Genomic DNA, 144,179 nt, shown 5'->3' on the forward strand with positions numbered 1-144,179 from the left:
ATGGATGGACACATTCTCATTTGAAATGACAGAAAGATGAGGAAATAGAGAGAGAGAGAGAGATGTCGTAAGAGTTATTCCCCTTCATTCATCTGTCATTGGGAGGTTTACCGTACGCCGATAGTTTGACTCTGCAGGACATCCTGCATATGATAACAACGCATGACTGTAAGTCGCTTTGGATAAAAGCGTCTGCTAAATGGCATATTATTATTATTATTATCTGCTTCTTCACTCAGACATTGGCTGAGCCGAGTGAGACATCCTGGACCTGGGTGCGTCCCAAATGACATCCTAGTTCCTTTATGGTGCACTACTTTTGACCAGGGCCTATATGGCTATATAAGGGTAAAGGGTGCCATGTGGGATACATCCCTAGGCCTACAGAAATCAGATATACTCAAAACGCAAGCCACATCCGGTGTGGTGTGTGATTGGAAGCATTTCAGTCAGCGATTCCATGAAATAGCCCCAAGTGTTCTGAGTGAAACATGTAACACCAGGTTGTTTACAGAGATGACATGATTCTCTTCAAACAACATTAGTGTATCATATTAGGTCATAGAGGGAAAATGAGGAGTGAACAAAAGATTCATTCACTTTCAACACGTGTGTGTGTGTGTGTGTGTGTGTGTGTGTGTGTGTGTGTGTGTGTGTGTGTGTGTGAGAGAGAGAGAGAGCGTGTGTGTGTGTGTGTGTGTGTGTGTGTGTGTGTGTGTGTGTGAGAGAGAGAGAGCGTGTGTGTGTGTGTGTGTGTGTGTGTGTGTGTGTGTGTGTGTGTGTGTGTGTGTGTGTGTGTGTGTGTGTGTGTGTGTGTGTGTGTGTGTGTGTGTGTGTGTGTGTGTGTGTGTGTGTGTGTGTGTGTGTGTGTGTGTGTGTGTGTGTGTGTGTGTGTGTGTGTGTGTGTGTGTGAAAGAGAGAGAGCGTGTGTGTGCGCGCACGACCATCACATTGACCTATTCATCCCAGACAGATAGACCCATGAAGGGGAGAGGCAGAGTGCACCGCACCAGGGCAGGTGGAGAGAGGACAACTATTGTGAAATGAGTTGCAGCCCTTGATGTTTATTTAACTGTAGGTGGAAAGGTAGAGAAAACAGCCTTAGTTTCTATCAGTCTACGTCAGGACCTTCAGGGCGGTCTCCCTTGGTGGCCCTGTATATATGTCTGTACCTCTGTCTCTAAGCTAAACCTACAACACAACACCAGCAGAGAGAAACACTGATCTATTATCCTACTGCACATCTGTCAGCTGACACAACTCTATTATTACAAGGATGCAGGCAGAGGAGTACAACCACAGAGGTAAGCTTGGCTTCTTCTTTATATAGTGTAGAGTAAAGCTTATACCATGTATTTAGATTGTAGGTAGGTATTGTAGGTAGGTAGATGGTTGGTATTGTAGGTAGGTAGATGGTTGGTATTGTAGGTAGTTATTGTAGGTAGGTAGATGGTTGGTATTGTAGGTAGGTAGATGGTTGGTATTGTAGGTAGGTAGATGGTTGGTATTGTAGGTAGTTATTGTAGGTAGGTAGATGGTTGGTATTGTAGGTAGGTAGATGGTTGGTATTGTAGGTAGTTATTGTAGGTAGGTAGATGGTTGGTATTGTAGGTAGGTAGATGGTTGGTATTGTAGGTAGTTATTGTAGGTGGGTAGATGGTTGGTATTGTAGGTAGTTATTGTAGGGTGGGTAGATGGTTGGTATTGTAGGTAGTTATTGTAGGTAGGTAGATGGTTGGTATTGTAGGTAGTTATTGTAGGTGGGTAGATGGTTGGTATTGTAGGTAGTTATTGTAGGTGGGTAGATGGTTGGTATTGTAGGTAGTTATTGTAGGTAGGTAGATGGTTGGTATTGTAGGTAGTTATTGTAGGTGGGTAGATGGTTGGTATTGTAGGTAGTTATTGTAGGTAGGTAGATGGTTGGTATTGTAGGTAGTTATTGTAGGTGGGTAGATGGTTGGTATTGTAGCTAGGTAGATGGTTGGTATTGTAGGTAGTTATTGTAGCTAGGTAGATGGTTGGTATTGTAGGTAGTTATTGTAGCTAGGTAGATGGTTGGTATTGTAGGTAGTTATTGTAGCTAGGTAGATGGTTGGTATTGTAGGTAGTTATTGTAGGTAGGTAGATGGTTGGTATTGTAGGTAGTTATTGTAGGTGGGTAGATGGTTGGTATTGTAGGTAGTTATTGTAGGTAGGTAGATGGTTGGTATTGTAGGTAGTTATTGTAGGTAGGGAGATGGTTGGTATTGTAGGTAGTTATTGTAGGTAGGTAGATGGTTGTTATTGTAGGTAGTTATTGTAGGTAGGTAGATGGTTGGTATTGTAGGTAGTTATTGTAGGTAGGGAGATGGTTGGTATTGTAGGTAGTTATTGTAGGTAGGGAGATGGTTGGTATTGTAGGTAGTTATTGTAGGTAGGTAGATGGTTGGTATTGTAGGTAGGTAGATGGTTGGTATTGTAGGTAGTTATTGTAGGTAGGTAGATGGTTGGTATTGTAGGTAGGTAGATGGTTGGTATTGTAGGTAGTTATTGTAGGTAGGTAGATGGTTGGTATTGTAGGTAGGTAGATGTTTGGTATTGTAGGTAGTTATTGTAGGTGGGTAGATGGTTGGTATTGTAGGTAGTTATTGTAGGTGGGTAGATGGTTGGTATTGTAGGTAGTTATTGTAGGTAGGTAGATGGTTGGTATTGTAGGTAGTTATTGTAGGTGGGTAGATGGTTGGTATTGTAGGTAGTTATTGTAGGTGGGTAGATGGTTGGTATTGTAGGTAGTTATTGTAGGTAGGTAGATGGTTGGTATTGTAGGTAGTTATTGTAGGTGGGTAGATGGTTGGTATTGTAGGTAGTTATTGTAGGTAGGTAGATGGTTGGTATTGTAGGTAGTTATTGTAGGTGGGTAGATGGTTGGTATTGTAGCTAGGTAGATGGTTGGTATTGTAGGTAGTTATTGTAGCTAGGTAGATGGTTGGTATTGTAGGTAGTTATTGTAGGTGTTGTAATTGTTATTACTACCACAACTGCTACTAATATAGTGAGACAGGTGGGGTTTTATTTGCTTGTGGGTTAGAGAGCAGGTGTAGAGGGCGGCAGGTAGCCTAGCGGTGAAGAGCGTTGGGCCAGTAACTGAAAGGTCGCTGGATTGAATCCCCGAGCCGACTAGGTGAAATAATCTGTTGATGTGCCCTTGAGCAAGGTACTTAACCCAAATTGCTCCTGTAAATTGCTCTGGATAAGAGTGTCTGCTAAATGACTAAAATGTAAATGAGTGGTAGGGTGGATCACCAGTCTCTCAAAAGGGACTGAAAGAGGGAGACAGCACAGTTAAAGCACAACTTTGACAGAAAGAGGGCTGGTTTCCTAGATTAGTCCTAGACTATAACACACTTTCTATGGGGAATCACCATTGAGAATGATTTTAGTCCAGGAGCAGCCTAATCTTAATTAATCTGTACCAGAGAGTGTAACGGTAACCTGTCTGTTGTGTTTTATACCCTGAAAAAGGCATCATGCCAAAACACAGTGATTTAAATAATCCGAAATCTATTTCCATCGATCTCAAACAGTGGCTGAACATGGTTTGTGATTGACATCCTATGTAATATAATATGATATCTAATATCGTGTAATCTGACTGTTGTGTGTTATTCCTCGTCCAGGTAAGGAGATGGTGGATTACATCACTAGGTACCTGACCACCATCAGAGAGAGGAGGGTGACCCCGGGCCCTGAGGTGAAGCCTGGCTATATGAGAGAGCTGCTGCCAGACAGCGCCCCCACTGACCCGGAGGACTGGGACTGTATCTTCAGGGACATAGAGAAGGTCATCATGCCTGGGGTACGTTACGTTCACACATTACATGTCAAGGACCTCAATAGCCGAGTGACTATGAGACGTTACCAGGACCATTGTGGGTCAAACATTAATTGTTCACTGTATCACTGTAAGTTGTTATAAGGCTATTGGTGTGTGTGTGTGTGTGTGTGTGTGTGTGTGTGTGTGTGTGTGTGTGTGTGTGTGTGTGTGTGTGTGTGTGTGTGTGTGTGTGTGTGTGTGTGTGTGTGTGTGTGTGGATGTTGTGTGTGTGTGTGTGTGTGTGTGTGTGCATGTGTGTGTGTTGGTCAGGTGGTCCACTGGCAGAGCCCCCACATGCATGCGTACTACCCAGCCTTGACCTCCTGGCCCTCCATGTTAGGAGACATGCTGGCTGATGCCATTAACAACATCGGATTCACCTGGGTAATTATCTTATCACGTCAAACGTTATTTACACTTTGTGTGGAACTACACAAAATTAACTCACTTAATTATCCCCCTAAAGTTTTGGTTTAAAGACCTGAATATCATGTTTTTTAAAAGATATTTCCAGGGAGCACATTAACTGTGACATGAAGTTTGTGAGTTTGTTTCCCACATGAGCCGTGGGTTACTTTGGATACAAGCATCTGCTACAGAAAACTCCTGGAGGAAATCCTATAGTAGTGTGATATTATAATCTAATGATGAATTATTTATGATAGAATAACATGATGTTGTTGTGTCGTTTCCAGGCCTCCAGCCCGGCGTGTACAGAGCTGGAGATGAACGTGATGGACTGGTTGTGTAAAGCCCTGGGTCTTCCCTCCTTCTTCCTCCACCACCACCCAGACAGCACCGGGGGAGGCATACTGCAGGTAGGAAAGATACACCTGACCATACTCACCTTTACAATACTAACTAGACAGCACCGGAGGAGGCAGGTAGACATGTACTCTCACAGCACCACCTAGTGGTGAATGGGAATACCATCCTCTACGCTCCTCTCTGACGACGGTGAATTAGAGAACCCTGGTGTTTCAATTCACATTGTGACGTCACGAGAGGCTACACAGCTTTCAGCGGGATTGTGTAGTCCACGTTGCAGCTAGTGGCCAACCCAGCAAAAAGTCCTTCCGGGGTCTCTCACGTATTTCCACCGGTGCATATATCCAAAGGTGAGTATTTCCCAAAGGTAAGTATCTCCAAATCCTTATATTCCTCATGGAAGTGGACGTGCAGCACTCTTGTCCTCCAGAGAGCCCAGGTTGGAGACTGTGTCTCTTCCCTTCCCAAACCTTCAGCTCATCAGCTCCTCATTTGTTTCAGCTGCGTGGGAAGATTGGCCATAGAGGGGTGGAGTTCCCGACCATACCAGCAGATGGAGCCATAGCTGTCTGGGTTTGCAGCCACCTCAGGGGGATGTAACGTCCCTCCAGGACACAGCCTCTCGTGACATCACACATCCCCCTCCTCGGGACCGACGTCCTCGTCGGGGTAAAGGCAGCGAAGAAGGCATCACGCCGGGAGAGGGCGTCCGCATTGCCGTGGTGCTTGCCAGACTGCTCTCTCTTCAACTCCTCCAACTCTAGGACCAGGGACTCAGCCTCCTGTTGTCTCTCCTTGAGTTTCTTACTGAACGCATCAGCCTTGGTTTTAGCAGAGTTTAGCTTCTGTTGAGCAGCTTTCAGTTCCTTCTCTCTCTCTGCCTCCGCATTCTTCATCTTGTTCTCCAACACCTTGTACTTCTCCTCTGCCTTCTTCTGGACCTCCTTACTACTGCGCAGGGTCTCCTCACACTCCTCGATGGTCCTGCGCAGCCTCTCCAGCTCCTCCTGTTGCTTATGGAAGGAGCTCTGTTGGAGTTTAGCCTGGAGGATATCTAACTCTTCTGTCTTCATGTCTAACTGTTGCTTTAACAAACGATACCTCTCAGCGGTCCCCTTCAGACCAGACAGTTCTTTGTCCAGATTCTGTAGCTCCGTCTCTGTGTCGGTCTGGGCACCTGCCATCCCTATCCGAGCCCGGGCGGGAGTGAGTAATTCGGAGGATTGCACCGGAGCCTTCCCAGGATGAGTCTTGCCTCTCCGTTTCCGAGGTACTCGGGTTATCCTCTCCTGAGACTCTCTCCAGAGTGGGTAAAAGGCTGGGCAGTCTCGTCCAATTAGGACAGGGACGGGGAGGGAATCAACCACCCCCGCCGTCGTGTGTATGGTTCCCCGTGTGCTGGTCATTGTAAGTTCAGTAATGGGGTATTCTCTGGTGTCCCCATGGACACAGGAAACTGGGAGGACTTTCCCCGGGGTCAGACACGTTGGGCCCACCAAATCCTTACGCACCAGGGTGGCCCGGCTACCAGAATCCAGTAAGGCCTCCACATCATGGTGATTCACAGTTACCGGGCAGGTGGGGGGTCGATCTGGGCCGCCATCTACGACTCCCAAGAGCGAGGCAAAACGGTGTGTGGGTGCTGAGCTGGAGGACTCCGCAGTGGGCATAGGTTCCTCGGCTGGTTTCCCACACTGCCAGGGAGATATGTCCCATCTCCCCACACCGGTAACACTGTCGAGTTTCCCCCTCCTGGTGTACTCTTCTTGGACCCGCCTGGTTTCTGGCTCCCCCCTGGAGCCGGGATAAGTCCTGACGTGGCTGGGTTCGAGACCTTGGGGTCCCTTTGGACGGGTTCTTTTCATTTGTGGTGGGGCCGCACTCCTGGGGTCTTTTCGGGAAGCATTCAGCATCTCCGCTGTGGCCTGGTACTTTTCCACAGCTTCCACGGTCAGATCAGCCGTGGTCAAGGCCTGTTGACTGATGAACCGTTTTGCCTCATAAGGCAGGGCGCGTAGGTAACGATCCACCACAACGGCCTCCACCACCGCCGCTGCTGTATTCCTCTGCGGATCCAGCCATTTCCTTGCGATTCGGACAAGTTCATGCATCTGCGCCCGAGGAGGTTGGTCTGGTTGGAAGGTCCAGCTGTGAAAGCGCTGGGCCATACCAAACTTTGTGAGTCCATATCTGCTGAGGATCTCAGACTTCAGGGCATCATAGTCAGTAACCTGGTCAGGGCCCAGGTCCCGGACAGCATTCAGCGATTCCCGGTTAGAAAGGGGGCTAACAGACCAACCCACTGTTGCTTGGGCCAGGCTTCCCTAGTGGCCGTGGCCTCAAATGCATGCAGGTATGCCTCAATGTCATCGGTAGCTCCCATCTTAGATATAAAGTCACTTGCCTTTATTGGGCGGGTATTTTGGACCACCCTCTGTCTCTGCAACTGCAATTCCTCTGCCTTCAGAAGGTTGGCTTTCTTTTGCTCCTCCAAGAGAGCCACGTTTGCTTGCATCTGGGCTTGCTGGCCAGCAACAAGGGCTTTCAATATGTCCTCCATTTCAGTCGGCGGGGAGCCTACGGCCAACTTGGAAAACTGGGTGATCAAACCTTCGGTATCCTCCTCTGACATGCACTATTAACGCTTGAGCGTGCCCGTATTCTCCACCATCTGTGACGTCACGAGAGGCTACACAGCTTTCAGCGGGATTGTGTAGTCCACGTTGCAGCTAGTGGCCAACCCAGCAAAAAGTCCTTCCGGGGTCTCTCACGTATTTCCACCGGTGCATATATCCAAAGGTGAGTATTTCCCAAAGGTAAGTATCTCCAAATCCTTATATTCCTCATGGAAGTGGACGTGCAGCACTCTTGTCCTCCAGAGAGCCCAGGTTGGAGACTGTGTCTCTTCCCTTCCCAAACCTTCAGCTCATCAGCTCCTCATTTGTTTCAGCTGCGTGGGAAGATTGGCCATAGAGGGGTGGAGTTCCCGACCATACCAGCAGATGGAGCCATAGCTGTCTGGGTTTGCAGCCACCTCAGGGGGATGTAACGTCCCTCCAGGACACAGCCTCTCGTGACATCACAACATGAACACAACATATTAACATATTCATCTTTCTCTCTTTCTTCCTCCCTCTCTCCCCTCATCCCTCTCTCCCATCATCCCTCTCTCCTCTCATAGCACAGTAAATAATTTCAATTTACCTCAATGTAATGCCTTTCTCTCTCCCTCTCTGTCTCCCTCCCTCTCTCCTCCCTTCCCCTCCTCCCTCCCTCCTCTCTCCCCGCATCCCTCTCTCCTCCCTTTCTTCCCTCCCTCCCGCATCCCTCTCTCCTCCCTTCCTTCCCTCCCCTCTCTCCCCGCATCCCCCTCTCTCCCGCATCCCTCTCTCCTCCCTTCCTTCCTCCCCCCTCTCTCCCCGCATCCCTCTCTCCTCCCTTTCTTCCCTCCCTCCCTCCCCTCTCCCCGCATCCCTCTCTCCTCCCTTTCTTCCCTCCCTCCCCTCTCCCCGCATCCCTCTCTCCTCCCTTTCTTCCCTCCCTCCCTCCCCTCTCTCCCCGCATCCCTCTCTCCTCCCTTTCTTCCCTCCCTACCTCCCCTCTCCCCGCATCCCTCTCTCCCCGCATCCCTCTCTCCTCCCTTTCTTCCCTCCCTCCCTCCCCTCTCTCCCCGCATCCCTTTCTCCTCCCTTTCTTCCCTCCCTCCCTCCCCTCTCTCCCCGCATCCCTTTCTCCTCCCTTTCTTCCCTCCCTCCCTCCCCTCTCTCCCCGCATCCCTCTCTCCCCGTAACCCTCTTTCTTCCCTCCCTCCCTCCCCTCTCCCCGCATCCCTCTCTCCTGCATCCCTCTCTCCTCCCTTCCTTCCCTCCCCTCTCTCCCCGCATCCCTCTCTCCTCCCTTCCTTCCCTCCCTGCCTCCCCTCTCTCCCCGCATCCCTCTCTCCCCGCATCCCTCTCTCCTCTCAGAGCACAGTGAGTGAGAGTAGTCTGGTAGCTCTGCTGGCTGCCAGGAAGGCCAGGATCCAGCAGCTGAAGAGGACAGAGGCAGCAGACAGAGACCTGGACGACTCAGTGGTCAACTCCAGACTGGTGGCCTACGCATCAGACCAGGTCAAGATGGGATGGGTTAGGGACCCACACACACACACACACATATGCAACGTTTGCAAACATTTACTGTACGCATGCACCTGCACACGCACAAACAAACATTGAGTACTGCATAATGAGAGATTGACTCTCCGTCTGTCTGTCCGTCTGTCCGTCTGTCTGTCTGTCTGTCTGTCTGTCTGTCTGTCTGTCTGTCTGTCTGTCTGTCTGTCTGTCTGTCTGCCCACCTATATGTCTGTCCGTCCGTCCGTCCGTCCGTTTGTCCGTCCATCTGTCTGTCTACTCTCTGCCTCCATCAGGCTCACTCCTCAGTGGAGAAGGCAGGTCAGATCTCCCTGGTGAAGATCAGGTTCCTCCCTACAGATGACCACTTCTCCCTGAGAGGAGACACTCTGAAACAGGCCATCCAGGAGGACAGGAGGAGAGGACTAGTACCTGTCATGGTAGGTCATGGTAGGGTATATTAGGGGGTGGTAGGTCATGGTAGGGTATATTAGGGGGTGGTAGGTCATGGTAGGGTATATTAGGGAATGGTAGGTAATTGTAGGGTATATTAGGGGATGGTAGGTCATGGAAGGGTATATTAGGGAGTGGTAGGTCATGGTAGGGTATATTAGGGTATGGTAGGTCATGGTAGGGTATATTAGGGAGTGGTAGGTCATGGTAGAGTATATTAGTGTATGGTAGGTCATGGTAGAGTATATTAGGGGGTGGTAGGTCATGGTAGGGTATATTAGGGGGTGGTAGGTCATGATAGGGTATATTAGGGGATGCTAGGTCATGGTAGGGTATATTAGGGTATGGTAGGTCATGGTAGGAGTATATTAGGGAGTGGTAGGTCATTGTAGGGTATATTAGGGGGTGGTAGGTCATGGTAGGGTACACCAGGAGATAGTAGGTCATGGTATGGGTATATTAGAGGGTGGCAGGTCATGGAAGAGTGTATTAGGGGATGGTAGGTCATGGTAGGGTACATTACGGAGTGGTAGGTCATTGTAGGGTATATTAGGGGATGTTAGGTCATGGTAGGGTATATTAGAGGGTGGTAGATCATGGTAGGGTATATTAGGGGGTGGTAGGTCATGATAGGGTATATAATGGGGTGGTAGGTTATGGTAGGGTATATTAGGGGGTGGTAGGTCATGGTAGGGTATATTAGGGTATGGTAGGTCATGGTAGGGTATATTAGGGGGTTGTAGGTCATGGTAGAGAATATTAGGGTATGGTAGGTCATGGTAGAGTATATTAGGGGATGGTAGGTCATGGTAGGGTACATTACGGAGTGGTAGGTCATGGTAGAGTGTATTAGAGTGTGGTAGGTCATGGTAGGGTATATTAGGGGATGGTAGGTTATGGTAGGGTATATTAGGAGACAGTAGGTCATGGTAGGGTTTAGAAGGGGGTGGTAGGTCATGGTAGGGTATATTAGGGGGTGGTAGGTTATGGTAGGGTATATTAGGAGACAGTAGGTCATGGTAGGGTTTAGAAGGGGGTGGTAGGTCATGGTAGGGTACATTACAGGGTGGTAGGTTATGGTAGGGTATATTAGGAGATATTAGGTCAATGTTAGGGTATATAAGGGGTTGGTAGGTCATTGTAGAGTATATAAGGGGGTGGTAGGTCATGGTAGGGTATATTTGGGGGTGGTAGGTCATGGTAGGGTTAATTAGGGGGTGGTAGGTCATTCATGGTAGGAGACACTCTGAGACAGGAGGACAGGAGGAGAGGAGGACAGGAAGACAGGAGGACAGGAGGACAGGAGGACAGGAGGACAGGAGGAGAGGACTGGTGGCTGTAAGGGTAGGGGACGCGACATTAGAATGCTGTAATACTGAGATATTGTAAGGTTTTACTGACAGTAGAGCTCATAGGTTGTTTTAGCCTCCTAATTTGAATGACCTCTGAACGTGAACAGTTGTAACCAAGATTGTAACCAAGTGCTGTAACCAAGGCTGTAACCAAACAAATGATCATGTTTGTTTGGTTGGTTGTTTCAGCTGTTTGCCACTCTGGGGACCACGGGGGTGTGTGCCTTTGACAACCTGTCAGAGCTGGGACCAGTGTGTACGTCTGCATCTCTAACCTCTCATTATTATACACACCTGTATGACACACAACATGCATGACACATAACATGTATGACATATAACATGTATGACATATTACCTATGTATGACCTTGGAGAATCTCAGGGTCCTGGGTCCATATTCATAAAGTGTCTCAGAGTAAAGAGCACTGGTCTAGGATCAGTTTGACCTTTTAGATCATAATGAATAATATTTAATGAACAGGGGGGACCTGATCCGAGATCAGCACTCCTACTCTGAGACGTTACTCCCGCAAGGCTACTTTATACTTAGTCTGAGACGCTGTATGAATACAGATAAGGGTCGCAGGTTCAAGTTCCACTCGGACTCCCACCGCCCCCAGATTCTCTGCAAAACTTGTTTGTATTCCTCCCCCTGCCTGGCCTAGGTGCAGAGGAAGGTCTGTGGCTGCATGTGGACGCGGCGTACGCTGGCTCAGCGTTCTTCTGCCCTGAGCTGAGAGGTCCTCTGGAGGGCATAGAGTACGCTGACTCCTTCGTGTTCAACCCCTCCAAATGGATGATGGTCCACTTCGACTGCACCGCCTTCTGGTGAGAGAGAGGGGAGGGAGGGATGGAGGGAGGGAGGGAGTGAGGGAGGGAGGGAGGGAGGGAGAGAGAGAGAGAGGGAGGGAGGGAGGGAGGGAGGGAGGGAGGGAGGGAGGGAGGGAGGGAGGGAGGGAGGGAGGGAGGGAGGGAGGGAGGGATATTTAAAATAATTTCTTAATTAATAAACATTATTTCAAAGACCGCCGAAAATCCGGTGTTTCTATGTCCAACGGTTTTGTTATATTGGGATGCAAACTCAAAATGTAATACATTTCAACTCTATATCTGGCATGGTACAGGTGTCTTCTTTTTTTAAGCCCATAAACATGTGTGTGTGAGGTGTATACTTTTGTTCCAAAGACTACCAAGAATCACTCTGTGTGACCCTGATTTAGCCCACTGCAGTAAAAGGTTTTAAAAAGAGAGAGGGGGGTAGAGAGGAGATATGACCACCCTTAAGGGCTTTCCAGACACGAAGCGGCGGTGGAGTTGCGCATTCATTTTCAATGGAGCTATCCAGGCAGAGCGATCAGCGGTGCTCGTGCACGTGAAAGCCACTCAGCCGAGGCAGAAAAAATTGGGAATCTGCCCTATTTTGGCGAACTCCGCTCAGCCCCATCGCATCCTGTCTGGAAAGCCCTTCAGGCTTAATGTACAGTGTTACTGAGCTGGGGACAGAGAGAGATAGTAACGTGTTGTTTTTCTACGGCGGTCCCAACAGGGTGAAAGACGAGCTGGGGACAGAGAGAGATAGTAACGTGTTGTTTTAATACGGCGGTCCTAACAGGGTGAAGGACGAGCTGGGGACAGAGAGAGATAGTAACGTGTTGTTTTTCTACGGCGGTCCCAACAGGGTGAAGGACGAGCTGGGGACAGAGAGAGATAGTAACGTGTTGTTTTTCTACGGCGGTCCCAACAGGGTGAAGGACGAGCTGGGGACAGAGAGAGATAGTAACGTGTTGTTTTTCTACGGCGGTCCCATCAGGGTGAAGGACGAGCTGGGGACAGAGAGAGATAGTAACGTGTTGTTTTTCTACGGCGGTCCCAACAGGGTGAAGGACGAGCTGGGGACAGAGAGAGATAGTAACGTGTTGTTTTTCTACGGCGGTCCTAACAGGGTGAAGGACGAGCTGGGGACAGAGAGAGATAGTAACGTGTTGTTTTAATACGGCGGTCCCAACAGGGTGAAGGACGAGCTGGGGACAGAGAGAGATAGTAACGTGTTGTTTTTCTACGGCGGTCCTAACAGGGTGAAGGACGAGCTGGGGACAGAGAGAGATAGTAACGTGTTGTTTTTCTACGGCGGTCCCAACAGGGTGAAGGGACGAGCTGGGGACAGAGAGAGATAGTAACGTGTTGTTTTTCTACGGCGGTCCCAACAGGGTGAAGGACGAGCTGGGGACAGAGAGAGATAGTAACGTGTTGTTTTTCTACGGCGGTCCTAACAGGGTGAAGGACGAGCTGGGGACAGAGAGAGATAGTAACGTGTTGTTTTAATACGGCGGTCCCAACAGGGTGAAGGACGGGCTGGGGACAGAGAGAGATAGTAACGTGTTGTTTTTCTACGGCGGTCCCAACAGGGTGAAGGACGAGCTGGGGACAGAGAGAGATAGTAACGTGTTGTTTTTCTACGGCGGTCCTAACAGGGTGAAGGACGAGCTGGGGACAGAGAGAGATAGTAACGTGTTGTTTTTCTACGGCGGTCCTAACAGGGTGAAGGACGAGCTGGGGACAGAGAGAGATAGTAACGTGTTGTTTTTCTACGGCGGTCCTAACAGGGTGAAGGACGAGCTGGGGACAGAGAGAGATAGTAACGTGTTGTTTTAATACGGCGGTCCCAACAGGGTGAAGGACGGGCTGGGGACAGAGAGAGATAGTAACGTGTTGTTTTTCTACGGCGGTCCTAACAGGGTGAAGGACGAGCTGGGGACAGAGAGAGATAGTAACGTGTTGTTTTTCTACGGCAGTCCCAACAGGGTGAAGGACGAGCTGGGGACAGAGAGAGATAGTAACGTGTTGTTTTCTCTACGGCGGTCCTAACAGGGTGAAGGACGAGCTGGGGACAGAGAGAGATAGTAACGTGTTGTTTTAATACGGCGGTCCCAACAGGGTGAAGGACGAGCTGGGGACAGAGAGAGATAGTAACGTGTTGTTTTTCTATGGCGGTCCTAACAGGGTGAAGGACGAGCTGGGGACAGAGAGAGATAGTAACGTGTTGTTTTTCTACGGCGGTCCCAACAGGGTGAAGGACGAGCTGGGGACAGAGAGAGATAGTAACGTGTTGTTTTTCTACGGCGGTCCCAACAGGGTGAAGGACGAGCTGGGGACAGAGAGAGATAGTAACGTGTTGTTTTTCTACGGCGGTCCTAACAGGGTGAAGGACGAGCTGGGGACAGAGAGAGATAGTAACGTGTTGTTTTAATACGGCGGTCCCAACAGGGTGAAGGACGGGCTGGGGACAGAGAGAGATAGTAACGTGTTGTTTTTCTACGGCGGTCCCAACAGGGTGAAGGACGAGCTGGGGACAGAGAGAGATAGTAACGTGTTGTTTTTCTACGGCGGTCCTAACAGGGTGAAGGGACGAGCTGGGGACAGAGAGAGATAGTAACGTGTTGTTTTTCTACGGCGGTCCCAACAGGGTGAAGGACGAGCTGGGGACAGAGAGAGATAGTAACGTGTTGTTTTTCTACGGCGGTCCTAACAGGGTGAAGGACGAGCTGGGGACAGAGAGAGATAGTAACGTGTTGTTTTAATACGGCGGTCCCAACAGGGTGAAGGACGGGCTGGGGACAGAGAGAGATAGTAACGTGTTGTTTTTCTACGGCGGTCCCAACAGGGTGAAGGACGAGCTGGGGACAGAGAGAGATAGTAACGTGTTGTTTTTCTACGGCGGTCCTAACAGGGTGAAGGACGAGCTGGGGACAGAGAGAGATAGTAACGTGTTGTTTTTCTACGGCGGTCCCAACAGGGTGAAGGACGAGCTGGGGACAGAGAGAGATAGTAACGTGTTGTTTTTCTACGGCGGTCCTAACAGGGTGAAGGACGAGCTGGGGACAGAGAGAGATAGTAACGTGTTGTTTTTCTACGGCGGTCCTAACAGGGTGAAGGACGAGCTGGGGACAGAGAGAGATAGTAACGTGTTGTTTTTCTACGGCGGTCCTAACAGGGTGAAGGACGAGCTGGGGACAGAGAGAGATAGTAACGTGTTGTTTTTCTACGGCGGTCCCAACAGGGTGAAGGACGAGCTGGGGACAGAGAGAGATAGTAACGTGTTGTTTTTCTACGGCGGTCCTAACAGGGTGAAGGACGAGCTGGGGACAGAGAGAGATAGTAACGTGTTGTTTTTCTACGGCGGTCCCAACAGGGTGAAGGACGAGCTGGGGACAGAGAGAGATAGTAACGTGTTGTTTTTCTACGGCGGTCCTAACAGGGTGAAGGACGAGCTGGGGACAGAGAGAGATAGTAACGTGTTGTTTTTCTACGGCGGTCCCAACAGGGTGAAGGACGAGCTGGGGACAGAGAGAGATAGTAACGTGTTGTTTTAATATGGCGGTCCTAACAGGGTGAAGGACGAGCTGGGGACAGAGAGAGATAGTAACGTGTTGTTTTTCTACGGCGGTCCCAACAGGGTGAAGGACGAGCTGGGGACAGAGAGAGATAGTAACGTGTTGTTTTTCTACGGCGGTCCCAACAGGGTGAAGGACGAGCTGGGGACAGAGAGAGATAGTAACGTGTTGTTTTTCTACGGCGGTCCCAACAGGGTGAAGGACGAGCTGGGGACAGAGAGAGATAGTAACGTGTTGTTTTTCTACGGCGGTCCTAACAGGGTGAAGGACGAGCTGGGGACAGAGAGAGATAGTAACGTGTTGTTTTTCTACGGCGGTCCCAACAGGGTGAAGGACGAGCTGGGGACAGAGAGAGATAGTAACGTGTTGTTTTTCTACGGCGGTCCTAACAGGGTGAAGGACAAGTACAAGCTCCAGCAGACTTTCAGTGTCGATCCCGTCTACCTCAGACACGAAAACTCAGACGAAGCCACCGATTTCATGGTACAAACTACCTACATTTGACATTTTAGTCATTTAGAAGACGCTCTTATAATAATATGCCATTTAGCAGACGCTTTTATCCAAAGCGACTTACAGTCATGTGTGCATACATTTTTACGTATGGGTGGTCCCGGGGATCGAACCCACTACCCTGGCGTTACAAGCGCCATGCTCTACCAATTGAGCCACAGAGGACCACTTATCCAGAGTGCATACATTTTCGTACTTTCTTCATGCTGGTTTCCCTTGGGAATCGAACCCACAACCCTGGCGTTGCAAGCTCTATCATCTATACCTACCTACCAACTTGCAGACTTTATTTTTGAACAGTTACTTCACGGTCCACACTACATACTGTTTTTCTACTCCTGTGACAAACTCATCAACATTGTTGGTCCAAGTTCTGCCTTTAAACACAGATCTGGGACCAGCTTTACCCAAGTCCTAGCATTAGCCACTGCCGGGAAAGCATGCAAATCTTGAAATGGATCTTGATTTTGAAACTGATCTTGATCTTAATATTACTATAGATCTTAATCTTAATCTTGATCCTGATCCACTGTGTCTGTCAGCATTGGCAGATCCCCCTGAGTCGACGGTTCCGCTCTCTAAAGCTGTGGTTCGTGATGCGCTCCTTCGGACTGAAGAACCTTCAGGGACACATCAGACACGTATGTAACCTGTCTGTCTGTCTGTCTGTCTGTCGAATGAATAAATAACTGAATTAATGAGATTTTATTTTTGTGTCAAATCGCCAGTTGGCAACCCATCCCTTATGGGATGGATTGCCTGTCTGCCTGTCTGTCTGTCTGTCTGTCTTTCTGTCTGTCTGTCTGTGAGATGCTGCATTCCAGTGACTGACCCCTACACTGTAATGTGAGATGCTGCATTCCAGTGACTGACCCCTACTCTGTAATGTGAGATGCTGCATTACAGTGACTGACCCCTACTCTGTAATGTGAGATGCTGCATTCCAGTGACTGACCCCTACTCTGTAATGTGAGATGTTGCATTCCAGTGACTGACCCCTACTCTGTAATGTGAGATGCTGCATTACAGTGACTGACCCCTACTCTGTAATGTGAGATGCTGCATTCCAGTGACTGACCCCTACTCTGTAATGTGAGATGCTGCATTCCAGTGACTGACCCCTGCTCTGTAATGTGAGATGCTGCATTCCAGTGACTGACCCCTGCTCTGTAATGTGAGATGCTGCATTCCAGTGACTGACCCCTGCTCTGTAATGTGAGATGCAGCATTACAGTGACTGACCCCTGCTCTGTAATGTGAGATGCTGCATTCCAGTGACTGACCCCTGCTCTGTAATGTGAGATGCTGCATTCCAGTGACTGACCCCTGCTCTGTAATGTGAGATGCTGCATTCCAGTGACTGACCCCTGCTCTGTGTTTTCAGGGTGTAGAGATGGCTAAGCTCCTGGAGTCCCTGGTTAGATGTGACCCTAACTTTGACCTGCCTGCTGAGAGACACCTTGGCTTGGTGGTGTTCTGTCTCAAGGTATGTGGCCTATAGTTGTATTGTAAAGTTTTATTGTGTTGTATTGTATTGTATTGTATTGTGTTGTATTGTTTTGTAAAGTTGTATTGTATTGTATTGTGTTGTGTTGTATTGTATTGTAAAGTTGTATTGTATTGTATTGTATTGTAAAGTTGTGTTGTGTTGCATTGTATTTTATTGTGTTCTTTTGTGTTGTGTTGTATTGTAAAGTTGTGTTGTGTTGTATTGTGTTGTGTTGTATTGTAAAGTTGTGTTGTATTGTGTTGTGTTGTATTGTGTTGTGTTATATTGTGTTATTTTGTGTTGTGTTGTATTGTAAAGTTGTGTTGTATTGTGTTGTGTTGTATTGTGTTATTTTGTGTTGTGTTGTATTGTAAAGTTGTGTTGTGTTGTATTGTGTTGTATTGTAAAGTTGTGTTGTATTGTGTTGTATTATGTTGTGTTGTAAAGTTGTGTTGTATTGTGTTGTATTGTAAAGTTGTGTTGTATTGTGTTGTATTATGTTGTGTTGTAAAGTTGTGTTGTATTGTGTTGTATTGTAAAGTTGTGTTGTATTGTGTTGTATTATGTTGTGTTGTAAAGTTGTGTTGTATTGTGTTGTATTGTAAAGTTGTGTTGTATTGTGTTGTATTATGTTGTGTTGTAAAGTTGTGTTGTATTGTGTTGTATTGTAAAGTTGTGTTGTATTGTGTTGTATTATGTTGTGTTGTAAAGTTGTGTTGTATTGTGTTGTATTGTATTGTGTTGTGTCATATACTGTACATCTCCCATTGAGGAACATGTGAACAGGATTCACCATCCCACACAGAAAACAGTATAGAGATAGGTTTCTACAACATCCACATACAGTGAGGGAAGAAAGTATTTGATCCCCTGCTGATTTTGTACGTTTGCCCACTGACAAAGACATGATCAGTCTATAATTTTAATGGTAGGTTTATTTGAACAGTGAGAGACAGAATAACAACAACAAAATCCAGAAAAATGCATGTCAAAAATGTTATGAATTGATTTGCATTTTAATGAGGGAAATAAGTATTTGACCCCTCTGCAAAACATGATTTAGTATTTGGTGGCAAAACCCTTGTTGGCAATCACAGAGGTCAGACGTTTCTTGTAGTTGGCCACCAGGTTTGCACACATCTCAGGAGGGATTTTGTTCCACTCCTCTTTGCAGATCTTCTCCAAGTCAGTAAGGTTTCGAGGCTGACATTAACCTTCAGCTCCCTCCACAGATTTTCTATGGGATTAAGGTCTGGAGACTGGCTAGGCCACTCCAGGACCTTAATGTGCTTCTTCTTGAGCCACTCCTTTGTTGCCTTGGCCGTGTGTTTTGGGTCATTGTCATGCTGGAATACCCATCCACGACCCATTTTCAATGCCCTGGCTGAGGGAAGGAGGTTCTCACCCAAGATTTGACGGTACATGGCGCCGTCCATCGTCCCTTTGATGCGGTGAAGTTATCCTGTCCCCTTAGCAGAAAAACACCCCCAAAGCATAATGTTTCCACCTCCATGTTTGACGGTGGGGATGGTGTTCTTGGGGTCATAGGCAGCATTCCTCCTCCTCCAAACACGGCGAGTTGAGTTGATGCCAAAGAGCTCGATTTTGGTCTCATCTGACCACAACACTTTCACCCAGTTCTCCTCTGAATCATTCAGATGTTCATTGGCAAACTTCAGATGGGCCTGTATATGTGCTTTCTTGAGCAGGGGGACCTTCCGGGCGCTGCAGGATTTCAGTCCTTCACGGCGTAGTGTGTTACCAATTGTTTTCTTGGTGACTATGGTCCCAGCTGCCTTGAGATCATTGACAAGATCCTCCCGTGTAGTTCTGGGCTGATTCATCACTGTTCTCTTGATCATTGCAACTCCACAAGGTGAGATCTTGCATGGAGCCCCAGGCTGAGGGAGATTGACAGTTCTTTTGTGTTTCTTCCATTTGCGAATAATCGCACCAACTGTTGTCATCTTCTCACCAAGCTGCTTGGCGATGGTCTTGTAGCCCATTCCAGCCTTGTGTAGGTCTACAATCTTGTCCCTGACATCCTTGGAGAGCTCTTTGGTCTTGGCCATGGTGGAGAGTTGGGAATCTGATTGATTGATTGCTTCTGTGGACAGGTGTCTTTTATACAGGTAACAAACTGAGATTAGGAGCACTCTCTTTAAGAGTGTGCTCCTAATCTCAGCTCATTACCTGTATAAAAGACACCTGGGAGCCAGAAATCTTTCTGATTGAGAGGGGGTCAAATACTTATTTCCCTCATTAAAATGCAAATCGATTTATAACATTTTTGACATGCGTTTTTCTGGATTTTGTTGTTGTTATTCTGTCTCTCACTGTTCGAATAAACCTACCATTAAAATTATATACTGATCATTTCTTTGTCAGTGGGCAAACGTACAAAATCAGCAGGGGATCAAATACTTTCTTCCCTCACTGTAGCTGGTTCTTATGTCATGGTTACCTGTCAACATACTGTATAGGTCAGACGCCAGTCTATTGCTCTGAGCTGGGTAATGATTGACAGGTTCTTCTTGTTCATGGCAATATACAGTTTAGAGATCAACCACTATCACAGCCAGGAGTTCGAAGGTCAAAGGTCAGCCATTGTCTGTGTGAGCCTGTGAGGTAACAGGTATGTGTGTGACTCCTTCACGTGGAAAACCCAACTCTAAGGCTGGGATTCAATCTGATCACGCTCTTTCGACAATGCTCCATTTAAAGGTAATTTCCGATTGAGCCTACATATGCAGCGTTTACCGTGAATGAGGTCTCCGCTAATGCGGGAACATTGCCTTTAAAAGCAGCATTGTCTCCAACCTGATTGGATTGAATCCCGGCCTAAGTATTGAACCCAACTCTAACCTGAATGGATTGAATCCTGGCCAAAGAATTGAATCCAACTCTAACCTGATTGGATTGAATCCCGGCCTAAGTATTGAACCCAACTCCAACCTGGTTGGTTTGAATCCCGGCCTAAGTATTGAACACAACTCCAACATGATTGGATTGAATCCCGGCCTATGTATTGAACACAACTCCAACATGATTGGATTGAATCCCGGCCTATGTATTGAACCCAACTCCAACCTGATTGGATTGAATCCCAGCCTAAGTATTGAGTCCAACTCCAACCTGTCTAGATTGAATCCCGGCCTAAGTATTGAACCCAACACTAAACATTCAACAGAAGTTAAGGGTGTATTCAAAACTCACCTTTTATTGACTTCTACAGAGTAAATCCATAGCAGAAAAACTTTGAGTCCTGTTACCTTCCTCAGGCTACATTCAGGGAACCATTTTATTTTTTCCTTCCTTACACACTAAGTCTCAGGGTCTCTTGTCATTGTCGAAATGTCGAGAGCTTGTTGAGAGGTTCTCGAGAGACAATAGTGTTGTGTAAACTTGTGAAATTCTCACGTCTCGAGCGCTACCTCTGTAGGTCGCACATGACACTCACCCGACAGTTCCACCCGTCCAAGCAGGACGGTGTAAACAGAATTGTCTCGTTCAGCCCGACACTCCTACAGTATAAATGGTAATCGCAGAGCAATGTTTTTAAATGTATAGACATTTTCCTAATATTTGAGACTTGTTTTATTGAGTTTTTAACTGAAATTGCAGTAACAGCCTGTTACATTCTGAAATTGTCGGAGTAGCTAACAGCTACATTGAGGCACGTAGAACTATGGAAGCCCAAACCCCCGTCATCAAACATGTAAAATGGTTTGAGATAGTAGATCATACAAATAGGATATGTTTTTTCATTTGTAACAATGTGTGGAGATTTCAGAGGTTGCTCCACAGGTCCCAGAGTGTTGGGGGGGAATTGTTTTCCTGGGGCCCAGAGTTTTTCCTGATCTGGTAGGCTAACCTAACCAACTCAGGACCTTAGTTGTAGCGTATGACATAGCAATAAATCAGCTGTAAATACATTTTAAAAAACGGTTTTGGGAGCAGATTATTTTTCTAATCAGGTCCAGTGATGTAGTGGTAAAGAAAATGGGTGGGTAAACTGATCGCCGGTCTGCTATCTGATCAATGTAAACTGATCGCCGGTCAGCTATCTGATCAATGTAAACTGATCGCCGGTCAGCTATCTGATCAATGTAAACTGATCGCCGGTCAGCTATCTGATCAATGTAAACTGATCGCCTGTCAGCTATCTGATCAATGTAAACTGATCGCCGGTCAGCTATCTGATCAATGTAAACTGATCGCCGGTCAGCTATCTGATCAATGTAAACTGATCGCCGGTCAGCTATCTGATCAATGTAAACTGATCGCCGGTCAGCTATCTGATCAATGTACACTGATCGCCGGTCAGCTATCTGATCAATGTAAACTGATCGCCCGGTCAGCTATCTGATCAATGTAAACTGATCGCCGGTCAGCTATCTGATCAATGTAAACTGATCGCCGGTCAGCTATCTGATCAATGTAAACTGATCGCCGGTCAGCTATCTGATCAATGTAAACTGATCGCCGGTCAGCTATCTGATCAATGTAAACTGATCGCCGGTCAGCTATCTGATCAATGTAAACTGATCGCCGGTCAGCTATCTGATCAATGTAAACTGATCGCCAGTCTGCTATCTGATCAATGTAAACTGATCGCCGGTCAGCCATCTGATCAATGTAAACTGATCGCCGGTCAGCCATCTGATCAATGTAAACTGATCGCCGGTCAGCTATCTGATCAATGTAAACTGATCGCCGGTCAGCTATCTGATCAATGTAAACTGATCGCCGGTCAGCTATCTGATCAATGTAAACTGATCGCCGGTCAGCTATCTGATCAATGTAAACTGATCGCCGGTCAGCTATCTGATCAATGTAAACTGATCGCCGGTCTGCTATCTGATCAATGTAAACTGATCGCCGGTCAGCCATCTGATCAATGTAAACTGATCGCCGGTCAGCCATCTGATCAATGTAAACTGATCGCCGGTCAGCTATCTGATCAATGTAAACTGATCGCCGGTCAGCTATCTGATCAATGTAAACTGATCGCCGGTCAGCTATCTGATCAATGTAAACTGATCGCCGGTCACAGTGAAAAAACGTAATGCTCCTTATACTTTTAATGCATTTTTCCGCAAAAGGTGGGTAAACTGTTGGGCAACTAAGGTAGACTGCATTTACTTGTGTGTTGTACCCTCCACTACACCACTGGTCAGGTCATATGTTGTTTTACCTTTAAACATTAAAACCCTGTCAAACTGCAGTACTTGTTCATATGGATTCTATTTGAAAACTAAACTAACAGGGGTGGTCCTTTACGCAGAAAAAGAGACAGCAACTGCGATTGGACAATAGAACTAACAGGGCGGAGCTTGCTGTATGCAGGGTTGCATCGTTAGGCCTTTGCATCTGTAATTAAAGGTATACTCATACAGTATGTCATCACTATTATGTTGATTGATTAATTCCAGTCAATCATGTTGGATTAAAAAGGCCTAGGTAGCCTAGCAACATGAAGTCTGAATATAAACCAAATTTGATTACATTCACATTTTCTCAGAACACGAATAAATGGGCCTATTTTATGTTATACATACAGAGCTTATTTACATATTATGTCAATTTAAATATTGTCGCACTGCCTCTCCTTAAACTTCCGTCTATGAGAAAAGGGCCAAACACAGGTGTCCCTCAACTGTCAAATCTATCTCTCTCTGCCTTCCCCCTCTCTCTCTGTCCCCCCCTCTCTCTCTGTCTCACCCCCCCCCTCTCTCTCTGTCCCCCCCCTTTCTCTGTCTCCCCCCTCCCCCCTCTCTCTCTGCCCCCCCTCTCTCTCTGTCCCCCCTCTCTCTGTCTCACCCCCCCTCCCCCCTCTCTCTCTGTCCCCCCCTCCCCTCTCTCTCTGTTTCAGAAAGGGAATGCCCTGACTCAGGAGTTGCTACAGCGACTGACGCGGTCCGGCACCATGTACCTTGTCCCCGCCGACATCGACAGGAAACGCATAATCCGCTTCACCGTGACGTCACAGCTGACCACCTCAGATGACATCATCAGGGACTGGAATATCATTCGCAAAATGGCCGCCGACCTTCTGTCCGAGGAGGCCGAGAAACAGGCGGTCAGTAAAATGGAGGAGCAGCAGTCTCCAGTCAGAAGAACTGTTAAGAAGCTGTCAGAGACACACAGTGACTCAGGGTATCACACAACGGCAGCAGCGGAGGGCTTGGCTGCCTCTCTCATGACTAGGGAACCAAACAAGATTGAAAAGGCCATCAGTGACACAGAAGATGAGCCACTGAAAACACCCAAAGAGCTAGAGGTCGGCCAGACACAGACCAGCCCCAGGACAGGACCCAGAGAGCTAGAGGCCGGCCAGACACAGACCAGCCCCAGGACAGGACCCAGAGAGCTAGAGGTCGGCCAGACACAGACCAGCCCCAGGACAGGACCCAGAGAGCTAGAGGCCGGCCAGACACAGACCAGCCCCAGGACAGGACCCAGAGAGCTAGAGGTCGGCCAGACACAGACCAGCCCCAGGACAGGACCCAGAGAGCTAGAGGCCGGCCAGACACAGACCAGCCCCAGGACTGGACCCAGAGAGCTAGAGGCCGGACAGACACAGACCAGCCCCAGGACAGGACCCAGAGAGCTAGGGACCGGACAGTTCCAGACCAGACAGGACCCAGAGACAGGACCCAGAGACGGCCCTGAGGAGATCCCCTGTCCTCCTGCCTTCAGAGTTCAGAGGGTCCAACCACAGTTCTGGATGGATAAAGCAATGGTCGGGTCTGAGAACAGGCCGAGGAGGACAGTACGCTCTCTGAGCTGCAGCAGTGAGCCCTTACCTGGCCCCATTGGGCCCCTGTTTGGCCATAACACTGACCCCCTCGCTAAGCCTCTCTCTAGCTCTATCACTGACTCCCAGCCTGGACAGAAAGACCCAGACCTCATCCACCCCCTAAAGGACACCCAGCTCAGGCCTCTCTCCTCCAGCCCCAGCACCTCAGGCCTCTTTCAGATCCCAGAGAGGCCTTCTCCAACCAGTTCGAACCAGCGGGTCCTGAGGAAGCTCACCAAGTTCTACAGCTTGCCCAGTTTCTGCCACCTGTGGGTGCAGAGTGGGCGCTACCAGGTGTGCTGCCCTGTCAGGGGACTTCAGATTGCCCCAAAGCCCTGGTCCTCCTCTGGGTGTAGGAGACTCAGCTGTTGGCCTTGTTCCTCTGTGACTAAAGCAGCTGCCACTAACTTTCCTGCTCTACTGTAGCCAAGGGCTAGCTCCTGGGTCGTATTCATTAGGCCACACCGTAGCAAAATGTTTTGCAATGGAAAATGAAAATGAATGTTTCTTATTGTAGAAGTTCAGGTAGTCCCACCTTGGTCCAATACGTTTTCTTCCATTTGGTGCCAGATACATACGACCCTGTAGTCTCCCTACCAAATATTTACCACAAACGCCTTTGTGATTTTAGGGTGTAGAGATGGCAGCGCTCTGAGGACTTTTATTTTGAAAGAGGGACTTCAAATTAAAACAATTATTTCAGATTTAATTTGTAAAGTGACACAGCCACACATCTCAGATAGATATATCTTTAGTATTTATTACAAAATCAATATATATTTATGAATTTACAAACATTCCATAACATTTTCAGTTTTAATTTTCAATTTTCTCTCTCTAGTCATAAAATGCACAACATTTTAAAAGTTGGTCCTTGGCGTAAGCATTTGTCTCCCTTTCATTTAAACACAACCCTTTTTTTTTGGGGGGATTCAAAGTATCACAATAAAATGTACATCAGATTAATAATTTGACAGTTCATTTCAAAATAAAAGATTAACAGTTAGAAAAAAAAAAAGAAAAAAAAATCATAACCGTATCTTTCCATCAGAAATAGAGTCATAAATCTCCTGTGTCATGGGGATGTAGCCCTTACTGTCCTCCAGGTAGTATAATCGATCCTGTATCACAGATGGGTTGAATCCCTCTTCGGCTAGCTTTGCCTTCATCTGCTTGAATGTTCCAGTCACAGCCAGGGAATTCTGGGATTTGAAAATTAAATAAATGATGTTAAAATGTGTGTTTTATGAATCTTAAGCGTTTTGAGCAAATCTTTAAAAGGTACAATCTGGGATCAGGGAATCTCTTCAACATATCCCAGATCGTAGCTTTAAGTGCTTTGCAAATGAAAGGTATCATATGATGATCATTGTAATTTGGGACATTATTCCCATAGGATTACCTGTATGCGTATGAAGCGTGGTCTAGCGTAGCTGGGCAGGGACGTCGTGACGTGCTGGAACGTGGCTTTGCTGTCAAACTCCACGTCATCTTTCAGTTTGACAGCTGCCATCCCGATCCTCCCCTCGTGTCCTGTGGGGTCACAAAGCAGGATCACCAAGATAGCCAGCTAACCTTGAGAAACTTTCAGACATTACCATTGATTTTGGATTCTCCCCTAATGTCCTGGTTATTCACACCCAACACGAGGAGAACCCTCTGGGATAATAAATACACAATGATGTGACTGTGTGTGTGTTGTGTGTGTGTTGTGTGTTTGTAGGTGTGTATTGTTCTATGTAACTATATATAGTATGTCAATTGTGTGTAGTGTATATTCAGAAAATTCAATGAATAAAATAATTATATAAAAAAGATAGATGTTTAATGAGGTGACTGTAAGTCGCTCTAGATAAGAATGTCTGCTATATATATATATATATTTTTTTTTTTTAGGGGGTAGATCAGCTTTAATATTGCAGATAGATTGTAACTTCCATCAATGTAATTGTCTGCATCACTTCCAATCCCCCATATGTTTTTTTCCACTCGCAATATATATATATATATATATATATATATATATATATATATACACATATAAATATACATACACACACACATACACATACATACATTTCCTTTTTTTTTTTTATATATATTTCCCTTTATTACTTTCCAACCCCACCACCCCTTCCCTAATTGGAGTAAACTAGTGAACAACAATGCTTGGGCCTCTACTTCCAGCTTATACATACTATATACATTTTATGGACACAGTCAATTTTACAATAATTATATATTTTTTGTTTTTACTCCTGAACTTCCTCTACCCTCAACCTCTCCGATAATTTTCATGATGTCCATCCGGTTTGCTTCTATATGCCATATGTTTCTAACTGTGCTCTTTCACAAAAGCTCTCAACCTATAACCTATATACTTATTATGGACACAGTATGCTTACATTATTAGTTATCTGGTTGTTATTAGATGTTGTTAGTTGTTATTAGTCCCATCCTTCAACTCCATTCAACACCACCCATCTATCTCTTAACACCATCCATATTGGATTTCAGCACCAAAACAGCACCAAAACAAATGATCTAATTATTCTGTCTCTTCACAGCAAAATCTGCAGAGCTGGGAAGATTGTATCCCCCATATAAATAACATTCTATTGGTAGCAAGAATTTTATATAATAATTTAAATGGAAAAATTCTAAGTTTTGAATCCGGCGTCGTTTTGCGTATCAGTTCATAAACACTATGCCATGGGATCAATACGTCAAAAATCTCTTCCCAACTATTTTGCAATCTATATGGGACGGCTGTCAATCATTTGGTCCTTAAATGAAACTGGTATACTTTGTTATTTATCACAGTTTTCCTTAACCAATTATTTTCTTTAATGCAAGGCCGACAGACAAGTTCCTTACATTTTCCCCCTTCCACTTTCCTCTTCCATTTTTGCGGTAATGCTGCAATTATTTGGTTGTAATTTTGGGTAGAGCAGACATTTCCATATGTTTTTGTTAGCTGCATGTGCGACATAACTCCACCAATCCTACCGATGATATCATTTACGAAGATTATACCTTTTTTAAAAATTTTGTCAAAAAAAAAAGATTTTTTAAAATCAATTAGTATAGTTGAGTTTAACCACAATATTTGTTGCATTATTTGTTCTGTCGTTTCTGGAGGATTAAATTGAAATTGCAACCAACTTTCTATGGCTTGTTTTAGAAATAGTGATATTTGGGAGATTATTTCCTTTTCAAATAACTGAAAGTGTGAGGTTGTAATCTGAATAAAGGGGAAAAGGCCATTCTTGAACATTGGGTGAGACAATCTTACTAATTTGCTAGAGAACCAGTTCGGATTTAAGTATAACTTTTGTATGACTGAAGCTTTTAGTGATAGGTCTAATGCTTTAATATTAATAATTTCTGTCCTCCGAATTCATATTCATTATATAAATAGGGCCGCTTAATTTTGTCTGGCTTGCCATTCCAAATAAAATGGAATATATTTTTCTCATATAATTTAAAAAACTGTTCGCTAGGCGTAGGCAAGACCATATGCAAATAGGTAAACTGGGATAATACTAAAGAGTTATTCAGGGTGATTTTTCCACAAATTGACAGGTATTCCTTTCCATGGTAGTAAGATCTTATCTATTTTTGCTAACTTTCTATTAAAATGTATTGGAGTGAGATCATTTATTTCATTTGGGATATGTATTCCGAGTATATCCACATCACCATCAGACCATTTTATTGGTAAACTACATGGTAATGTAAAATATTTATTTTTTAGTGATCCAATATGTAATATAGTACATTTATCTTAATTTGGTTGTAATCCAGAGAGGTTAGAAAATGTATCTAGATCCTCTATGAGGCTGTGGAGGGATTCAAGTTGTGGATTTAAAAGAAAACATGAATCATCAGCGTACAATGACACTTTTGTTTTTAAGCCCTGGATTTCTAATCCTTTGATATTATTGTTGGATCTGATTTTAATAGGTAACATCTCGATGGCCATAATAAATAGATATGCCGATAGTGGACAACCTTGTTTCACTCCTCTTGACAGTTTAAAACTTTGTGAGAAATAGATATTATTTACTATTTTACACCTAGGGTTACTATACATGATTTTAACCCATTTTATAAGAGATTCTCCAAAATTGAAATGCTCCAGGCATTTATATATAAACCCCAGTCGTACTTTATCAAATGCCTTTTCGAAGTCTGCTATGAATAGCAGGCCTGGTTTCCCAGATTTTTCATAGTGTTCTATTGTTTCCAGTACTTGCCTTATATTATCTCCAATGTATCTTCCATGTAAAAAACCTGTCTGATTAGAATGAATAATGTCCGACAATACCTTATTAATTCTATGAGCTATACATTTTGCTAGAATTTTTGCATCACAACACTGAAGTGTAAGGGGCCTCCAATTTTTTTAATGGACTGGATCTTTATATATTCCACTTGTATCCTGTTTCAGTAATAATTAAATCAGACCTTCTTCTTGAGTGTCTGATAATCTACCATTTACATAGGAGTGGTTAAAACATGCTAATAACGATCCTCTGAGTATATCAAAAAAGGTTTGATATACCTCGACTGGTATGCCATCCAACCCTGGAGTTTTCCCGGACTTAAAGTCTTTAATTGCATCCAGAAGTTCCTCCTCTGTAATTTCACCTTCACATGAGTCTTTCTGCATGGCTGTTAATTTTACATTATCAATAGAAAAAAAATCTCTACAATTAGCTTCAGTTAGAGGAGATGGAGGCGACTGAAACAAAAACATATGCTTAAAGTACTTTGTTTCCGCCTTCAAAATATCATTCAGTGAATCATGGGTGACTCTGTCATTTGTAACCAGTTTCAGTAAATTATTTTTGGTAGCATTCCTATGCTGAAGATTAAAAAAAGAATTTGGTGCATTTTTCCCCATAATCCATCCAGTTTGTTTTATTTTTATAATATATTACACTTGGTCTTTCTTGAATAAGTTTCTCCATTTATTTTTGATTTTCCTCTAATTTATTCTGAGCCTCTATGTTACAGTGTTTATTGCTATCTATCTATTCTGTTAGACCTTCTATTTCCTTTGTTAGTATGGACTCTTTCGACCTAAATTGCTTTTGTTTTCGAGAAGAGTACTGAATTGCATGGCCTCTAAAGGCACATTTAAAGGTGTCCCATACAATAAGGGGATTTGCTGTACCTATGTTATGTCGGAAAAAATCAGTTATGAATTCCTCTGTCCTAGTTAAGAACAAGTTATCATCCAATAGGCTTTGATTAAATGTCCAATATCCTCGCCCACGTGGAAATTCAGTAAGAATAATGTATATGCCAATTATATGATGGTCCGACTGCATTCTGTCCCCTATCAACACTTTTTGGTGCCAACAAGAATGACATAAGAAAGAAGTCAAGACGACTAGCTTGATTGAGTCTCCGCCATGTATATCTCACTAGATCAGGATATTTAAGCCTCCATATATCCACTAGTTCTAATGTATCCAAGACATTCATGATTTCCTTAAGAGCATGAGGGTAATTGTTTGTAGTGTGATTTCCTTTACGGTCCATTGAGCTATTTAAAACGGTATTATAATCTCCCACCATAATAATAGAGTATTGAATTGCTTGCAGGGTTGATAATTTATTATATATATTGTCAAAGAAGTGTGGATCATCATTATTTGGTCCGTAAAGGTTAATGAGCCATATCTGTTTATGGTCCAATAACATATTTAAAATAATCCATCTACCTTGCGTATCTGTTTGGACAATTTGCACATTCGGATCGAAATTACTGTTAATTAATATCATCACCACTTTTGAGTTTCTTTGCCTATGGGAGAAGTATATTTAGCCCCCCATTCCTTTTTCCAAGCAAATTCATCTAGAATTGTTGAATGAGTTTCCTGTAAACAATAGAGATTATATTCCTTCTCTTTGAGCCATGTAAATATTGTTATTCTTTTGTTATTATCTGCTAAGCCATTACAATTATAACTGGCTATACTTATTTCACCATACACCATAATGAGATACAAGTTTCAAAACTATTTATCATTATATATGTTTGTACATTTACCAATAAAAAAATACCATAGTGATTAAGTGTCCATATAGCTGTACCATGATATTTGCATTGCTACTAAGTAACCCTCCAATTGTTCTCCACTAATTCCCCCGCTAAAGCCCCTCCCCGTCCCAAGTTGGGCCGTCATCCCAGTGATCGGTATACCACCCACGTCCCGCCGGATCCCTAGGCCCCCGAGAGGCCAGGACCCATCCATCGAAAACAGCACACAGTGCCACCCACAAAACAGAAGCAGGTCAACCGCCAAAAGCATTCCAATGCTCTCACCTCAATATATATACAGCTTTTTCTTAAATCAGCATCTCTACATGTATGACAGCCATTCCATTCCAGTGTCTGTTGAATTCCAACACAGGCACACCTCATTCTACTGAATTAGGTACTGATTAGGTGATCACCTGAACCAAATATTTTTTAAATGAGGAAAAGTATAAAAACCACTGCTGTGGTCATCACTATCCTCTTGCAATAGGACCAGCTGGATGGTAAAAACAGTGCTAATAGTACCTCAAAAGTAATATTAATACAAAAATAACTATTGACCATGCCAAAAGAGTTGAAAAGGAAAGTTTTGAGTGAGGAAAAGAAGGGTTCAATTCTGGCTTTACTGGCAGAGGGATACAGTGAGCGTCAGGTTGCTTCCATCCTTATAATTTCAAAGACAGCGGTTCATAAGAACAAGGTCAAGCAGCAGACATTGGGGACAACAAAGCTACAGAGGGCGAAAACGACTCTCTACTGACCGGGATGACCGCCAACTCATTCGAATGTCACTCAACAACCGTAGGATGACATCAAGTGACCTACATAAAGAATGGCAAACGGCAGCTGGGGTGAAGTGCATGGCGAGGGCGGTTCGAAACAGGCTCCTAGGGGCAGGGCTGAAGTCGTGCAAAGCTAGAAAAAAGCCCTTCATCAATGAGAAGCAAAGAAGAGCCAGGCTGAGGTTTGCAAAATACCATAAGGATTGGACCGTAGAGGACTAGAGTAAGGTCATCTTCTCTGATGAGTCCAATTTTCAGCTTTGCCCAACACCTGGTCGTCTAATGGTTAGACGGAGACCTGGAGAGGCCTACAAGCCACAGCATCTCGCACCCACTGTGAAATTTGGTGGAGGATCAGTGATGATCTGGGGGTGCTTCAGCAAGGCTGGAATCGGGCAGATTTGTCTTTGTGAAGTACGCATGAATCAAGCCACGTACAAGGTTGTCCTGGAAGAAAACTTGCTTCCTTTTGCTCTGACATTGTTCCCCAACTCTGAGGATTGGTTTTTCCAGAAGGACAATGCGCCATGCCACACAGCCAGGTCAATCAAGGTGTGGATGGAGGACCACCAGATCAAGACCCTGTCATGGCCAGCCCAATCTCCAGACCTGAACCCCATTGAAAACTTCTGGAATGTGATCAAGAGGAAGCTGGATGGTCACAAGCCATCAAACAAAGCCGAGCTGCTTGAATTTTTGCGCCAGGAGTGGCATAAAGTCACCCAACATCAATGTGAAAGACTGGTGGAGAGCATGCCAAGACACATGAAAGCTGTGATTGAAAATCAGGGTTATTCCACCAAATATTGATTTCTGAACTCTTCCTTAGTTAAAACATTAGTATTGTGTTGTTTAAAAATGAACATGAACTTATTTTCTTTGCATTATTCGAGGTCTGACAACACTGCATATTTGTTGTTATTTTGACCAGCTGTCATTTTCTGAAAATAAATGCTCTAAATGACAATATTTTTATTTGGAATTTGGGGGAAATGTTGTCAGTAGTTTATAGAATAAAACAAAAATGTTATTTTTACCCAAACACATACCTATAAATAGTAAAACCAGAGAAACTGATCATTTTGCAGTGGTCTCTTAATTTTTTCCACAGCTGTATATATAGCTATTTAAAAATATATATCTATTCAAATATCTTGCATATCTATATTACTCAAATGCAAAATCACCTGGAACCTTGACACCGTAGACGTTGGCTTCTTCGATACATTCCACCATGATCAGGTGCTCAGTCACCTCTGTGGTGGCCACGTTCTCTCCTTTCCACCTGGACGTCAACTCATATCAGATTAATTCAGTAAGTAACCTGGCCTAGAACCCAAAGAGCAAGCAGAAGCAGAGGCAGACTGGAAACACTTCCAAGAAGCAAGAAACCAAGAGAAACCAAGCTCATAACTCAACCTGTAGGTGATTCACAGGACAGGACATTAACATTACATCTATAGTATTAAACCCAGCTCAAAACTCAACCGGTAGGTGATTCACAGGACAGGACAACACATCGTATTAAACCCAGCTCATTATTAAACATTTTGTTTGACAACTACTAAACTAAAAAAGCATTCTGACCTGAAGGTGTCTCCGATGCGGTCCATGAAGTAAACAAATCCCTGGTGGTCGATCCTCAGCAGGTCTCCACTGTTTAAGTACAGATCTCCCTTAACAAACACATCTGTCAGCTTCTTCCTGTCTGTCTGCTGCTGGTTATTAGCATAGCCATTGAACGGAGCCCGCGCGCTAATCTTGGAAACCAGTAGACCAGTTTCTCCTGAGGACCAAAACAACAAGTAATTGTGTGTGTGTGTGTGTGTGTGTGTGTGTGTGCGTGTGTGTGTGTGAAAATGTGTGTGTGAATATGTGTGTGTGTGTTCTCACCTTTAGGGACTTTGATACAGAAACCTCTAGAGTCTTTGACAGGTTCCTCTCTCTCTGTGTCATACTGAATCAGAGCGTATGAGAAGCTTGCCTGCAAGCACACATAAACAAACAAACAGACAGACAACAACAAACAGACAACAGACAAACAATAACAAACAGACAGACAACAACAAACAGTCAACAGACATAACATCAGAAAACAATGACACACAGTATCTATGTGGTGTAATGTTTGTATGTAGTATAATTTACATTTATAGTGTAATGTATGTATTTTAGAACACCTACTCATTCAAGGGTTTTTCTATATTTGTACTATTTTTTACAATGTAGAATAATAGCGAAGACATCAAAACTATGAAATAACACATATGGAATCATGTAGTAACCAAAAAAGTGTTAAACAAATCAACATATATTTTACAGTCTTGAAGGAGTTCCCACATATGCTGAGCACTTGAGTTTCTTTATATTTGAGTTTCTTCAAATCGCCACACTTTGCCTTGATGACAGCTTTGCACACTCTTGGCATTCTCTCAACCAGCTTCATGAGGTAGTCACCTCGAATGCATTTCATTTAACAGGTGTGCCATCTTAAAAGTTAATTTGTGGAATTTATTTCCTTCTTAATGCGTTTGAGCCAGTCAGTTGTGTTGTGACAAGGTAGGGGGGGTATACAGAAGATTGCCCTATTTGGTAAAAGACCAAGTCCATATTATGGCAAGAACAGCTCAAATAAGCAAAGAGACACAACAGTCCATCATTACTTCAAGACATGAAGGTCAGTCAATACGGAACATTTCAAGAACTTTGAAAGTTTCTTCAAGTGCAATCGCAAAAACCATCAAGCGCTATGATGAAACTGGCTCTCATGAGGTCCACCACAGGAATGGAAGACCCAGAGTTACCTCTGCTGCAGAGGATAAGTTCATTAGACTTACCAGCCTCAGAAATTGCAGGCCAAATAAATGCTTCACAGAGTTCAAGTAACAGACACATCTCAACATCAACTGTTCAGAGGAGGCTGTGTGAATCAGGCCTTCATGGTCGAATTACAGCAAAGAAAACACTACTAAAGGACACCAATAAGAAGAAGAGACTTGCTTGGGCGAAGAAACACGAGCAATGGACATTAGACCGGTGGAAAGTTGTCCTTTGGTCTGGAGTCCAAATTGGAGATTTTTGGTTCCAACAGCCATGTCTTTGTGAGACACGGTGTGGGTGAACGGATGATCTCCGCATGTGTAGTTCCCACCGAAAAAGCATGGAGGAGGAGGTGGTATGGTGTGGGGGTGCTTTGCTGGTGACACTGTCTGTGATTTATTTAGAATTCAAGGCACACTTAACCCGCATGGCTACCACAGCATTCTGCAGTGATACGCCATCCCATCTGCTTTGGGCTTAGTGGGACTATCATTTGTTTTTCAACAGGACAATGACCCAACACACCTCCAGGCTGTGTAAGGGCTATTTTACCAAGGAGAGTGATGGAGTGCTGCATCAGATGACCTGGCCTCCACAATCCCCCGACCTCAACCCAATTGAGATGGTTTGGGATGAGTCGGACCGCAGAGTGAAGGAAAAGGAGCCAACAAGTGCTCAGCATATGTGGGAACTCCTTCAAGACTGTAAAATATATGTTGATTTGTTTAACACTTTTTTGGTTACTACGTGTTTCCATATGTGTTATTTCATAGTTTTGATGTCTTCACTATTATTCTACAATATAAAAAAAAGAGTAGAAATAAAGAAAAACCCTTGAATGAGTAGGTGTGTCCAAACTTTTGACTGGTAGTGTATGTATGTAGTGTAATGTATGTATGTAGTGTAATGTACACTACTGTTCAAAAGTTTGGGGTCACTTAGAAATGTCCTTGTTTTCGAAAAGAAAAGCAATTTTTTGGTACATTAAAATAACATCAAATTGATCAGAAATACAGTGTAGACATTGTTAATGTTGTAAATGGCTGTTGTAGCTGGAAACGGCTGATTTTTAATGGAATATCTACATAGGCGTACAGAGGCCCATTATCAGCAACCATCAGTCCTGTGTTCCAATGGCACGTTGTGTTTGCTAATCCAAGTTCATCATTTTAAAAGGCTAATTGATCATTAGAAAACCCTTTTGCAATTATTGTTAGCACAGCTGAAAACTGTTGTGCTGATTAAAGAAGCAATAAAACTGGCCTTCTTGAGACTAGTTGAGTATCTGGAGCATCAGCAATTGTGTGTTCGATTACAGGCTCAAAATGGCCAGAAACAAATAACTTTCTTCTGAAACTCGTCAGTCTATTCTTGTTCTGAGAAATAAAGACTGGCCAATAAAAATATCTCAGACTGGCCAATAAAAATAAAAGATTAAGATGGGCAGTCTGAGATATGGCTTTTTCTTTGCAACTCTGCCTAGAAGGTCAGCATCCCGGAGTCGCCTCTTCACTGTTGACGTTGAGACTGGTGTTTTGTGAGTACTATTTAATGAAGCTGCCAATTGAGGACCTGTAAGGCGCCTGTTTCTCAAACTATTATTCTGACATTTCACATTCTTAAAATAAAGTGGTGATCCTAACTGACGTAAGACAGGGAATTTTTACTAGGATTAAATGTCAGGAATTGTGAAAAACCGAGTTTAAATGTATTTGGCTAAGGTGTATGTAAACTTCAGACTTCAACTGTATGTAGTATAATGTATGTATGTAGTATAATGTATGTATGTAGTGTAATGTTTGTATGTAGTGTAATGTTTGTATGTAGTGTAATTAGTATGTAACACCTATGTAATACGAGTATCTAATAACAATGATGTCATAGTGCCACCAGAAAAGATGTTCTACTTCTTCTTGTGTTTCCATACAGAACAGCGACCTAATACATCTCACATAGACTGTCAGGAATAGAAAATATAATAGTCTTTCTCATAAGCTCAGTGTTTGCATCCCAATGGCACCCTATTCCCTATATAGTGCACTACATTTAATCAGAGCCCTATGGGCCCTAGTCAAAAGTAGTGCACTATATAGGGAATAGGGTGCCATTTGGGACACTGCAGCCATTATTGTCCAAGACAGTAGTCTCACTTTGTGAAGGAAGTGCTCTTTGCCGATCGCGCCGACTTTCCCGATGTAGTTGATGAAGCCGCCATTTCCCTCGGTGGCGCCGTAGCATTCACAGACACGGATGTCACCGAAACGCTGCAGGAACTCTGACCAGGTGTCTGCTCTAAGCCCGTTACCCAGGGCCAGACGTACCTTGTGATGCCTGTCATTATCTTTCTGAGGAGGAGAGGAGAGGAGAGGAGAGGAGAGGAGAGGAGAGGAGAGGAGAGGAGAGGAGAGGAGAGGAGAGGAGAGGAGAGGAGAGGAGAGGAGAGGAGAGGAGAGGAGAGGAGAGGAGAGGAGAGGAGAGGAGAGGAGAGGAGAGGAGAGGAGAGGGGAGAGGGGAGAGGGGAGGAGAAGTGAGGAGAGAGGAGAGGTGAGGAGAGGGGAGAGGTTGAGGAGAGAGGATGTACAGGTATTTGGTTTACATTCATTAATGATAGAATGACAATACTAAATCCGACCATTTCTATTTGGTCTTTAATCCTCTGAATGATCAAACTAACAGGAGGCATGTGTTGCAGTACCTTGGGTGCATTACAGAGGTACCTCATGATCTCTCCTATGTACTGGATCACTGTCACGTTGTATTTCCTGCAGTCATCCCAGAAATTAGAGGCAGAGAATTTACGCCTCAGGACAATGGTGATGCCTGAGAGGAGAAGGTAAAGCACCAACATTCAACAGAGCTCACAACCTCATGGACAAACAAACTAACTAACTGACTGACTGCTAATGATTACCTAACCAACTAACTCACTGACTGACTGACTAAATGATTACCTAACTAACTCACTGACTGACTGACTAAATGATTACGTAACTAACTAACTCACTGACTGACTGACTAAATGATTACGTAACTAACTAACTCACTGACTGACTAAATGATTACCTAACTAACGCACAGTCCCCTCTGAATGGTTCTGGTTAGGGCCAGGAGTTGTTCCTGACCATGTGACTGAACCAGGAAGGAATAACTCTGGGCCCTAGTTAAAGGCTACAGCACCACTAAGGCCTAGGAGTTTTCCTGGTTGATTTTATCATCTAAGGAAATTATTGACATAAACAGCTTTGAACTCTGGGGGTAGTATCCCAAATGGCACCCTATTCCTTATATAGTGCACTACTTTTAACCAGATCCCCATAGAGAAGACACTCTGGTCGCGTCCCAAATGGCACCCTATTCCCCATAGGCTCTGGTCAAATGTAGTGCACTATATAGGGAATAGGGTGCCATTTGGGATGCGGACAGGGACTTTGGTTTGAAATACGAACAATAGAAATCCACTCAGAGCCAAGTCACCTCTCGTCCAACGCCCCGAGTAAAGAGACATTACACTAAACAACCCTTAGTAAATCCTGGTCAACATCATAACAACATTATTACACGTGACGGCGCTGAAATAATATGTAACGTATATTAATATGTAATAATATGTAACGTGTAATAATATGTAATAATATGTAACGTGTAATAATATGTAACGTGTAATAATATGTAACGTGTATTAATATGTAACGTGTAATAATATGTAATGTGTAATATATGTAATAATATGTAACGTGTAATAATATGTAACGTGTATTAATATGTAATAATATGTAACGTGTAATAATATGTAACGTGTATTAATATGTAACGTGTAATAATATGTAATGTGTAATATATGTAATAATATGTAACGTGTAATAATATGTAACGTGTATTAATATGTAACATGTAATAATATGTAACGTGTAATAATATGTAATAATATGTAACGTGTAATAATATGTAACGTGTAATAATATGTAATATGTAATAATGTAACGTGTAATAATATGTAACGTGTAATAATATGTAACGTGTAATAATATGTAACGTGTAATAAGATGTAATGTGTAATATATGTAATAATATGTAACGTGTAATAATATGTAACGTGTAATAATATGTAATAATATGTAATAATATGTAACGTGTAATAATATGTAATGTGTAATAATATGTAATGTGTAATAATATGTAACGTGTAATAATATGTAACGTGTAATAATATGTAACGTGTAATAATATGTAACGTGTAATAATATGTAATAATATGTAACGTGTAATAATATGTAACGTGTAATAATATGTAATGTGTAATAATATGTAATGTGTAATAATATGTAACGTGTAATAATATGTAATATGTAATAATATGTAACGTGTAATAATATGTAACGTGTAATAATATGTAACGTGTAATAATATGTATATAATATGTAACGTGTAATAATATGTAACGTGTAATAATATGTAATAATATGTAACGTGTAATAATATGTAACGTGTAATAATATGTAACGTGTAATAATATGTAACGTGTAATAATATGTAACGTGTAATAATATGTAACGTGTAATAATATGTAACGTGTAATAATATGTAACGTGTAATAATATGTAACGTGTAATAATATGTAACGTGTAATAATATGTAACGTGTAATAATATGTAACGTGTAATAAGATGTAATGTGTAATATATGTAATAATATGTAATGTGTTTTAATATGTAACGTGTAATAGTATTTAACGTGTAATAATATGTAACGTGTAATAATATGTAATAATATGTTTTTATTTATTTTATTTCACTTTTATTTAACCAGGTAAGCCAGTTGAGAACAAGTTCTCATTTACAACTGCGACCTGGCCAAGATAAAGCAAAGCAGTGCGATAAAAACAACAACAACACAGAGTTACATATGGAATAAACAAAACATACAGTCAATAACACAATAGAAAATCTATATACAGTGTGTGCAAATGTAGTAATTATGGAGGTAAGGCAATAAATAGGCCATAGTGCAAAATAATTACAATTTAGTATTAATACTGGAGTGATAGATGTGCAGAAGATGATGTGCAAATAGAGATACTGGGGTGCAAATGAGCAAAATAAATAACAATGTAAATAACAATATGGGGATGAGGTAGTTGGGTGGGCTAATTTCAGAATGGCTGTGTACAGGTGCAGTGATCGGTAAGCTGCACTGACAACTGATGCTTAAAGTTAGTGAGGGAGATAAGTGTCTCCAGCTTCAGAGATTTTTGCGGTTCGTTCCAGTCATTTGCAGCAGAGAACTGGAAGGAATGGCGGCCAAAGGAGGTGTTGGCTTTGGGGATGACCAGTGAGATATACCTGCTGGAACGCAGACTACGGGTGGGTGTTGCTATGGTGACCGATGATCTAAGATAAGGCAGGGATTTGCCTAGAGGTGATTTATACATGACCTGGAGCCAGTGGGTTTGGCGACGAGTATGTAGTGAGAGCCAGCCAACGAGAGCGTACAGGTCACAATGGTGGGTAGTATATGGGGCTTTGGTGACAAAACGGATGGCACTGTGATAGACTACATCCAATTTGCTGAGTAGAGTGTTGGAAGCTATTTTGTGAATGACATCGCAGAAGTCGAGGATCGGTAGGATAGTCAGTTTTACAAGGGCATGTTTAGCAGCATGAGTGAAGGAGGCTTTGTTGCGAAATAGGAAGCCGATTCTAGATTCAACTTTGAATTGGAGATGCTTAATGTGAGTCTGGAAGGAGAGTTTACGGTCTAACCAGACACCTAGGTATTTGTAGTTGTCCACATATTCTAAGTCAGACCCGCCGAGAGTAGTGATTCTAGTCGGGCGGGTGGGTGCAAGCAGCGTTCGATTGAAGAGCATGCATTTAGTTTTACTAGCGTTTAAGAGCAGTTGGAGGCCACGGAAGGAGTGTTGTATGGCATTGAAGCTTGTTTGGAGGTTTGTTAACACAGTGTCCAATGAAGGGCTAGATGTATACAAAATGGTGTCGTCTGCGTAGAGGTGGATCTGAGAGTCACCAGCAGCAAGAGCGACATCATTGATATACACAGAGAATAGAGTCGGCCCGAGAATTGAACCCTGTGGCACCTCCATAGAGACTACCAGAGGTCCAGACAACAGGCCCTCCGATTTGACACATTGAACTCTATCTGAGAAGTAGTTGGTGAACCAGGCTAGGCAGTCATTTGAGAAACCAAGGCTATTTAGTCTGCCAATAAGAATGCGGTGATTGACAGAGTCAAAAGCCTTGGCCAGGTCGATGAAGACGGCTGCACAGTACTGTCTTTTATCGATCGCGGTTATTATATCGTTTAGGACCTTGAGCGTGGCTGAGGTGCACCCATGACCAGCTCGGAAATCAGATTGTATAGCGGAGAAGGTACGGTGGGATTCGAAATGGTCGGTGATCTGTTTGTTAACTTGGCTTTCAAATACTTTCGAAAGGCAGGGCAGGATGGATATAGGTCTGTAACAGTTTGGATCTAGAGTGTCACCCCCTTTGAAGAGGGGGATGACCGCGGCAGCTTTCCAATCTCTGGGGATCTCAGACGATACGAAAGAGAGGTTGAACAGGCTAGTACTAGGGGTGGCGACATTTTTGGTGGCTAATTTTAGAAAGAAAGGGTCCAGATTGTCTAGCCCAGCTGATTTGTAGGGGTCCAGATTTTGCAGCTCTTTCAGGACATCAGCTATCTGAATTTGGGTGAAGGAGAAGCGGGTGGGGGCATGGGCAAGTTGCAGCGGAGGGTGCAGAGTTGGTGGCCGGGGTAGTGGTAGCCAGATGGAAAGCATGGCCAGCTGTAGCAAAATGCTTGTTGAAATTCTCGATTATCGTAGATTTATCGGTGGTGACAGTGTTTCCTAGCCTCAGTGCAGTGGGTAGCTGGGAGGAGGTGCTCTTATTCTCCATGGACTTTACAGTGTCCCAAAACCTTTTGGAGTTAGTGCTACAGGATGCAAATTTCTGTTTGAAAAAGCTAGCCTTTGCTTTTCTAACTGATTGTGTATATTGGTTCCTGACTTCCCTGAAAAGTTGCATATCACGGGGGCTGTTCGATGCTAATGCAGTACGCCACAGGATGTTTTTGTGCTGGTAAAGTCTGGGGTGAACCAGGGGCTATATCTGTTCTTAGTTCTGAATCTTTTGAATGGGGTATGCTTATTTAAAGATGGAGAGGAAAGAACTTTTGAAGAACATCCAGGCATCATCTACTGATGGAATGAGGTCAATATCCATCCAGGATACCCAGGCCAGGTCAATTAGAAAGGCCTGCTTGCTGAAGTGTTTTAGGGAGCGTTTGACAGTGATGAGGGGTGGTCGTTTGACCGCGGATCCATTATGGACGCAGACAATGAGGCAGTGATCGCTGAGATCCTGGTTGAAGACAGCGGAGGTGTATTTAGAGGGTAAATTAGTCAGGATGATATCTATGAGGGTGCCCATGTTTACGGATTTAGGGTTGTACCTGGTAGGTTCCTTGATAATTTGTGTGAGATTGAGGGCATCTAGTTTAGATTGTAGGACGGCCGGGGTGTTAAGCATATCCCAGTTTAGGTCACCAAGCAGTACGAACTCTGAGGATAGATGGGGGGCAAGCAATTCACATATGGTGTCCAGCGCACAACTGGGGGCTGAGGGGGGTCTGTAGCAAGCGGCAACAGTGAGAGACTTATTTCTGGAAAGGTGGATTTTTAGAAGTAGAAGCTCAAACTGTTTGGGCACAGACCTGGATAGTATGATAGAGCTCTGCAGGCTCTCTACAGTAGATTGCAACTCCGCCCCCTTTGGCAGTTCTATCTAGACGGAAAATGTTGTAGTTCGGAATGGACATTTCTGAATTTTTGGTGGCCTTCCTAAGCCAAGATTCAGACACGGCTAGAACATCAGGGTTGGCAGAGTGTGCTAACGCAGTGAAGCGCCTGGGGGGTAGGAGTGATACTGGGGGCTACAGGGCCTGGGTTAACCTCTACATCACCAGAGGAACAGAGGAGGAATAGAATAAGGATACGGCTAAAGGCTTTAAGAACTGGTCTTCTAGTGCGTTGGGTACAGAGAAAAGGGGCAGATTTCCGGGCGTTGTTCAATAGATTCAGGGCATTATGTACAGACAAGGATATTGAAGGATATGAGTACAGTGGGCATTGGGAGACTATGAAAGAGATAGCATCACTGGAGGTACCGATTGAGCCGGTCTCCGCGTGTATGGGGGGTGGGACAAAGGAGCTCTCTGAGGCTGGTTGAGCTGAACTTGGGGCTCTACAGTGAAATTGTATAATAAGAACTAACCCAAACAGCAATAGGCTAGGCATATTGACATGGGAGAGAGGGCTGTTATTGTAGAGAGGGCTAAGACAACAACTGGTAATGGCGACAAAAGTTTGGGCTGAGGCTAAACAGATAAACAGGATGGGGAGGCTAAACAGATAAACAGGATGGGGTACTGTGTAAAGGAACAGTCCAGCAGGCATTAGCTGTGTAGCTGAGTGATCATAAGGTCCAGTGAATAGCACTAAGTAAGTCCGGTAGCAGATCGTAGGCTGCTAAAGCACAGGCGAGCAGGAGGCACGGCTGTTGATCGTGCGTGCTAGCGGGCCGGGGCTAGCAGATGGATCTTCGTGGTCGTCGCAACGGGAAGCCTGTTGAAACCACATCAGACGATTACGTCGGCAGACCAGTCGTGATGGATCGGCGGGGCTCCGTGTCGACACTAGGAGGTCCCGTCCGGTTGACAGAGAGGTAGATAGCCGGGAGATGGGCCTGGCTCGAGGCTAGCTCAAGGCTAACTGGTACGTTGGGAAGTGGTGATTAGCCAACAACAGCCATTCGGTTGCAGCTAGCTAGTTGCGATGGTCCGGTGTTAAGGTCTAGTGATTCAGTTATTCCGGCAGAAAATCCGATATGCTCTGGGTCGATAGTACGCTGTGCTGACTGGCCGATAATTGTCCAGGCTAGAGCTGGCTGGTAGGTAGTGCAGGCCACGGACAGTGGTGAAGACCGCTAACGGTGGCTAATAGCAAGCAGCTAGTTAGCTGGCTAGCTGGCTAGTTTCAGCCGTAGGTTCTTGATATAAATAAAGAAATAATAGAATCCGTTCCACATTGGGTGAGGCGGGTTGCAGGAAAGTATATTTAGTTAAAGGATGGAAAGTGAGATAGAGAAATATATACGAATAAAAGACAAAAAACTGGCTATTTACACGAGGACACAACACAACACAACACAATACACGACCGCACATTTACTGCAATATGTAACGTGTAATAATATGTAATGTGTAATAATATGTAACATGTAATAATATGTATATAATATGTAACGTGTAATAATATGTAACGTGTAATAATATGTAACGTGTATTAATATGTAATAATATGTAACGTGTAATAATATGTAATAATATGTAACGTGTAATAATATGTAACGTGTAATAATATGTAACGTGTAATAATATGTAACGTGTAATAATATGTAATAATATGTAACGTGTAATAATATGTAATAATATGTAACGTGTAATAATATGTAACGTGTAATAATATGTAACGTGTAATAATATGTAACGTGTAATAATATGTAATAATATGTAACGTGTAATAATATGTAATAATATGTAACGTGTAATAATATGTAACGTGTAATAATATGTAATGTGTAATAATATGTAACGTGTATTAATATGTAACGTGTATTAATATGTAACGTGTAATAATATGTAACGTGTAATAATATGTAACGTGTAATAATATGTAATGTGTAATAATATGTAACGTGTAATAATATGTAACGTGTAATAATATGTAACGTGTAATAATATGTAATAATATGTAACGTGTAATAATATGTAATAATATGTAACGTGTAATAATATGTAACGTGTAATAATATGTAATGTGTAATAATATGTAACGTGTAATAATATGTAACGGTAATAATATGTAACGTGTAATAATATGTAATAATATGTAACGTGTAATAATATGTAATAATATGTAACATGTAATAATATGTAACGTGTAATAATATGTAATGTGTAATAATATGTAACGTGTATTAATATGTAACGTGTATTAATATGTAACGTGTAATAATATGTAACGTGTAATAATATGTAACGTGTAATAATATGTAATGTGTAATAATATGTAACGTGTAATAATATGTAACGTGTAATAATATGTAACGTGTAATAATATGTAACGTGTAATAATATGTAATGTGTAATAATATGTAACGTGTATTAATATGTAACGTGTAATAATATGTAACGTGTATTAATATGTAACGTGTAATAATATGTAACGTGTATTAATATGTAATAATATGTAACGTGTAATAACATGTAATGTGTAATAATATGTAACATGTAATAATATGTAACGTGTATTAATATGTAATAATATGTAATGTGTAATAATATGTAACGTGTAATAATATGTAATGTGTAATAATATGTAATGTGTAATAATATGTAACGTGTATTAATATGTAACGTGTAATAATATGTAACGTGTATTAATATGTAACGTGTAATAATATGTAACGTGTATTAATATGTAATAATATGTAACGTGTAATAATATGTAATGTGTAATAATATGTAACGTGTAATAATATGTAACGTGTAATAATATGTAACGTGTAATAATATGTAACGTGTAATAATATGTAATGTGTAATAATATGTAATAATATGTAACGTGTAATAATATGTAATAATATGTAACGTGTAATAATATGTAACGTGTAATAATATGTAACGTGTAATAATATGTAACGTGTAATAATATGTAACGTGTATTAATATGTAACGTGTAATAATATGTAACGTGTAATAATATGTAACGTGTAATAATATGTAACGTGTAATAATATGTAACGTGTAATAATATGTATATAATATGTAACGTGTAATAATATGTAACGTGTAATAATATGTAACGTGTAATAATATGTAACGTGTAATAATATGTAACGTGTAATAATATGTAACGTGTAATAATATGTATATAATATGTAATGTGTAATAATATGTAACATGTAATAATATAACGTGTAATAATATGTAACGTGTAATAATATGTAACGTGTAATAATATGTAACGTGTAATAATATGTAACGTGTAATAATATGTAACGTGTAATAATATGTAACGTGTAATAATATGTAACGTGTAATAATATGTATATAATATGTAATGTGTAATAATATGTAACATGTAATAATATGTAACGTGTAATAATATGTAACGTGTAATAATATGTAACGTGTAATAATATGTAACGTGTAATAATATGTAACGTGTAATAATATGTAATGTGTAATAATATGTAACGTGTAATAATATGTAATGTGTAATAATATGTAACGTGTAATAATATGTATATAATATGTAACGTGTAATAATATGTAACGTGTAATAATATGTAACGTGTAATAATATGTAACGTGTAATAATATGTAACGTGTAATAATATGTATATAATATGTAATGTGTAATAATATGTAACATGTAATAATATGTAACGTGTAATAATATGTAACGTGTAATAATATGTAATAATATGTAACGTGTAATAATATGTAACGTGTAATAATATGTAACGTGTAATAATATGTAACGTGTAATAATATGTATATAATATTTAATGTGTAATAATATGTAACATGTAATAATATGTAACGGTATTAATATGTAATAATGTAACATGTAATAATATGTAACGTGTAATAATATGTAACGTGTAATAATATGTAACGGTGTAATAATATGTAACGGTAATAATATGTATATAATATGTAATGTGTAATAATATGTAACGTGTAATAATATGTAATGTGTAATAATATGTAATGTGTAATAATATGTAACGTGTAATAATATGTAACGTGTAATAATATGTAATGTGTAATAATATGTAACGGTAATAATATGTAATGTAATAATATGTAACGCGTAATAATATGTATATAATATGTAACGTGTAATAATATGTAACGTGTAATAATATGTAACGTGTAATAATATGTAACGTGTAATAATATGTATATAATATGTAATGTGTAATAATATGTAACGTGTAATAATATGTAATGTGTAATAATATGTAATGTGTAATAATATGTAACGTGTAATAATATGTAACGTGTAATAATATGTAATGTGTAATAATATGTAACGTGTAATAATATGTAATGTGTAATAATATGTAACGTGTAATAATATGTATATAATATGTAACGTGTAATAATATGTAACGTGTAATAATATGTAACGTGTAATAATATGTAACGTGTAATAATATGTAACGTGTAATAATATGTATATAATATGTAATGTGTAATAATATGTAACATGTAATAATATGTAACGTGTAATAATATGTAACGTGTAATAATATGTAATAATATGTAACGTGTAATAATATGTAACGTGTAATAATATGTAACGTGTAATAATATGTAACGTGTAATAATATGTATATAATATGTAATGTGTAATAATATGTAACATGTAATAATATGTAACGTGTATTAATATGTAATAATGTAACATGTAATAATATGTAACGTGTAATAATATGTAACGTGTAATAATATGTAACGTGTAATAATATGTAACGTGTAATAATATGTAACGTGTAATAATATGTATATAATATGTAATGTGTAATAATATGTAACATGTAATAATATGTAACATGTAATAATTTGTAACGTGTAATAATATGTAACGTGTAATAATATGTAACGTGTAATATGTAACGTGTAATAATATGTAATAATATGTAATGTGTAATAATATGTCATGTGTAATAATATGTAACGTGTAATAATATGTAACGTGTAATAATATGTAACGTGTAATAATTTGTAACGTGTAATAATATGTAACGTGTAATAATATGTAACGTGTAATATGTAACGTGTAATAATATGTAATAATATGTAACGTGTAATAATATGTAACGTGTAATAATTTGTAACGTGTAATAATATGTAACGTGTAATAATATGTAACGTGTAATAATATGTAACGTGTAATAATATGTAATAATATGTAATGTGTAATAATATATAACGTGTAATAGTATGTAATATGTAATAATATGTAACATATATTAATATGTAATAATATGTAACGTGTAATAATATGTAATAATATGTAATAATATGTAACGTGTAATAATATTCAGATACATTTGTATTTTTTATCTTCATCATCAGTACAAAGTCAGGGGGCTTGCAGAGGAATTTTTATATAGAATCAAAATTATTACTTTCTTTCTCTCCATTTGAATGTAGTTATTGTAATTGCTAGAGATTAAATGGAACCAGTTCTGAAGCAGTTCTGAAGAAGTTCTGAACCAGTTCTTAACTAGTTCTGAACCAGTTCTGAAGCAGTTCTGAACCAGTTCTTAACCAGTTCTGAACCAGTTCTGAAGAAGTTCTGAAGCAGTTCTGAACCAGTTCTGAACCAGTTCTGAAGAAGTTCTGAAGCAGTTCTGAACCAGTTCTGAACCAGTTCTGAAGCAGTTCTTCACACCTCTTTATCTCTTTATCCCATATACTGCACTACTATCAGGTTAATGTTATCCACGCAGGAATTGAACACACGACCTGGCCGCTGCCAGAACAACACTCTTACCAACTGTGCCGTACAGTACAGTACAGTACCTCTCTCTATGGCTCCAGTCAGGCCCATCATGAAGCCGGCGGTGTGGTAGAGGGGCAGGTAGATGTAGATGACGTCATCAGAGGCCACACCTGAGATGAACTGCAGAGAGGAGGCCATGGACAGCCTCTCATGGGTGATCACTGCAGCCTTCGGCAGACCTGAGGACGAGACACCAGGAAGGGCAGGAAACAGAGGATCAGGGCTGATGTGAATCTAAAATGGTATCTTATTCTTTGACCAATCAGAGTCGTGCTATCTAAGATAATTTACCTGTCTGGCATAAACATCAGTAGTCTTCTGTCTAATTCACACTACAGGGCTGACCAGAGCAATACCGTATTGGTCTGGACATTTTATTTTCAAATTGTTCTTTCTAGCACGGTTCCAGCAACAATGGTGGATGCATAACCAGGCCAGTCCAGTGCATCTTGGTTTGGCTCAGCTTACCTGTAGTTCCCGAGGTATAGATGTAGAGGGCGGGGCTCTTTAAGGTGACCTTTGACCTGAGCTGTGGGTCCAGAGGTTGATCTGAGGCCTGCTGTATCCTGCTGCTGCTCAGAGTCTTCATGCCCTCCATCACACACTCTGCCTCCTCCACACCCTGACCCAGCACGAACACACTTACACTCTGCTCCCTCAGGGTGGGGAGCACCTCATCTACCTCTCCACGCAACTCTGGGGGTAGGAGAGAGAGGAGGGGGTGGGTGGGCATAGAGAGGGTAAGAGAGGGAGGGTCAGGGAAAGAGGGTGACAGCGAGAGAGACAGAGGGAGAGCGTACATTTCCTCAGTGAAAACAATTTACTGAGCAAATGTCAAATTGTCTTTTTTACCAAATTACCGTACGACAGACCACGTATTCACCCTGCACACCCTAATTGACAAACATACAAACCAAAACAAAGGCAAAGTCTTCTCATGCTTTGTTGATTTCAAAAAGCTTTTGACTCAATTTGGCATGACGGTCTGCTATACAAATTGATGGAAAGTGGTGTTGGGGGAAAAACATACAACATTATAAAATCCATGTACACAAACAACAAGTGTGCGGTAGAAATTGGCATAAAACACACACACTTCTTTCCACAGGGCCGTGGGGTGAGACAGGGATGCAGTTTAAGCTCCACCCTCTTCAACATATACAGCTCTGGAAAAAATTAAGAGACCACTGCAAAAATATAAGTTTCTCTGGTTTTACTATTTATAGGTACAGTGAGGGAAAAAAGTATTTGATCCCCTGCTGATTTTGTACGTTTGCCCACTGACAAAGAAATGATGAGTCTATAATTTTAATGGTAGGTTTATTTGAACAGTGAGAGACAGAATAACAACAAAAAATCCAGAAAAACGCATGTCAAATATGTTATAAATTGATTTGCATTTTAATGAGGGAAATAAGTATTTGACCCTCTCTCAATCAGAAAGATTTCTGGCTCCCAGGTGTCTTTTATACAGGTAACGAGCTGAGATTAGGAGCACACTCTTAAAGGGAGTGCTCCTAATCTCAGCTTGTTACCTGTATAAAAGACACCTGTCCACAAAAGCAATCAATCAATCAGATTCCAAACTCTCCACCATGGCCAAAACCAAAGAGCTCTCCAAGGATGTCAGGGACAAGATTGTAGACCTACACAAGGCTGGAATGGGCTACAAGACCATCGCCAAGCAGCTTGTTGAGAAGGTGACAACAGTTGGTGCGATTATTCGCAAATGGAAGAAACACAAAAGAACTGTCAACTATCAATCTCCCTCGGCCTGAGGCTCCATGCAAGATCTCACCTCGTGGAGTTGCAATGATCATGAGAATGGTGAGGAATCAGCACAGAACTACACGGGAGGAACTTGTCAATGATCTCAAGGCAGCTGGGACCATAGTCACCAAGAAAACAATTGGTAACACACTACGCCATGAAGGACTGAAATCCTGCAGCGCCCGCAAGGTCCCCCCTGCTCAAGAAAGCACATATACAGGCCCATCTGAAGTTTGCCAATGAACATCTGAATGATTCAGAGGAGAACTGGGTGAAAGTGTTGTGGTCAGATGAGACCAAAATCGAGCACTTTGGCATCAACTCAACTCGCCGTGTTTGGAGGAGGAGGAATGCTGCCTATGACCCCAAGAACACCATCCCCACCGTCAAACATGGAGGTGGAAACATTATGCTTTGGGGGTGTTTTTCTGCTAAGGGGACAGGACAACTTCACCGCATTAAAGGGACGATGGACAGGGCCATGTACCGTCAAATCTTGGGTGAGAACCTCCTTCCCTCAGCCAGGGCATTGAAAATGGGTCGTGGATGGGTATTCCAGCATGACAATGACCCAAAACACACGGCCAAGGCAACAAAGGAGTGGCTCAAGAAGAAGCACATTAAGGTCCTGGAGTGGCCTAGCCAGTCTCCAGACCTTAATCCCATAGAAAATCTGTGGAGGGAGCTGAAGGTTCGAGTTGCCAAACGTCAGGCTCGAAACCTTAATGACTTGGAGAAGATCTGCAAAGAGGAGTGGGACAAAATCCTTCCTGAGATGTGTGCAAACCAGGTGGCCAACTACAAGAAACATCTGACCTCTGTGATTGCCAACAAGGGTTTTGCCACCAAGTACTAAGTCATGTTTTGCAGAGGGGTCAAATACTTATTTCCCTCATTAAAATGCAAATACATTTATAACATTTTTGATATGCGTTTTTCTGGATTTTTTTGTTGTTATTCTGTCTCTCACTGTTCAAATAAACCTACCATTAAAATTATAGACTGATCATGTCTTTGTCAGTGGGCAAACGTACAAAATCAGCAGGGGATCAAATACTTTTTTCCCTCACTGTATGTGTTTGGGTGAAATTAACATTTTTGTTTTATTCTATAAACTACTGACAACATTTCTCCTAAATGCCAAATAAAAATATTGTCATTTAGAGCATTTATTTGCAGAAAATGACAACTGGTCAAAATAACAAAAAAGATGCAGTGTTGTCAGACCTCAAATAATGCAAAGAAAATAAGTTCATGTTCATTTTTAAACAACACAATACTAATGTTTTAACTAAGGAAGAGTTCAGAAATCAATATTTGGTGGAATAACCCTGATTTTCAATCACAGCTTTCATGCGTCTTGGCATGCTCTCCACCAGTCTTTCACATTGATGTTGGGTGACTTTATGCCACTCCTGGCGCAAAAATTCAAGCAGCTCGGGTTTGTTTGATGGCTTGTGACCATCCATCTTCCTCTTGATCACATTCCAGAAGTTTTCAATGGGGTTCAGGTCTGGAGATTGGGCTGGCCATGACAGGGTCTTGATCTGGTGGTCCTCCATCCACACCTTGATTGACCTGGCTGTGTGGCATGGCGCATTGTCCTGCTGGAAAAACCAATCCTCCGAGTTGGGGAACAATGTCAGAGCAAAGGGAAGCAAGTTTTCTTCCAGGACAACCTTGTACATGGCTTGATTCATGCGTCCTTCACAAAGACAAATCTGCCCGATTCCCCCAGATCATCACCGATCCTCCACCAAATTTCACAGTGGGTTTGAGACGCTGTGGCTTGTAGGCCTCTCCAGGTCTCTGTCAAACCATTAGACGACCAGGTGTTGGGCAAAGCTGAAAATTGGACTCATCAGAGAAGATTACCTTACTCCAGTCCTCTACGGCCCAATCCTAATGGTCTTTTGCAAACCTAAGCCTGGCTCTTCTTTGCTTCTCATTGATGAAGGGCTTTTTTCTAGCTTTGCACGACTTCAGCCCTGCCCCTAGGAGCTTGTTTCGAACCTTCCTCGCCGTGCACTTCACCCCAGCTGCCGTTTGCCATTCTTTTTGTAGGCCACTTGATGTCATCCTACGGTTGTTGAGTGACATTCGAATGAGTTGGCGGTCATCCCGGTCAGTAGAGAGTCGTTTTCGCCCTCTGCCGGTCTGTAGCTTTGTTGTCCCCAATGTCTGCTGCTTGACCTTGTTCTTATGAACCGCCATCTTTGAAATTTTAAGGATGGAAGCAACCTGACGCTCACTGTATCCCTCTGCCAGTAAAGCCAGAATTAAACCCTTCTTTTCCTCAGTCAAAACTTTCCTTTTCAACTCTTTTGGCATGGTCAATAGTTATTTTTTGATTCATATTACTTTTGAGGTACTATTAGCACTGTTTTTGCCATCCAGCTGGTCCTATTGCAAGAGGATAGTGATGACCACAGCAGTGGATTTTATACTTTTCCTCGTTAAATAAGATTTGGTTCATGTGATCACCTAATCAGTACCTAATTCAGTAGAATGAGGTGTGCCTGTGTTGGAAATCAACAGACACTGGAATGGAATGGCTGTCATACATGTAGAGATGCTGATTTAAGAAAGATTTGCAGTGGTCTCTTAATTTTTTCCAGAGCTGTATATCAACGAATTGGCGAGGGCACTAGAACAGTCTGCAGCACCCGGCCTCACCCTACTAGAATCTGAAGTCAAATGTCTACTGATGATCTGGTGCTTCTGTCCCCAACCAAGGAGGGCCTACAGCAGCACCTAGATCTTCTGCACAAATTCTGCCAGAACCACAAATGCAAATTCCATCTAGACACCGTTGCCTTAGAGCACACAGAAAATTATACATACCTCGGACTAAACACCAGCGCTAAAGGTAACTTCCACAAAACGATCTGAGAGACAAGGCAAGAAGGGCCTTCTATACCTTCAAAAGGAACATAAAATTCAACATACCAATTAGGATCTGGCTAAAACTACTTGAATCAGTTATAGAACCCATTGCCCTTTCTGGTTGTGAGGTCTGGGATCCGCTCACCAAACAAGAATTCACAAAATGGGACAAACACCAAATTGAGACTCTGCATGCAGAATTCTGCAAAAATATCCTCTGTGTACAACGTAAAACACCAAATAATGCATGCAGAGCAGAATTAGGCCGATACCCGCTAATGATCAAAATCCAGAAAAGAGACGTTAAATTCTACAACCACCTAAAAGGAAGCAATTCCCAAACCTTCCATAACAAAGCCATCACCTAGAGATATGAACTTGGAGAAGATTCCCCTAGTAAGCTGGTCCTGGGGCTCTGTTCACAAACACAAACAGACCCCCAGGACAACAACACAATTAGACCCAACCAAATCAGGAGAAAACAAAAAGATAATTACACATTGGAAAGAATTAACAAAAAAACTGTGCAAACTAGAATGCTATTTAGCCCTAAACAGAGAGTACACACTGGCAGAATACCTGACCACTGTGACTGACCCAAACTTAAGGAAAGCTTTGACTATGTACAGACTCAGTGAGCATAGCCTTGCTATTGAGAAAGGCCACCGTAGGCAGACCTGGCTCTCAAGAGAAGACAGGCTATGTGCACACTGCCCACAAAATGAGGTGGAAACTGAGCTGCACTTCCTAACCTCCTGCCAAATGTATGACCATATTAGAGACACATATTTCCCTCAGATTACACAGATCCACAAAGAATTCGAAAACAAACCCCATTTTTATCAACTCCCATATCTATTGGGTGAAATACCACAGTGTGCCATCACAGCAGCAATATTTGTGACCTGTTGCCACAAGAAAAAGGGCAACCAGTGAAGAACAAACACCATTGTAAATACAACCCATATTTATGTTTATTTATTTTCCCATTTGTACTTTAACTATTTGCACATTGTTACAACACTGTATATATACATAATATGACATTTGAAATGTCTTTATTCTTTTGGAACTTCTGAGTGTAATGTTTACTGTTAATATTGATTGTTTATTTCACTTTTGTTTACTATCTACTTCACTTGCTTTGGCAATGTTAACATACGTTTCCCATGCCAATAAAGCCCTTAAATTGAATTGAATTGAATTGAATTGAATTGAGAGAGAGAGAGAGAGAGAGAGAGAGAGAGAGAGAGAGAGAGACAGAGAGAGACAGAGAAAGAGAGAGACAGAGAGAGAGAGAGAGAGAGAGAGAGAGAGAGAGAGAGAGACAGAGAGAGAAAGAGAGAGAGAGAGACAGAGACAGCATGATAATCCTATTCATTCTGGCCAGTGCACTACTAGCACTGCCTCCCACTAGAGGTCTAGACACCATGGTTCTCTACACTATAGTTATTATAGATATATGAAGTATTATTCAAAATAGATGTATCAATAATATTATTGTAAACAGCAACACCAAGGTAAGTGGGTTTACCTGAAGCAGCCAGGAGCACGTTGGCTCCGCAGCAGGTGAAACAGTGCAATAAGGACTTGGACCTGATGTTGTAGTTGAGCAGCGCGGCTGTACATCCAAGTTTAGCCAGGGCCAGCCAGATAAACACGTACATGGGCTCGTTGCCCATGAAGAGTGCGACAGTGTCCCCTTCCTTCACGCTTGCGTGCTGTGAGAGCGCCCGGGCGAACTTGTTGCTCTGCTTGTCAACATCCCGGTACGTATACGAACTATTCTCGAATACAATAAACGGTTTGTTGGGGTGTTTTTTGACCTTATCGAGAAAACAGTCCAGCATGCTGTAGAACGGTTTGCTCCTCTTGATTCTGTCCGTTCGGAACCCGAGTACGACGCACGTCACTGTGTAGCGCAGGTCCTGCATAAGGTAAGGATTTCGGAGAAAAGGAAGAGCGGCAGTATAGCCAATCCTGCCAGTATGGTATATAATATCATGTACATATTGAAAGTTAACGTCTACTTCTTTGTGAATGTCAATAAAAGGTTTCTTCTTCTTGGCCGTGCTTTTCAGGCAAGTAACAGATTATTGCAACATCTCCAGTCCGCAACTCTTCACGACCTTTGCACGCAGGTAGGCGTGAGATCCCAAACAGCCAATGGCATTGCGAGGAAGCTAAAGTAAAGAGGTAGTAGGCCATTCTATTATTCTACTCATTACCATGGTAGTAAGATATTACAGACAGACAGCTCGAGGGAATTGACCTCCAGTGCTTTTTAGGAAAGCAACAGATTATTGCAACATCTCCAGTCCGGAACTCTCTAACTCTCCACGACCTTTGTATCCCCAACACCCAATGGCTTTGCGAGGAAGCTAAAGTAAAGAGGTAGTAGGCTATTATATTATTCTAATCATTACCATGGCAGTGACATATTACAGACAGACCTCCAGGGGCGGACTGGCCATCTGGCATTTTTTTGCCTATTGGGCCAGTCAAACGTTTATTTCGGGGTGCAAAATGAAAATGACCTGGCTAATAATAGGGGGACTCGAGGAAAAATGGGCCGTGTGTTAGAAATGCCAGAGCCGATTTCTGGTCCCAGTTCACCCCTGCTGACCTCTATCCATAGATCAATATAATTCCTCCTTGTTTGAGAGTAGACATTTTATTATTTTAGGGTTGCAGGGTTGTGGCAGGGTTGTTACAGCATAGGCAGGCTACATGCCTGTCATGTTTGAGTGTCAGAAGGAGCCAACTTACGTTTTTATTACATTGTAATAAATCTCAGCAACACTGTTCAATCACTGTCTCTTGTGTTATGGCTGTGGGTTTTACATTAGACCATGGCCTGCTAAATACATCAAGCAACATATCAGTTTTCATTCTTTTATTTCCTGTTTCTGTAAAAGGGTTTCATTGTTGACCCATGTCTTCTACCATACACCAGGTCCAGACTACTGCTGGTTTTCTGTTCCACCTGATCATTGATTGCACCCACCTGGTGGCCCAGGTGTAATTTTGTCCCGGATAAGAAGAATGGAGAAAAAAGCAGTGGAACTGGCTTCCAGGCCCAGATATGAATTTGCGGGTTGTACACAGCCACTATATGGAATCATGTAGTAACCAAAAAGTGTTAAATAAATCAAAATATATTTTATATTTGAGATTCTTCAAATAGCCACCCTTTGCCTTGATGACAGCTTTGCAGACTCTTGGCATTCTCTCAACCAGCTTCATGAGGTAGTCACCTGGAATGCATTTCAATTAACAGGTGTGCCTTCTTAAAAGTTAATTTGTGGAATTTATTTCCTTCTTAATGCGTTTGAGCCAATCAGTTGTGTTGTGACAAGGTAGGGGCGGTATACAGAATATAACCCTATTTGGTAAAAGACCAAGTCCATATTATGGCAAAAACAGCTCAAATAAGCAAAGAGAAACGACAGTCCATCATTACTTTAAGACATGAAGGTCAGTCAATACTGAACATTTCAAGAACTTTGAAAGTTTCTTCAGGTGCAGTCGCAAAAACAATCAAGCGCTATGATGAAACTGGCTCTCAAGAGGACCGCCACAGGAATGGAAGACCCAGAGTTAGAGTTCATTAGAGTTACCAGCCTCAGAAATTGCATCCCCAAGGAATGAGGCCATCCGTTCGGGGACTGCAGAGGTTGCTTTCCCCAAATGGCACCCTATTCCCTATATAATAGTGTACTCCTTTTCACCAAGATTCACAGGGTTCTAGTCAAAAGTTGTTCACTATATAGGGAATAGGGTGCCATTTGAACTGTCTGGATACCAGATAACAGTTATTATTGACTAAAACATGCTGGACAGGAAATTCAGTTCTCGCAATAATGAGCACTAAATAATGAGCACTAAATAAACTTCAGTTAGAGCTAAACACGGCTGCTAGAATCTTGACCAAACAATTGGATCATATTACTCCAATGCTAGCCTCTCAACACTGGCTTCCTGTTAAGGCTAGGGCTGATTTCAAGGTTTTACTGCTAACCTACAAAGCATTACATGGGCTTGCTCCTACCTATCTCTCCGATTTGGTCCTGCCGTACATACCTTCACGTACGCTACGGTCACAAGACGCAGGCCTCCTTATTGTGCCTAGAATTTCTAAGCAAACATCTGGAGGCAGGGCTTTCTCCTATAGAGCTCAATTTTTATGGAATGGTCTGCCTGTCCATGTGAGAGACGCAGACTCGGTCTCGACCTTTAAGTCTTTACTGAAGACTCATCTCTTCAGTAGGTCCTATGATTGAGTGTAGTCTGGCCCAGAGGTGCGAAGGTGAACGGAAAGGCACTGGAGCGACAAACCGCCCTTCCTGTCTCTGCCTGGCCGGTTCCCGTCTCTCCACTGGGATTCTCTGCCTCTGACCCTATTACGGGTCTGAGTCACTGGCTTACTGGTGCTCTTCCATGCCGTCCCTAGGAGGGGTGCGTTACTTAAGTGGGTTGAGTCACTGATGTGATCTTCCTGTCCGATTTGTCGCCCCCTCGGGCTCGTGCAGTGGAGGAGGTCTTCGTGGGCTATACTCAGCCTTGTAGGTTGGTGGTCTGTTGATATCCCTCTGGTGGTGTGCGGGCTGTGCTTTAGCAAAGTGGGTGGGGTTATGTCCTGCCTGGTTGGCCCTGTCCGGGGGTATCGTCAGACGAGGCCACAGTGTCTCCCGACCCCCCCGTCTCAGCCTATAGTATCTATGCTGCAATAGTCTATGTGCCGGGAGGCTAGGGTCAGTCTGTTATATCTGGTGTTATTCTCCTGTCTTATCCAGTGTGCTCCCTCTAATTAAGTATGCTCCCTCTAATTCTCTCTCCCTCCCCCTCCCCGGAGGACCTGAGCCCCTAGGACCATGCCTCAGGACTACCTGGCCTGATGACTCCTTGCTGTCCCCAGTCCACCTGGTCATGCTGCTGCTCCAGTTTCCACTCTTCTGCCTGCGGCTATGGAACCCTGACCTGTTCACCGGACGTGCTACCTTGTCCCAGACCTGCTGTTTTCAACTCTCTCTCTCTTCCGCACCTGCTATTTCAACCTCTAAATGCCCGGCTATGAAAAGCCAAGTGACATTTACACCTGATGTACTGACCTGTTGCAACCTCTACAACCACTGTGATTATTATTTGACCCTGCTGGTCATCTATGAACGTTTGAACATCTTGGAGAAAAATCTGGTCTTAATGGCCATGTAGTGTTATAATCTCCACCCGGGACTGGCCACCCCTCAGAGCCTGGTTCCTCTCTAGGTTTCTGCCTTTCTAGGGAGTTTTTCCTAGCCACCGTGCTTCTACATCTGCATTGCTTGCTGTGTGTGGTTTTAGGCTGGGTTTCTGTATAGCACTTTGTGACATCTGCTGATGTAAAAAGGGCTTTATAAATACATTTAATTGATTGATTGATTGATACTGTGCTTCAGACATTTTTAAAAATAGGTTGTTTTGGTGAATCGTTTTTATAGAAAATGTTTTACCACGCTGACGGATATGCCTCTCCTCTGTTTCAACAACAAAACAAAAAGAATGACAGTCGCTGGGGCGAAGAGTGGCAGTTTCCCCAAAAGGTCACTAGTATACTGAACAAAAATATAAACGCAACATGCAACAATTTCAACGATTTTACTGAGTTACAGTTCTTATAAGGAAATCAGTCAATTGAAATAAATTAATTAGGCCCTAATCTATGGATTTCACATGACTGGGCAGGGGCGCAGCCACGGGTGGGCCTGGGAGGGCATAGGCCCACCCACTGTGGAGCCAGGCCCATCAGAATTAGTTTTTCCCCACAAAAGGGTTTTATTACAGAGATAAATACTCCTCAGTTTCATCAGCTGTCCGGGTGGCTGGTCTCAGACGATCCCGCAGGTGAAGAAGCCGGATGTGGAGGTCCTGGGCTGGCGTGGACTAAAACAGGTAGGGACTAAGTAATGCTCATTTTTGTTTTCCGTTGCGAAACGTTTTTTTGAAACGTTTTCCATTTTATGCCCTAATGAACAGGACCCAAGAGTAGTTGAAGCTCAGATGTGTTCACAGCTTGATGTTGCCGGACACTATGGAGCTATAGACCTGGCCAGACATTGGTGTGTAGCTCTGCTTTCTCTCCTGGAGGATGTACAGAGGGTCTGGGATGCAGGCCGGGTCAAAACCTTCCTCCACCAACCTCACCTTCATCTGCTTGAAGGTCCCCGTCACCTCCACCGCATTCTGGATATGAGAGAGAAAGAAAGAAAGAAAGAAAGAAAGAAAGAAAGAAAGAAAGAAAGAAAGAAAGAAAGAAAGAAAGAAAGAAAGAAAGAAAGAAAGAAAGAAAGAAAGAAAGAAAGAAAGAAAGAAAGAAAGAAAGAAAGAAAGAGAAAAAGAGAGACAAACACACACAGGCTTTTAGCTCAGTGGACTATTCATCTCCAGTGATTTTTCTGCCATTGAAATCCTTGGGCTGGGAAAAACATTTCAGTGTAAACGACTAAAATATATTTGTAAATAATATAATCTTTGAGAACTAACAATCACCTAAATAAAAGCTAGACAGTGGGGGAGGATAGAAAATTACAAAAACAATGAATTTAGCAGTATAGATTTAGTTTTTATGTTTGAGCAAAAGAACACAGCATTAAACATGGTAAAATGCCTAGAATTGCAGGAAATTAGCTTTAAAACTGCAAAAACCTGTCTCAGCTTTATGGAGAAAAGTGTAAAATTGCAGGAAATTGGCTTAAAAATGCAAACATTTCTCTACGTCGCCAAGATGGGTGCCTCTAAAAAATTTTTTTATCCAGAAAAGCCCCTGATCTCATAAGCAAAAAGAGTCCACACCAATGTTCCCTCCAAAAACATTAGGCACTGAGAAATTTCAGGTCTGCTGAGTTCAAACTTGAACATTGTGAAAATTCTGTGCAACTTCCAGCGAGTATTTACTGTGAACACTGAGGCTGTACCCGCTTTAAGTTACAGTTTTAACAGTGGTCAAGTAGGCTACTGTGGCTATTTGATCATAATGCCTGATAATGTAGGCCTACCAGAGTGGCCTACCATAAAATACAATGGAGAAAAATGCATCCCATAACATTTTAACATGGAAATAGCTGTTCTATCAGTCAGCCTACAGTAGCAGCTAATGTGTGGTGTTCAATGTAGGCCTACATTCCATGAGACTTTTGGGAAAAAAACAGGCAGGGCTTGACATTAACCTGTTTATCTACTTGTCCTTCAGACAAGGAGGTGACTGAAAATATTGTTGTGTTTAATGCAAGAAACCACTTTACAAAATAAAATGCATTATTATTATTCCCATTACCCCCCCCCTTTGCCGATCGACTTGGAGATCGACCGGTTGGTGACCACTGCTCTAGAAAGTGAAGTTCAATCTCGTGCTTCTCTCTGTGGGATGATATTACTGCATGGTAGTCTCTGGGCTACTGCATGGTAGTCTCTGGGCTACTGCATGGTAGTCTCTGGGCTACTGCATGGTAGTCTCTGGGCTACTGCATGGTAGTCCCGGGAGCTGCATGGTAGTCTCTGGGCTACTGCATGGTAGTCTCTGGGCTACTGCATGGTAGTCTCTGGGCTACTGCGCGGTAGTCTCTGGGCTACTGCGCGGTAGTCTCTGGGCTACTGCATGGTAGTCTCTGGGCTACTGCATGGTAGTCTCTGGGCTACTGCATGGTAGTCTCTGGGCTACTGCATGGTAGTCTCTGGGCTACTGCATGGTAGTCCCGGGAGCTGCATGGTAGTCTCTGGGCTACTGCATGGTAGTCCCGGGAGCTGCATGGTAGTCTCTGGGCTACTGCATGGTAGTCTCTGGGCTACTGCATGGTAGTCTCAGGGCTACTGCATGGTAGTCTCTGGGCTACTGCATGGTAGTCTCAGGGCTACTGCATGGTAGTCTCTGGGCTACTGCATGGTAGTCCCGGGAGCTGCATGGTAGTCTCTGGGCTACTGCATGGTAGTCTCTGGGCTACTGCATGGTAGTCTCAGGGCTACTGTGCGGTAGTCTCTGGGCTACTGCATGGTAGTCTCTGGGCTACTGCATGGTAGTCTCTGGGCTACTGCATGGTAGTCTCTGGGCTACTGCATGGTAGTCCTGGGAGCTGCGCGGTAGTCTCTGGGCTACTGTGCGGTAGTCTCTGGGCTACTGCATGGTAGTCTCTGGGCTACTGCATGGTAGTCTCTGGGCTACTGCGCGCCTGCCCGCAGCTTAGAGGGAACATTGGTCCACACACACTCTGATATATGCTCCATTTTTCAACCGGTAGGTTGAGACAAAAGCAAAAATGTTGATTCTACTTTCTAATAAATAATAATATGAATAGTCTACAATTAATAACGTAATGTAAGAAGAAATACTTTTCAATAGTTACCTGAATGCGTATGAAGCGTGGCCGTGCATACGCCGGTAAGTAGCTGGCTACATGGCTGAACGTTTTGTTGCCATCAAACTGTTCTCCCTCCTTCACCGTGACGGCAGCCATTCCAATCCTCCCCTCGTGGCCTTGGAGACAGAACACAACAATCACTCATTCCAACAACTAAACAATCAGAACGCAACAATCACTCATTCCTACAACTGAACAATCAGAACGCAACAATCACTCATTCCAACAACTAAACAATCAGAACGCATCATACTGTGACACTTTCTGTATTTTAAAGTTATTTTAAACTTGATTGCTGACATGCAAAACATTTTGGGACTGTATCAACAGTGGACTAATGAAACAAACACCAGAAGATAATTCCACTCAAACTTTCAACAAGAAGTTAAGTTTCAAATGATCATCGTCTGGTGAGTGGAACAGTGGTTCTTATATCAGCTCGCTTGCTGTTTTTAGCTATTGCGTTGAAAAGAACGTCTGCGAAACATTGTTGCAGTTTTTAAACTTTAGAGCACCAGTTAAACTTTAGAGCACCGGTTAAACTTTAGAGCACCAGTTAAACTTTAGAGCACCGGTTAAACTTTAGAGCACCAGTTAAACTTTAGAGCACCAGTTAAACTTTAGAGCACCAGTTAAACTTTAGAGCACCAGTTAAACTTTAGAGCACCGGTTAAACTTTAGAGCACCAGTTAAACTTTAGAGCACCAGTTAAACTTTAGAGCACCAGTTAAACTTTAGAGCACCGGTTAAACTTTAGAGCACCAGTTAAACTTTAGAGCACCAGTTAAACTTTAGAGCACCAGTTAAACTTTAGAGCACCAGTTAAACTTTAGAGCACCAGTTAAACTTTAGAGCACCGGTTAAACTTTAGAGCACCGGTTACTTTGTGTGCTGAATGTGAAAAAGATGTTTGCAATGGGAAGTGATTGTTGTACATTTCGATTGGGAAATGCTTAGCCTAATGGTTGTGTTTTTGTATTCTTATGACTGGGACCTACTGGCTTTTTGCAGTGTATTTGGATAGTATTCTGACCCCTTGACTTTTTCCACATGTTGTTAAGATACAGCCTTATTCCCCCCCCCCAGACGTTACACTTGGCATTCAGGCCAAAGAGTTCAATCTTGGTTTCATCAGACCAGAGAATCTTGTTTCTCATGGTCTGAGAGTCCTTTAGGTGCCTTTTGGCAAACTCCAAGCGAGCTGTCATGTGCCTTTTACTGAGGAGTGGCTTCCATCTGGCCACTCCACCATAAAGGCCTGATTGGTAGAGTGCTACAGAGATGGTTGTCCTTCTGGAAGGTTCTCCCATCTCCACAGAATAACTCTGGAGCTCTGTCAGAGTGACCATCGGGTTCTTGGTCACCTCCCTGACCAAGGCCCTTCTCCTCCAATTGCTCAGTTTGGCTGGGCGGCCAGCTCTAGGAAGAGTCTTGGTGGTTTCAAACTTCTTCCATTTAAGAATGATGGAGGCTACTGTGTTCTTGGGAACCTTCAATGCTGCAGAAATGTTTTGTTTCCCTTCCCCAGATATGTGCCTTGACACAATCCTGTCTTGGAGCTCTACAGACAATTCCTTCGAACTCATGGCTTGGTTTTTGCTCTGACATGCACTGTCAACTGTGGGACCTTATATGGACAGGTTCGTGCCTTTCCAAATCATGTCCAATCAATTGAATTTACCACAGGTGGACTCTAATCAAGTTGTAGAAACATCTCAAGGATGATCAATGGAAACAGGATGCACCTGAGCTTTCTACTAAGCTATATGGAATTGTTTTAAGAAGGTCATACTAAGGATTATTTAGTTATTTGATTTTGAATTTTAAGACCCCTTGAAGTATAAAAAAATTGAATTTGTCCTTACTGCTATTAGCCCATACAAACACATTGACTAACAGATTCACTACATGGAACAACAGATAGTCCCTAAAAGACAACAAAAGGAAGTTTGTTCTGAAGTGTCTGTCCTATATCTGAGAGATATAAGAAAGATCACGAAACATTTGTTTTATTTTTTATTACATGTATTTAACCCCTTATTTTTGGCAGTAAACAGTCTCCATTAATACCTTCCTTCATCTTTTCAACTGGTACCGGGGGACCTGTGGGGGTCATAGAGCGAAACAGAGAACACCATCGTATTTGTGAGAGTCTCATCTTTCGTAATAGTTTGTTGGCCAAACCGTTCGGACGCTACAGACGATTTTGTGAGAAGGCCGATCTTCGGGATGTCTCATGGTCTGGCAAACACCGCTCTAGCTCTGTCACCTTTCACCGCAGATGCGGGAGTGTGACATCGGCGGATGTGGTGGATTGAGACCCATCCAATGCAAGATATCTCTAGCTTAAACTAACAGATTTTGGGGGGATTTTGTTTTGTTTTACACCATGTTGAGTGTGACTGCTCTCTTTCTATAAACCCTATGTGTGTTCTCTCCTACGTGGCGCGCTGCATATTACAGTCACTGTCCTTTCAGCATCACCAGCCTGTCAAACACACATCCTCTGATGTGTCACTGTTGTTGTCGTGGTGATAGTGTGATAGTGATGGCGTCAGGCTACCACAGGCTGTGTAAGCAGCGTGGTTGTGGTTGTTGGTAGCATTATCCACGAGGGCGCTGCCTCTGTGTGAGTGGCAGCCCCAAGCATGGCTCGGCCTCAGGCCTGTTTCATTTAGTTGGGTGCAATAAGTGATGCTATGTTTCTGTTATTTTTCTAGATTTGTTTGTTTGGGACAACGTGTTGGAAGGCTTAGGTCCAATTGCCACTGTTTGCGTTCGAGTTAAGGTTACCTGGTACTTGGATCAAGGTTAGGGATAGATTTACCTGGTACTTGGATTAAGGTAAGGGTTAGATTTACCTGGTACTTGGATTAAGGTTAGGGTTAGATTTACCTGGTACTTGGATTAAGGTAAGGGTTAGATTTACCTGGTACTTGGATTAAGGTAAGGGTTAGATTTACCTGGTACTTGGATTAAGGTTAGGGTTAGATTTACCTGGTACTTGGATTAAGGTAAGGGATAGATTTACCTGGTACTTGGATTAAGGTAAGGGTTAGATTTACCTGGTACTTGGATTAAGGTTAGGGTTAGATTTACCTGGTACTTGGATTAAGGTTAGGGTTAGATTTACCTGGTACTTGGATTAAGGTAAGGGTTAGATTTACCAGGTACTTGGATTAAGGTAAGGGTTAGATTTATCTGGTACTTGGATTAAGGTTAGGGTTAGATTTACCTGGTACTTGGATTAAGGTTAGGGTTAGATTTACCTGGTACTTGGATTAAGGTTAGGGTTAGATTTACCTGGTACTTGGATTAAGGTAAGGGTTAGATTTACCTGGTACTTGGATTAAGGTTAGGGTTAGATTTACCTGGTACTTGGATTAAGGTAAAGGTTAGATTTACCTGGTACTTGGATTAAGGTTAGGGTTAGATTTACCTGGTACTTGGATTAAGGTTAGGGTTAGATTTACCTGGTACTTGGATTAAGGTTAGGGTTAGATTTACCTGGTACTTGGATTAAGGTTAGGGTTAGATTTACCTGGTACTTGGATTAAGGTAAGGGTTAGATTTACCTGGTACTTGGATTAAGGTTAGGGTTAGATTTACCTGGTACTTGGATTAAGGTAAGGGTTAGATTTATCTGGTACTTGGATTAAGGTTAGGGTTAGATTTACCTGGTACTTGGATTAAGGTTAGGGTTAGATTTACCTGGTACTTGGATTAAGGTTAGGGTTAGATTTACCTGGTACTTGGATTAAGGTAAGGGTTAGATTTACCTGGTACTTGGATTAAGGTTAGGGTTAGATTTACCTGGTACTTGGATTAAGGTAAGGGTTAGATTTACCTGGTACTTGGATTAAGGTTAGGGTTAGATTTACCTGGTACTTGGATTAAGGTTAGGGTTAGATTTACCTGGTACTTGGATTAAGGTTAGGGTTAGATTTACCTGGTACTTGGATTAAGGTTAGGGTTAGATTTACCTGGTACTTGGATTAAGGTAAGGGTTAGATTTACCTGGTACTTGGATTAAGGTTAGGGTTAGATTTACCTGGTACTTGGATTAAGGTAAGGGTTAGATTTACCTGGTACTTGGATTAAGGTTAGGGTTAGATTTACCTGGTACTTGGATTAAGGTTAGGGTTAGATTTACCTGGTACTTGGATTAAGGTTAGGGTTAGATTTACCTGGTACTTGGATTAAGGTTAGGGTTAGATTTACCTGGTACTTGGATTAAGGTTAGGGTTAGATTTACCTGGTACTTGGATTAAGGTAAGGGTTAGATTTACCTGGTACTTGGATTAAGGTTAGGGTTAGATTTACCTGGTACTTGGATTAAGGTAAGGGTTAGATTTACCTGGTACTTGGATTAAGGTAAGGGTTAGATTTACCTGGTACTTGGATTAAGGTAAGGGTTAGATTTACCTGGTACTTGGATTAAGGTTAGGGTTAGATTTACCTGGTACTTGGACGCCGTAGACATTCGCCTCTTGGACAAAGTCTATCAGGGTGAGGATGTCAGCTACTTCAGTTGTGGCCACGTTCTCTCCCTTCCACCTGTAGGGGTCAATACAACTCCAGTCAATATAATAGAATATGTTCTCTCCCTTCCACCTGTAGGGGTCAATACAACTCCAGTCAATATAATATCATAGAATATAATAGAATATGGTTCCATATATTTGGAAAGTCATACTGTAGGTCAGGATATGTACCTGAATGTATCTCCGACTCGATCCTGAAAGTAAATAAAGTTGTCCTGGTCTATCTTCAGCAGGTCTCCACTGTTAAAGTACAGATCTCCTTTCTGAAACACGTCTCTCAGTCTCTTCTTCTCTGTCTGCTGGCTGTTCTTAGCATATCCAACAAAAGGAGCGATGTCTGTGATCTTCGACACCAACAGTCCTGTCTCACCTTCAGGAAGACACACACACCATAATGTAGACCTACTCCAACAGTCCTGTCTCACCTTCAGGAAGACACACACACCATAATGTAGACCTACACCCAACAGTCCTGTCTCACCTTCAGGAAGACACACACACCATAATGTAGACCTACACCCAACAGTCCTGTCTCACCTTCAGGAAGACACACACACCATAATGTAGACCTACTCCAACAGTCCTGTCTCACCTTCAGGAAGACACACACACCATAATGTAGACCTACACCCAACAGTCCTGTCTCACCTTCAGGAAGACACACACACCATAATGTAGACCTACACCCAACAGTCCTGTCTCACCTTCAGGAAGACACACACACCATAATGTAGACCTACTCCAACAGTCCTGTCTCACCTTCAGGAAGACACACACACCATAATGTAGACCTACACAGTCTCTGCCTTAGGGAAAGGGCCATACACACACACATGAATAGCATAATATACATTGAGATCTGTGTGATTTTCAGGTCATGATTGTAAACCAGAATGTGACCACAATAACCTCCCTGGTTGAATAAAAGCAATTAATAAATGAATAAACAGTACAGAACGAGCCTCCAACTCCAGCCCTGGAGAGCTACAGTACAGTGGGTGCAGGCTTTTGTTCCTGCCCAACACTAACACACCTATGAAAGAGTATCTCACCTTTAGGAGCTTCTACACACAGTCCGGTAGAGTCTCTGATTGGTTCATCTCTCTCTGTGTCGTATTTAATCAGAGCATAAGGAAACAGCTTCTATAAGAGGGAGAGACACCATGATCAGAACATAGTGAAACAGCTTCTATAAGAGGGAGAGACACCATGATCAGAACATAGTGAAACAGCTTCTATAAGAGGGAGAGACACCATGATCAGAACATAGTGAAACAGCTTCTATAAGAGGGAGAGACATCATGATCAGAACATAGTGAAACAGCTTCTATAAGAGGGAGAGACACCATGATCAGAACATAGTGAAACAGCTTCTATAAGAGGGAGAGACACCATGATCAGAACATAGTGAAACAGCTTCTATAAGAGGGAGAGACACCATGATCAGAACATAGTGAAACAGCTTCTATAAGAGGGAGAGACATCATGATCAGAACATAGTGAAACAGCTTCTATAAGAGGGAGAGACACCATGATCAGAACATAGTGAAACAGCTTCTATAAGAGGGAGAGACACCATGATCAGAACATAGTGAAACAGCTTCTATAAGAGGGAGAGACATCATGATCAGAACATAGTGAAACAGCTTCTATAAGAGGGAGAGACATCATGATCAGAACATAGTGAAACAGCTTCTATAAGAGGGAGAGACACCATGATCAGAACATAGTGAAACAGCTTCTATAAGAGGGAGAGACACCATGATCAGAACATAGTGAAACAGCTTCTATAAGAGGGAGAGACACCATGATCAGAACATAGTGAAACAGCTTCTATAAGAGGGACAGGAGAGACACCATGATCAGAACATAGTGAAACAGCTTCTATAAGAGGGAGAGACACCATGATCAGAACATAGTGAAACAGCTTCTATAAGAGGGAGAGACACCATGATCAGAACATAGTGAAACAGCTTCTATAAGAGGGAGAGACATCATGATCAGAACATAGTGAAACAGCTTCTATAAGAGGGAGAGACATCATGATCAGAACATAGTGAAACAGCTTCTATAAGAGGGAGAGACACCATGATCAGAACATAGTGAAACAGCTTCTATAAGAGGGAGAGACACCATGATCAGAACATAGTGAAACAGCTTCTATAAGAGGGAGAGACACCATGATCAGAACATAGTGAAACAGCTTCTATAAGAGGGAGAGACACCATGATCAGAACATAGTGAAACAGCTTCTATAAGAGGGAGAGACACCATGATCAGAACATAGTGAAACAGCTTCTATAAGAGGGAGAGACACCATGATCAGAACATAGTGAAACAGCTTCTATAAGAGGGAGAGACACCATGATCAGAACATAGTGAAACAGCTTCTATAAGAGGGAGAGACACCATGATCAGAACATAGTGAAACAGCTTCTATAAGAGGGAGAGACACCATGATCAGAACATAGTGAAACAGCTTCTATAAGAGGGAGAGACACCATGATCAGAACATAGTGAAACAGCTTCTATAAGAGGGAGAGACACCATGATCAGAACATAGTGAAACAGCTTCTATAAGAGGGAGAGACACCATGATCAGAACATAGTGAAACAGCTTCTATAAGAGGGAGAGACATCATGATCAGAACATAGTGAAACAGCTTCTATAAGAGGGACAGGAGAGACACCATGATCAGAACATAGTGAAACAGCTTCTATAAGAGGGAGAGACACCATGATCAGAACATAGTGAAACAGCTTCTATAAGAGGGAGAGACACCATGATCAGAACATAGTGAAACAGCTTCTATAAGAGGGAGAGACACCATGATCAGAACATAGTGAAACAGCTTCTATAAGAGGGACAGGAGAGACACCATGATCAGAACATAGTGAAACAGCTTCTATAAGAGGGAGAGACATCATGATCAGAACATAGTGAAACAGCTTCTATAAGAGGGAGAGACACCATGATCAGAACATAGTGAAACAGCTTCTATAAGAGGGAGAGACATCATGATCAGAACATAGTGAAACAGCTTCTATAAGAGGGAGAGACACCATGATCAGAACATAGTGAAACAGCTTCTATAAGAGGGAGAGACATCATGATCAGAACATAGTGAAACAGCTTCTATAAGAGGGAGAGACACCATGATCAGAACATAGTGAAACAGCTTCTATAAGAGGGAGAGACACCATGATCAGAACATAGTGAAACAGCTTCTATAAGAGGGAGAGACACCATGATCAGAACATAGTGAAACAGCTTCTATAAGAGGGACAGGAGAGACACCATGATCAGAACATAGTGAAACAGCTTCTATAAGAGGGAGAGACACCATGATCAGAACATAGTGAAACAGCTTCTATAAGAGGGAGAGACACCATGATCAGAACATAGTGAAACAGCTTCTATAAGAGGGAGAGACACCATGATCAGAACATAGTGAAACAGCTTCTATAAGAGGGACAGGAGAGACACCATGATCAGAACATAGTGAAACAGCTTCTATAAGAGGGAGAGACATCATGATCAGAACATAGTGAAACAGCTTCTATAAGAGGGACAGGAGAGACACCATGATCAGAACATAGTGAAACAGCTTCTATAAGAGGGAGAGAGAGACACCATGATCAGAACATAGTGAAACAGCTTCTATAAGAGGGAGAGACACCATGATCAGAACATAGTGAAACAGCTTCTATAAGAGGGACAGGGAGAGACACCATGATCAGAACATAGTGAAACAGCTTCTATAAGAGGGAGAGACATCATGATCAGAACATAGTGAAACAGCTTCTATAAGAGGGAGAGACATCATGATCAGAACATAGTGAAACAGCTTCTATAAGAGGGAGAGACACCATGATCAGAACATAGTGAAACAGCTTCTATAAGAGGGAGAGACATCATGATCAGAACATAGTGAAACAGCTTCTATAAGAGGGAGAGACACCATGATCAGAACATAGTGAAACAGCTTCTATAAGAGGGAGAGACATCATGATCAGAACATAGTGAAACAGCTTCTATAAGAGGGGAGAGACATCATGATCAGAACATAGTGAAACAGCTTCTATAAGAGGGAGAGACACCATGATCAGAACATAGTGAAACAGCTTCTATAAGAGGGACAGGAGAGACACCATGATCAGAACATAGTGAAACAGCTTCTATAAGAGGGAGAGACACCATGATCAGAACATAGTGAAACAGCTTCTATAAGAGGGAGAGACACCATGATCAGAACATAGTGAAACAGCTTCTATAAGAGGGACAGGAGAGACATCATGATCAGAACATAGTGAAACAGCTTCTATAAGAGGGAGAGACATCATGATCAGAACATAGTGAAACAGCTTCTATAAGAGGGAGAGACATCATGATCAGAACATAGTGAAACAGCTTCTATAAGAGGGACAGGAGAGACATCATGATCAGAACATAGTGAAACAGCTTCTATAAGAGGGAGAGACACCATGATCAGAACATAGTGAAACAGCTTCTATAAGAGGGAGAGACACCATGATCAGAACATAGTGAAACAGCTTCTATAAGAGGGAGAGACACCATGATCAGAACATAGTGAAACAGCTTCTATAAGAGGGAGAGACACCATGATCAGAACATAGTGAAACAGCTTCTATAAGAGGGAGAGACACCATGATCAGAACATAGTGAAACAGCTTCTATAAGAGGGAGAGACATCATGATCAGAACATAGTGAAACAGCTTCTATAAGAGGGAGAGACACCATGATCAGAACATAGTGAAACAGCTTCTATAAGAGGGAGAGACACCATGATCAGAACATAGTGAAACAGCTTCTATAAGAGGGAGAGACACCATGATCAGAACATAGTGAAACAGCTTCTATAAGAGGGAGAGACACCATGATCAGAACATAGTGAAACAGCTTCTATAAGAGGGACAGGAGAGACACCATGATCAGAACATAGTGAAACAGCTTCTATAAGAGGGAGAGACACCATGATCAGAACATAGTGAAACAGCTTCTATAAGAGGGAGAGACATCATGATCAGAACATAGTGAAACAGCTTCTATAAGAGGGAGAGACATCATGATCAGAACATAGTGAAACAGCTTCTATAAGAGGAGGAGAGACACCATGATCAGAACATAGTGAAACAGCTTCTATAAGAGGGAGAGACACCATGATCAGAACATAGTGAAACAGCTTCTATAAGAGGGACAGGAGAGACATCATGATCAGAACATAGTGAAACAGCTTCTATAAGAGGGAGAGACATCATGATCAGAACATAGTGAAACAGCTTCTATAAGAGGGAGAGACACCATGATCAGAACATAGTGAAACAGCTTCTATAAGAGGGAGAGACATCATGATCAGAACATAGTGAAACAGCTTCTATAAGAGGGACAGGAGAGACATCATGATCAGAACATAGTGAAACAGCTTCTATAAGAGGGAGAGACACCATGATCAGAACATAGTGAAACAGCTTCTATAAGAGGGAGAGACATCATGATCAGAACATAGTGAAACAGCTTCTATAAGAGGGAGAGACACCATGATCAGAACATAGTGAAACAGCTTCTATAAGAGGGAGAGACATCATGATCAGAACATAGTGAAACAGCTTCTATAAGAGGGAGAGACATCATGATCAGAACATAGTGAAACAGCTTCTATAAGAGGGAGAGACATCATGATCAGAACATAGTGAAACAGCTTCTATAAGAGGGAGAGACACCATGATCAGAACATAGTGAAACAGCTTCTATAAGAGGGAGGAGAGACACCATGATCAGAACATAGTGAAACAGCTTCTATAAGAGGGAGAGACACCATGATCAGAACATAGTGAAACAGCTTCTATAAGAGGAGGAGAGACATCATGATCAGAACATAGTGAAACAGCTTCTATAAGAGGGAGAGACACCATGATCAGAACATAGTGAAACAGCTTCTATAAGAGGGAGAGACACCATGATCAGAACATAGTGAAACAGCTTCTATAAGAGGGAGAGACATCATGATCAGAACATAGTGAAACAGCTTCTATAAGAGGGACAGGAGAGACACCATGATCAGAACATAGTGAAACAGCTTCTATAAGAGGGAGAGACACCATGATCAGAACATAGTGAAACAGCTTCTATAAGAGGGAGAGACATCATGATCAGAACATAGTGAAACAGCTTCTATAAGAGGGAGAGACATCATGATCAGAACATAGTGAAACAGCTTCTATAAGAGGGAGAGACATCATGATCAGAACATAGTGAAACAGCTTCTATAAGAGGGACAGGAGAGACACCATGATCAGAACATAGTGAAACAGCTTCTATAAGAGGGAGAGACACCATGATCAGAACATAGTGAAACAGCTTCTATAAGAGGGAGAGACACCATGATCAGAACATAGTGAAACAGCTTCTATAAGAGGGAGAGACACCATGATCAGAACATAGTGAAACAGCTTCTATAAGAGGGAGAGACATCATGATCAGAACATAGTGAAACAGCTTCTATAAGAGGGAGAGACATCATGATCAGAACATAGTGAAACAGCTTCTATAAGAGGGAGAGACACCATGATCAGAACATAGTGAAACAGCTTCTATAAGAGGGAGAGACACCATGATCAGAACATAGTGAAACAGCTTCTATAAGAGGGAGGAGAGACATCATGATCAGAACATAGTGAAACAGCTTCTATAAGAGAGGAGAGACACCATGATCAGAACATAGTGAAACAGCTTCTATAAGAGGGAGAGACACCATGATCAGAACATAGTGAAACAGCTTCTATAAGAGGGAGAGACACCATGATCAGAACATAGTGAAACAGCTTCTATAAGAGGGAGAGACACCATGATCAGAACATAGTGAAACAGCTTCTATAAGAGGGAGAGACATCATGATCAGAACATAGTGAAACAGCTTCTATAAGAGGGAGAGACATCATGATCAGAACATAGTGAAACAGCTTCTATAAGAGGGAGAGACATCATGATCAGAACATAGTGAAACAGCTTCTATAAGAGGGAGAGACATCATGATCAGAACATAGTGAAACAGCTTCTATAAGAGGGAGAGACACCATGATCAGAACATAGTGAAACAGCTTCTATAAGAGGGAGAGACATCATGATCAGAACATAGTGAAACAGCTTCTATAAGAGGGAGAGACACCATGATCAGAACATAGTGAAACAGCTTCTATAAGAGGGGGAGAGACATCATGATCAGAACATAGTGAAACAGCTTCTATAAGAGGGAGAGACACCATGATCAGAACATAGTGAAACAGCTTCTATAAGAGGGAGAGACACCATGATCAGAACATAGTGAAACAGCTTCTATAAGAGGGAGAGACACCATGATCAGAACATAGTGAAACAGCTTCTATAAGAGGGAGAGACACCATGATCAGAACATAGTGAAACAGCTTCTATAAGAGGGAGAGACACCATGATCAGAACATAGTGAAACAGCTTCTATAAGAGGGAGAGACACCATGATCAGAACATAGTGAAACAGCTTCTATAAGAGGGAGAGACACCATGATCAGAACATAGTGAAACAGCTTCTATAAGAGGGACAGGAGAGACATCATGATCAGAACATAGTGAAACAGCTTCTATAAGAGGGAGAGACATCATGATCAGAACATAGTGAAACAGCTTCTATAAGAGGGAGAGACACCATGATCAGAACATAGTGAAACAGCTTCTATAAGAGGGAGAGACACCATGATCAGAACATAGTGAAACAGCTTCTATAAGAGGGAGAGACACCATGATCAGAACATAGTGAAACAGCTTCTATAAGAGGGAGAGACACCATGATCAGAACATAGTGAAACAGCTTCTATAAGAGGGAGAGACACCATGATCAGAACATAGTGAAACAGCTTCTATAAGAGGGAGAGACACCATGATCAGAACATAGTGAAACAGCTTCTATAAGAGGGACAGGAGAGACACCATGATCAGAACATAGTGAAACAGCTTCTATAAGAGGGAGAGACACCATGATCAGAACATAGTGAAACAGCTTCTATAAGAGGGAGAGACACCATGATCAGAACATAGTGAAACAGCTTCTATAAGAGGGAGGAGAGACATCATGATCAGAACATAGTGAAACAGCTTCTATAAGAGGGACAGGAGAGACACCATGATCAGAACATAGTGAAACAGCTTCTATAAGAGGGAGAGACATCATGATCAGAACATAGTGAAACAGCTTCTATAAGAGGGAGAGACACCATGATCAGAACATAGTGAAACAGCTTCTATAAGAGGGAGAGACACCATGATCAGAACATAGTGAAACAGCTTCTATAAGAGGGAGAGACACCATGATCAGAACATAGTGAAACAGCTTCTATAAGAGGGAGAGACACCATGATCAGAACATAGTGAAACAGCTTCTATAAGAGGGAGAGGAGAGACATCACTGTGATAAAGGCACGGTATTTCAGTTGATTTTCGGACCTGGTAAAATGTCCAATGTACATTTTCTACAACGTAAAACCTTTACCAATTTAATACAAATAAAAGTATCTAGCTATCCTAAGATAAACGTTACTAACTGTAAGTGAGTCTGGATAAGAGCGTTTTCTAAATGACTAAAATGTAATGTAAATGTAGAGGGAAGCATGATATCTCAGTAGAGTTGGGGTCAATTCCATTTCAATTCAGTAACTGATATTAAATGGAATTGTCCCCAACCCTGGTTCTTAGAAGTCAGATCTTCAGGCCCCTTATTCATAAAGTGTCTCAGAGTAAAGAGCACTGGTCTAGGATCAGTTTGACCTTTTAGATCATAATGAATAATATTTAATGAACAGGGGGGACCTGATCCGAGATCAGTACTCCAACTCTGAGAGGCATTATGAATCCTGGCCCCAGGAGTCAGGGCTGTTCAGGAGTCAGTCCTTACCCGGTGTAGGTAGTTGACTCGTCCGATAGCTCCTATCTTCCCGGTGTAGTTGACGAATCCCACGTTGCCCTCAGTTGAAGCATAAAACTCCCTCACGTCCATGTTCCCAAAGCGGTTGAGGAACTCCTTCCATATCTCTGCTCTCACACCGTTACCAATGGCCAGCCTGACTTTGTGCTCTCTGTCGTTGTCTCTCTGGAACGTTGGGAGAAAACAGAAACATTCATATTTTTCTATGTTTATTTTAATTTTTTATGTCAATCATGTTATTGTGAAGACAAACACACATTTACTCATTGGGTGAACAATAATGTTTTTCTAATTCTGATTTTCATTTGAACAGCCATATAGTGTATTACCAATACCTGGAAAATATCCTGTTGGTTTGAGTTCCAGGCAGTAAAACAGACATTTTAAAAACAACTCAAATGGAAATCATGTAACCTCAGTACGACCTTGCCGTCAAAAATTGTTTTCAGAATGAAAATCAAAACCTTAAAGTACCAATATCTTTGCCTGGCTTCCCAAACTCCTTGCACTGGCCAAACGCTAGGCCACGCCCACGGACGTTAGTTTCTTCTCTGCGATGAGTCTGGATCTGAGTACCTCCCTGTCAATTTCTAGAACGCAAACACATTCTAAACTTTCTGATTGGTCCCAGAAACCAATGGGTTGAGCCAGAGACAGAACACACGTGGATAAAGCTACGTTTTGAAAATGCGTAATTGGCATTGATACTCTGATTGGTTAGAGATGATCCAATCGCTGATGACTTTGTTTTGTACAACACCCCTCATTTTGACGTCACCACAAACGACTTCAGCGATGGCAGTCTCAGACTGAAGTATGTAGCGAACACAGGGCAGCGGAACAATTCAGTTTAAGTCGTCAGGCAACCAATATCTTTCCTTTTCAATACCTTTCAATATCTTTCCTTTTCAATACCTTTCAATATCTTTCCTTTTCAATACCTTTCAATATCTTTCCTTTTCAATACCTTTCAATATCTTTCCTTTTCAATACCTTTCAATATCTTTCCTTTTCAATACCTTTCAATATCTTTCCTTTTCAATATCTTTCAATATCTTTCCTTTTCAATACCTTTCAATATCTTTCCTTTTCAATACCTTTCAATATCTTTCCTTTTCAATACCTTTCAATATCTTTCCTTTTCAATACCTTTCAATATCTTTCCTTTTCAATACCTTTCAATATCTTTCCTTTTCAATACCTTTCAATATCTTTCATTTTCTATACATTCTACAGTATATGTAGGTACAGTACATTCAGTTCCAAAAGTCATTTGGAAACAACTGAAATGAAAACTAACATTGTAAGCTAACATTCTATTAGGTTCTATTAACATTCTAACCTAACATTCTATAACATTCTAACCTAACATTCTATAACATTCTAACCTAACATTCTATTAGGTTCTATTAACATTCTAACCTAACATTCTTTAACATTCTAACCTAACATTATATTAGGTTCTATTAACATTCTAACCTAACATTCTATAACATTCTAACCTAACATTCTATAACATTCTAACCTAACATTCTATTAGGTTCTATTAACATTCTAACCTAACATTCTATAACATTCTAACCTAACATTCTATAACATTCTAACCTAACATTCTATTAGGTTCTATTAACATTCTAACCTAACATTCTATAACATTCTAACCTAACGTTCTATAACATTCTAATCTAACATTATTTTGAACTATCCAATGAAAGGTTCGAATACATGACCCGCAATACATGATTACATTCCCCTTCCCTGACGCAGAGATATGGTTTCCCAGCCTCAGCCTCAGCCCAAGCCTCAGCCCCAGCCTCAGCCCCAGCCGCAGCCGCAGCCCAAGCCTCAGCCCCAGCCTCAGCCCCAGCCTCAGCCCCAGCCTCAGCCCCAGCCCCAGCCTCAGCCTCAGCCCCAGCCCCAGCCTCAGCCCCAGCCTCAGCCCCAGCCTCAGCCCCAGCCCCAGCCTCAGCCCCAGCCTCAGCCCCAGCCCCAGCCCAAGCCTCAGCCTACCACTGACTGTCATTCCACATGGTAGAGTTCCTAAGTAAAGGCCACTAGCTATTCCGAGAGGACCACCAGATCAGAACCACGAGGGTGGGTCCTAAATGGCACCCTATTCCCTACATACTGTAGTCCACTACTTTTGCCCTGGTGAAACTATATAGGGAATAGGGTGCCATTTCAGATGCAACTCTAGACCACTAGGCTGTGGGAGGGTCACATGGTGTGTCTGTACGTGGAGAGGGGTTCAGTTTCAATGGCGGAACACAGAATGTTTACATTGCTCTCCAGGACACGCCTTTCAGGGCCCTGAAATATGACATAACAAGTAAGGGGACGTGGATGACGTGCAAACCAATATTTCATTTCTGAATTGGTTCAAATTAGTTTAGGGTTAGGGTTAGGGTTAGGGTTAGGGTTAGGGTTAGGGTTAGGGTTAGGGTTAGAGTTAGGGTTAGGGTTAGGGTTAGGGTTAGGGTTAGGGTTAGGGTTATGGTTAGGGTTAGGGTTATGGTTAGGGTTTGGGCTAGTTGAGCGGTCAATGGGATGCTGGTCAGAAAAGTATTTTAAGTCTCCCCCATAAATTCGGGGGAAAGGCTCATTTTGGGAGATTTGGTGATGAGAAGAAGACAGAACTGCCTGCATGTAGCCTAGTCCAGAAAATACAAGGTGATGGCATCTTCCATAAAATGGCGTCTCTCATAACCGCCTGCATATTTTTACCGTAAAAAAAAAAAAAAGAGGCACATGAGAAACATCTGCTACTATAATATCCAGATTAAAACCTAACCTATCGATGACATTTTGAACTCGATCATCTGTCTGGATTCATTCCAACTCAATAGAAAATATCACCTTAGAACATTCCAGGTCAGTGATATTGATAACAGTAAGGTGACACAGTGAATCTTAATGATGGCTTCTATTTCCGACGCTACAGCTGTGGCCGGGTTGTAAGACAACCTAGCTGGAGAGTTTTGGAAGTGGCCGAGAGGGTCTCGGTCTGATTGGACAAACAGAAGGAGCAGTTCGCGCCACAAAGTCTGGGAGTAAACCACACCTGGCTTCACTAGTCTGTAACACTATAAGAGCGTCTGCTAAATGAATAAAATGCAAAATGTAGTCTGTGACACTAGTCTGTGACACTAGTCTGTAACACTAGTCTGTAACACTAGTCTGTGACACTAGTCTGTGACACTAGTCTGTAACACTAGTCTGAGACACTAGTCTGTAACACTAGTCTGAGACACTAGTCTGTGACACTAGTCTGTGACACTAGTCTGTAACACTAGTCTGAGACACTAGTCTGTAACACTAGTCTGTGACACTAGTCTGTGACACTAGTCTGTGACACTAGTCTGTAACACTAGTCTGAGACACTAGTCTGTAACACTAGTCTGTGACACTAGTCTGTAACACTAGTCTGTAACACTAGTCTGTAACACTAGTCTGCGACACTAGTCTGCGACACTAGTCTGTGACACTAGTCGGTAACACTAGTCGGTAACACTAGTCTGTAACACTAGTCTGTAACACTAATCTGTGACACTAGTCTGTAACACTAGTCTGTGACACTAGTCGGTAACACTAGTCTGTAACACTAGTCTGTAACACTAATCTGTGACACTAGTCTGTAACACTAGTCTGTGACACTAGTCAGTAAAACACTAGTCTGTGCCACTAGTCTGTGCCACTAGTCTGTGCCACTAGTCTGTAACACTAGTCTGTGACACTAGTCTGTAACACTAGTCTGTGACACTAGTCTGTAACACTAATCTGTGACACTAGTCTGTAACACTAGTCGGTGACACTAGTCTGTAACACTAGTCTGTGACACTAGTCTGTAACACTAATCTGTGACACTAGTCTGTAACACTAGTCTGTAACACTAGTCTATGACACTAGTCTGTGACACTAGTCTGGGACACTAGTCTGTAACACTAGTCTGTAACACTAGTCTGTGACACTAGTCTGTGACACTAGTCTGTAACACTAGTCTATAACACTAGTCTGTGATACTAGTCTGTGACATTAGTCTGTAACACTAGTCTGTAACACTAGTCTGTGACACTAGTCTGTGACACTAGTCTGTAACACTAGTCTGTAACACTAGTCTGTGACACTAGTCTGTGACACTAGTCTGTAACACTAGTCTGCAACACTAGTCTGCAACACTAGTCTGTGACACTAGTCGGTAACACTAGTCGGTAACACTAGTCTGTAACACTAGTCTATAACACTAGTCTGTGACACTAGTCTGTGACACTAGTCTGTGACACTAGTCTGTAACACTAGTCTGTGACACTAGTCTGTAACACTAGTCTGTGACAATAGTCTGTGACACTAGTCTGTGACACTAGTCTGTGACACTAGTCTGTAACACTAGTCTGTAACACTAGTCTGTGACACTAGTCTGTGACACTAGTCTGTGACACTAGTCGGTAACACTAGTCTGTGACACTAGTCTGTAACACTAGTCTGTGACACTAGTCTGTAACACTAGTCTGTGACACTAGTCTGTAACACTAGTCTGTGACACTAGTCTGTGACACTAGTCGGTAACACTAGTCTGTGACACTAGTCTGTAACACTAGTCTGTGACACTAGTCTGTAACACTAGTCTGTGACACTAGTCTGTAACACTAGTCTGTGACACTAGTCTGTAACAATAGTCTGTGACACTAGTCTGTGACACTAGTCTGTGACACTAGTCTGTGACACTAGTCTGTAACACTAGTCTGTAACACTAGTCTGTGACACTAGTCTGTGACACTAGTCTGTGACACTAGTCTGTAACACTAGTCTGTAACACTAGTCTGTGACACTAGTCTGTAACACTAGTCTGTAACACTAGTCTAACACTTGGGTTCACCATAGCTCAGTGGGTTAGAGCATGGATGCTGCCGGAAACACCAGAGATGTGAAGTTTGATTGCAGCATGGCCCCCACATGGGAAACACCAGAGATGTGATGTTTGATTGCAGCATGGCCCCAACATGGGAAACACCAGAGATGTGATGTTTGATTCCAGCATGGCCCCGCATGGGAAACACCAGAGATGTGATGTTTGATTCCAGCATGGCCCCCACATGGGAAACACCAGAGATGTGAGGTTTGTTTCCAGCATGGCCCCCACATGGGAAACACCAGAGATGTGATGTTTGATTCCAGCATGGCCCCCACATGGGAAACACCAGGAAGTGGAGTTTGATTCCAGCATGGCCCCCGCATGGGAAACACCAGGAAGTGGAGTTTGATTCCAGCATGGCCCCCGCATGGGAAACACCAGGAAGTGGGGTTTGATTCCAGCATGGCCCCCACATGGGAAACACCAGGAAGTGGGGTTTGATTCCAGCATGGCCCCCGCATGGGTTCCTCATGGCCCCTGCATGCTGCCATGTGGCCTACTAGCATGTTGTTATTATTAGTGTGTACTCTACAGCACTCGGTCAAAAATATAATGTCAAATACTTTCAAATCCTTGTCTGAAACATGGCTGAAAACATGGCTGGTCAGCCATATACCCTGTACCAGAGAGAATAAGTAAGCCTTGTCCGAGACAGAAAGGGTCCATATCTCCTGCTTATGTGGCATGAGGCAGCTTGATGTGCAAATAAACCCCCTGGACAGGATGCTAGAACCATAGCAACTACTATGGAATTACTATGTCATAAACCCCCTGGACAGGATGCTAGAACCATAGCAACTACTATGTAATGACTATGTCATAAACCCCCTGGACAGGATGCTAGAACCATAGCAACTACTATGGAATTACTATGTCATAAAGCCCCTGGACAGGATGCTAGAACCACAGCAACTACTATGTAATTACTATGTCATAAACCCCCTGGACAGGATGCTAGAACCACAGCAACTACTATGTAATTACTATGTCATAAACCCCCTGGACAGGATGCTAGAACCACAGCAGCTACTATGTAATGACTATGTCATAAACCCCCTGGACAGGATGCTAGAACCATAGCAACTACTATGTAATGAATATGTCATAAACCCCCTGGACAGGATGCTAGAACCATATCAACTACTATGTAATTACTATGTCATAAACCCCCTGGACAGGATGCTAGAACCATAGCAACTACTATGTAATTACTATGTCATAAACCCCCTGGACAGGATGCTAGAACCACAGCAACTACTATGTAATGACTATGTCATAAACCGTCTGGACAGGATGCTAGAACCATAGCAACTACTATGGAATTACTATGTCATAAACCCCCTGGACAGGATGCTAGAACCATAGCAACTACTATGTAATTACTATGTCATAAACCCCCTGGACAGGATGCTAGAACCACAGCAACTACTATGTAATGACTATGTCATAAACCCCCTGGACAGGATGCTAGAACCATAGCAACTCCTATGTAATGACTATGTCATAAACCGTCTGGACAGGATGCTAGAACCATAGCAACTACTATGGAATTACTATGTCATAAACCCCCTGGACAGGATGCTAGAACCACAGCAACTACTATGTAATGACTATGTCATAAACCCCCTGGACAGGATGCTAGAACCACAGCAGCTACTATGTAATGACTATGTCATAAACCCCCTGGACAGGATGCTAGAACCATAGCAACTCCTATGTAATGACTATGTCATAAACCGTCTGGACAGGATGCTAGAACCATAGCAACTCCTATGTAATGACTATGTCATAAACCGTCTGGACAGGATGCTAGAACCATAGCAACTACTATGGAATTACTATGTCATAAACCCCCTGGACAGGATGCTAGAACCACAGCAACTACTATGTAATGACTATGTCATAAACCCCCTGGACAGGATGCTAGAACCACAGCAGCTACTATGTAATGACTATGTCATAAACCCCCTGGACAGGATGCTAGAACCATAGCAACTCCTATGTAATGACTATGTCATAAACCGTCTGGACAGGATGCTAGAACCATAGCAACTCCTATGTAATGACTATGTCATAAACCGTCTGGACAGGATGCTAGAACCATAGCAACTACTATGGAATTACTATGTCATAAACCCCCTGGACAGGATGCTAGAACCACAGCAACTACTATGTAATTACTATGTCATAAACCCCCTGGACAGGATGCTAGAACCACAGCAACTACTATGTAATTACTATGTCATAAACCCCCTGGACAGGATGCTAGAACCACAGCAACTACTATGTAATGACTATGTCATAAACCCCCTGGACAGGATGCTAGAACCACAGCAACTACTATGTAATTACTATGTCATAAACCCCCTGGACAGGATGCTAGAACCATAGCAACTACTATGTAATGACTATGTCATAATGATGAATGACAAAACGAAGGTCACGTTGTATAGAGCTTGCAGCTGAGGTTGCTTTACCTTGGGTGTGTTGCAGAGGTAGCGTAACACCTCTCCTATGTACTGGACCACGGTAACGTTGTACTTCCTGCACTCATCCCAGAACTGAGAGGCCGAGAACTTCCTCCTCAGAATGATGGTCGAGCCTGGAACACAGACAGATAGAAGAGATGAAAGAGGAACAATGAAAAGATCGGTTTGAAGAACATGCAGGTGATATAGCTTCATATCAAGCAATGGCAGAACTGAAATGCTGATAAAACTGTCATGGTAAGTCAGCAGTGCTGATAAAACTGTCATGGTAAGTCAGCATTGTGTACATCGTCATCGCCAAACACCCTAACACGCAGGCGCGGGTATTAGTTCAGGCACAGGAATGAACAAGACAGAGCTCTTATAAATGAGGTACATGCTGTAAAACAGGGACCTTGTAGCGGCCGTGAGAGCAGAAATGTTGCCACACATGCTGTGAACCTGTTGTATTCACTTCAGTACCAAATGTCCCGTAAATCTGCACCCGTGAGCTGGTACTGCATGTGCATCATAATCAGCTTGGAGTTATTCCTAACCACGTGACCTGACCAGGACATTTCAAATAAAACTTTATTGGTCGCATTCACATATTTAGCAGATGTTATTGCGGGTGTAGTGAAATGCTTGTGTTCCTAGCTCCAACAGTGCAGTAATCTCTAATACACAACAATACACACAAATCTAAAAAGTAAAATAATGGAATTAAGAAATATATAAATATTAGGATGAGCAATGTCCGGAGTATATATACAGTACATATATATATATATATATATATATATATATATATATATATATGATGGGATGTATATACATTATGGACAGTATATGGATAGAATATGTAGTATATCTGAAGAATAGCATACAGTGCATTCGGAAAGTATTTAGACCCCTTTACTTTTTCCACATTGTTACGTTACAGACTTATTCTAAAATGGATAAAATTGTTTTTTCCCCCCTCATCAATCTACGCACAATACCCCCTAATAACAAAGCAAAAACAGGTTTTTAGAAATGTTTGCAAATGTATTAAAAATAACAAACTGAAATATCACATTTACATAAGTATTCAGACCCTTTACTCAGTACTTTGTTTAAGCACCTTTGGCAGCAATTACAGCCTCGAGTCTTCTTGGGTATGATGCTAAAAGCTTGACACAACTGTATTTGGGGAGTTTCTCCCATTCTTCTCTGCAGATCCTCTCAAGCTCTGTCAGGTTGGATGGGGAGTGTTGCTGCACAGCTATTTTCAGGTCTCTCCAGAGATGTTAGATCGGGTTCAAGTCCGGGCTCTGGCTGGGCCACTCAAGGACATTCCAAGATTTGTCCCGAAGCCACTCCTGCGTTGTCTTGGCTGTGTGCTTAGGGTCGTTGTCCTGTTGGAAGGTGAACCTTCACCCCAGTCTGAGGTCCTGAGCGCCCTGGAGCAGGTTTTCATCAAGGATCTCTCTGTACTTTTCTCTGTTCATCTTTGCCTCGATCCTGACTAGTCTCCCAGTCCCTGCCGCTGAAAACATCCCCAAAGCATGATGCTTCCACCACCATGCTTCACCGTAGGGATGGTGCCAGGTTTCCTCCAGACGTGACGCTTGGCATTCAGGCCAAAGAGTTCAATCTTGGTTTCATCAGACCAGAGAATCTTGTTTCTCATGGTCTGAGAGTCTTTAGGTGTCTTTTGGCAAAATCCAAGTGGGCTGTCATGTGCCTTTTACTGAGGAGAGGCTTCCGTCTCCGGCCATTCTACCATAAAGGCCTGATTGGTGGAGTGCTGCAGAGATGGTTGTCCTTCTGGAAGGTTCTCCCATCTCCACAGAGGAACTCTAGAGCTCTTTCAGAGTGACCATCCGATTCTTGGTCACCTCCCTGACCAAGGCCCTTCTCCCCCGATTGCTCAATTTGGCCGGGCGGCCAGCTCTAGGAAGAGTCTTAGTGGTTCCAAACTTCTTCCATTCCCAAACTTCTTCCATTTAAGAATGATGGAGGCCACTGTGTTCTTGGGGACCTTCAATGCTGCAGAATTTTTTTGGCACCCTTACCCAGATCTGTGCATCGACACAATCCTGTCTCGGAGCGCTACGGACAATTCCTTCGACCTCATGGCTTGGTTTTTGCTCTGACATGCACTGTCAACTGTGGGATCTTATATAGACAGGTGTGTGCCTTTCCAAATCATGTCCAATCAATTGAATTTACCACAGGTGGACTCCAATCAAGTTGTAGAAAAAACTCAAGGATGATCCATGGAAACAGGATGCACCTGAGCTCAATTTCTAGTCTCATAGCAAAGGGTCTGAATACTTATGTAAATATGATATTTCTGTTTTTTATTTTTAATACATTTGCAAAAAAAATCTAAAAACCTGTTTTCGCTTTGTCATTATGGGGTATTGTGTGTAGATTGGTGAGGAAATTGTTTTATTTAATCCATTTTAGAATAAGGCTGTAACTTAACAAAATGTGGAAAAAGTCAAGGGGTCTGAATACTTTCCGAAGTTACTGTATGTACAGCCATAGTTGTATACAGGTAACGAGCTGAGATTAGGAGCTCACTCTTAAAGGGAGTCTCCTAATCTCAGCTCGTTACCTGTATAAAAGACACCTGTCCACAGAAGCAATCAATCAATCAGATTCCCAACTCTCCACCATGGCCAAGACCAAAGAGCTCTCCAGGGATGTCAGGGACAAGATTGTAGACCTACACAAGGTTGGAATGGGCTAAAAGACCATCGCCAAGCAGCTTGGTGAGAAGGTGACAACAGTTGGTGCGATTATTCGCAAATGGAAGAAACACAAAAGAACTGTCAATCTCCCTCGGCCTGGGGCTCCATGCAAGATCTCACCTTGTGGAGTTGCAATGATCATGAGAACGGTGAGGAATCAGCCCAGAACTACACGGGAGGATCTTGTCAATGATCTCAAGGCAGCTGGGACCATAGTCACCAAGAAAACAATTGGTAACACACTACGCCGTGAAGGACTGAAATCCTGCAGCGCCCACAAGGTACCCCTGCTCAAGAAAGCACACATACAGGGCCGTCTGAAGTTTGCCAATGAACATCTGAATGATTCAGAGGAGGACTGGGTGAAAGTGTTGTGGTCAGATGAGACCAAAATCGAGCTCTTTGGCATCAACTCAACTCGCCGTGTTTGGAGGAGGAGGAATGCTGCCTATGACCCCAAGAACACCATCCCCACCGTCAAACATGGAGGTGGAAACATTATGCTTTGGGGGGGTTTTTCTGCTAAGAGGACAGGACAACTTCACTGCATCAAAGGGACGATGGACGGGGCCATGTACCGTCAAATCTTGGGTGAGAACCTCCTTCCCTCAGCCAGGGCATTGAAAATGGGTCGTGGATGGGTATTCCAGCATGACAATGACCCAAAACACATGGCCAAGGCAACAAAGGAGTGGCTCAAGAAGAAGCACATTAAGGTCCTGAAGTGGCCTAGCCAGTCTCCAGACCTTAATCCCATAGAAAATCTGTGGAGGGAGCTGAAGGTTCGAGTTGCCAAACGTCAGCCTCGAAACCTTAATGACTTGGAGAAGATCTGCAAAGAGGAGTGGGACAAAATCCCTCCTGAGATGTGTGCAAACCTGGTGGCCAACTACAAGAAATGTCTGATCTCTGTGATTGCCAACAAGGGTTTTGCCACCAAGTACTAAGTCATGTTTTGCAGAGGGGTCAAATACTTATTTCCCTCATTAAAATGCAAATCAATTTATAACATTTTTGACATGCGTTTTTCTGGATTTTGTTGTTGTTATTCTGTCTCTCACTGTTCAAATAAACCTACCATTAAAATTATAGACTGATCATGTCTTTGTGAGTGGGCAAACGTACAAAATCAGCAGGGGATCAAATACTTTTTTCCCTCACTGTATGTGCATAGGGCAGCAGCCTCTAAGATGCATGGTAGAGTAACCGGGTGGTAGCCGTCTAGTGACAGTGACTAAAGTTCAGGGCAGGGTACTGGGCGTAGGCCAGATAGTGGTGACTATTTAACAGTGATGACCTTGAGATAGAAGCTGTTTTTCAGTATCTCGGTCTCAGCTTTGATGCACCTGTACTGACCTTGACTAGAATACAGTATATACAAATGAAATGGGTAAAATGGTATGTAAACATTATTAAAGTGACCAGTGTTCCATTATTAAAGTGACCGGTGTTCCATTATGGTGCATCTTTTGGTGCATCTGTAGAAGTTTGTGAGGGGCCAAGCCAAATTTCTTCAGCCTCCTGAGGTTGAAGAGGCGCTGTTGCACCTTTTCACCACATTGTCTGTGTGGGTAGACCATTTCAGATTGTCAGTGATGTCTACGCCGTGGAACTTGAAGCTTTTCACCTTCTCCAATGCGGCCCTGTCGATGTGGATGGGGGCGTGCTCCTTCTAATGTCTCAATTTACATTTTAGTCATTTAGCATCAAACATTGTTATATCCAGAGCAATTACAATCAACCTCTGGGCAACCTCCAGGCCCCAGTTATACATTAGACCATAACTAGAGTCTTGTTTAGAGTCTGTCCTGGTCAAATTACGTGGTGAGGGGAAACTCTGGGCCCTAATGATAGTCTATAACTAAAGCCTTGCTTAGAGTCTGTCCTGGTCAGATTACGTGGTGAGGGGAAACTCTGGGCCCTAATCATAGTCTATAACTAAAGCCTTGCTTAGAGTCTGTCCTGGTCAGATTATGTGTTGAGGGGAAACTCTGGGCCCTAATCATAGTCTATAACTAAAGCCTTGGTTAGAGTCTGTCCTGGTCAGATTACGTGATGAGGGGAAACTCTGGGCCCTAATCATAGTCTATAACTAAAGTCTTGTTTAGAGTCTGTCCTGGTCAGATTACGTGGTGAGGGGAAACTCTGGGCCCTAATCATAGTCTATAACTAGAGTCTTGTTTAGAGTCTGTCCTGGTCAGATTACGTGGTGAGGGGAAACTCTGGGCCCTAATCATAGTCTATAACTAGAGCCTTGGTTAGAGTCTGTCCTGGTCAGATTACGTGGTGAGGGGAAACTCTGGGCCCTAATCATAGTCTATAACTAAAGCCTTGGTTAGAGTCTGTCCTGGTCAGATTACGTGGTAAGGGGGAAACTCTGGGCCCTAATCATAGTCTATAACTAGAGTCTTGTTTAGAGTCTGTCCTGGTCAGATTACGTGGTGAGGGGAAACTCTGGGCCCTAATCATAGTCTATAACTAGAGTCTTGTTTAGAGTCTGTCCAGGTCAGATTACGTGGTGAGGGGAAACTCTGGGCCCTAATCATAGTCTATAACTAGAGTCTTGTTTAGAGTCTGTCCTGGTCAGATTACGTGGTGAGGGGAAACTCTGGGCCCTAATCATAGTCTATAACTAGAGTCTTGTTTAGAGTCTGTCCTGGTCAGATTACGTGGTGAGGGCAAACTCTGGGCCCTAATCATAGTCTATAACTAGAGTCTTGTTTAGAGTCTGTCCTGGTCAGATTATGTGTTGAGGGGAAACTCTGGGCCCTAATCATAGTCTATAACTAAAGTCTTGTTTAGAGTCTGTCCTGGTCAGATTACGTGGTGAGGGGAAACTCTGGGCCCTAATCATAGTCTATAACTAGAGTCTTGTTTAGAGTCTGTCCTGGTCAGATTACGTGGTGAGGGGAAACTCTGGGCCCTAATCATAGTCTATAACTAGAGCCTTGGTTAGAGTCTGTCCTGGTCAGATTACGTGGTGAGGGGAAACTCTGGGCCCTAATCATAGTCTATAACTAAAGCCTTGGTTAGAGTCTGTCCTGGTCAGATTACGTGGTAAGGGGAAACTCTGGGCCCTAATCATAGTCTATAACTAGAGTCTTGTTTAGAGTCTGTCCTGGTCAGATTACGTGGTGAGGGGAAACTCTGGGCCCTAATCATAGTCTATAACTAGAGTCTTGTTTAGAGTCTGTCCAGGTCAGATTACGTGGTGAGGGGAAACTCTGGGCCCTAATCATAGTCTATAACTAGAGTCTTGTTTAGAGTCTGTCCTGGTCAGATTACGTGTTGAGGGGAAACTCTGGGCCCTAATCATAGTCTATAACTAGAGTCTTGTTTAGAGTCTGTCCTGGTCAGATTACGTGGTGAGGGCAAACTCTGGGCCCTAATCATAGTCTATAACTAGAGTCTTGTTTAGAGTCTGTCCTGGTCAGATTACGTGGTGAGGGGAAACTCTGGGCCCTAATCATAGTCTATAACTAGAGTCTTGTTTAGAGTCTGTCCTGGTCAGATTACGTGGTGAGGGGAAACTCTGGGCCCTAATCATAGTCTATAACTAGAGTCTTGGTTAGAGTCTGTCCTGGTCAGATTACGTGGTGAGGGGAAACTCTGGGCCCTAATCATAGTCTATAACTAAAGCCTTGGTTAGAGTCTGTCCTGGTCAGATTACGTGGTGAGGGGAAACTCTGGGCCCTAATCATAGTCTATAACTAGAGTCTTGTTTAGAGTCTGTCCTGGTCAGATTACGTGGTGAGGGGAAACTCTGGGCCCTAATCATAGTCTATAACTAGAGTCTTGTTTAGAGTCTGTCCTGGTCAGATTACGTGGTGAGGGGAAACTCTGGGCCCTAATCATAGTCTATAACTAAAGCCTTGGTTAGAGTCTGTCCTGGTCAGATTACGTGGTAAGGGGAAACTCTGGGCCCTAATCATAGTCTATAACTAGAGTCTTGTTTAGAGTCTGTCCTGGTCAGATTACGTGGTGAGGGGAAACTCTGGGCCCTAATCATAGTCTATAACTAGAGTCTTGTTTAGAGTCTGTCCAGGTCGAGATTACGTGGTGAGGGGAAACTCTGGGCCCTAATCATAGTCTATAACTAGAGTCTTGTTTAGAGTCTGTCCTGGTCAGATTACGTGTTGAGGGGAAACTCTGGGCCCTAATCATAGTCTATAACTAGAGTCTTGTTTAGAGTCTGTCCTGGTCAGATTACGTGGTGAGGGCAAACTCTGGGCCCTAATCATAGTCTATAACTAGAGTCTTGTTTAGAGTCTGTCCTGGTCAGATTACGTGGTGAGGGGAAACTCTGGGCCCTAATCATAGTCTATAACTAGAGTCTTGTTTAGAGTCTGTCCTGGTCAGATTACGTGGTGAGGGGAAACTCTGGGCCCTAATCATAGTCTATAACTAGAGTCTTGGTTAGAGTCTGTCCTGGTCAGATTACGTGGTGAGGGGAAACTCTGGGCCCTAATCATAGTCTATAACTAAAGCCTTGGTTAGAGTCTGTCCTGGTCAGATTACGTGGTGAGGGGAAACTCTGGGCCCTAATCATAGTCTATAACTAGAGTCTTGTTTAGAGTCTGTCCTGGTCAGATTACGTGGTGAGGGGAAACTCTGGGCCCTAATCATAGTCTATAACTAGAGTCTTGTTTAGAGTCTGTCCTGGTCAGATTACGTGGTGAGGGGAAACTCTGGGCCCTAATCATAGTCTATAACTAGAGCCTTGGTTAGAGTCTGTCCTGGTCAGATTACGTGGTGAGGGGAAACTCTGGGCCCTAATCATAGTCTATAACTAAAGCCTTGGTTAGAGTCTGTCCTGGTCAGATTACGTGGTAAGGGGAAACTCTGGGCCCTAATCATAGTCTATAACTAGAGTCTTGTTTAGAGTCTGTCCTGGTCAGATTACGTGGTGAGGGGAAACTCTGGGCCCTAATCATAGTCTATAACTAGAGTCTTGTTTAGAGTCTGTCCAGGTCAGATTACGTGGTGAGGGGAAACTCTGGGCCCTAATCATAGTCTATAACTAGAGTCTTGTTTAGAGTCTGTCCTGGTCAGATTACGTGGTGAGGGGAAACTCTGGGCCCTAATCATAGTCTATAACTAGAGTCTTGTTTAGAGTCTGTCCTGGTCAGATTACGTGGTGAGGGCAAACTCTGGGCCCTAATCATAGTCTATAACTAGAGTCTTGTTTAGAGTCTGTCCTGGTCAGATTATGTGTTGAGGGGAAACTCTGGGCCCTAATCATAGTCTATAACTAGAGTCTTGTTTAGAGTCTGTCCTGGTCAGATTACGTGGTGAGGGGAAACTCTGGGCCCTAATCATAGTCTATAACTAGAGCCTTGGTTAGAGTCTGTCCTGGTCAGATTACGTGGTGAGGGGAAACTCTGGGCCCTAATCATAGTCTATAACTAAAGCCTTGGTTAGAGTCTGTCCTGGTCAGATTACGTGGTAAGGGGGAAACTCTGGGCCCTAATCATAGTCTATAACTAGAGTCTTGTTTAGAGTCTGTCCTGGTCAGATTACGTGGTGAGGGGAAACTCTGGGCCCTAATCATAGTCTATAACTAGAGTCTTGTTTAGAGTCTGTCCAGGTCGGATTACGTGGTGAGGGGAAACTCTGGGCCCTAATCATAGTCTATAACTAGAGTCTTGTTTAGAGTCTGTCCTGGTCAGATTACGTGGTGAGGGGAAACTCTGGGCCCTAATCATAGTCTATAACTAGAGTCTTGTTTAGAGTCTGTCCTGGTCAGATTACGTGGTGAGGGCAAACTCTGGGCCCTAATCATAGTCTATAACTAGAGTCTTGTTTAGAGTCTGTCCTGGTCAGATTACGTGGTGAGGGGAAACTCTGGGCCCTAATCATAGTCTATAACTAGAGTCTTGTTTAGAGTCTGTCCTGGTCAGATTACGTGGTGAGGGGAAACTCTGGGCCCTAATCATAGTCTATAACTAGAGTCTTGGTTAGAGTCTGTCCTGGTCAGATTACGTGGTGAGGGGAAACTCTGGGCCCTAATCATAGTCTATAACTAAAGCCTTGGTTAGAGTCTGTCCTGGTCAGATTACGTGGTGAGGGGAAACTCTGGGCCCTAATCATAGTCTATAACTAGAGTCTTGTTTAGAGTCTGTCCTGGTCAGATTACGTGGTGAGGGGAAACTCTGGGCCCTAATCATAGTCTATAACTAGAGTCTTGTTTAGAGTCTGTCGTGGTCAGATTACGTGGTGAGGGGAAACTCTGGGCCCTAATCATAGTCTATAACTAAAGCCTTGGTTAGAGTCTGTCCTGGTCAGATTACGTGGTGAGGGGAAACTCTGGGCCCTAATCATAGTCTATAACTAAAGCCTTGGTTAGAGTCTGTCCTGGTCAGATTACGTGGTGAGGGGAAACTCTGGGCCCTAATCATAGTATATAACTAGAGTATTGTTTAGAGTCTGTCCTGGTCAGATTACGTGGTGAGGGGAAACTCTGGGCCCTAATCATAGTCTATAACTAGAGTCTTGTTTAGAGTCTGTCCAGGTCAGATTACGTGGTGAGGGGAAACTCTGGGCCCTAATCATAGTCTATAACTAGAGTCTTGTTTAGAGTCTGTCCTGGTCAGATTACGTGGTGAGGGGAAACTCTGGGCCCTAATCATAGTCTATAACTAGAGTCTTGTTTAGAGTCTGTCCTGGTCAGATTACGTGGTGAGGGCAAACTCTGGGCCCTAATCATAGTCTATAACTAGAGTCTTGTTTAGAGTCTGTCCTGGTCAGATTACGTGGTGAGGGGAAACTCTGGGCCCTAATCATAGTCTATAACTAGAGTCTTGTTTAGAGTCTGTCCTGGTCAGAATACGTGGTGAGGGGAAACTCTGGGCCCTAATCATAGTCTATAACTAGAGTCTTGGATAGAGTCTGTCCTGGTCAGATTACGTGGTGAGGGGAAACTCTGGGCCCTAATCATAGTCTATAACTAAAGCCTTGGTTAGAGTCTGTCCTGGTCAGATTACGTGGTGAGGGGAAACTCTGGGCCCTAATCATAGTCTATAACTAGAGTCTTGTTTAGAGTCTGTCCTGGTCAGATTACGTGGTGAGGGGAAACTCTGGGCCCTAATCATAGTCTATAACTAGAGTCTTGTTTAGAGTCTGTCCTGGTCAGATTACGTGGTGAGGGGAAACTCTGGGCCCTAATCATAGTCTATAACTAAAGCCTTGGTTAGAGTCTGTCCTGGTCAGATTACGTGCTGAGGGGAAACTCTGGGCCCTAATCATAGTCTATAACTAAAGTCTTGTTTAGAGTCTTTCCTGGTCAGATTACGTGGTGAGGGGAAACTCTGGGCCCTAATCATAGTCTATAACTAGAGTCTTGTTTAGAGTCTGTCCTGGTCAGATTACGTGGTGAGGGGAAACTCTGGGCCCTAATCATAGTCTATAACTAAAGTCTTGTTTAGAGTCTGTCCAGGTCAGATTACGTGGTGAGGGGAAACTCTGGGCCTAATCATAGTCTATAACTAGAGTCTTGTTTAGAGTCTGTCCTGGTCAATTACGTGGTGAGGGGAAACTCTGGGCCCTAATCATAGTCTATAACTAGAGTCTTGTTTAGAGTCTGTCCTGGTCAGATTACGTGGTGAGGGCAAACTCTGGGCCCTAATCATAGTCTATAACTAGAGTCTTGTTTAGAGTCTGTCCTGGTCAGATTACGTGGTGAGGGGAAACTCTGGGCCCTAATCATAGTCTATAACTAGAGTCTTGTTTAGAGTCTGTCCTGGTCAGATTATGTGGTGAGGGGAAACTCTGGGCCCTAATCATAGTCTATAACTAGAGCCTTGGTTAGAGTCTGTCCTGGTCAGATTACGTGGTGAGGGGAAACTCTGGGCCCTAATCATAGTCTATAACTAGAGTCTTGTTTAGAGTCTGTCGTGGTCAGATTACGTGGTGAGGGGAAACTCTGGGCCCTAATCATAGTCTATAACTAAAGCCTTGGTTAGAGTCTGTCCTGGTCAGATTACGTGGTGAGGGGAAACTCTGGGCCCTAATCATAGTCTATAACTAAAGTCTTGTTTAGAGTCTTTCATGGTCAGATTACGTGGTGAGGGGAAACTCTGGGCCCTAATCATAGTCTATAACTAGAGTCTTGGTTAGAGTCTGTCCTGGTCAGATTACGTGGTGAGGGGAAACTCTGGGCCCTAATCATAGTCTATAACTAAAGCCTTGGTTAGAGTCTGTCCTGGTCAGATTACGTGGTGAGGGGAAACTCTGGGCCCTAATCATAGTCTATAACTAGAGTCTTGTTTAGAGTCTGTCCTGGTCAGATTACGTGGTGAGGGGAAACTCTGGGCCCTAATCATAGTCTATAACTAAAGTCTTGTTTAGAGTCTGTCCTGGTCAGATTACGTGGTGAGGGGAAACTCTGGGCCCTAATCATAGTCTATAACTAGAGTCTTGTTTAGAGTCTGTCCTGGTCAGATTACGTGGTGAGGGGAAACTCTGGGCCCTAATCATAGTCTATAACTAAAGTCTTGTTTAGAGTCTGTCCTGGTCAGATTACGTGGTGAGGGGAAACTCTGGGCCCTAATCATAGTCTATAACTAGAGTCTTGTTTAGAGTCTGTCCTGGTCAGATTACGTGGTGAGGGGAAACTCTGGGCCCTAATCATAGTCTATAACTAAACCAGGAGATTTTCCTGGTCATGTTAAGTGGTGAGGGGGAAAACCTGGGCTGGCCTTAAACCAACTCTGACATTCCAGAACCACAGTTCTATCAGACATAACAAGGTAAAAGGGGCTGTTTTGTTTTCGCTACGTGATTAAATATCCCTTCAATTAGTAACTCTGCTCTGAGGTCAAACAGAAGAGTGAAATGAACTATAGCCCACTTGGAGAACTCAGGAAAACGGTCTCACTAAGAGAATTGTCATCTCAAATGGCACCCTTTTCCCTACACAGTGCACTACTTTTGACCAGAGCCCAATAGGCCTTGGTCAAAATTAGTGCACTCTGAAGAGAAAAGGGTGGCAGTTGGGACGGAGCCGAAAAGAAAGAAGTGGCGAGCCAACTCGTTTGCAGTTTTTTCTGCCCAGTGGCTTTGGCTGTGTTGAGATAACCCGGGTTTACATGCACAAGGACCTCTTTCATTTGATTTCCCCTTCCGTGGGAGGGGGGGGGGAGTAAATGGCTAAGTAAATGGCTTCAACTAGAAAGGCCAAGCCAAAGACCTTAACATTACCCCTTACACACCTACTACCTCAATATTGCCTCTACCCACCTACTACCTCATAAAATATTACCCCCTACCCACCTAATACCTCAATATTACCCCCAACCCACCTAATACCTCAATATTACCCCCTACCCACCTACTACCTCAATATTACCCCCTACCCACACACTACCTCAATATTACCCCCAACCCACCTACTACCTCAATATTACCCCCTACCCACCTAATACCTCAATATTACCCCCTACCCACCTAATACCTCAATATTACCCCCTACCCACCTACTACCTCAATATTACCCCCTACCCTCCTAATACCTCAATATTACCCCCTACCCACCTACTACCCCAATATTACCCCACTACCCACCTACTACCCCAATATTACCCTCTACCCACCTACTACCCCAATATTACCCCCTACCCACCTAATACCTCAATATTACCCCCTACCCACCTAATACCTCAATATTACCCCCTACCCACCTACTACCTCAATATTACCCCACTACCCACCTACTACCCCAATATTACCCCCTACCCACCTACTACCTCAATATTACCCCTACCCACCTACTACCCCAATATTACCCCCTACCCACCTACTACCTCAATATTACCCCCTACCCACCTACTACCTCAATATTACCCCTACTCCACCTACTACCCCAATATTACCCCCTACCCACCTACTACCCCAATATTACCCCCCTACCCACCTACTACCCCAATATTACCCCTACCCACCTACTACCCCAATATTACGCCCTACCCACCTAATACCTCAATATTACCCCCTACCCACCTAATACCTCAATATTACCCCCTACCCACCTACTACCTCAATATTACCCCACTACCCACCTACTACCCCAATATTACCCCCTACCCACCTACTACCTCAATATTACCCCCTACCCACACACTACCTCAATATTACCCCCCTACCCACCTACTACCTCAATATTACCCCCTACCCACCTACTACCCCAATATTACCCCCTACCCACCTACTACCCCAATATTACCCCCTACCCACCTACTACCCCAATATTACCCCCTACCCACCTACTACCCCAATATTACCCCCTACCCACCTACTACCCCAATATTACCCCCTACCCACCTACTACCCCAATATTACCCCCTACCCACCTAATACCTCAATATTACCCCCTACCCACCTAATACCTCAATATTACCCCCTACCCACCTACTACCTCAATATTACTCCACCACCCACCTACTACCCCAATATTACCCCCTACCTACTACCCCAATACTCCCTACCCACCTACTACCTCTATTACCCCTACCCACCTACTACCCCAATATTACCCCCTACCCACCTAATACCTCAATATTACCCCTACCCACCTAATACCTCAATATTACCCCCCTACCCACCTACTACCTCAATATTACCCCCACCCACCTACTACCTCAATATTACCCCCTACCCACCCACTACCTCAATATTACCCCCTACCCACCTACTACCTCAATATTACCCCTACCCACCTACTACCCCAATATTACCCCCTACCCACCTACTACCCCAATATTACCCCTACCCACCTACTACCCCAATATTACCCCTACCCACCTACTACTCAATATTACCCCCCTACCCACCTACTACCCCAATATTACCCCCTACCCACCTACTACCTCAATATTACCCCCTACCCACCTAATACCTCAATATTACCCCTACCCACCTACTACCTCAATATTACCCCACTACCCACCTACTACCTCAATATTACCCCCTACCCACCTACTACCTCAATATTACCCCCTACCCACCTACTACCTCAATATTACCCCCCAACCCACCTAATACCTCAATATTACCCTCTACCCACCTACTACCTCAATATTACCCCCTACCCACCTAATACCTCAATATTACCCTCTACCCACCTACTACCTCAATATTACCCCCTACCCACCTACTACCTCAATATTACCCCTCTACCCACCTACTACCTCAATATTACCCCCTACCCACCTAATACCTCAATATTACCCCTCTACCCACCTACTACCTCAATATTACCCCACTACCCACCTACTACCCCAATATTACCCCACTACCCACCTACTACCCCAATATTACCTCCTACCCACCTACTACCTCAATATTACCCCCTACCCACCTAATACCTCAATATTACCCCCTACCCACCTACTACCTCAATATTACCCCCTACCCACCTACTACCTCAATATTACCCCCTACCCACCTACTACCCCAATATTACCGCCTACCCACCTACTACCCCAATATTACCCCCTACCCACCTACTACCTCAATATTACCCCCTACCCACCTAATACCTCAATATTACCCCCTACCCACCTACTACCCCAATATTACCCCCTACCCACCTACTACCCCAATATTACCCCCCTACCCACCTACTACCTCAATATTACCCCTACCCACCTAATACCTCAATATTACCCCCTACCCACCTACTACCCCAATATTACCCCCTACCCACCTACTACCTCAATATTACCCACTACCCACCTACTACCCCAATATTACCCCCTACCCACCTACTACCTCAATATTACCCCCTACCCACCTACTACCCCAATATTACCCAACTACCCACCTAATACCCCCAATATTACCCCACTACCTACCTACTACCTCAATATTACCCCCTACCCACCTACTACCCCAATATTACCCCCTACCCACCTAATACCTCCAATATTACCCCCTACCCACCTAATACCTCAATATTACCCCATACCCACCTACTACCCCAATATTACCCTAACTACCTCAATATTACCCCCCACCTACTACCCCATACCTACCACCTAATACCTCAATATTACCCCTACCCACCTAATACCCCAATATTCCCCCTACCCACCTACTACCTCAATATTACCCCTACCCACCTACTACCTCAATATTACCCCCTACCCACCTACTACCTCACATATCCCCCTACCCACCTACTACCCTCAATATTACCCCTACCCACCTACTACCTCAATATTACCCCCTACCCACCTACTACCTCAATATTACCCCCCTACCTCACCTACTACCTCAATATTACCCCCTACCCACCTACTACCTCAATATTACCCCCTACCCACCTACTACCTCAATATTACCCCCTACCCACCTACTACCTCAATATTACCCCCTACCCACCTACTACCCCAATATTACCCCCTACCCACCTACTACCTCAATATTACCCCTACCCACCTACTACCTCAATATTACCCCCCTACCCCACCTACTACCTCAATATTACCCCCTACCCACCTACTACCTCAATATTACCCCCTACCCACCTACTACCCCAATATTACCCCCCACCTACTACCCCAATATTACCCCCTACCCACCTACTACCTCAATATTACCCCCTACCCACCTACTACCTCAATATTACCCCCTACCCACCTAATACCTCAATATTACCCACTACCCACCCTACCTCAATATTACCCCTACCCACCTACTACCCCAATATTACCCCTACCCACCTACTACCCCAATATTACCCCCTACCCACCTACTACCTCAATATTACCCCACTACCCACCTAATACCTCAATATTACCCCCTACCCACCTAATACCTCAATATTACCCCCAACCCACCTACTACCTCAATATTACCCCCTACCCACCTAATACCTCAATATTACCCCCTACCCACCTAATACCTCAATATTACCCCCTACCCACCTACTACCTCAATATTACCCCCTACCCTCCTAATACCTCAATATTACCCCCTACCCACCTACTACCCCAATATTACCCCTACCCACCTACTACCCCAATATTACCCTCTACCCACCTACTACCCCAATATTACCCCCTACCCACCTAATACCTCAATATTACCCCCTACCCACCTAATACCTCAATATTACCCCCTACCCACCTACTACCTCACATTACCCACTACCCACCTACTACCCCAATATTACCCCTACCCACACTACCTCAATATTACCCCCTACCCACCTACTACCCTCAATATTACCCCTACCCACCTACTACCCCAATTACCCCCTACCCACCTACTACCCCCAATATTACCCCCTACCCACCTACTACCCCCAATATTACCCCCTACCACCTACTACCCCAATATTACCCCCTACCCACCTAATACCTCAATATTACCCCCTACCCACCTAATACCTCAATATTACCCCCTACCCACCTACTACCTCAATATTACCCCACTACCTACCTACTATCCCAATATTACCCCCTACCCACCTACTACCTCAATATTACCCCCTACCCACACACTACCTCAATATTACCCCCTACCCACCTACTACCTCAATATTACCCCCTACCCACCCCTACCCCAATATACCCTACCCACCTACTACCCCAATATTACCCCCTACCCACCTACTACCCCAATATTACCCCGTACCCACCTAATACCTCAATATTACCCCCTACCCACCTACTACCCCAATATTACCCCCTACCCACCTACTACCCCAATATTACCCCTACCCACCTACTACCTCAATATTACCCCCTACCCACCTACTACCCCAATATTACCCCCTACCCACCTACTACCCCAATATTACCCCCTACCCACCTACTACCCCAATATTACCCCCTACCCACCTACTACCCCTCAATATTACCCCCTACCCACCTTACTACCCCCAATATTACCCCCTACCCACCTACTACCCCAATATTACCCCCTACCCACCTAATACCTCAATATTACCCCCTACCCACCTACTACCTCAATATTACCCCCTACCCACCTACACCCTCAATATTACCCCTACCCACCTACTACCCCCAATATTACCCCCTACCCACCTACTACCCCAATATTACCCCCTACCCACCTACTACCCCAATATTACCCCCTACCCACCTACTACCCCAATATTACCCCTACCCACCTACTACCTCAATATTACCCCCTACCCACCTACTACCTCAATATTACCCCCTACCACCTACTACCTCAATATTACCCCCTACCCACCTACTACCTCAATATTACCCCCTACCCACCTTACTACCTCAATATTACCCCCTACCCACCTACTACCTCAATATTACCCCCTACCCTACCTACTACTCCAATATGCCCCCTACCCACCTAATACCCCAATATTACCCCCCTACCCACCTACTACCCCAATATTACCCCCTACCCACCTACTACCTCAATATTACCCCCTACCCACCTAATACCTCAATATTACCCCCACTACCCTACCTACTACCTCAATATTACCCCCTACCACCTACTACCTCAATATTACCCCCTACCCTACCTACTACCCCAATATTACCCCCATACCCACCTAATACCTCAATATTACCCCCTACCCACCTAATACCTCAATATTACCCACTACCCACCTACTACCTCAATATTACCCCCTACCCACCTACTACCCCAATATTACCCCCTACCCACCTACTACCTCAATTTTACCCCCTACCCACCTACTACCTCAATATTACCCCTACCCACCTACTACCTCAATATTACTCCCTACCACCTACTACCCCAATATTACCCCCTACCCACCTAATACCTCAATATTACCCCCTACCCACCTACTACCTCAATATTACCCTACCCACCTACTACCTCAATATTACCCCCTACCCACCTACTACCTTCAATATTACCCCCTACCCACCTACTACCTCAATATTACCCCCTACCCATCTACTACCTCAATATACCCCCTACCCACCTACTACCTCAATATTACCCCCTACCCACCTAATACCTCAGTATTACCCCCTACCACCTAATACCTCAATATTACCCCACTCCCACCTACTACCTCAATATTACCCCTACCCACCTACTACCTCAATATTACCCCTACCCACCTACTACCTCCAATATTACCCCTACCCACCTACTACCTCAATATTACCCCCTACCCACCTACTACCTCAATGCTACCCCTACCCACCTACTACCTCTAATATTACCCCTACCCACCTACTACCCCAATATTACCCCCTACCCACCTACTACCCCAATATTACCCCTCTACCCACCTACTACCCCAATATTACCCCTACCACCTACTACCCCAATATTACCCCTACCCACCTAATACCTCAATATTACCCCCTACCCACCTAATACCTCAATATTACTCCACTACCCACCTACTACCCCAATATTACCCCCTACCCACCTACTACCTCAATATTACCCCCTACCTACCTACTCCTCAATATTACCCCCTACACCCACCTACTACTCCTCAATATTACCCCCTACCCACCTACTACCCCAATATTACCCCCTACCCACCTACTACCTCAATATTACCCCTACCCACCTAATACCTCAATATTCCCCTACCCACCTACTACCTCACATACCCCCTACCCACCTACTACCCCAATATTACCCCCTACCCACCTACTACCTCAATATTACCCCCTACCCACCTAATACCTCAATATTACCCCCTACCCACCTACTACCTCAATATTACTCCACTACCCACCTACTACCCCAATATTACCCCCTACCCACCTACTACCTCAATATTACCCCTACCACCTACTACCCCAATATTACCCCCTACCCACCTACTACCCCAATATTACCCCTACCCACCTACTACCTCAATATTACCCCCTACCCACCTACTACCCCAATATTACCCCCTACCCACCTACTACCTCAATATTACCCCCTACCCACCTAATACCTCAATATTACCCCCTACGCACCTACTACCTCAATATTACCCCCTACCCACCTAATACCTCAATATTACCCCCTACCCACCTAGTACCTCAATATTACCCCACTACCCACCTACTACCTCAATATTACCCCCTACCCACCTACTACCTCAATATTACCCCCCTACCCACCTACTACCTCAATATTACCCCCCAACCCACCTAATACCTCAATATTACCCTCTACCCACCTACTACCTCAATATTACCCCCTACCCACCTAATACCTCAATATTACCCTCTACCCACCTAATACCTCAATATTACCCCCTACCCACCTACTACCTCAATATTACCCTCTACCCACCTACTACCTCAATATTACCCCCTACCCACCTAATACCTCAATATTACCCCCTACCCACCTACTACCTCAATATTACCCCACTACCCACCTACTACCCCAATATTACCCCACTACCCACCTACTACCCCAATATTACCTCCTACCCACCTACTACCTCAATATTACACCCTACCCACCTAATACCTCAATATTACCCTCTACCCACCTACTACCTCAATATTACCCCCTACCCACCTACTACCCCAATATTACCCCCTACCCACCTACTACCCCAATATTACCCCCTACCCACCTACTACCCCAATATTACCCCCTACCCACCTACTACCTCAATATTCCCCTACCCACCTAATACCTCAATATTACCCCCTACCCACCTACTACCCCAATATTACCCCTACCCACCTACTACCTCAATATTACCCCCTACCCACCTACTACCCCAATATTACCCCTACCACCTACTACCTCAATATTACCCCCTACCCACCTACTACCCCAATATTACCCCACTACCCACCTAATACCTCAATATTACCCCACTACCTACCTACTACCTCAATATTACCCCCTACCCACCTACTACCCCAATATTACCCCCTACCCACCTAATACCTCAATATTACCCCCCTACCCACCTAATACCTCAATATTACCCCAATACCCACCTACTACCCCAATATTACCCCACTACCTACCTACTACCTCAATATTACCCCCCTACCCACCTACTACCCCAATATTACCCCCCTACCCACCTATTACCCCAATATTACCCCCTACCCACCTACTACCTCAATATTACCCCCTACCCACCTACTACCCCAATATTCCCCCTACCCACCTACTACCCCAATATTACCCCCTACCCACCTACTACCTCAATATTACCCCTACCCACCTACTCCCCAATATTTCCCCCTACCCACCTACTACCTCAATATTACCCCTACCCACCTAATACCTCAATATTACCCCCTACGCACCTACTACCTCAATATTACCCCCTACCCACCTAATACCTCAATATTACCCCCTACCCACCTAGTACCTCAATATTACCCCACTACCCACCTACTACCTCAATATTACCCCCTACCCACCTACTACCTCAATATTACCCCCTACCCACCTACTACCTCAATATTACCCCCCAACCCACCTAATACCCTCAATATTACCCTCTACCCACCTACTACCTCAATATTACCCCCTACCCACCTAATACCTCAATATTACCCCTCTACCCACCTAATACCTCAATATTACCCCCTACCCACCTACTACCTCAATATTACCCTCTACCCACCTACTACCTCAATATTACCCCTACCCACCTAATACCTCAATATTACCCCCTACCCACCTACTACCTCAATATTACCCCACTACCCACCTACTACCCCAATATTACCCCACTACCCACCTACTACTCCCAATATTACCTCCTACCCACCTACTACCTCAATATTACACCCTACCCACCTAATACCTCAATATTACCCTCTACCCACCTACTACCTCAATATTACCCCCTACCCACCTACTACCCCAATATTACCCCCTCCCCACCTACTACCCCAATATTACCCCCTACCCACCTACTACCCCAATATTACCCCCTACCCACCTACTACCTCAATATTACCCCCTACCCACCTAATACCTCAATATTACCCCCTACCCACCTACTACCCCAATATTACCCCCTACCCACCTACTACCTCAATATTACCCCTACCCACCTACTACCCCAATATTACCCCCTACCCACCTACTACCTCAATATTACCCCCTACCCACCTACTACCCCAATATTACCCCACTACCCACCTAATACCTCAATATTACCCCACTACCTACCTACTACCTCAATATTACCCCCCTACCCACCTACTACCCCAATATTACCCCCTACCCACCTAATACCTCAATATTACCCCCTACCCACCTAATACCTCAATATTACCCCAATACCCACCTACTACCCCAATATTACCCCACTACCTACCTACTACCTCAATATTACCCCCCTACCCACCTACTACCCCAATATTACCCCCTACCCACCTACTACCCCAATATTACCCCCCTACCCACCTAATACCTCAATATTACCCCTACCCACCTAATACCTCAATATTACCCCCTACCCACCTAATACCTCAATATACCCCCTACCCACCTACTACCCCAATATTACCCCCTACCCACCTACTACCTCAATATTACCCCCTACCCACCTACTACCCCAATATTACCCCACTACCCACCTAATACCTCAATATTACCCCACTACCTACCTACTACCTCAATATTACCCCCTACCCACCTACTACCCCAATATTACCCCCTACCCACCTAATACCTCAATATTACCCCCTACCCACCTAATACCTCAATATTACCCCAATACCCACCTACTACCCCAATATTACCCCACTACCTACCTACTACCTCAATATTACCCCCTACCCACCTACTACCCCAATATTACCCCTACCCACCTAATACCTCAATATTACCCCCTACCCACCTAATACCTCAATATTACCCCCTACCCACCTAATACCTCAATATTACCCCCTACCCACCTACTACCCCAATATTACCCCCTACCCACCTACTACCTCAATATTACCCCCTACCCACCTAATACCCCAATATTACCCCTACCCACCTACTACCTCAATATTACCCCCTACCCACCTACTACCTCAATATTACCCCCTACCCACCTACTACCTCAATATTACCCCCTACCTACCTACTACCTCAATATTACCTCTACCCACCTACTACCCCAATATTACCCCCTACCCACCTACTACCTCAATATTACCCCCTACCCACCTAATACCTCAATATACCCCCTACCCACCTACTACCCCAATATTACCCCCTCCCACCTACTACCCCAATGTACCCCTACCCACCTACTACCTCAATATTACCCCACTACCCACCTAATACCTCAATATTACCCCCTACCCACCTAATACCTCAATATTACCCACTACCCACCTACTACCTCAATATTACCCCCTACCCACCTACTACCCCAATATTACCCCCCTACCCACCTACTACCTCAATATTACCCCCTACCCACCTACTACCTCAATATTACCCCCTACCCACCTACTACCTCCAATATTACCCCCTACCCACCTACTACCCCAATATTACCCCCCTACCCACCTAATACCCCCAATATTACCCCCTACCCACCTACTACCTCAATATTACCCCCTACCCACCTACTACCCTCAATATTACCCCCCTACCCACCTACTACCTCAATATTACCCCTACCCACCTAATACCTCAATATTACCCCCTACCCACCTAATACCTCAATATTGCCCCACTACCCACCTACTACCTCAATATTACCCCCTACCCACCTACTACCTCAATATTACCCCCTACCCACCTACTACCCCAATATTACCCCCCTACCCACCTACTACCTCAATATTACCCACTACCCACCTACTACCTCAATATTACCCCCTACCCACCTAATACCTCAATATTACCCCCTACCCACCTACTACCCCAATATTACCCCACTACCCACCTACTACCCCAATATTACCCCCTACCCACCTACTACCCCAATATTACCCCCTACCCACCTAATACCTCAATATTACCCACTACCCACCAACTACCCCAATATTACCCCCTACCCACCTACTACCTCAATATTACCCCCTACCCACCTACTACCTCAATATTACCCCCTACCCACCTACTACCTCATAAAATATTACCCCCTACCCACCTACTACCTCAATATTACCCCCTACCCACCAACTACCCCAATATTACCCCCTACCCACCTAATACCTCAATATTACCCACTACCCACCTACTACCTCAATATTACCCCCTACCCACCTACTACCTCAATATTACCCCCTACCCACCTACTACCCCAATATTACCCCCTACCCACCTAATACCTCAATATTACCCCCTACCCACCTACTACCCCAATATTACCCCCCTACCCACCTACTACCTCAATATTACCCCCTACCCACCTACTACCTCAATATTACCCCCTACCCACCTACTACCTCAATATTACTCCCTACCCACCTACTACCCCAATATTACCCCCTACCCACCTAATACCTCAATATTACCCCCTACCCACCTACTACCTCAATATTACCCCCTACCCACCTACTCCTCAATATTACCCCCTACCCACCTACTACCTCAATATTACCCCCTACCCACCTACTACCTCAATATTACCCCCTACCCATCTACTACCTCAATATTACCCCCTTCCCACCTACTACCTCAATATTACCCCCTACCCACCTAATACCTCAATATTACCCCCTACCCACCTAATACCTCAATATTACCCCACTACCCACCTACTACCTCAATATTACCCCCCTACCCACCTACTACCTCAATATTACCCCCTACCCACCTACTACCCCAATATTAACCCCTACCCACCTAATACCTCAATATTACCCCCTACCCACCTACTACCTCAATATTACCCCCTACCCACCTACTACCTCAATATTACCCCCTACCCACCTACTACCTCAATATTACCCCTTACCCACCTAATACCTCAATATTACCCCCTACCCACCTAATACCTCAATATTACCCCACTACCCACCTACTACCTCAATATTACCCCCTACCCACCTACTACCTCAATATTACCCCCTACCCACCTACTACCCCAATATTACCCCCTACCCACCTACTACCTCAATATTACCCACTACCCACCTACTACCTCAATATTACCCCCTACCCACCTAATACCTCAATATTACCCCCTACCCACCTACTACCCCAATATTACCCCACTACCCACCTACTACCCCAATATTACCCCCTACCCACCTACTACCCAATTTGCCCCTACCCACCTAATACCTCAATATTACCCACTACCCACCAACTACCCCAATATTACCCCCTACCCACCTACTACCTCAATATTACCCCCTACCCACCTACTACCTCAATATTACCCCCTACCCACCTACTACCTCTAATATTACCCCCTACCCACCTACTACCTCAATATTACCCCCTACCCACCAACTACCCCAATATTACCCCCTACCCACCTAATACCTCAATATTACCCACTACCCACCTACTACCTCAATATTACCCCCTACCCACCTACTACCTCAATATTACCCCCTACCCACCTACTACCCCAATATTACCCCCTACCCACCTAATACCTCAATATACCCCCTACCCACCTACTACCCCCAATATTACCCCCTACCCACCTACTACCTCAATATTACCCCCTACCCACCTACTACCTCAATATTACCCCCTACCCACCTACTACCTCAATATTACCCCCTACCCACCTACTACCCCAATATTACCCCTACCACCTAATACCTCAATATCCACTACCCCACTACTCAACCTCACCTACTACCTCAATATTAGCCCCTACCCACCTACTACCTCAATATTACCCCCTACCCACCTACTACCTCAATATTACCCCCTACCCACCTACTACCTCAATATTACCCCTACCCACCTAATACCTCAATATTACCCCCTACCCACCTAATACCTCAATATTACCCCACTACCCACCTACTACCTCAATATTACCCCCCTACCCACCTACTACCTCAATATTACCCCCTACCCACCTACTACCCCAATATTACCCCCTACCCACCTACTACCTCAATATTACCCACTACCCACCTACTACCTCAATATTACCCCCTACCCACCTACTACCTCAATATTACCCCTACCCACCTACTACCCCCAATATTACCCCCTACCCACCTACTACCCCAATGTACCCCTACCCACCTAATACCTCAATATTACCCCCTACCCACCTAATACCTCAATATTACCCCCTACCCACCTACTACCTCAATATTACTCCACTACCCACCTACTACCCCAATATTACCCCCTACCCACCTACTACCCCAATATTACCCCCTACCCACCTACTACCCCAATATTACCCTCTACCCACCTACTACCTCAATATTACCCCCTACCCACCTAATACCTCAATATTACCCCCTACCCACCTAATACCTCAATATTACCCCACTACCCACCTACTACCCCAATATTACCCCCTACCCACCTAATACCTCAATATTACCCCACTACCCACCTACTACCTCAATATTAGCCCCTACCCACCTAATACCTCAATATTACCCCACTACCCACCTACTACCCCAATATTACCCCCTACCCACCTAATACCTCAATATTACCCCACTACCCACCTACTACCTCAATATTAGCCCCTACCCACCTACTACCTCAATATTATCTCCTACCCACCTACTACCTCAATATTACCCCCTACCTACCTAATACCTCAATATTACCTCCTACCCACCTACTACCCCAATATTACCCCCTACCCACCTACTACCTCATACAATACAATATCCCGTGTGTATCAAGAATGGTCCACCACCCAGCCATCTTGACAATGTGGGAAGCATTGGAGTCAACATGCTTTCAACACCTTGTAGAGTCCATGCCCTGACAAATTGAGTATCTTCTTAGGGCAAAAGGTGGGGTGCAACCCAATATTAGGAAGGTGTTCTTAATGTTTTGTACACTCAGTGTAAACTCACCAGTCTCGATGGATCCTATATAAACTCACCTGTCTCGATGGATCCTGTATAAACTCACCTGTCTCGATGGATCCTGTAAAAACTCACCTGTCTCGATAGATCCTGTATAAACTCACCTGTCTCGATAGATCCTGTATAAACTCACCTGTCTCGATGGATCCTGTATAAACTCACCTGTCTCGATGGATCCTGTAAAAACTCACCTGTCTCGATAGATCCTGTATAAACTCACCTGTCTCGATAGATCCTGTATAAACTCACCTGTCTCGATGGATCCTGTATAAACTCACCTGCCTCGATGGATCCTGTATAAACTCACCTGTCTCGATAGATCCTGTATAAACTCACCTGTCTCGATGGATCCTATGAAGCCGATGATGAAGCCGGCGGTGTGGTAGAGGGGCAGGTTGAGGTAGATGACATCACCAGGCGTGACACCGGTGGAGTCCAGCACGGCCAGGGCAGCCAGAAGACGGTTCTGATTAACCACCGCTGCTTTAGGCAGACCTACAGGAGCAGTAGAAAGAGGAGAGAGATGATTACAGCAGGAGAGAGAGAGGGCTGTTCATATACAGGTCCCCTGTAGCTCAGTTGGTAGAGCATGGCGCTTGCAACGCCAGGGTTGTGGGTTCGTTTCCCACAGGGGGCCAGTATGAAAATGTATGCACTCACTAACTGTAAGTCGCTCTGGATAAGAGCATCTGCTAAATGACTAAAATCTCAAATGTAAATGTAATATACAGCAGCACTGGCAGGAGAGAGAGGGCTGTTCATATACAGGAGCACTGGCAGGAGAGAGAGGGCTGTTCATAGACAGGAGCACTGGCAGGAGAGAGAGGGCTGTTCATATACAAGAGCACTGGCAGGAGAGAGAGGGCTGTTCATAGACAGGAGCACTGGCAGGAGAGAGAGGGCTGTTCATAGACAGGAGCACTGGCAGGAGAGAGAGGGCTGTTCATAGACAGGAGCACTGGCAGGAGAGAGAGGGCTGTTCATAGACAGGAGCACTGGCAGGAGAGAGAGGGCTGTTCATAGACAGGAGCACTGGCAGGAGAGAGAGGGCTGTTCATAGACAGGAGCACTGGCAGGAGAGAGAGGGCTGTTCATAGACAGGAGCACTGGCAGGAGAGAGAGGGCTGTTCATAGACAGGAGCACTGGCAGGAGAGAGAGGGCTGTTCATAGACAGGAGCACTGGCAGGAGAGAGAGGGCTGTTCATATACAGGAGCACTGGCAGGAGAGAGAGGGCTGTTCATAGACAGGAGCACTGGCAGGAGAGAGAGGGCTGTTCATAGACAGGAGCACTGGCAGGAGAGAGAGGGCTGTTCATATACAGGAGCACTGGCAGGAGAGAGAGGGCTGTTCATAGACAGGAGCACTGGCAGGAGAGAGAGGGCTGTTCATATACAGGAGCACTGGCAGGAGAGAGAGGGCTGTTCATATACAGGAGCACTGGCAGGAGAGAGAGGGCTGTTCATATACAGGAGCACTGGCAGGAGAGAGAGGGCTGTTCATATACAGGAGCACTGGCAGGAGAGAGAGGGCTGTTCATATACAGGAGCACTGGCAGGAGAGAGAGGGCTGTTCATAGACAGGAGCACTGGCAGGAGAGAGAGGGCTGTTCATAGACAGGAGCACTGGCAGGAGAGAGAGGGCTGTTCATATACATGAGCACTGGCAGGAGAGAGAGGGCTGTTCATATACAGGAGCACTGGCAGGAGAGAGAGGGCTGTTCATATACAGGAGCACTGGCAGGAGAGAGAGGGCTGTTCATATACAGGAGCACTGGCAGGAGAGAGAGGGCTGTTCATATACAGGAGCACTGGCAGGAGAGAGAGGGCTGTTCATAGACAGGAGCACTGGCAGGAGAGAGAGGGCTGTTCATAGACAGGAGCACTGGCAGGAGAGAGAGGGCTGTTCATATACAGGAGCACTGGCAGGAGAGAGAGGGCTGTTCATATACAGGAGCACTGGCAGGAGAGAGAGGGCTGTTCATATACAGGAGCACTGGCAGGAGAGAGAGGGCTGTTCATAGACAGGAGCACTGGCAGGAGAGAGAGGGCTGTTCATAGACAGGAGTACTGGCAGGAGAGAGAGGGCTGTTCATAGACAGGAGCACTGGCAGGAGAGAGAGGGCTGTTCATATACAGGAGCACTGGCAGGAGAGAGAGGGCTGTTCGTAGCATGGGCACTGGCAGGAGAGAGAGGGCTGTTCATATACAGCTGCACTGGCAGGAGAGAGAGGGCTGTTCATATACAGTGGCTGCTTCAGGCAGAAGAGAGAGGGCTGTTCATAGACAGTGGCTGCTTCAGGCAGAAGAGAGAGGGAAGGAAGCAGCAGGGGACAGAGGAGAGAAAGAAGGAGAAAGGAAACAGAGAGGAGGAAGCAGAGAAGCAGTGCTCTAGAAGGTGATGTCTGACTAGTAGACCATACCTGTGTAGCACCCTCCTCCTTTACCTATACCCCCCTCCCTCTCCCTTCCCCTCTGTCCTCCCCCTCACCTGTACCCCCTCCCTCTCCCTTCCCCTCTGTCCTCCCCTATACCCTCTCCCCTCCTCCCTCTCCCTTCCCCTCTCTCTTCCCCCTCCCCTATACCCCCTCCCTCTCCCTTCCCCTCTGTCCTCCCCCTCCCCTGTACCCCCTCCCTCTCCCTTCCCCTCTGTCCTCCCCTATACCCCCTCCCTCTCCCTTCCCCTCTGTCCTCCCCCTCACCTGTACCCTCCCCTCACCTGTACCCCCTCCCTCTCCCTTCCCCTCTGTCCTCCCCCTCCCCTGTACCCCCTCCCTCTCCCTTCCCCTCTGTCCTCCCCCTCACCTGTACCCCCTCCCTCTCCCTTCCCCTCTGTCCTCCGCCTCACCTGTGGTCCCAGAGGTGTAGATGTAGACAGCAGGGCTTTTGAAGGTGATGTCCGAGCGGAGGGACTGAGGGAGAGGTGTGTCCGATGCTTCCTCCACCTGGTCAGAGAAGCCCTCCATGCCAGGTGTGTCACACTGTTTAGTCATCAGGTACACACACACACCCTGCTCCCTCAGTGATGGAAGCACCTCCTCCACCGCTTCCTGCAGCTCTGAGAGAAGAACTCAATATTCAATACTTGATCAAAACTGGACTCCAGCTGTTCTAGACTGCAGAGAAAATTTTTAACTTTTGCCCCCACAGTCATGAATTATCATTTGATTATCATTATCATTTGAGTTTCAATAGGCTATGGCAGACCTTTGTCTTTTTCATTCCATCCCTCTGGATGTGCATGTCTCTGATAAACTCATAACAACACCTGTGATTTTCACCTATTGTCATAATGTAGTAATCTCAACCAGACACTTCCACCTATGAGGAATTAGCCTCGGGATGAGTTTACTTTGATAGTGATATCCGCCTGCTGAAGGGCCAACGGGTAGGCCTTGGGGTATTGGTCACTTACCCGCGGCTGCTATGAGCAGCTTGGCGCTGCAACAGTTGAAGCAGTGCAGCAGAGATCTAGATCTGATGTTATGGTTGAGAAGCGCTACGGGACATCCCAGTTTGGCCAGGGCCAGCCAGGTGAAGATGAAGGCAGGTTCGTTTCCCATAAAAAGAGCCACGGTATCCCCCGGTCGCAGCTCCGAGTGCCTCTGTAAAGCGTTGGCTATTTTGTTGCTTCTTCTGTCCGTGTCCTGATACGAATAGGTTTTATTTTCAAACACGATGAACGGTCTGTCCGCATGAGCGGCGGACTGCTCCAAAAAACGGTCCAAAACCAAAAATAACGGTTTCCTTCTCCTCCGTAAAACAAACTTCAGCAAAATCCGAACCAAGTCCGCGAGGTAGAAGGCATCTTTCCAGAAGTAAGGAAAGAAAGTTTTAAGAACTAGCGGTGTGACGGCCAGACTGGCGAAAAGGATAGAAACCAAGTACATTGTTGAGCACAACGTCGAGCTCCTATGCTTCTGGGTGAATTGTAGATTCGTTTATTCTCTGTGGATAAAAAAAATAGGATAACAATCGGATCAAAACAAAAGTGTAGCGCGCCGCAAACAGTTATTACCGTCGCAGGCGAATTTCTTTTCAAATGTGGAATGCCTCAAATCGACTAAACATGTTCGTTTTTTCAAGTGTGGGCGGGACATTGAGTATTTAATAGTGCAGGAGGCCCAGGTTTATCATTCTTTCTTCTGAAATCCTCTTACAGGACATAAACACACACAGAGAGCCGCCTCTAGCGTTTTGGGGGCCCTAAGCGAGATTTGGGCCCCCACCTCGCAGGCATAACAATTTAGTGGCCCCACTCATGGCTGCAAAGAGAACATTTTGTCCTGCAATTCTACACATTTTGCCATGGGGTGCAGAGAAAATGTTGTCCTGAATTTGCAGTTTTAAAGGTAATTCCCTGCAGTTCTACACATTTTGTCATGGCTTACACTACCAGTCAAAGTTTTGGACACACCTACTCATTGTAGTAACGATGGCCAAATTATTGACCGGGCACGCAAGGCACGTGCCCAGGGGCCCTGACCTCCAGTGGGCCCCCGTTTATTTTCACTCAGATATCATTTGATCATGACATACAGTACCAGTCTAAAGTTTGGACACACCTACTCATTCCAGGGTTTTTCTTTATTTTTACTATTTTCTACATTGTAGAATAATAGTGAAGACATCAAAACTATGAAATAACACATATGGAATCATGTAGTAACCTAAAAAGTGTTAAACAAATCAACATATATTTTATATTTGAGATTCTTCAAATAGCCACCCTTTGCCTTGATGACAGCTTTGCACACCCTTGGCATTCTCTCAACCAGCTTCATGAGGTAGTCACCTGGAATGCATTTCAATTAACAGGTGTGCCTTCTTAAAAGTGAATTTGTGGAATTTCTTTCCTTCTTAATGCGTTTGAGCCAATCAGTTGTGTTGTGACAAGGTAGGGGGGGTATACAGAAGATAGCCCTATTTGGTAAAATACCAAGTCCATATTATGGCAAGAACAGCTCAAATAAGCAAAGAGAAACGACATTCCATAATTACTTTAAGACATGAAGGTCAGTCAATACTGAACATTTCAAGAACTTTGAAAGTTTCTTCAAGTGCAGTTGGAAAAACCATCAAGCACTATGATGAAACTGGCTCTCATGAAGACTGCCAAGGGAATGGAAGACCCAGAGTTACCTCTGCTGCAGAGGATAAGTTCATTAGAGTTACCAGCCTCAGAAATTGCAGCCCAAATAAATGCTTCACAGAGTTCAAGTAACAGACACATCTCAACATCAACTGTTCAGAGGGAACTGTGTGAATCAGGCCTTCATGGTCGAATTTCTGCAAAAAAAACACTACTAAAGGACACCAATAAGAAGACGAGACATGCTTGGGCCAAGAAACACGAGCAATGGACATTAGACTGGTGGAAATGTGTCTGGAGTCCAAATTGGAGATTTGTGGTTCAAACCGCCGTGTCTTTGTGAGACGCGGTGTGGGTGAACAGGTTATCTCTGCATGTGTAGTTCCCACCATAAAGCATGGAGGAGGAGATGTTATGGTCTGGGGGTGTTTTGCTGGTGACACTGTCTGTGATTTATTTAGAATTCAAGGCACACTTAACCAGCATGGCTACCACAGCATTCTACAGCGATACGCCATTCCATCTGGTTTGGGCTTAGTGGGACTATCATTTGTTTTTCAACTGGACAATGACCCAACACACCTCCAGGCTGTGGAAGGGCTGTTTTACCAAGAAGGAGAGTGATGGAGTGCTGCATCAGATGACCTGGCATCCACAATCCCCCGACCTCAACCCATTTGAGATGGTTTGGGATGAGTCGGACGGCAGAGTGAAGGAAAAGCAGCCAACAAGTGCTCAGCATATGTGGGAACTCCTTCAAGACTGTTGGAAAAGCATTCCAGGTGAAGCTGGTTGAGAGAATGCCAAGAGTGTGCGAAGCTGTCATCAAGGCAAAGGGTGGCTATTTGAAGAATCTCAAATATAAAATATATTTTGATTTGTTTAACACTTTTTTTGGTTACTACGTGATTCCATATGTGTTATTTCATAGTTTTGATGTCTTCATTATTATTCTACAATGTAAAAATAAAGAAAAACCCTGGAATGAGTAGGTGTGTCCAAACTTTAGACTGGTACTGTATGTCATGATCATATGATATCTGAGTGAAAATAAACGGGGGCCCACTGGAGGTCAGGGCCCCATGGGCACGTGCCTTGCGTGCCCGGTCAATAATTTGGCCATCGTTACTACAAGGTTTAGATAACTGGCTAGAGGTTTAGATAACTGGCAATCTATAAAATGTTAGCTGACATGGGCTAATTGATTGACAGTCAGTAACTGACATAACAAGAGGATAACTGCTGATGCACAACCACATTTCAAAATAGCACTTTGTGTGTTCTACTATGCTATCGCTCAACAGTAAGTTGAGACCCTGACTGACCTTGACATCAGCACGTTGTCTGCGTAAAGGCAGAGGCGGCTCTGCCTGTGTTAGAAGGAAAGTTAACAGATGGCTCCCGGCTGACAGGAAGCGTTATGTCACTTAGAAGCCTACCTGCTGATCCCTGATCAGATTGACACCACAACAGGACAGTACAGAATGTAGGCTACAGTCACTGAGTCGTGTTGTGGGGTTGAAAGGGCTTATTTACTAGACTGAGACCTGACCTTATATACAGGACACCGTGTTCATGTTTATTCACACACACACACACACACGCACACAAACACACACACACACACACACACACACACACACGCACACAAACACACACGCACACAAACACACACACACACATACACACACACACACACACATACAGACACACGCACACACATACATACACACACACACACACACACACACACACACACACACACACACACACACACACACACACACACACACAGCATAGCAGGCTGCAGGGAGGGAGCAGAGTTAGCCTACTATCAGACTACTCAATGTTTCATACTACTCAATGTTTCAGACTACTCAGATTATCAGGATCTAGGATAGCCTAGTGATTGAGCTAATGCACTCAGAGCGGGATTTCCAAATGGGCCCCCAACCTTTCTTTGGGTGGGGCCCCAGATAGCATACGATAGCAAAATGGGTAGAATTGCAGGAAATTAGCTTTCAATCTGCACAATTTTCTCTCAGCCTCATGGCAATATGTGTAGAATAGCAGGAAATAAGCTTTAGAACTGCAATATTTTCTCTTAGCCTCATGTCAGGATGTGTATAATAGCATTATAAAACTGAACATTTTTCTCTCTGCACCGTGGCAAAATGTGTTGAAATGCAGGAAGTTCACGATCAAATTATTTTTTGGCACCCCCGGGGCCGCAAATGCAGTAGTCCGGCCCTACATGCACAGGTTTGATGCCTATAAATCAAATCTTGCACTTTGACAAGGAAGTGACCAATACATTCAACGTGGTTGACCAATCTTTGTTATCATAATACATAACTATATAGGATCCTCCTAGAGCCAAGTTTCATCATTTCATAACTTCCCTACTGATATCACACGTGAATCCAGGCCACTGACCCCACTGGCCTCTATAGCCTCTCTTTCCCTGATTGGAAATCTGCCCGTCTCTGGAAATGTGAGGGTTCAAGCGACTGCTCTGCCCTAGGCCCTTACGCACAAGGAGCTTGGCGCTAGTAGTGAGCAGTGGCATGGGAATGATGTGCATCTCAGATCAGGTTTTAAAGCACCGTATCATGCCCAGTACAGTATGTACTACGTAGGGTACTTCAAGGATTGATACTGTAGTGGGGGGGGGGCTCTGTTGATTTCGGCTACATCTCAAATGGCACCGTATTCCCTATATAGTGCGAGCCTTTGGGCTCTAGTCAAAGTAGTGCACTATATATGGAATATGGTGCCATTTGGCACGCAATTTTGGAAACACTGGACTCGAACCAGCAACCTAGCCCAGGGCAATGAGGACATCCCCATATTAAAAACGTGTGTAATACATGGCCAAACCTCTTGGCAGAAGCCGTGGTGAGTTTTAAAGAGCAGGGATGTTATACTTTATAGACTCTTGGAAGATTAGCAACCTTTGAAGGCTAAAAGACATCCAAACAAACAAACTAATAAAGTCCCTCGGTGTGTATGCTCTCTGATGGGAGCAGTAGTAATTTACAATACATGAATGTCAGACTGTCAGTGATAATGTATATGATAGAGGAGAGAGAGAGAGAGAGAGAGAGAGAGAGAGAGAGAGAGAGAGAGAGAGAGCTGGGGACTATTTCTGTAGCTTTTTTAGGTTTTGTTTATTCACACCAAAGAAAACAAGTGAAAGACAAAACAGTACAGATAAAAATAAACTGGTCAAAACGGTGTGCAGGTGAGGTTGGAAACCCAAAAGGGCTGATATGGAAACCACACCTCCAAAACCAATATACAAATACAAGTACAAATAAAGTTTGTTCAATCAGTTAGACAGAGCATACTCATTAAACATGAACATGCTTCAGTATACAAGAAAAAAACATGTTTGATTATGTGTATGTGTGTGAGTGTGAGAGTTAGGCTACATGGAGGGGACTACTGACCCCTGACCCCTAGTCTACTACTGGGTAGTCTGGTTCATCAGGCTGACCCCTGACCCCTAGTCTACTACTGGGTAGTCTGGTTCATCAGGCTGACCCCTGACCCCTAGTCTACTACTGGGTAGTCTGGTTCATCAGGCTGACCCCTGACCCCTAGTCTACTACTGGGTAGTCTGGTTCATCAGGCTGACCCCTGACCCCCTAGTCTACTACTGGGTAGTCTGGTTCATCAGGCTGACCCCTGACCCCTAGTCTACTACTGGGTAGTCTGGTTCATCAGGCTGACCCCTGACCCCTAGTCTACTACTGGGTAGTTTGGTTCATCAGGCTGACCCCTGACCCCTAGTCTACTACTGGGTAGTTTGGTTCATCAGGATGACCCCTGACCCCTAGTCTACTACTGGGTAGTCTGGTTCATCAGGCTGACCCCTGACCCCTAGTCTACTACTGGGTAGTTTAGTTCATCAGGCTGTCCCCTGACCCCTAGTCTACTACTGGGTAGTTTGGTTCATCAGGCTGACCCCTGACCCCTAGTCTACTACTGGGTAGTTTGGTTCATCAGGCTGACCCCTGACCCCTAGTCTACTACTGGGTAGTTTAGTTCATCTGGCTGACACCTGACCTCTAGTCTACTACTGGGAAGTTTAGTTCATCAGGCTGACCCCTGACCCCTAGTCTACTACTGGGTAGTTTGGTTCATCAGGCTGACCCCTGACCCCTAGTCTACTACTGGGTAGTTTGGTTCATTAGGATGACCCCTGACCCCTAGTCTACTACTGGGTAGTTTAGTTCATCAGGCTGACTCCTAGTCTACTACTGGGTAGTTTAGTTCATCAGGCTGACCCCTGACCCCTAGTCTACTACTGGGTAGTCTGGTTCATCAGGCTGACCCCTGACCCCTAGTCTACTACTGGGTAGTCTGGTTCATCAGGCTGACCCCTAGTCTACTACTGGGTAGTTTAGTTCATCAGGCTGACCCTTGACCCCTAGTCTACTACTGGGTAGTTTAGTTCATTAGGCTGACCCTTGACCCCTAGTCTACTACTGGGTAGTCTGGTTCATCCGGCTGACCCCTGACCCCTAGTCTACTAATGGATATTCTGGTTCATCAGGCTGACCCCTGATCCCTAGTCTACCACTGGGTAATTTGGTTAATCAGGCTGACCCCTGACCCCTAGTCTACTACTGGGTAGTTTGGTTCATCAGGCTGACCAATGACCCCTAGTCTACTACTGGGTAGTTTGGTTCATCAGGCTGACCCCTAGTCTACTACAGGGTAGTTTAGTTCATCAGGCTGACCCTTGACCCCCTAGTCTACTACTGGGTAGTTTAGTTCATCAGGCTGACGCCTGACCCCTAGTCTACTACTGGGTAGTCTGGTTCATCAGGCTGACCCCTGACCCCTAGTCTACTACTGGGTAGTTTAGTTCATCAGGCTGACTCCTGACCTCTAGTCTACTACTGGGTAGTTTGGTTCATCAGACTGACCCCTGACCCCTAGTCTACTACTGGGTAGTTTGGTTCATCAGGCTGACCCCTGACCCCTAGTCTACTACTGGGTAGTTTAGTTCATCAGGCTGACCCCTGACCCCTAGTCCACTACTGGGTAATCTGGTTCATCAGGCTGACCACAGACCCCTAGTCTACCACTGGGTAGTTTGGTTCATCAGGCTGACTCCTGACCCCTAGTCTACTAATGGGTAGTTTGGTTCATCAGGCTGACCCCCAGTCTACTACTGGGTCATTTAGTTCATCAGGCTGACCCCTGACCCCTAGTCTACTACTGGGTAGTTTGGTTCATCAGGCTGACCCCTGACCCCTAGTCTACTACTGGGTAGTTTAGTTCATCAGGCTGACCCCTGACCCCTAGTCCACTACTGGGTAATCTGGTTCATCAGGCTGACCCCTGACCCCTAGTCTACCACTGGGTAGTTTGGTTCATCAGGCTGACTCCTGACCCCTAGTCTACTACTGGGTAGTTTGGTTCATCAGGCTGACTCCTGACCCCTAGTCTACTACTGGGTAGTTTGGTTCATCCGGCTGACCCCTGACCCCTAGTCTACTACTGGGTAGTTTGGTTCATCAGGCTGACCCCTAGTCTACTACTGGGTCATTTAGTTCATCAGGCTGACCCCTGACCCCTAGTCTACTACTGGGTAGTTTGGTTCATCAGGCTGACCCCTGACCACTAGTCTACTACTGGGTAGTTTGGTTCATCAGGCTGACCCCTGACCCCTAGTCTACTACTGGGTAGTTTAGTTAATCAGGCTGACCCCTGACCCCTAGTCTACTACTGGGTAGTTTGGTTCATCAGGCTGACCCCTGACCCCTAGTCTACTACTGGGTAGTTTGGTTCATCCGGCTGACCCCTGACCCCTAGTCTACTACTGGGTAGTTTGGTTCATCAGGCTGACCCCTGACCCCTAGTCTACTACTGGGTAGTCTGGTTCATCAGGCTGACCCCTGACCCCTAGTCTACTACTGGGTAGTTTGGTTCATCTGGCTGACACCTGACCTCTAGTCTACTACTGGGAAGTTTAGTTCATCAGGCTGACCCCTGACCCCTAGTCTACTACTGGGTAGTTTGGTTCATCAGGCTGACCCCTGACCCCTAGTCTACTACTGGGTAGTTTGGTTCATTAGGATGACCCCTGACCCCTAGTCTACTACTGGGTAGTTTAGTTCATCAGGCTGACTCCTAGTCTACTACTGGGTAGTTTAGTTCATCAGGCTGACCCCTGACCCCTAGTCTACTACTGGGTAGTCTGGTTCATCAGGCTGACCCCTGACCCCTAGTCTACTACTGGGTAGTCTGGTTCATCAGGCTGACCCCTAGTCTACTACTGGGTAGTTTAGTTCATCAGGCTGACCCTTGACCCCTAGTCTACTACTGGGTAGTTTAGTTCATTAGGCTGACCCTTGACCCCTAGTCTACTACTGGGTAGTCTGGTTCATCCGGCTGACCCCTGACCCCTAGTCTACTAATGGATATTCTGGTTCATCAGGCTGACCCCTGATCCCTAGTCTACCACTGGGTAATTTGGTTAATCAGGCTGACCCCTGACCCCTAGTCTACTACTGGGTAGTTTGGTTCATCAGGCTGACCAATGACCCCTAGTCTACTACTGGGTAGTTTGGTTCATCAGGCTGACCCCTAGTCTACTACAGGGTAGTTTAGTTCATCAGGCTGACCCTTGACCCCTAGTCTACTACTGGGTAGTTTAGTTCATCAGGCTGACGCCTGACCCCTAGTCTACTACTGGGTAGTCTGGTTCATCAGGCTGACCCCTGACCCCTAGTCTACTACTGGGTAGTTTAGTTCATCAGGCTGACTCCTGACCTCTAGTCTACTACTGGGTAGTTTGGTTCATCAGACTGACCCCTGACCCCTAGTCTACTACTGGGTAGTTTGGTTCATCAGGCTGACCCCTGACCCCTAGTCTACTACTGGGTAGTTTAGTTCATCAGGCTGACCCCTGACCCCTAGTCCACTACTGGGTAATCTGGTTCATCAGGCTGACCACAGACCCCTAGTCTACCACTGGGTAGTTTGGTTCATCAGGCTGACTCCTGACCCCTAGTCTACTAATGGGTAGTTTGGTTCATCAGGCTGACCCCCAGTCTACTACTGGGTCATTTAGTTCATCAGGCTGACCCCTGACCCCTAGTCTACTACTGGGTAGTTTGGTTCATCAGGCTGACCCCTGACCCCTAGTCTACTACTGGGTAGTTTAGTTCATCAGGCTGACCCCTGACCCCTAGTCCACTACTGGGTAATCTGGTTCATCAGGCTGACCCCTGACCCCTAGTCTACCACTGGGTAGTTTGGTTCATCAGGCTGACTCCTGACCCCTAGTCTACTACTGGGTAGTTTGGTTCATCAGGCTGACTCCTGACCCCTAGTCTACTACTGGGTAGTTTGGTTCATCCGGCTGACCCCTGACCCCTAGTCTACTACTGGGTAGTTTGGTTCATCAGGCTGACCCCTAGTCTACTACTGGGTCATTTAGTTCATCAGGCTGACCCCTGACCCCTAGTCTACTACTGGGTAGTTTGGTTCATCAGGCTGACCCCTGACCACTAGTCTACTACTGGGTAGTTTGGTTCATCAGGCTGACCCCTGACCCCTAGTCTACTACTGGGTAGTTTAGTTAATCAGGCTGACCCCTGACCCCTAGTCTACTACTGGGTAGTTTGGTTCATCAGGCTGACCCCTGACCCCTAGTCTACTACTGGGTAGTTTGGTTCATCCGGCTGACCCCTGACCCCTAGTCTACTACTGGGTAGTTTGGTTCATCAGGCTGACCCCTGACCCCTAGTCTACTACTGGGTAGTCTGGTTCATCAGGCTGACCCCTGACCCCTAGTCTACTACTGGGTAGTTTGGTTCATCCGGCTGACCCCTGACCCCTAGTCTACTACTGGGTAGTTTAGTTCATCAGGTTGACCCCTGACCCCTAGTCTACTACTGGGTAGTTTGGTTCATCTGGCTGACTCCTGACCCCTAGTCTACTACTGGGTAGTTTGGTTCATCAGGCTGACCCCTGACCCCTAGTCTACTACTGGGTAGTTTGGTTCATCAGGCTGACCCCTGACCCCTAGTCTACTACTGGGTAGTTTAGTTAATCAGGCTGACCCCTGACCCCTAGTCTACTACTGGGTAGTTTGGTTCATCAGGCTGACCCCTGACCCCTAGTCTACCACTGGGTAGTTTAGTTCATCAGGCTGACCCCTGACCCCTAGTCTACTACTGGGTAGTTTGGTTCATCAGGCTGACCCCTAGTCTACTACTGGGTAGTTTGGTTCATCAGGCTGACCCCTGATCCCTAGTCTACTACTGGGTAGTTTGGTTCATCCGGCTGACCCCTGACCCCTAGTCTACTACTGGGTAGTTTAGTTCATCAGGCTGACCCCTAGTCTACACTTGAAGTTATTGAGGGATGATGATGTTTTGGCAATGTGAACATAGGAATTCCAGAGTATGGAACCTCTGCTAGAGAATTGACTGTTAGGCGCACTAAGTGACAACTCACTCACTACAGATCATTTGCTGTGCCATGTTTGGAAGAGACCACTCCCAGCTGTAGAGACCACTCCCAGCTGTAGAGACCACTCCCAGCTGTAGAGACCACTCCCAACTGTAGAGACCACTCCCAGCTGTAGAGACCACTCCCAGCTGTAGAGACCACTCCCAGCTGTAGAGACCACACCCAGCTGTAGAGACCACTCCCAGCTGTAGAGACCACACCCAGCTGTAGAGACCACTCCCAGCTGTAGAGACCACACCCAGCTGTAGAGACCACTCCCAGCTGTAGAGACCACTCCCAGCTGTAGAGACCACTCCCAGCTGTAGAGACCACTCCCAGCTGTAGAGACCACACCCAGCTGTAGAGACCACACCCAGCTGTAGAGACCACTCCCAGCTGTAGAGACCACTCCCAGACAGGTTTCAAGACAAGGCTTGCGTGCCAAATGACACTCTATCCCCTATGTAGTGCACTACTTTTGACTATAGACACGAACAAAGTGTGTAGGAGGATGTCATCCCCATACTAGTTAGGCGTCATTTCTCCCATTTGACAGGACATCTCAGATGTGGTATGTGTCACACCTTGTGGAGGTTTAATGGATGAGCGAAGTAGAGTCCTAAAACGGCTGGTTTGGTTATTGTGATGACCGGGGCTTACAGCGTAACAATAAGTAGATATACATATCCTATTACATATCCTTTGTAACATATCGTTATCTTGTTGTCCTCAACATGTAAAGAGCATTTTATTTCATATCGTTATTTGATTTTATGGTTTTCTAATAAACTCAAGCTTAATAGCCCCCTATGTTACGTATGACGACACTTCTCCCATTCCATAACCTTTGAACCCTGTTGTCCAGCTAGTGGGTTTGAAGTCAGGCCAATATCAGCGGTCACCGAGGTCACTCTTGCCACGTTGAGAAACAGTCCAGCTCACAGAAATGTTTGGCGCTGACACACCGATGTACACCTCTCTCTCGCTCTCTCTCTCTCGCTCTCTCTCTGATTAGACCACCTGACTCCCAGCATGCATCCCAAATGGCACCCTATTCCATTTATAGTGCACTACTTTTGACCAGGGTAGTGCACTTTAAAGGGAATAGGGTGCCATTTGGGATGCATGCTGGGAGTCAGGTGGTCAGGCACTGTGAGGACTCTATCAGCTATCAGCTGCTAACTAACCTGATGCTGCAGTGCAGGCTGTCAGCTTCACACCAAGTGTCATGACGTCACATTGAACTCATGGTACTGGTGTGGTCTGTGACGTCACATTGAACTCATGGTACTGGTGTAGTCTGTGACGTCACATTGAACTCATGGTACTGGTGTAGTCTGTGACGTCACATTGAACTCATGGTACTGGTGTAGTCTGTGACGTCACATTGAACTCATGGTACTGGTGTAGTCTGTGACGTCACATTGAACTCATGGTACTGGTGTAGTCTGTGACGTCACATTGAACTCATGGTACTGGTGTAGTCTGTGACGTCACATTGAACTCATGGTACTGGTGTAGTCTGTGACGTCACATTGAACTCATGGTACTGGTGTAGTCTGTGACGTCACATTGAACTCATGGCACTGGTGTAGTCTGTGACGTTACATTGAACTCATGGCACTGGTGTAGTCTGTGACGTTACATTGAACTCATGGTACTGGTGTAGTCTGTGACGTCACATTGAACTCATGGTACTGGTGTAGTCTGTGACGTTACATTGAACTCATGGTACTGGTGTAGTCTGTGCCGTTACATTGAACTCATGGTACTGGTGTAGTCTGTGACGTTACATTGAACTCATGGTACTGGTGTAGTCTGTGCCGTTACATTGAACTCATGGTACTGGTGTTGTCATGAGCCCTCTCACTCCACTGGGTTACCACCTTAAGTTGTTTCCACTCTGCTCACCACTCTCTCTCTACTCAGCCTAACTAGCTCCACCTGTCCCTGCTCTGCTCGGCTCTAATTACTCTGCCAGCTGCGCTGCATTACCCACTAACCTCTCCCAGTATTTATAGCCCTGTCTTTCAGCTCTCCTTTGTCAGATCGTCTGCAAAGCTCACACCCGGAACCTGTTTGCTCGCGCTTCTGGCTCACCCTGGTTTTGTGACCCCGGACCTGCCTGTTTATTGGATACTCTTCTGCCTTAGGAGATCCAGACCTGCTTCTGCCATTACGACTCCTGACTACTCTTCAATCCCGGTAACTCTGACCAGCCTTCTGCCTTGCTACTACGTATTTTGGATTCCCTTGAACTGTACTGCTGCCTGGTTTCATTCCGCCCCGTTGTGTCTGTGTTTCCTCCCCCCCCAGGACTTCTGGACCACCAACCACCGGCGTCATCGGACGCACCGCTGCCACTGGGGGGGGGCACAGACCCAGCACATCGGACGGGATAACCCCTGGAGCCTTCACTCACTCCCTACATCCCTTTCCCCTTAAGTTTAAATAAACTTTCTGGTGTGACGCAATTGTGGTCCTCTTGTCGTCTGTCTGAACCGTGACAGTACGATCTGACCATCATGGACTCAGCGCACACTTCCCCCGACATGGAAACCGAAGAGCCTGAGCAACCCACCGCCATGCTACGCCTGGAACACACTGAGAGAGAGCTAGGCCGCATGAGCGGCGTCATCTCCTCTCTGCTTCAGGTCGGCCACCAACAGCATCAGCAGTTCCAGCAGCACCAGCAGCAGTCCCAGCAGCAGCAACAACAACTCGCCATGATCATTCAACTCCTCACCAACCTGACCCCAGCCAGTCTGCCCACCAGCCCTGCCCCCGAGTTACCTGCCCCGGTCATTGCAGCCGCTGCTCCGAACCCAAGATTGGAAACCCCGAGCGGTTCAACGGCGATTCAACCCAGGTCCGGCCATTCCTGACTAGCTGCCGACTTCAGTTCTCCTTGCAGCCAAGGACCTTCGCCACGGAGGGGGCTAAAGTTGGGTATGCCATCACTCACCTGACGGGCCGAGCTCGACTCTGGGGAACAGCAGAGTTCGAACGTCAAACCCCCGCATGTGCAACCTTCGACCTGTTTGCTGAGGAGATGCTGAAGGTGTTTGACCTGGATTCCCCAACCGCAGAGGCGTCTCGTGAACTGTTCAGTATTCGACAAGGCAGACGTACAGTCGCAGACCATTCCATCGACTTCCGAACCCTGGCTAGACGAAGTTCTTGGAACACACCATCGTTGGTGGACGCGTTCTTCCATAGTTTGGCTGACTATATCAAGGACGAGTTGGTCTCCCATGAACTGCCTTCCACTCTTGATGAAGCCATCGCACTGACTGTCAGGATCGACAGTAGGATACAGACCCGTCGTCGTGGGAGGGGGCGCCAAGGTCCACCTACTACCGGCATTCGGAGAGATCCGACTGGGCTCCTGTCATCTACTGCCACTCACCCAGGTCAGCTTGATCAGTCTGAGCCTATGGAGATTGGGCGAGCCTCTCTCACTCCTGCAGAGCGCCAGCGACGCTTCACCTCAAACCTCTGCCTCTATTGTGGAGGTGATGGACATCGTGTGGTAACCTGCCCTTTAAAGGGCCGAAGCTCACCGGGCATAGGGGGAGTCCGGTTGAGTTCAATGACCATCCAGTCCTCCGACCGCAAACCCCTGCTGCAAGTTCACCTCCGCCTCCCTGACTCTACTCACACCCTGGCTGCTCTGGTGGATTCTGGCGCCGAAGCCAACATAATGGACATCAAGCTGGCACGCCAACTGGGACTGGAGAACCTCCGTTTGACACCTCCTATTCCTGCCCGGGCACTGGACGGACACTTACTCGGATCGGTCACTCATGTCACGGCCCCGGTCTCGATGGGTCTGTCCGGAAACCATCAAGAAACTATCCAGTTTCACCTGCTCCCCTCTCCAGGCCAACCCCTCATCCTGGGTTACCCATGGCTCCGCCCGGCACAACCCTCAGCTCGACTGGGTGACCGGGGTGATCAGGGAGTGGGGAGAGGACTGCCACCGAACCTGCCTGCTTGCCGCCGCACTACCCCCTCGGCCAGTACCTACTAACTCCGCTCCTGACCCTCCAAGGACCCTGTGTCGATTCTGCCAAGTCCCTGCATCGTTGCAGCTCTGACCTGGGCTGTTGAGGAACAGGTGCTGGAGGCTCTCCGTAACCAGCCAGGTCCCAGCACTTGCCCAGCTGACCGCCTTTTTGTCCCCGAAGACCTGAGGTCCCAGGTCGTTCAGTGGGGACATGACTCCCGCCTAGCTTGTCACCCTGGCTCCACCCGCACTTACAACCTGCTCGCCCAGAGGTTCTGGTGGCCCTCTCTGAGGAAGGATGTACGGGAATTCGTCCAAGCCTGCCCCATCTGCAACCAACACAAGTCGTTCTGCCAGCCCCCAGCCGGATTGCTGCAGCCCCTGCCTGTGCCCAGGAGTCCGCTGGTCCCTGCTGCGCCTTGTCCTCCTCCTCCACGGCTCGTCGATGGTGGTCTGGTTTACACCGTCCGCCGCCTGCTTCGGTCCAGACGGAGGGGTAGGGGTCTCCAGTACCTCATTGACTGGGAGGGCTATGGACCTGAGGAAAGGACCTGGGTGCCAGCTAGTCGGATTGTGGATAGGACTCTCATCACCGCTTTCCACCAACGGCATCCTGATCAACCTGCAATCCGTAGGGGCCGCCCCAGAGGGATCCCTAACCGTCCTGCCCGCTCGGCTTCCTGTCCTGTGCCTGATCCTGTCTCGGGACCTGTCCCATCTCCCAACCACGGCCCTCCGGCTTCCTCCGAGGATGAGGACGTTCGCTCGGACCGTTCGGAGGAGTTCTAGCCCTCCTCCGGCTCCCCTCCTCCCGCCCGGCGTGGTGTTGCTCTTGGGACTTCTGGGGCCGTCCCTTGGGGGGGGGGTTCTGTCATGAGCCCTCTCACTCCACTGGGTTACCACCTTAAGTTGTTTCCACTCTGCTCACCACTCTCTCTCTACTCAGCCTAACTAGCTCCACCTGTCCCTGCTCTGCTCGGCTCTAATTACTCTGCCAGCTGCGCTGCATTACCCACTAACCTCTCCCAGTATTTATAGCCCTGTCTTTCAGCTCTCCTTTGTCAGATCGTCTGCAAAGCTCACACCCGGAACCTGTTTGCTCGCGCTTCTGGCTCACCCTGGTTTTGTGACCCCCGGACCTGCCTGTTTATTGGATACTCTTCTGCCTTAGGAGATCCAGACCTGCTTCTGCCATTACGACTCCTGACTACTCTTCAATCCCGGTAACTCTGACCAGCCTTCTGCCTTGCTACTACGTATTTTGGATTCCCTTGAACTGTACTGCTGCCTGGTTTCATTCCGCCCCGTTGTGTCTGTGTTTCCTCCCCCCCCAGGACTTCTGGACCACCAACCACCGGCGTCATCGGACGCACCGCTGCCACTGGGGGGGGGCACAGACCCAGCACATCGGACGGGATAACCCCTGGAGCCTTCACTCACTCCCTACATCCCTTTCCCCTTAAGTTTAAATAAACTTTCTGGTGTGACGCAATTGTGGTCCTCTTGTCGTCTGTCTGAACCGTGACAGGTGTAGTCTGTGACGTCACATTGAACTCATGGTACTGGTGTAGTCTGTGACGTCACATTGAACTCATGGTACTGGTGTAGTCTGTGACGTTACATTGAACTCATGGTACTGGTGTAGTCTGTGCCGTGTGAAATAAATGAGCATTATGTTATGATCCCTTGACGTGCATTGATGTCCTGCAGACCGTCTGCTGCTGCTGGCCGGTAATGGAGGCCACTGACAGGTGGGCAGAGTAGTTTGTACGTATATTGTGTCCCAAATGGCACCCTATTCCCTATATAGTGCACTACGTTTGACCGGAGCTCCTATGGTCTCTTGTCAAAAGTAGTGCACTAAATAGAGAATATGAACTTTGTAGAACCCTTGAGATAAAGAATCTCCTTTATGAGGGAGAGACGTGGCCAAGACAACAGCATAGGCCTTCAGTGTGCAGTAAAAACCAACAGACACATGCATACTGCAACACACCAATACAAAACAAATGCTACTCCAGGAAAAAGTGCTTTCTAATATCAAAATCCACCCATACAGGCAAAACCTTATGTTCTAGTGACTAGCCTACTTGAGGACTTGAATGCAGCATTACATGGTCAGTTTTGACCAACATGTATTCCAGGCCGGCTTTCTAGGATACTCCCAGTTGAAAGCAGAACGTAGTTCCCAGAGTTATGACATTGTCAGATATTATGCTGTATCTACAGTATGTATCAACTGTTGCAGTTTTAACCTTGTACAGTATTGGCTCTTTAAATCTGACACAAATGCACAAGATGTTGCAAAGGCCAAAAAAAATTTCACAATAACATTCACCTTGAATATTATAGGACCATATGCTAGCTTGCTGGAACTCTAATCTGCACTCATCCATAATGTATAGGGCGGCAGGTAGCTTAGTGGGTAAGAGCGTTGTGCCAGTAACCGAAAGGTCGCTGGTTCTAATCCCCGAGCTGACTAGGTGAAAAATCTGTCGATGTGCCCTTAAGCAAGGCACTTAACCCTAATTGCTCCTGTAAGTCGCTCTGGATAAGAGCGTCTGCTAAAATGACGTAAATGTAAAATGTAATATAGCCTAGGTCATGTTCTCACCAGTGCAGTGTCCCAAACACTACCTCTGTTGGATCAACATGTTCTAAATCACATAGTTGAATTCATTCATTTGACCTAGATAGTTTGTGTGTATGTATTGATATGTAGGCTACCTGTGCCTTTAAAAAAAATGTATATAGTTCTGTCCTTGAGCTGTTCTTGTCTATTAATGTTCTGTATTATGTCATGTTTCATGTTTTGTGTGGACCCCAGGAAGAGTAGCTGCTGCTTTCTCAACAGCTAATGGGGATCCTAATAAAATACCTAATACCAAATCTTACAGTAACACGTATTGACATACAAATGCTATCTGACCTGTTTTGAAACATAATTGGTATTATCTCAGAAATGTCTTAATCCCCTTTTCAGGCAATAGCTTTAATAATATCAATGGAAATAGGGCCACTGAATAATGATATGCAAATGTTATTCACTAACTTTGAATATTTTTGGGGGTTGCAGTCTGTCTGCAACATTTCAGTTGTGACTGAAAACCATTTATGAAAACGGATCGGCCGGTTGCGTTACTTTCTTCCATTTGTGCGGAAGAGATTGGACATGCGGCTGATAAGAATGTGCTGGCGTAAGGTGTAGAATTACAGGGAACATTTTTCTCAAGTCACGTTGGCTGCCCCCCCCACAACTTGTCCCAATGCATAGAGGCGCGCTGCACGCCGATATAAAGAGGCGTCAGAACGCGAGGGGTCTTCCATTCATTCTCAGAACTCCTGACATTCAGGTGGATCTTGTCCTGCCGCGTAGCCGCCAGAATATCCCAAATAGCCATCACCATTATCAGGTCGGACAATGCTGCGAGTCAGGTGTCTCAGAGGAGGTAGCAGAGGGGCCGAGGCCGCCCATCTGATCGGAGCTATGGTTGGTATTTAGTTTCTGTTTTTTGTTTATTCAGAAATGTACAAAATCATAAAATGTGGAGATGTATCAGGGGAGCGCAGCTGCGGCAAACAGCTGTTAGCTGTCACTCAGAGAAGTGGACACATTTCATTTCAGTTTTTTACAATCTGAAGAATTTTTTTTTTTTTTATTGAGTTTGTTCTGATTAATTTGAACATTCTTCTTTCAAATAAAATGAATTGGCTATTTTTTCCACTTTCTTTTCACAGCAAAATGCTCAATTAAATGTAGGCCTACCAATCAAAAAGCAGGTCATTTTCTTTCATGACTTGATTTTGTCCGGACATAGACGAGTTTTTGTTTCAAATAAAACGACTAGAGCAGCATTTTTTGCCTCACTCAAGAATTTCGCTTGCTGTTCTCTGGAATTGTGAATTAAGTAAAATCCTTCTCTGCACGAAGTAGAATGCAAAATTGATACAGAAATGAAAACATTAATTTATGGATTTATTGGAAGAGAAAGTTTCTGCTTTATTTGGAAGTGTTTAAGAGAAAAATGTGTCCGGCAGCATATTTTAGCGCGTGAGTGACCGTGGCCAGCTGTTCCATACAATGGAGCTGCCCTCCCTGAACCCACTGACACCGAGAGCTGCGCATGTGCCCGCAGACCCCTTGAAATTATATCTCCAACTGAGATAACTGCGTTTATCAAGCGCACCTTGACTCAAACCCTTTAGGCCTTATCGAACATTAGGCTTTAACACCTTATGTTGACAAATGGTTTTCCTTTTGACTTTGTGATGCTTCTGTCTTTGTGTAATGTAGAATGTGTATGATAAGGCTTACTGTAAGAGATGAAGCTAACAGGTCATTTAGTCCTAGGTCTACTTATCTTTAAACCCTAGTTCTCATGGTCATGACTTCAAAAATCCCCTCAGTTAAACTACTGATTGGAAAAGTATATTCAAAAATCCACACGGAAGCTTAACATCTTAATCAATTTGATTTGTGTGAATGTAATGTTATGGTAAAGATGTGAACGGCCCTGTAATAATGTGTTGCGTTGGGTAGCCGACAGTGTGACCCAGTGGCATACAGCAGTTTCGCGCCCCGCAAGTTCTGAGCAACACATGTTTTTTTTGGGGGGTGGAAAACAACTAACTTCCTACAATTCTACACATTTTGCCATGGGGAAAAGATAACACATTTCAGTTTTATTTCTAATCCCATGCTATTGTACACATTTTGCCATGAGGCTGAGAGAAAATGTTGCAGATTTACAGCTAATTTCCTGTAACTCACTTTTTTTTTTTTTGCCATGATTGCGGAAGGCTGCGGGGGTTGTGTGGACACCAGTGGTGTGACCACACCGTGACATGAGAGCAGATGATACTGATACAGCTTTTCATCTTTCTGCAGCTCGGCCGCGCGGTGACTGGCTGGGTGCAGGGCGTGTTCCAGAGGACCTCGAGTTCCGCCGCTGCCGCGTCCGCCGCGCAGCCCCAACGCGCCCTGGAGGAGGACGCTGTTACTGAGCCTGCGCAGCAGGAGTGCCCTGTCTGCGCCTACAACGAATGGGACCCGCTCGAGGAGGTGATTGTAGGCCGCGCCGAGAACGCGCGCGTGCCTCCTTTCACTGTAGAGGTCAAGGTAAGGTGATCAAATCAGAACTCACAATTATGTAGAACAAATCTACACTATTATGTTCAAACTAAAATGCATGCGCCATAAAATATATAAATATATTATTGCACTGAGTTGATGAAAAATTAGCCTATCGCAAATAGCAACAGCTTCCTTACTAAATACATTCACATCTTAATGGGACTCACCTGCTTAAATAAAATATAAATCATTTAAGTAAACTCATGAATGAAGAACCCATAGTGATGTATTAAACTCTTTCAACAGGCTAACACATATGAGAAGCATTGGCCCTTCTACCAGAAGTATGGGGGCCAAACCTTTCCTGAGGACCACTTGAAGAAAGCTGTTGCTGAGATTGAGGAAATGTGCAATATTCTCCGCATGGAGGGAGTTACAGTTCAGAGACCCGAACCCATGGACTGGTCCTTCGAGTACAAGACTCCAGACTTCAACTCTACTGGTAGGCAGAGGGGAGCGCTACGGGATTGATTGATTGGTTAATTGATTGGTTGGTTGAATGATTGATCGTTTGTTTGTTTGTGTGAATGGGTGATTAAGGGATTGATTGTTTGATGGAAGATTCACGACCTGAACATTGAGATTGAGTAAAAACCCTGTGTGTCTCTAACATGTCTACTCATATCTCCTCTTCTCCCCCCCCCCCCCACCTCCCACACCCCCAGGCATGTACGCTGCCATGCCCAGAGACATCCTCATGGTGGTGGGGAATGAGATTATCGAAGCCCCCATGGCCTGGAGGTCCCGCTTCTTTGAGTACCGGGCCTACAGACCACTCATCAAGGAGTACTTCAGAAAGGGTGCCAAGTGGACCACCGCCCCAAAACCCACCATGTCCGATGAGCTGTACGATCAGGTGAGGTGTTAGATGGCATCCTGACCACTAGAGGAGCTCACTCACTTCCGAGTCCCTGGTCCTGCAGGGATCACATACTAAACAAGCGTTCACCGTAATGTTAGTTGCTTTTACTATACCTGGTATATATTACTCAAACTGTGCTTCGGCCTTATCTCATATCTCATGCTATAAGGGACATACTACCCATGAGATTAGGCCCAAGCTTAGTGTGTTTATATTACCCATGAGATTAGTCCCAAGGACAGGGTGTGTATGTTACTCATGTGGCAAGGGGCCATTTTAAAGGTACACCGTTCATACATGATAACTTAATGGCTGTAGATAATCCCCCCCTCCCTCCCTCCCTCCCTCCCTCCTTAAACTGAGACTCAGTGATGTGACATTGCCACAAGCAGCAGGGTGAACCAAAGATATTGCATATGAGTGTGATGCAAGAAGATGCACTCACACAGAGCTATTCATTGTAAATGTTTGTAGGCCTATGTAGCCAAATTGTATCTATGATCGTATGCTATCCATTCATGTTTTTTGTATGTTCTGTTTATATCTGTGAATTAACCAATGATATCAGGCCACACCCGGCCATGATTACAGACACCTGTGTGTGTCCTTTGACACTATATAAACTAGTGACCCGCAGTGTTTGTCATTATACCCTGATGAAGACAGCTTGTCTGTCCAAACGTTGGTTATTAGGTTATTCAATTATTGCATCTGAGCTCCTAGAGTGTGCGGATCTCCTTTTCTTTATCAAGCACTCACACAGAGTATCTACACCGGTACACTTCACTCTGCTGCAGTGTGATAGCTGCAGCCTGCCAACAACGGTGGAGAAGTTTAGCCTCGTGCTTCAACACTCTTAGCTGTTGCGGATATCGGCCCGATACTGCTGTTTACTTTGTTTATCACTGAGTCTACCTTTAGACCTGTCAGTCTCTGACCTCTGTCTGACACCCCTCCCCCCTCCAGGACTAACCTGTCTCTCTCTCTACCCTGTCTGTCTCTCTAACCTGTCTCTCTCTCTCTGCCACCTTCCAGGACTAACCTGTCTGTCTCTCTAATCTCTCTCTCTCTCTGCCCCCTCCAGGACTACCCTGTCTGTCTCTCTAACCTGTCTCTCTCTCTGCCCCCTCCAGGACTACCCTCTGTATCTCTAATCTGTCTCTCTCTCTGCCCCCTTCCAGGACTAACCTGTCTGTCTCTCTAATCTGTCTCTCTCTCTGCCTGCCTCCAGGACTAACCTGTCTGTCTCTCTAACCTGTCTCTCTCTCTGCCTGCCTCCAGGACTACCCTGTCTGTCTCTCTAATCTGTCTCTCTCTCTCTCTGCCCCCTCCAGGACTACCCTCTGTATCTCTAACCTGTCTCTCTCTCTCTGCCCCCTTCCAGGACTAACCTGTCTGTCTCTCTAATCTGTCTCTCTCTCTGCCTGCCTCCAGGACTACCCTGTCTGTCTCTCTAACCTGTCTCTCTCTCTGCCTGCCTCCAGGACTAACCTGTCTGTCTCTCTAACCTGTCTCTCTCTCTGCCCCCCTCCAGGAGTACCCCATCCGTACGGTGGAGGACAGACACAAGCTGGCTTCCCAGGGAAAGTTTGTCACCACCGAACACGAGCCGTGCTTCGACGCCGCTGACTTCATCAGAGCTGGCAGGGATCTGTTCGTCCAGAGGAGTCAGGTATGGAGGCCACAATGCCACATATCCTGTTATAGCATCACACTGTGTTTACTCCTTACTGAAAAGGGTTGCGGAGTGTGCAGCTTAGGTTCAGCGCTGCTGTGGTCAAAGTTCAGCCTTTTGAATATTTTCTTAGCACCAGGCCAATGCTTTCCCTCATCAGAGAGACAGGTCATATGGATCTATCTCATCAGAGACCAGGCAGTGTTTCTATCTTCAGTCTGCTACAGAGAGGATAGATAGATAGATAGATAGATAGATAGATAGATAGATAGATAGATAGATAGATAGATAGATAGATAGATAGATAGATAGAGTACTTGCCCAACAGAAGCCTACACTGCCTAGCTGCAATTAGATCCCCAGTTTGTTGCAAGAAGCAAGCCGACAGAACAGAGGACTGGTCTTTAGACTGATTCCTGGGTCACTGAACACATTGAGTCCCCGTTGAGGCCTTTGGTGTTTGTCAATGACCAAGTTCAGAGCCACTAATTAACACAATTACATAAAGGCCTAGAGGCCTACGTCTGGACCAGCTCTGTGGGACCACAGGGTTAACTAGTGATGGTAATGAATTGGGTAATGCAACACTTTATTTTATGTCCCAGTCTCAGAAAGTGTTTACCTGGTATTTACAAGTAAACTATGTGATATCAATAGGTACTTTCTGGAACATACTGTTGAAGAATTCAACACAATGGGTAACTAACTACCTGGTACCAAATGATGTATAGTTATTAGTACTAGATATTACTAAGCCATTATTAGGTATCATTTAACCACGTCATTCCAATTTATTGTTGATTGATTCCAGTCATTATTTCTCAATTTCCAGGTTACAAACTACATGGGGATTGAGTGGATGCGTCGGCATCTTGCCCCGGACTACAAGGTACACATCATATCGTTCAAGGACCCCAACCCCATGCATATTGACGCCACCTTCAACATCATCGGACCGGGACTGGTGCTGTCCAACCCTGACCGCCCCTGTCGCCAGGTCAGTCCGATGGAGAGAAAGAGAAAGAGAAAGAGGGAGGGAGGTTGGGGGGGGTGCAGAGGGAGAGACGGAGGGAGTGAAGAGAGAATGAGAGGAGAGAGAGAGAGAGGGAGGGAGGGAGGTTGGGGGGGGGTGCAGAGGGAGAGAGGGAGGGAGTGAAGAGAGAATGAGAGGAGAGAGAGAGGGAGGGAGGGAGGTTGGGGGGGTGCAGAGGGAGAGAGGGAGGGAGTGAAGAGAGAATGAGAGGAGAGAGAGGGAGGGAGGGAGGTTGGGGGGGTGCAGAGGGAGAGAGGGAGGGAGTGAAGAGAGAATGAGAGGAGAGAGAGAGACGGGGCGGGATGGAGAGAGAGAGAGAGAGAGAGAGAGAGGCATGTACCAGATGGCATGTACCAGATGCAATGGCATGTACCAGATGCTCAGCAGGCTCTGCTCACAATTACTGGCCTGCGGCCAAACCACACAACCAACAACATTAGACACTTTATGGAACACAAAGCCTTCACTATTTCATCCTGGAATATCCAAGGCCTGAGGTCATCTGCCTTTGGCCTAAAGAGCAGGAATCTGGACTTCACCAAAGAAATCGGAAATACAGACATTGTCATCCTACAAGAAACATGGTATAGAGGAGACGGACCCACTGGTTGCCCTCTAGGTTACAGAGAGCTGGTAGTCCCATCCACCAAACTACCAGGTGTGAAACAGGGAAGGGACTCAGGGGTATGCTAATTTGGTATAGAGCAGACCTAACTCACTCTATTAAATTAATCAAAACAGGAACATTTTACATTTGGTTAGAAATTCAAAAGGAAATTATCTCAACTGAGACAAATGTCCTCCTGTGTGCTACCTATATCCCCCCACTAGAATCCCCATACTTTAATGAAGACAGTTTCTCCATCCTGGAGGGGGAAATCAATCATTTCCAGACCCAGGGACATGTACTAGTCTGTGGCGACCTAAATGCCAGAACTGGACAAGAACCTGACACCCTCAGCACACAGGGGGACAAACACCTACCTGGAGGTGACAGCATTCCCCTCCCCCATATGCCCCCCTAGGCACAACTACGACAACATAACCAACAAAAACGGGTCACGACTCCTGCAGCTCTGTCGCACACTGGGTATGTACATAGTCAATGGTAGGCTTCGAGGGGACTCCTATGGTAGGTACACCTATAGCTCATCTCTTGGCAGTAGTACTGTAGACTACTTTATCACTGACCTCAACCCAGAGTCTCTCAGAGCGTTCACAGTCAGCCCACTGACACCCCTATCAGACCACAGCAAAATCACAGTCTACTTGAACAGAGCAATACTCAATCATGAGGCATCAAAGCCAAAGGAACTGAATAATATTAAGAAATGCTATAGATGGAAGGAAAGTAGTGTTGAAACCTACCAAAAAACAAGTAGTAAACAACAAATTCAATCCATTCTAGACAATTTCCTGGACAAAACGTTCCACTGTAATAGTGAAGGTGTAAACTTGGCAGTAGAAAACCTAAACAGTATATTTGACCTCTCAGCTTCCCTATCAAATCTAAAAATCTCTAACAGAAAACCAAAGAAAAGTAATAACAGTGATAAATGGTTTGATGAAGAATGCAAAAACCTAAGAAAGAAATTGAGAAACCTATCCAACCAAAAACATAGAGACCCAGAAAACCTGAGCCTACGCCTTCGCTATGGTGAATCACTAAAACAATACAGAAATACACTACGGAAAAAGAAGGAACAGCATGTCAGAAATCAGCTCAATGTAATTGAAGAATCCATAGACTCTAACCACTTCTGGGAAAATTGGAAAACACTAAACAAACAACAACACGAAGAGCTATCTATCCAAAACGGAGATGTATGGGTAAACCACTTCTCCAACCTTTTTGGCCCTATAACAGAGAACAAACAGCAAAAACATATACATGATCAAATGCAAATCTTAGAATCAACTATTAAAGACTACCAGAACCCACTGGATTCTCCAATTACATTGAATGAACTACAGGACAAAATACAAACCCTCCAACCCAAAAAGTCCTGTGGTGTTGATGGTATCCTCAATGAAATGATAAAATATACAGACCACAAATTTCAATTAGCTATACTTAAACTCTTTAACATCATCCTTAGCTCTGGCATCTTCCCCAATATTTGGAACCAAGGACTGATCACCCCAATCCACAAAAAGTGGAGACAAATTTGACCCCAATAACTACCGTGGGATATGCGTCAACAGCAACCTTGGGAAAATCCTCTGCATTATCATTAACAGCAGACTAGTTCATTTCCTCAGTGAAAACAATGTACTGAGCAAATGTCAAATTGGCTTTTACCAAATTACCGTACGACAGACCACGTATTCACCCTGCACACCCTAATTGACAAACAAACAAACCAAAACAAAGGCAAAGTCTTCTCATGCTTTGTTGATTTCAAAAAAGCTTTTGACTCAATTTGGCATGAGGGTCTGCTATACAAATTGATGGAAAGTGGGGTTGGGGGAAAAACATACGACATTATAAAATCCATGTACACAAACAACAAGTGTGCGGTTAAAATTGGCAAAAAACACACACATTTCTTTCCACAGGGCCGTGGGGTGAGACAGGGATGCAGTTTAAGCCCCACCCTCTTCAACATATATATCAACGAATTGGCGAGGGCACTAGAAAAGTCTGCAGCACCCGGCCTCACCCTACTAGAATCTGAAGTCAAATGTCTTCTGTTTGCTGATGATCTGGTGCTTCTGTCACCAACCAAGGAGGGCCTACAGCAGCACCTAGATCTTCTGCACAGATTCTGTCAGACCTGGGCCCTGACAGTAAATCTCAGTAAGACAAAAATAATGGTGTTCCAAAAAAGGTCCAGTTGCCAGGACCACAAATACAAATTCCATCTAGACACCGTTGCCCTAGAGCACACAAAAAACTATACATACCTCGGCCTAAACATCAGCGCCACAGGTAACTTCCACAAAGCTGTGAACGATCTGAGAGACAAGGCAAGAAGGGCCTTCTATGCCATCAAAAGGAACATAAAATTTGATATACCAATTAGGATCTGGCTAAAAATACTTGAATCAGTTATAGAACCCATTGCCCTTTATGGTTCTGAGGTCTGGGGTCCGCTCACCAACCAAGAATTCACAAAATGGGACAAACACCAAATCAAATCAAATCAAATCAAATTGTATTGGTCACATGCGCCGAATACAACAGGAGCAGACATTGCAGTGAAATGCTTACTTACAGCCCTTAACCAACAGTGCATTTATTTTAAACAAAAAAAGTAAGAATAAAACAACAACAAAAAAAGTGTTGAGAAAAAAAAGAGCAGAAGTAAAATAAAGTGACAGTAGGGAGGCTATATATACAGTAAAATAAAGTGACAGTAGGGAGGCTATATATACGGGGGGTACCGTTGCAGAGTCAATGTGCCAATGTGCGGGGGCACCGGCTAGTTGAGGTAGTTGAGGTAATATGTACATGTGGGTAGAGTTAAAGTGACTATGCATAAATACTTAACAGAGTAGCAGCAGCGTAAAAAGGATGGGGTGGGGGGGGCAGTGCAAATAGTCCGGGTAGCCATGATTAGCTGTTCAGGAGTCTTATGGCTTGGGGGTAGAAGCTGTTGAGAAGTCTTTTGGACCTAGACTTGGCACTCCGGTACCGCTTGCCGTGCGGTAGCAGAGAGAACAGTCTATGACTAGGGTGGCTGGAGTCTTTGACAATTTTGAGGGCCTTCCTCTGACACCGCCTGGTATAGAGGTCCTGGATGGCAGGGAGCTTTGCCCCAGTGATGTACTGGGCCGTACGCACTACCCTCTGTAGTGCCTTGCGGTCAGAGGCCAAGCAGTTGCCATACCAGGCGGTGATGCAACCAGTCAGGATGCTCTCGATGGTGCAGCTGTAGAATTTTTTGAGGATCTGAGGACCCATGCCAAATCTTTTTAGTCTCCTGAGGGGGAATAGGCTTTGTCGTGCCCTCTTCACGACTGTCTTGGTGTGTTTGGACCATGATAGTTCGTTGGTGATGTGGACACCAAGGAACTTGAAGCTCTCAACCTGTTCCACTACAGCCCCGTCGATGAGAATGGGGGCGTGCTCAGTCCTCTTTTTTTTTCCTGTAGTCCACAATCATCTCCTTTGTCTTGGTCACGTTGAGGGAGAGGTTGTTGTCCTGGCACCACACGGCCAGATCTCTGACCTCCTCCCTATAAGCTGTCTCATCGTTGTCGGTGATCAGGCCTACCACTGTTGTGTCGTCGGCAAACTTAATGATGGTGTTGGAGTCGTGCCTGGCCATGCAGTCATGGGTGAACAGAGAGTACAGGAGGGGACTGAGCACGCACCCCTGAGGGGCCCCCGTGTTGAGGATCAGTGTGGCAGATGTGTTGTTGCCTACCCTTACCACCTGGGGGCGGCCCGTCAGGAAGTCCAGGATCCAGTTGCAGAGGGAGGTGTTTAGTCCCAGGATCCTTAGCTTAGTGATGAGCTTAGAGGGCACTATGGTGTTGAATGCTGAGCTGTAGTCAATGAATAGCATTCTCACGTAGGTGTTCCTCTTGTCCAGGTGGGAAAGAGCAATGTGGAGTGCGATAGAGATTGCATCATCTGTGGATCTGTTGGGGCGGTATGCAAATTGGAGTGGGTCTAGGGTTTCTGGGATTATGCTGTTGATGTGAGCCATGACCAGTCTTTCAAAGCACTTCATGGCTACAGACGTCAGTGCTACGGGTCGGTAGTCATTTAGGCAGGTTATCTTATAGTTCTTGGGCACGGGGACTATGGTGGTCTGCTTGAAACATGTTGGTATTACAGACTCAGTCAGGGACATGTTGAAAATGTCAGTGAAGACACTTGCCAGTTGGTCAGCACATGCTCGGAGTACACGCCCTGGTAATCCGTCTGGCCCTGCGGCCTTGTGAATGTTGACCTGCTTAAAAGTCTTACTCACATCGGCTACGGAGAGCGTGATCACATAGTCGTCCGGAACAGCTGGTGCTCTCATGCATGCTTCAGTGTTGCTTGCCTCGAAGCGAGCATAGAAGTGGTTTAGCTTGTCTGGTAGGCTTGTGTCACTGGGCAGCTCGCGGCTGTGCTTCCCTTTGTAGTCTGTAATAGTTTTCAAGCCCTGCCACATCCGACGAGCGTCAGAGCCAGTGTAGTATGATTCAATCTTAGACCTGTATTGACTCTTTGCCTGTTTGATGGTTCGTCGGAGGTCATAGCGGGATTTCTTATAAGCGTCCGGGTTAGAGTCCCGTTCCTTGAAAGCGGCAGCTCTACCCTTTAGCTCAGTGCGGATGTTTCCTGTAATCCATGGCTTCTGGTTGGGGTATGTACGTACGGTCACTGTGGGGACGACATCATCGATGCACTTATTGATGAAGCCAGTGACTGATGTGGTGTACTCCTCAATGCTGTCTGAAGAATCCCGGAACATGTTCCAGTCTGTGCTAGCAAAACAGTCCTGTAGCTTAGCATCTGCGTCATCTGACCACTTTTTTATTAACCGAATCACTGGTGCTTCCTGCTTCAGTTTTTGCTTATAAGCAGGAATCAGGAGGATAGAGTTATGGTCAGATTTGCCAAATGGAGGGCGAGGGAGAGCTTTGTATGCAAATTGAGACTCTGCATGCAGAATTCTGCAAAAACATCCTCCGTGTACAACGTAAAACACCAAATAATGCATGCAGAGCAGAATTAGGCCAATACCCGCTAATTATCAAAATCCAGAAAAGAGCCGTTAAATTCTATAACCACTTAAAAGGAAGCGATTCCCAAACCTTCCATAACAAAGCCATCACCTACAGAGAGATGAACTTGGAGAAGAGTCCCCTAAGTAAGCTTGTCCTGGGGCTCTGTTCACAAACACAAACAGACCCCACACAGCCCCAGGACAACAACAACAACAACAACAACACAATTAGACCCAACCAAATCATGAGAAAACAAAAAGAGAATTACTTGACACATTGGAAAGAACAAACAAATAAACAGAGCAAACTAGAATGCTATTTGGCCCTAAACAGAGAGTACACAGTGGCAGAATACCTGACCACTGTGACTGACCCAAACTTAAGGAAAGCTTTGACTATGTACAGACTCAGTGAGCATAGCCTTGCTATTGAGAAAGGCCGCCGTAGGCAGACCTGGCTCTCAAGAGAAGACAGGCTATGTGCACACTGCCCACAAAATGAGGTGGAAACTGAGCTGCACTTCCTAACCTCCTGCCAAATGTATGACCATATTAGAGACACATATTTCCCTCAGATTACAGCGATCCACAAAGAATTCGAAAACAAACCCCATTTTGATAAACTCCCTTATCTACTGGGTGAAAAACCACAGTGTGCCATCACAGCTGCAATATTTGTGACCTGTTGCCACAAGAAAAGGGCAGACAGTGAAGAACAAACACCATTGTAAATACAACCCATATTTATGTTTATTTATTTTCCCATTTGTACTTTAACTATTTGCACATCGTTACAACACTGTATATATACATAATATGACATTTGAAATGTCTTTATTCATTTGAAACTTCTGAGTGTAATGTTTACTGTTAATATTTATTGTTTATTTCACTTTTGTTTACTATCTACTTCACTTGCTTTGGCAATGTTAACACACGTTTCCCATGCCAATAAAGCCCTTAAATTGAAATTGAAATTGAATTGAATTGAGAGGGAGAGAGAGGGTGATTGAGAGCAACAAACAGGAGAGAGAAACAGGAGAGAAAGGGAAGGGGGATATCTAGTCAGTTGTACAACTGAATGCATTCAACTGAAATGTGTCTTCCGCATTTAACCCAACCCCTCTGAATCAGAGAGAGGAGAGAGAAACAAGAGAGAGAGGAGAGAGAAACAAGAGAGAGAGGAGAGAGAAACAAGAGAGAAACAAGAGAGAGAGGAGAGAGAAACAAGAGAGAGAGGAGAGAGAAACAAGAGAGAAACAAGAGAGAGGAGAGAGAAACAAGAGAGAGAGGAGAGAGAAACAAGAGAGAGAGGAGAGAGAAACAAGAGATGACCCTCCTGACCAGTTTGACCTTTCCCCCTGTATATACAGTCCTGCAGTGCCCTCTAGTAGAGTGATGCTGTAACTGATACAACTCTACATGGGAAGAGACTTCTGTCTGACCCACAGCATCTCTGATTTCTCTCCTTCAGGTGGAGATGTTTGAGAAGGCCGGGTGGACCGTGGTCAAGCCTCCAACTCCTCTGATTCCAGATGGTATGATATTGTTGTTGTTGTTGTTGTTGTTATTGTTATTGTTATTGTTGTTGTTTGAGAATTCAAGACACCTATCAACAAAAGACAGCCCTATTTCTAGCACTTCCTGATTTGTTGATAGACAACTGTCGGTGTGGTCTTTTCATGGTGTGATGATATCTACGAGTGTCTGGTTAGTACATCTACCTGTTCTCCCATCAGATCACCCTCTGTGGATGTCCTCTAAGTGGCTGTCTATGAATGTCCTGATGCTGGACCCCAAACGGGTCATGTGTGATGCCAATGAGCACACCATCCACAAGATGTTTGAGGACCTTGGTGAGTGGAATACGACCTACATGTATGACCTATGACAGTTCATTAGAATCCCTCCACTAAGTATTCTATTCAAACATTTAGTATCTTTATTTAGGGATTGATTGATTTATTAGTTTGTCTAAGTTAGTTCAGATAAAGTTCCAAAACAGACCTTTTGACAACTGCCATCGAATAATGGATACTATTTACTCCTTCCTCTCATTTATCTGACTCCCTCCCTCCCTCCCTCCCTCCCTCCCTCCCTCCCTCCCTCCCTCCGTTCTCCAGGTATCAAGACCATCAAGGTGAACATCCGCCACGCCAACTCCCTGGGAGGAGGCTTCCACTGCTGGACCACCGACGTGCGTCGCCGTGGTACCCTCGAGTCCTACTTCCACTAGCCACGCCAGAAACTGGCAGTTTTTATTGAGCTTAAGTAAGGTTGAAGTCCCAATCAACAATCTGCAGTTGATTTTTCCTTTAAAAAATTTTTAAAACCACATGTGTTGATTTAAAGTAAACAGTCCTGTGCATGACAGTGCCTTTCGTGACTACGCTTGGTTCTGAGTTTAATTTTAACGCTCAACAACAATAAAAGTTTAAAAAACTCGCTTTTAGAGAGAGAAAAAGAGAAGTACTCAATAACCTCAATAAATACTGCATTTCTGGCTTGGCTATTGTGAAGCAACGTTGTACCATCTAAATGACTCTGAGTTAACATCAAAACGAGTGGTTTGTAAAAAGAGGGCAGGGTAGGCTACTTTATAGGTGTGATGATGATGACGTCACACTTGGTCCGCGTCTGAAATGGCACCCTATTCACTATATAGTGCACTACTTTTGACCACTACTTCCTTTTTATGAACTCAGAAAAAAATATCAACATTCATCCACTGTATTATCAATTGATGCTGCCATATGATCTTTTTTTTATATGATTTTTTTAATTCAAAAGAATGTCTCAAAGTTTTTATAGTAGATCACTATTATTAAACAATATGGATTTCTTATCTCAGGTATTTTATATATTGTAAAAAAATTTTAAAAAAAGAGAGAGAGAGAGAGAAAATAATGACTTAAACGGGACAAATGGATACTATATTTGTATTTTTCATACATTTTATTTGGGCTCATACATTTTATTTGGGCTCATACATTTTATTTGGGCTCATACCTTTTTCATTGTTTCCCAGAAATTAGCCTTTTTTATATCTTTGCTTAAAAGGAGAATGAGGTCCATATCAGATATTGTGATACCTTGCAGACCTGGGTCAAATATCAAATACTTTCAAATACTGCACTTAATTTAGTTTGGACCGGTAGAATGGAACCGATGTAATATGGTCCCAGAAGTACAAACGCCAAGCTAAATCAAGTGCACCTCAAACACTTTCAAGTACATGTATTTTTCAAGTATTTTACGTAAGTATTATAAACAAGTATTTTACATAAGTATTTTACACTATGTATTTGACCCAGTCTGATACCTTATGCCTCTGCTGTCTTCTACAATAGCAACTGAGCCAGATCTATGCTAGTTATTTTCATTACACTGCTAAAGCTGCTTCTACGTTTGGCATGGTCAAAATACCTATTAGGGTTCAGGAGGTCTCTGGATGCATCCCAAATGGCACCCTAATCCCTATATAGTGCATAAAGTAGTGCACTATATATGGAATAGGGTGCCATTTGGGATGCACCATGTGTTTATGTAATTATATAGTTTTTAGTTTACGTTCATAGTAGTTTTCTCCTTGATACACATGTAATGTATTCTTGGAGATCAAGTGTTTTGAATCTTGAATTGACGTTCGATTGACCCATAGCATTAAAGATGGCTCAAGGATGCAATATCAATTATAAAAAATAAATGATAAAAAAAATGTTTGCGAAATATTTCATTATTATTCATTATTATTACAATTATTTTTATATCATTATTGTTATATTTTATCTATCTATCTATCTATCTATCTATCTATCTATCTATCTATCTATCTATCTATCTATCTATCTATCTATCTATCTATCTATCTATCTATCTATCTATCTATCTATCTATCTACGTTTGCCCACTTACAAAGACATGATCAGTCTATAATTTTAATGGTAGGTTTATTTGAACAGTGAGAGACAGAATAACAACAAATAAATCTAGAAAAACGCATGTCAAAAATTTTATAAATTGATTTGCATTTTAATGAGGGAAATAAGTATTTGACCCCTCTGCAAAACATGACTTAGTACTTGGTGGCAAAACCCGTGTTGGCAATCACAGAGGTCAGACGCTTCTTGTAGTTGGCCACCAGGTTTGCACACATCTCAGGAGGGATTTTGTTCCACTCCTCTTTGCAGATCTTCTCCAAGTCATTAAGTTTTCGAGGCTGACGTTTGGCAACTCGAACCTTCAGCTCCCTCCACAGATTTTCTATGGGATTAAGGTCTGGAGACTGGCTAGGCCACTCCAGGACCTTAATGTGCTTCTTCTTGAGCCACTCCTTTGTTGCCTTGGCCGTGTGTTTTGGGTCATTGTCATGCTGGAATACCCATCCACGACCCATTTTCAATGCCCTGGCTGGGGGAAGGAGGTTCTCACCCAAGATTTGACGGTACATGGCCCCGTCCATCGTCCCTTTGATGCGGTGAATTGTAGACCTACACAAGGCTGGAATGGTCTACAAGACCATCGCCAAGCAGCTTGGTGAGAAGGTGACAACAGTTGGTGCGATTATTCGCAAATGGAAGAAACACAAAAGAACTGTCAATCTCCCTCGGCCTGGGGCTCCATGCAAGATCTCACCTCGTGGAGTTGCAATGATCATGAGAACGGTGAGGAATCAGCCCAGAACTACACGGGAGGATCTTGTCAATGATCTCAAAGCAGCTGGGTCCATAGTCACCAAGAAAACAATTGGTAACACACTACGCCGTGAAGGACTGAAATCCTGCAGCGCCCGCAAGGTCCCCCTGCTCAAGAAAGCACATATACATGCCCGTCTGAAGTTTGCCAATGAACATCTGAATGATTCAGAGGAGAACTGGGTGAAAGTGTTGTGGTCAGATGAGACCAAAATGGAGCTCTTTGGCATCAACTCAACTCGCCGTGTTTGGAGGAGGAGGAATGCTGCCTATGACCCCAAGAACACCATCGCCACCGTCAAACATGGAGGTGGAAACATTATGCTTTGGCAGTGTTTTTCTGCTAAGGGGACAGGACAACTTCACTGCATCAAAGGGACGATGGACGGGGCCATGTACCGTCAAATCTTGGGTGAGAACCTCCTTCCCTCAGCCAGGGCATTGAAAATGGGTCGTGGATGGGTATTCCAGCATGACAATGACCAAAAACACACTGCCAAGGCAACAAAGGAGTGGCTCAAGAAGAGCACATTAAGGTCCTGGATTGGCCTAGCCAGTCTCCAGACCTTCATCCCATAGAAAATTTGTGGAGGGAGCTGAAGGTTCGAGTTGCCAAACGTTAGCCTCGAAACCTTAATGACTTGGAGAAGATCTGCAAAGAGGAGTGGGACAAAATCCCTCCTGAGAAGTGTGCAAACCTGGTGGCCAACTACAAGAAACGTCTGACCTCTGTGATTGCCAACAAGGGTTTTGCCACCAAGTACTAAGTCATGTTTTGCAGAAGGATCAAATACTTATTTCCCTCATTAAAATGCAAATCAATTTATAACATGTTTGACATGCGTTTTTCTGGATT

At 44.5% G+C, this 144,179-nt stretch overlaps 4 protein-coding genes across 5 annotated transcripts; 2 read left to right on the plus strand and 2 right to left on the minus strand.

Moving 5' to 3' along the window:
• Positions 1–1,276: 1,276 nt before the first annotated feature.
• Positions 1,277–24,161, plus strand: hdc (histidine decarboxylase). The gene is made up of 12 exons (XM_045205848.1): positions 1,277–1,304; positions 3,645–3,835; positions 4,124–4,237; positions 4,549–4,671; positions 8,587–8,730; positions 9,030–9,173; positions 10,728–10,794; positions 11,206–11,368; positions 15,324–15,414; positions 15,987–16,085; positions 16,829–16,930; positions 22,809–24,161. The coding sequence occupies exons 1-12, from the start codon at positions 1,277–1,279 to the stop codon at positions 24,159–24,161; spliced, it is 2,619 nt and encodes an 872-aa protein (XP_045061783.1).
• A 314-nt stretch (positions 24,162–24,475) lies between these two features.
• Positions 24,476–53,683, minus strand: LOC121546383 (very long-chain acyl-CoA synthetase). Its single transcript, XM_041857621.2, has 10 exons — positions 53,246–53,683; positions 47,524–47,751; positions 47,076–47,234; positions 36,088–36,212; positions 35,543–35,737; positions 32,466–32,556; positions 32,160–32,358; positions 31,760–31,857; positions 25,138–25,268; positions 24,476–24,937 (listed from the first exon to the last, which is right to left on the minus strand). Exons 1-10 carry the CDS (start codon positions 53,643–53,645, stop codon positions 24,764–24,766), a joined length of 1,800 nt encoding a protein of 599 aa, XP_041713555.2. The 5' UTR covers positions 53,646–53,683; the 3' UTR covers positions 24,476–24,763.
• Positions 53,684–57,555: 3,872 nt separating this feature from the next.
• zgc:158482 (uncharacterized protein LOC100009650 homolog) lies at positions 57,556–110,750 on the minus strand. Of its 2 annotated transcripts, none has more exons than XM_041857619.2 (10): positions 110,096–110,750; positions 109,529–109,738; positions 107,019–107,177; positions 81,005–81,129; positions 73,589–73,783; positions 65,698–65,788; positions 64,817–65,015; positions 64,561–64,715; positions 60,087–60,217; positions 57,556–57,933 (listed from the first exon to the last, which is right to left on the minus strand). In XM_041857619.2, the coding sequence occupies exons 1-10, from the start codon at positions 110,568–110,570 to the stop codon at positions 57,757–57,759; spliced, it is 1,917 nt and encodes a 638-aa protein (XP_041713553.1). In that variant the 5' UTR covers positions 110,571–110,750; the 3' UTR covers positions 57,556–57,756. The 2 variants fall into 2 exon arrangements, with proteins under 2 accessions (XP_041713553.1, XP_041713554.1); XM_041857620.2 differs by having other exon boundaries at positions 64,561–64,658; positions 110,096–110,747.
• A 16,814-nt stretch (positions 110,751–127,564) lies between these two features.
• gatm (glycine amidinotransferase (L-arginine:glycine amidinotransferase)) lies at positions 127,565–142,349 on the plus strand. The gene is made up of 9 exons (XM_041857618.2): positions 127,565–127,746; positions 129,145–129,375; positions 129,637–129,832; positions 130,056–130,246; positions 131,787–131,924; positions 132,760–132,924; positions 140,104–140,167; positions 140,369–140,485; positions 140,753–142,349. The coding sequence occupies exons 1-9, from the start codon at positions 127,678–127,680 to the stop codon at positions 140,863–140,865; spliced, it is 1,284 nt and encodes a 427-aa protein (XP_041713552.1). The 5' UTR covers positions 127,565–127,677; the 3' UTR covers positions 140,866–142,349.
• Positions 142,350–144,179: the final 1,830 nt, after the last annotated feature.

Source organism: Coregonus clupeaformis, chromosome 20, assembly GCF_020615455.1.
Source record: "Coregonus clupeaformis isolate EN_2021a chromosome 20, ASM2061545v1, whole genome shotgun sequence".
NCBI lineage: Eukaryota > Metazoa > Chordata > Actinopteri > Salmoniformes > Salmonidae > Coregonus > Coregonus clupeaformis.

What these genes read in the sequence shown, in the direction of transcription:
- hdc (XM_045205848.1), top strand. Translation starts at nt 1,277, where the DNA reads ATGCAGGCAGAGGAGTACAACCACAGAG. An exon ending in AGAAGGTCATCATGCCTGGG is followed by an intron (nt 3,836 to 4,123) that starts GTACGTTACGTT and finishes TGTGTTGGTCAG; the next exon opens with GTGGTCCACTGGCAGAGCCC. An exon ending in TTCGACTGCACCGCCTTCTG is followed by an intron (nt 11,369 to 15,323) that starts GTGAGAGAGAGG and finishes CGGTCCTAACAG; the next exon opens with GGTGAAGGACAAGTACAAGC.
- zgc:158482 (XM_041857619.2), bottom strand. Translation starts at nt 110,570, where the DNA reads ATGTACTTGGTTTCTATCCTTTTCGCCAGTCTGGCCGTCACACCGCTA. An exon ending in CATAGGATCCATCGAGACAG is followed by an intron (nt 81,130 to 107,018) that starts GTGAGTTTATAC and finishes TCTGTGTTCCAG; the next exon opens with GCTCGACCATCATTCTGAGG. An exon ending in CACGCTTCATACGCATTCAG is followed by an intron (nt 57,934 to 60,086) that starts GTAACTATTGAA and finishes TCTCATATCCAG; the next exon opens with AATGCGGTGGAGGTGACGGG.
- LOC121546383 (XM_041857621.2), bottom strand. Translation starts at nt 53,645, where the DNA reads ATGCAGGACCTGCGCTACACAGTGACGTGCGTCGTACTCGGGTTCCGA. An exon ending in CTATACCTCGGGAACTACAG is followed by an intron (nt 47,235 to 47,523) that starts GTAAGCTGAGCC and finishes TCTCGTCCTCAG; the next exon opens with GTCTGCCGAAGGCTGCAGTG. An exon ending in CTGTATCAAAGTCCCTAAAG is followed by an intron (nt 32,359 to 32,465) that starts GTGAGAACACAC and finishes TTTGGTCCTCAG; the next exon opens with GAGAAACTGGTCTACTGGTT.
- gatm (XM_041857618.2), top strand. Translation starts at nt 127,678, where the DNA reads ATGCTGCGAGTCAGGTGTCTCAGAGGAGGTAGCAGAGGGGCCGAGGCC. An exon ending in CCCATCTGATCGGAGCTATG is followed by an intron (nt 127,747 to 129,144) that starts GTTGGTATTTAG and finishes ATCTTTCTGCAG; the next exon opens with CTCGGCCGCGCGGTGACTGG. An exon ending in TGTTCGTCCAGAGGAGTCAG is followed by an intron (nt 131,925 to 132,759) that starts GTATGGAGGCCA and finishes CTCAATTTCCAG; the next exon opens with GTTACAAACTACATGGGGAT.